This window comes from Aotus nancymaae, unplaced genomic scaffold (genome assembly GCF_030222135.1).
Source record: "Aotus nancymaae isolate 86718 unplaced genomic scaffold, 86718_ANA_hifiasm-v0.15.2.pri h1tg000067l, whole genome shotgun sequence".
Taxonomy (NCBI): domain Eukaryota; kingdom Metazoa; phylum Chordata; class Mammalia; order Primates; family Aotidae; genus Aotus; species Aotus nancymaae.
In genome coordinates, this window is record NW_026988482.1 from 4253654 (window position 1) to 4397832 (window position 144179).

General features: G+C 36.4%; 1 protein-coding gene across 7 annotated transcripts; it reads left to right on the plus strand.

The window, feature by feature from the left end:
• The first annotated feature begins 1377 nt into the window (after positions 1–1377).
• ATP11B (ATPase phospholipid transporting 11B (putative)) lies at positions 1378–119080 on the plus strand. Of its 7 annotated transcripts, none has more exons than XM_021674511.2 (31): positions 1378–1436; positions 25979–26095; positions 31952–32041; positions 33563–33643; positions 40251–40358; positions 40547–40675; positions 41255–41358; positions 45867–45914; positions 49256–49320; positions 52224–52305; positions 60589–60739; positions 61877–62074; positions 67918–68160; positions 68720–68895; positions 69696–69764; positions 71382–71455; positions 71531–71634; positions 74081–74262; positions 75386–75589; positions 80782–80935; positions 82504–82606; positions 86440–86585; positions 87623–87682; positions 89260–89387; positions 91205–91343; positions 97523–97588; positions 98124–98227; positions 99425–99590; positions 102693–102778; positions 113989–114122; positions 118049–118137. In XM_021674511.2, the coding sequence occupies exons 1-30, from the start codon at positions 1410–1412 to the stop codon at positions 114092–114094; spliced, it is 3510 nt and encodes a 1169-aa protein (XP_021530186.1). In that variant the 5' UTR covers positions 1378–1409; the 3' UTR covers positions 114095–114122; positions 118049–118137. The 7 variants fall into 7 exon arrangements, with proteins under 7 accessions (XP_021530186.1, XP_021530187.1, XP_021530188.1 ...); XM_021674512.2 differs by lacking the exon at positions 118049–118137 and adding an exon at positions 105963–106088 and having other exon boundaries at positions 113989–114078; XM_021674513.2 differs by lacking the exons at positions 113989–114122; positions 118049–118137 and adding exons at positions 105963–106088; positions 106642–106731.
• Positions 119081–144179: the final 25099 nt, after the last annotated feature.

A 144179-nucleotide genomic window follows, 5' to 3' on the forward strand; every position in this document is an offset into this window, starting at 1 on the left:
AAGAATAAAAGATGACTTTTCAAAGATCTAGTATTTTTTGAAGTTGGATGATTTATAATATAAAATTCCATGTTGGTTTTATAGATCACCAATATCCCCAAAGAAAGGTTCTATTTGTGGTGCTGGATAAGCATTATATAATAAGAAATGTCTACTGAAACTAGAAGATTCAGGATCATATGCAGCGACTTGCCTAGTCAAGCAAATTTCATTTGGATTTGTTCTTGCTTAATTTTTTTTTTAAACCACAAACGTCTATTGGTGAAGTGTGCTTTAAATCAGCAAAAATACAGCACTCAATACATACACATAACGGAGTATGTATATGGGGCTGCTTTTAAACAACGCCAAACCTTTAAAGTCAAAGCCTTGTTCCAGTTGCTTGTATATTCCTTCTGAGCTTGTCATCCCCACACTTATTTAACCTGGGTCAAGTTACTTCTAAGGGTGTTTTTGATTGCAGAAGTTTGGCAGTTAACAGCAATGAGCTGCCTTTTTATACAAATCACCCTCCCCTGAACCTGTCCGATTTAGCACACGACAAGACAGAATATCTCATCCATTCTCCTGGAAACACGGGTCCACGCTGTCCCAGTCTCAGGGCAGTTGCATCGCTTTCAAATCACTTAAGGGGTGTCATCAAGATTTCCCTAGCCCCGTCTCATCTCCGCAGTCTGCTGAAGAGGAGGCGTGACAACTTGATGGAACCCAAACTGGGACCTCTGGAGATTAACTTTCAGTCACATACGCTCAAGATGGTGCGTGTGCGCGTCAGGAGACGAGTGGACCAAAGACGCCAGAGAGCCCGATCGGACCCGCAACAGGAGGCAGAGACAGAGGAATCGGCCCCACGCTGCAGGCTCGGAGACGGCCAGACCCACACACACGACTTAACGCCACCCCAGAACCCGGAGGAGGGAGGCAGCGGACAGAAACAGCGTTCGGGAACCCGGCCCCTTTCCGCGCTCGCTTCCTCCCGGACCTACAACGCCGACCCCCGGCTCGGAACCGCGGCGAGGCGCGCCCGGCCCACTGCGTCGGCGCACCCGCTTTCGTCACGTCCGGGGGCGGGCCGGGGCGCCGGGGGCGGGCCCGGGTGGGGCCGGGGGCCGGGGGCCGAGCGGGGCGGGGGTGGGGTTGCGCGGGTGCTTCGTGTGACAATAATGAAGGTGGCTGCGGCGCGGCGGGAGGCTCAGCTGCGCCGGGCGGGGGCGGCGCCGGGACCGCGCCTGTAGGACTCGAGGCCGGCGCCGCGGGATGGGGACGCGGCGCGGGGAGTGAGGCGGTGGCGGCCGCAAGCGGAACTTCGGCCCGAGGGACTCGCCCGCTCCCGCCTGTGTCTGGTCGGCCTCCACCTGCAGCCCCGCGGCCCCCGCGCCCCACGGGACCGGGACGGCGACGACGGGGGAATGTGGCGCTGGGTCCGGCAGCAGCTGGTAGGTGCCCCCTTCCTTCCACCCCCTTCGTCCGCCCCGGCGCGGCCTCTCAGCTCGGGTTGGCGGGGACAGGCCGGCGCCGCCGAGCGAGGAGGCCAGGGCGCGCGGCTAGGCCGCGGGGCCCAGAGCCGGAGAAGCCCCGTGCCGCCCCGCGCTCGTCTTGCCTCCAAGCCCGGGCCGCCGAGGTTGGCGGGAGGCGGCCGCTTCCTCCCGGAGCTTCTCCGTTACCTCCTCCCCCGGCCGCTCCGGGGCGGCTGTGACCAGAGGCGGGAGTCCCCAGCGGGGTGGCGGCGCCCCCTGAGGAAACGGGGCGCGGGAGCAGAGCGAGAGGACGGCTGTGGGGGAGGAGAGGGCCGCGCGCTCCCTACCTTGCACGATTTGGGGCGTGTTTGGGTGAAGGGGAGAGAAGAACCTGCCTTCTGCCCCCTCTCGTCACGGACTTCGGGAAGCGGGTCACGATTCCGAACTGGGTTGATTCCTGGGGAGGAGGCGGCCTCAGCTAAGTGACTGTAACCCCCTCGGCGACAGACATGTCTCCCCCGGGCCTGGAAACGGGAAGGGAGGACTGTCCGGGTCCAGCTTCGGAGACGAAACTTAGGATAATTACGAACGCTACTTGCTGGGGTTTCCCTCCGACCTCGTCCTCACCCCACCCGCGTGAAACTTTTCCAGTGGGAACCTTTTTTCCCCTTCTCCTCAAAGTACTTTGAACGAGACAGGTTTGGAAGGAATAGTTAACTTTCCAGTATTACTGGAACTTCTGGACACTAGCAACAAAACATCTTAGAAGAGTGATTTCAGGCCTATAAAAAGTGCCACCTTTCCCGGAATTAATTCAGAGAGAAAAATCTTCCCTGACTCCTTGCAGCTGCGGCGCGGAAATTACAACACTGAGGCAGCTGTGACAATTAGGACTGAAATTGCTCCTGGCTGGAGAAGCCTAACCTTATCTGTGTGGTGAGGCCGGCTACTATTTAATTTCTAAGTCGCGTTAACTTAATGCTTCTATAATTCAGTGTTTTCATTTACTCATTCTAAAGGCAGTGGTAACATTTAGTGAAGAAGAAACTGTGGGACAAAAGCATTGATACCTCTTCTTCCCTCTGCTCTAGGAAAGCATTTTAACCTTAAGACTAAGCAGAATGGGATTTCAGAGCCAGTCTTCTGTTACTTCGTTTTGCAATGGGCATCGTTCTCAAAAAAAAAAAAAAAAATAGAGAGAGAACGAACTACCTACCACTCCCTCCTACAAATGTGGGCTATTTTTAGCCTTGTAAATTCAGATATCCCAGATACATGCTTTATTAGGAAACCAAGCTAATGATGTCATTAAAATACCATCTTGTTGTAATACTTCGGCTTTGTTGCAGTAAGCCATAGCACGGTAATTTTACTCAGGAAGTTAATTGTTATAGATTTGCCTTATGCTTTGGATTTGCCAGATCTTCATGTGTAGAAGGTTGATTTACCTGATGGTGTTTTTTGTGTGGTAGGAAGATCATTTTAAAGTGGTTCTCTTAAAGCTTTTTAAAATAGATTGAGACATCCTTTCTCACTGTTAAGGTATTTTTTAGCCAGAATAAAATCCTGGTTGTATAACCACGCTCATCAAGACAGAAAATCTGGTAATGTTTTTTAAAATGGCTTCAAATGAACACAGCTAAAAGGAAGGGCCGGAAGTTGTGTGTGGTTATTTTACAAGGCAACCGTCTTACAGGATGGTTGACAAGTTGAACAAGTTGCTGTGCTTAAAAAATGCTGTCTCTGACATTTAGCTGCTCACCTCACTGGTTTTAAGTTATCAGATCCTCTAAGTACGTAATCATACCTGGGCCAGTGTAGGATTTTGTGTCTCTGGTCATGTAAATTAAACATCAAGGACAGTTGATACAGATTAATGAAAGTATATTTTACTATACTAGGAATTATTCAACTCAGGAAAAATCTAGTTTAGATTATACTTCTATTGGCTCAATGGATTGAATCTACATGACTTTTAGCAATGGGTTTATTTTAAAATTCAGATAAATGGGATAAATTTGGGGAAATTGACAAGCAAATCCTAAGGACAGGTTGGAGTTATAAGCATACTTAATTTGTTACACGAATCCTGATTTTCAACTAATGTCTCACAAAAAGTTGTCGTTTTATTACAGAAACAATGCCTATGCTCTAGTAATTTCTTTTTAATTAAAAATAATAATGTGACTCCTTATCACAACAAAGCATTTTCACTACTTGAGAAGATGGAAAAAATCAGAAGGTTGACAGAAGCTTGATCTTTTCTATGGGGAAAGTAGACTGAAAACGAAAATATTGGAATATCCATTTCTTTTTTGTTCTTTGATTTTTAGCACACAAAGTTATTTTACACTAAAAAAATTATGGTGTCTTTTGGTACAGTTAGTATTCAAAGTACACATTTTCAGTAGCATATTTTATGTATTAACTCATTAGAGATGACAACACCTTGATTATAATTGTGGAAATGCCGTTAGCTACTCACTGTATTCTAATATTTAGGCCTGTTCAGTAGCCATTAGTCACATGTGGTCATTAAAATTAAAATTTGAACCACATGTGGCTATTAAAATTCGAATTCATGTGTCTGCTGGCTGCCATTGGCTATCAGATTAGTTCATATTTTCATTATCACAAAATTCTATTGGGCAACACCAATGTAGACTTTTAAATGAAAGTCTGTGTCAGTACATATTTTAGTTGAATGTAATATTTCTTTACAGGACAATGTAGTACTGCATGTTTAAAGCACTTTGTGCTGGTATTAAAATATGCTGAATACTGGGGATACAAATGTTGGTCAGGGCCACTCTTACTCAACACGAGTAGACATTGGGTACATGTTGCTGAACAAATAATAGATAAGGAAAGGATAAATCTGTAGTGTTTCTGTGTTAAGAGACAAATGTGACAAATCAAGATCGACTAGCCCAGAAAAAAGCTAGAAAATAATTATACAAAAATAATATGTCATACTAGAATAACTGTTTCTTAAATTGTTTCATAAATGTAATCCCTTTAGATTGTATTGGCGATGGTGGTAGGAGGCTGCTAAGATTGTCTTCTGATTAACTGAGGAAGGGGGGAAGGTCTTAATCTGAACTCCCTCAAGTTTCTGTTCTTTCTCACACTCACCAAACTTGCTTATACTGGTACTTAATTCTTCCCTTCTTTCCCCACAGTCACAAGGAAGATGCAACCCTCTTTTCCAGGATAACAAGTCTTCTTAAGCTTTTGATCCTTTTCTTTCATCCCGCGGCCCATACTCCATCGTTATCATTAGTATGTTTGTTCTCTTTCTCTTTCCCCTTTCCTTCAACCTGTGAACATGTTCAGGCCTCTCTTTGCTACCTTACTTTTTCCTTTACCTGAAACTGCCAAATTGTTCTTAATTTTCTAAAAAACAGATCCATAAAACTGCTGGCTGTTAATGTTTGAAATGTGGCTAGTTTAAGTAGAGATATTCTTACATATAAAATACACATTGGATTTCAAAAATAGTATTAAAAAATGTGAAACCTGGCCAGGCACTGTGGTTCATGCCTATAATCCCAGCACTGTGGGAGGCCAAGGCAGGTGGATCACTTGAGGTCAGGAGTTTTAGACCAGTCTGGCCAACATGGTGAAACCCTCCGTCTCTACTAAAAATACAAAAATTAGCCCGGCGTGATGGCAGGCGCCTGTAATCCCAGCTACTCAGGAGGCCGAAGCAGGAGAATTGCTTGAACCTGGGAGGCGATGGTTGCAGTGAGCCAAGATCACTGGACTCCAGCCTGGGCAACAGAGCCAGACTCTGTCTCAAAAAAAAAAAAAAAAAAAAACCCTCATTTTTTTATTAGCTACATGTTGAAATATTATAATATTTTGGATATATAAGTAAAGTAAAATTTTAGAATTTTATGTGTTTCTTTTTACTTTTTTTTTTTAGGTGGTTAGTAGAAATTTTAAAGTTACCTGTGTGACTTGCATCTGTGACTCATGCTCTGTTTCCATTAGTCCTACTATATAACATTAAAAGTGAATTCCTGTATCCTAGTTAGCATAGCGAGATCCCGTCTCTAGGAAAGAAAAAAAAATTAGCTGGATGTTGTGGTACTGACTTAGAGTCTCAGCTACTTGGAAGGTTAAGGTGGAAGATGACTTGGGCCAGGGAGTTTGAGGCTACAGTGAGCCATGATTGTACCACTGCACTCTAGCCTGGGTGACAGAGTGAGACCCTGTCTGAAAAAAATAATGAGCTCATGTTTTTACAGAACACGTTATGGAAGTCTAGAAATCTCACTTACTAGACTAGCCTGCCTGTAAATATCTTAGGATAAGAACCATGTCTTACTTGTATTTGTATTCCTTACACTCAAGACGGCAGTTGGCCCATTGTAGGTATTCACCCGCCAGATGTTGGTTGAGTAAATTAATGAGTATCAGATCTAATTCAGCATCAGTTTGAAAATACCTGCATTCTTTGCCTCTTTTCCAAGGAATGAATGAATGAATAGAAAAAGGAAGCACTGGCCTATGGTGGTAATATTTTTTTTGTGATTAAGTTTTAACCTCAAGAATTAGTGTTTAAGAACCTAGATCTGTGAATATGTGCTGCTTTATCTCTATTTCAGACATATATTCTTTGATACCCAGTTTTGCATTTGGTTAGGAAGAGGGTAAAGCATTAGAGGAATCTCAGGTGTTCCCAGCAACACTGAAGTAGGGACCTTGCTCCAGATCCTCTAAAGAGCCTGATGATTACCATTATTGTCATTAAATATTTTCTAGACCTATGCTATTCAGTATGGTAACCACATATGGCTGTCAAAATGTAGGCACTTGAAAATGTGTCCACTCTGAATTGAGATGTGTGTGTATGAAATACACAATGGATCTTGAAGACTTAGTTTAGAAAAAGGATGTAAAATATCTCCTTTATTTTCTAATTGATTACATGTTGAAATTGGGTTATATAATTATACATATATATTGGGTTAAATATTGACTGTTACTTGTTTATTTTTACCTTTTTTGAAAAATGTTGAAACTAAGAAAACTAACATGTGGCTTAGGTCATGTTTCTGTTCGACAGCATTGTTTTAGATTATGGTAACCATATATAATGCCTGGCATAGGCAGATTCAAGAAAGTTTTTGATTCTAAGGACTTTCTGATTTTACCTAGGCTTTTTTTCTGTTAGTTTTCTATTTTTAGAGTGTTGGTCCATGTTATACCTAAGAGACTAGAAGGTACCTGATAGACTAACTTTATATCTGGTCCATTGGAAATAATTTTTCAATTCAACATTGACTGCTGTGGGGTTCTAGATTTAGCCAGATTGTTTATTCTTCATTTTGTTTCTGCAGTTGTCTGAGTATTGATCATTCTAAGCAAGATAATATTAATGATTAGCTTAGTTTTTACCAAAAAAAGTGTTTTTTGTGTGTGTTTATTTTTTATTTTTTTATTCTCAAAAGAAGTAAATGTGTATTTTCTTTAAATATCAAAACGAAACCCAGTATTTTAGTTCATAAACACAGTTAAAAGATTTTATTCTCAGGTATTCTTTGTTTTGCTTTTTTTTCCTGGAGTTTCTTTGTTATAAAGCATAAGAAAAACATTCTAGGCCAGGTTGGTAGCTCTATCCTGTAATCTCAGCACTTTGGGAGACACACAGAAGGCTTGCTTGGGACTAGGAGTTTAAGGCCAGAATAGGCAACATAGTGAGACCCTGTGTCTACAAAAAATTTAAAAATTGGTTGGGCATAGTGGTGCCTGCCTTTAGTCCCAGCTACTTGGGAGAGAGCGGTAGTATCGCTTGAACACAGGAAAGCCTACAGTGAGCTATGATGGTGCCAGTGCATTCCAGCCTGGGTGACAGAGTGAGACCCTGTCTCTAAAAAGAAATTCTTGATTGGATATTTATATGGGAAATACTAGGAGACTTATTTTTAAGCCAATACTTCATTAGAAAATATATATATATATATATATGTATTTCTTTTGAGATAAGGTTTCACTTTGTCTCCCAAGCTGGAGTGTAGTGGTGTGATCACAGCTCACTGCAACCTCAAACTCCTGGGCTCAAATGATCCTCCTGAGTAGCTAGGACTACAGACGTTGGCCACCACACCCAGCTAATTAAAAAAAAATTTTTTTTTGTAGAGATGGGGGTCTCACTATGTTGCCCAGGCTGGTCTCAAACTCCTGGCCTCAAGCAATCCTCCTCCCTCAGCCTCCCGAGTAGCTGGGATTTGGGAGGCTGAGGTGTGAGCCACTGTGCCCGACCAATGTTTGTATTTAATTCTTTTGTATATGTGGTTATAATGCATTCAGTAAACATTCTCCAGTGTTGTGAATGACATACATTGAGTTTCTGTTACTTCTCAACTCTTGGAAATGGCTCTGAGGGAACTGTTTGACTGTTGGGTGTGCTTAGGAGAAAACTAGAACACTAAAATTTTTTTGCCGACTGGTTCACTTAAACTTGTCTCTACAGTTTTTTATTTTCTTCTTTTCTTCTCTATACATGGTATTGGCAAATTCTTTTGAATTTTTATTTATTTATATATTTTTGAGACAGTCTTGCTTTGTTGCCCAGGCTGGAGGGCAGTGGTGTGATCTTGGCTCACTGCAACCTCCGCCTCCCAGGTTCAAGCAATTCTCCTGCCTCTCAGCCTCCTGAGTAGCTGGGATTACAGGCATGCACCACCACACCCAATTGATTTTTTTTTTTTCCTTTGAGACAATCTTGTTCTGTCATCAGGCTGGAGTGCAATGGCACAATCTCGGCTCACTGCAACCTCAGTGCAGTGGTGCAATCCTCGGCTCATTGCAACCTCCACTCCCTGGTTCAAGTGATTCTCCTGCCTCAGCCTCCCACGTAGCTGTGGTTGCAGGCTTGCATCACCATGCCCAGCTAATTTTTGTACTTTTAGTAGAGACGGGGTTTCACCATATTGGCTGGTGGTCTCGAACTCCTGACCTCGTGATCTGCCCGCCTTGGCCTCCCAAAGTGCTGGGATTACAGGTGTGAGCTGCTGTGTCTGGCCTTCATTTGAAATTTTTAACATGTAGTCTATCCTCCTTAACATTAAGTTATAGCTTATGCAGGTAATCATACTTGTTTCTCTTAAAAACTATTTGATTATCAAAGGTTTAGATGAAATATCAAATTAAGGATATTAATTAGTTAAGCTCTGTCTGTCTCCACATTTTAATGGAAAGCGGAGTGCCCCTCAGGAAAGAAGGAAGAATAGGATGATAAGCATAGGTGTCAGCCATTCATTCATTCCCCTATATTTTGGAAAACTTATGAACAGAAGCAGATGTCGTATATATGTCTTATTACTGTGTGAAGTCGGTAGAGCTGGTACAGGTTATTTTTATTATTTAAGGGTTATGGAAAGTTTCAATCACATACAAAAGTAGAGAAAGTGGTATAATGAGCCCCTTCATGGTATAATTTAAAGTTGGGCAAAGGGTATGATTTATCCTTTACCCAACTTTTACAATTATTGGCACATGACCAATCTTGTTTTATCTATTTCCCCCACCCACTGTCCTCACTCTCTTTAGTTATTTTGAAGCAAATCCCATACATTATATAATTATACCTATAAGTATTTCTTCTTCCTTTCCTTCCATTCTCAAATTCTTATTTTTACAAGTGTAGACATTTCATTTTATGTCAGTTACATCAGTGATTATTAATATAAGTTAATGTAAAACTATTGATTTAATTCAGTTATATTAATAAAAGGTATATGCATAATACATATTGCTAATACATTTGTTAAGAATCTGTTAAATTCTAAGCTGTAGGTATAGGACTTTCAATGTCAGCTTCTTTTTTTCTATAGATACATCTGTGGGGAGAATAAATCAAAGAAAGACACATGAATCCAAAATGGTTTGCTTCAAAACATCATGTTGTGCACCATAAATATATAAAATTTTTATTTGTCAATTAAAAAAACCCATTTTAAGAAGTGTTTTACTTGTAACATGAATTCATTTAAGTGTTTGGGGAGCAAATCATATCTCCCTTTTTCTTGTTGCTAAAAATGATATATCCTGAACCATTTCTCTCTTCTTTGCCACCACCCTGGACTAAGCTGCTACCTCTTGCCTAGATTATTGCAAAAGCTCCTAGTTCATCTCATTGTTTCTCCCCTTCTGTCCTTGTAGTCTTGTTTTCAATATAGCAACCAGAGTGATCTTACTAAACAGGTTAGATCATACAATTCCTCTGTTTAAGATTTTCCAAGTGCTTGCTTTTTTGTTGAGAGTAAAAGCCAAAGTCTGCTTGATCTATATCCCAGCCCCTACACTTCTTCTAATTCATTTCTCATCCTTCATCACGCTTCACTCACTCATCTTTATCCACACTAGCCTTACTGCAATTCAGAAGTTCCAGGCATACTTCAATTTTAGGGTATTTGTCCTGGCTGTTATACCTCTACCTGGAATGTTCTTCATACAGACATCTGCTGGCTCCTACTCTCTCTTCAAGTCTTTATTCAAATATTCCCTTGTTCATGAGTGAAGCCTTTTCCAGCCATTCAGTATAAAATTCTGACCCTCCGCAATACTTCCCTGTTGCCTTTCCCTGCTTGATTTCTCAGCACTTAACATTATTTAACCTACTTCAGAACTTACTTGTCTTGTTTATCTCAGGAAGGCAGAGATTTTGTCTGCTTTGGTTCGCCATTTAACAAAAGCCATTTCTTAGCTCTGCATTCCCTTTTAGGTAACACCATATCTTTCTCATGTATTCATTAATTCACTCATTTTTTGTGAGTGAATTAATTTTCTGTGATAGCATTTTTGTTGTTAGGCTTTGGAACTACCAAAATGAAGCAATCCCTGCCCAACCAGTCTGGGGGAGGTGGGTTCTTCTTTTCTAATGTAGATTTGGATTGTTACCAATTTTTTCCTATTACAGAAAGTGTTACAATGACTATTATTGTTTGTTTGTTTATTTTGAAGTGAAATACCTAGAAGTAGAATTGCTGGTCATGGGGTATGTATATTATGACTGTTACTAAGTATTGCCAAATTATTTTCTAAAACACAAGAGTTCTCCTTTCCCTACATCTTGTTCAACACTTTGTACTGTCAGACTTGAAAAAGTGTACCAGTCTGATGGATGTGAAACAGTGTCTCATTTTGTTCTAATTTGCATTTTCTTGACTGCTAGTGAGATGCAGCTATCCTCAATTTTATTCATATGACCAGATTGCCCATTTTCCACTGGGTAATTTGGCTTTTCCTTATTCTTGCTAATAGTCTAGTTGGTAATTCTTTGTTGTATATGTTGTCAATATCTTCTAGTCTGTCCCTTATATTTAACTTTGTTTATGATATCTTTTTTATACAGAAATTTTAAATTTGTAGGTAAATTTATTAGACATGATTTCTGCTTTTTATGTATTTGGCAATTCTTATATTAGGATCATAAATCTGTTTTTCTAGCATTTTTCTCAAATCGTTTTAAAATTTAGTTTTTCAAAACCTAGGTCTTTAAGATACCTGGAATTGGTTTTTGTATATGGAATAAGGTAGGGAATTTGTTTTCTCTCATATTGAAAGTTTCTTGTATCAGTGCTGTTTATTGAATGAGGCATCCTTTCTCCACAAGTCTGTGTTGTTTGCCTTCTCTGTCATAAATGACCCATTTACGACACGTAACGAGCATTGTCTTTCACATGCTGTGTCATACACCAGCATTCTTTTCACATGCTGTCATACACCAGTGTTCTCTTTCACGTGCTCTGTCACACGCCGGCGTTGTCTTTCACATACCCTATCATATACCAGCATTCTCTTTCATATACCTTGGTCTCATTCTAGGTACTCTATTCTGTTTCATTCATTTGTTGGTGCATAAATAATGCATGGTTTTAATTATAGTTTTTTAGTAAGTCTTGGTATTTGACAGGCAGAACCCCACCTTTTTCTTTTAGAATTACATTAACCTTTATTCTTCTGTATGCCACTTACAATGCTTGTCAAATTCTGTGGAAAATCTTTCTAGATTTTGATTAGTTTTGCATTGAAGTTAAGTTTCTTCTATTCATATTATTCCCTTTGATTATAAGCTGCAGATTGTAATTCATTTTTATTTATTTTTCTAGTTATGCTTATAGTCAGAGTATCTCTACATCTACAAATAATATATGAATTTAGACTTTTTGACTGCAGTATTCTCTTTCTCATTTTCCATGTTACAGTTGCACAGTAGTTTAGTTCTACTTTTTCTCTTTTACCAGCTTTATTGAGATATATCTCACATACCATACAATTTACCCATTTAAAGTCTATGATTCAGTTTTTTTAGTGTATTCATAGGTTTGTGTAACCATCACTACCCTCTAATTTTAGGACATCTTTTTCTTCCCAAAAGAAACTTAACTCTCATTCCCCATTTTCCCAAACCTCAAGCCCCCAGTCCAAACCACTTTCTGTCTTTAGATTTGCCTACTCTGAACATTTTATATAAATATCATCATACAATATGTATTTTGTAGCAGTGTTCTTTCACCTAGCGTAATGTTTTCAAGGTTCTTCTTCGTTGTAGTATGTATCACTACTTCATTTCTTTTTATTGCCAAATAATACTCAATTTTATGGATATGCCACTTTTTTTTTTAATTCATTCATCAATTGATGGATATTTGAGTTGTTTCTACCTTTTGGGTATTAGAAATAACACAGCTTTGGCCATTCATTGTAAGTTGTTAAGTAGATATGTATTTTCGGTTGTGCTTATACTTAAAGAGTATACTTTTTTTGGGTCACATAGTAACTCTGTTTTTAACTTTGTGAGGAATTGCCAAACTGTTTTCCAAACTATCTGGACCATTTTACATTCCCACTGGCAGTGTATGAGGGTTCCAATGTCTTCATGTCCTTGCCAACACTTAGTTTTGTCTGTCTTTTTTATTATAGTCATCCTAGTGGTTATGAATAGTATCTTACTGTGATTTTGATTTGCGCCTCCCTAATGACTAATGATGTCTAGTGTTTTTTCATGTACCTGTTGGCCTTGATCATTTTTGGAGAAATGCCTAGTCAGGTATTTTTGCTTATTTTTAATTGGGTTATTTCTTGTGTTTTTTTAAAAAAATTCTTGAGTTGTAAGACTTCTTTATGTAGTCTAGATATAAGACCTTTATCAGATGTGTGATTTGCAAATATTTCTCCTGTAATGTGGGTTGTATTTCTCTTTTTAAACTCAACGTTTTTAAATTTTTTAACAATTTTTAATTAATATGGTAATTTTGATTTAGTACAAGGATTTAGTGATTTTTTTTTTTATTCATTATCGTTTCTTGCATACCACCTCTTTCCTCCAGATTTAATTTTATTCTTGCTGACATAGCTTCTTTAGTTGTTTTTAAGCAAGGGTTCATGAGTGGTGATGTTTTTATTTCATAGTCACTATTGAATGCAAATTTACCTAGATACAGAATTCTGGATTAATAGTTACCTTAGCTCTACATATTGGACATACTACTTACTCCATTACTATCTGACATTTATTGCTGGTGTGAAGTATGCTTTTAATCTAATTGTCATTACTTTGTTGGGAATATCTTTCACATTGCTTTTAAGATTATCTCTTTGTGCTTGACATTTTGTAATTCTACTATGATGTATCCATCATGTTTTTTCATATTTTTCCTGCTCTGCACTTGCGTCTGCTTTCAATCTGAAGACTATACAGTTCAGAAAAATTAGCCACTTTTTCTTTAAAATATTTTTTCTCAGCCTTTAATTTTCTCATTCTGGAACTCTTGCTTGGCATATGTTGAAGCCTCTTAATTTGTCCTCTATGGCTCTTTTCTTATTCTCGTCTCATTTTCTATCTGTGCTGTTTTCAGTGAAAATTTTTTATTTCTAGCTTCCAGTCCACCAGTTCTCTTACTTGTTTTCACTGTAGAGTTTATACTGTCTTCTGAATTTTTACTAAAATGATAATTTCTCATTTTCAGCATTTATTATTGGACCTTGTTCATTTCTGTCTGCTCTTTCTGCATGTCTTCCTGATTTGTTTCATAATTTTTCACTAAAAAATATTATTCCATTATCCCTTTGGAGATCTTAAACATACTTAGTTTAAGGATACACAGCTTTTTCCAGCATTCTTTCAAAGGTGGGAGCAAGCCTGGACCCAAGCACAATGCTACTAATTGAACCTGACTCTAGAACCCTGGTGCAGAGAGGGTACTGCTGATTCTTATCCTGCTATTCTTACTCTGTAGGAGTTGAACTTCAACTGCTCATTTCCACACCGAGAGTCCCAGAAGCTCAGCCCCTAATTTCAGAAATGATTATCTTATGTTAAGCTTAGCTAAGTATTAATTTTAAAAAAAAAGACTATCTGTCTTTGCTTTTCCTGAAGTAAAGGGAACAGTTCAAAATGTAGACTTTCCCAAGGCCAACAGGCAGTTAATATCACAGCCAGGACTCGAACCTAGAGAGTTTTTCCAGGGAGTTTAGTAGTGTGAAATAGAAATAGCAGTTGCTTCCACTGTTAGTTCTAAAATCTGCCTGAAAGTGAGATAAGACTAGAGAATGCATTAGGGTAAGGAATGTCTAGCAGTGGTATTCTGGAGATGGTGGTGACAGGTGTGTAGAGGAAAAAGATAAAAAAGTGATAAAGAGTTTCTGTAGTCCAGCCATGGCCATTCTGAAGGTGAAATGTATTTTATTAGTTAGACCTGGTTTGTATCTTGATGTATGTCTCTTCTTAAAAATGTTATATAGTGTAAACAGCAATGTTTAAATTGATTTTAAACAGCATGACAATTTTTTTTAAGAGTTTTTGAAAGTTTTAAATCCCTTGGGAACTCAAAAATTACTTTGACGTTTGAGAAATTTGTAATATTGAAACAGAAACTGTAAATAGAACAAAGAGATAAGGTGATTGCCCATTTTTAATAATAACTTTTATCATATCTGTAATGAAATTGTGCCATACTTTTAAATCTATTCAGATTATAGTTTATAATATTCTGTAGGAAAATAAGTGAGTCATCTATGATTTAATGCTATTTTAGTCAAAATTGTACTCATTCTACATATTTTTTGTGCTTATTAAAAGGTCTTTTTTTAAAAATGAAGTTTTATTCAGGGGAGGGGCGTTGTTTTCTCATTTTGGTATTTCCATAGTTCCAAGCATATTACCTTGCTCATAGTATTTATAAATTGAATTTTAAGATGAAATACTAAGTGGCTTGATATTTCAGAATGGTCAAACATTTTAACTTTTTGGTACAGTGCCAAGCAGAGTAGCAAACACATTTTTCTTAATAAATGTGTGTGTTACATATTGATACAGTAAGATTTTGCTTTGAAGGGTCTTTTGCAATGAGTATAATTGGCTGGTAAAGCTTGAGCTTGAGCAGAATATAATAAGTTGAAGTCTTAATCATATGTTACCTAGAAAATTGTTTCTTCACTTTTTCATCTCCCCAATTACAAGGGGAATATAGATACTCTTATCTTAGCTCTCCACTATGCTTTTTAATGTACGGTAAGTTCAGAAACAGGGAGAGTGAACCTGATTGTTTACTATGGAGAGACTGTAAAGTAGTTCTGTAATCTTGTGTTTTCCTCTTGAACTTTCAGTGTTACAAAGAACTTGGCTCCTAACTTAGATATGCAGGAGACCCTCATACTTTGTGGATCCAAATCTTTATGCAGAATTAAAGGGAGTTGATGCAGTGCTTACCTGCTAAGGTTGATCAACATTTTTTCAGCATATGTTTGTAGTATTTTTTTTAAAAAGAAGGAAAAACTGAAATATCTTGGGAATTTATCATGAGAAAGGGAAAGTCAAAATTTCTAAAGAATGCTTTTAACAGTTTTTTTAGTTGGTAGTATCCCAGGCCATGGGTTCCCTAATGATGATGTTTTGTGTAGATTGAGATGAAGCTTTCTGTGGTCTGTAGCAAAATGGAAAAAAATGAGGTCAATGTAATCTCTGTGTTGCATAAATTCGTAGATGTCCTTGTTTTTGAGTAATTTTTTTAACATTGTAAATAAAAACTTCATTTTAGAATGGGTTTTAACAAAACGTTGCATATATAGTAGAGAGGATTCCTGTGCCCTCCTCTCCCATCCAATTTCTCTTACTGTTAACATCTTACATTACTATGCTGTGTTTATTACATTTATTGATGTGTTGTTATTTAACTCCATACTTCATTTGAATTTTATTAGTTTTTCCCTAATGTCCTTTTTCTGGTTCAGTTTCTCAGACTTTTTAAAGTCTTAGATTGTTTCCTTTGCTTTCTTTTTTCTTAATATTTTTGCTTGGAAAAATAACTGTTGGCAACCCTATGCCAGTTTCTCAATTTAAAAAAGTTTTACTGATCTGTGAAATCTAAAACTGTTCCCTCCTGTAGGAGGTTAAAAAAGTAAAAATCTAAAACTCTGAGACCAGTGCCTTTGGTTGTTAGAAGTCAGTGTGATAGCCATTAATAATTAAAGACTCTCTAAGAGTTTCCTAATTACATTTTATTTATAGTTTTATTTATTTTATTTTATATTATATTTTTATTTTATTTTATTATTTTATTTTAATGGAGTTTCACTCTGTTGCCCAGGCTGGAGTGCAGTGGTGCCATCTTAGCTTACTGCAACCTCCACCTCCTGGGTTCAAGTGATTCTCTTGTCTCAGCCTCCCACGTAGCTGGAACTGTAGGCGCACCACCATGCCTGGCTAATTTTTGTATTTTTAGTAAAGACTGGGTTTTGCCATGTTGGCCAGTCTGTTCTTGAAGTCCTGGCCTCAAGTGATCTGCCTGCCTTGACTTCCCAAAGTGCTGAGATTACAGGCATGAGCCACTGTGCCCTGCCTGCTTAGTACACTAATAGGTAATTCCATAAATACCCTTTACTTGAACTGTCACCATTTTGCTTGCTGGGTTCCAATCTCAAGTCCAGCCCTCTTTTCTAACCTCTAAACAAGTATATCCAGTTGCTTACCAAATTATCAGATAGCCATGCTAGTTGTCTCACATTTAAACTAGAAAACAATTCTAATTTGATCTTAAGTATGTGAGATGAAATAGCTTAAGTCCTGAATAACTAAGATTTCATCAATTTCAAGTTGGTGGGGACTAAGTCATGTATTTCTTTCATCATCATTAGTCCTTAGCATACTACAAAGCACGTAGTAAGTATTCAGTAAGTAGTCTTTGGTTGCTAAAGTACATTTTTAAAAATTGAATACAGGACGATATTAAAAGGCAAGAAAATTGCAGATCAGCAGTAGAATTTTCATAGTTACTATACAGGATAAATGAGCTGCTTTTTGAAATATTTGAAAATAAGCTAAACATTTTTTTGTTTTTTAAAAATGCATTTTCAGCCAGGCATGATGGCTCATGCACTATGGGAGGCCAAGGTGGGCTGATCACTTGAGATCAGGAGTTCAAGACCAGCCTGGCCAACATGGTAAAACTCTGTCTCTACTAAAAATACAAAAAATAGCTGGGGATCGATAGGTCCCTGTAATCCCAGCTACTCAGGAGGCTGAGAGAGGAAAATCGCTTTAACCCAGGAAGTAGAGGTTGCAGTGAGCCGAGATGGCACCACTGCACTCCAGCCTGGGTGACTTGGAGCAAGACTCCACTTCAAATACATACATAAATAAATAAATAGACAAACTGAAAATTTGTCACACTAACATAATTCTGAAAATGCTCTATTTTCAGAATTATGTTAGTGTGATCCAGTGATACTATATAATCATTTTCTGCTTAAAGTTTAATTTTCATAGCAGTAGCTTAAGATTTAGTGAGTCTTTTTTTTTCTTTTTATCCTGTGTAGACATGCTTTACTTTCTTTTGAAGCATATTTCTCAGGTTCTTGATAACACATTTCTGACGTATAGACAATTGTGTATCTTCCTCCCTCCCTACTTTTTTCTACCTTTGTGTCAATTCTTATCTAAAAAACTAAATAGGATTCACCTAGCATCTTTATTCTTTGAACTTAGGATTTTTTTGTGCTGTGATTGTTGAGAATGTTTTTACCTATACTTTATCCTATTTAAATCTATAGTTGGAAATATTTGTTGTACAGTAGTTTCCTGGTTTGAATACTGGCTGTACTGCTCATAGGAGATAAGCAGCACCTTCTAACTTGAGAGATAGTGAATACTTGTAGGATAACTTATATTTTAATATCCAAGTATGTAGCTGATTCTCAACACTGTCAGACACATTTCCCTGTTCCTGTCAAATATTTTATAAATACTCCTTTCTTTTTTAATCCTGAAATAAAATTTAAATAACTTATACAAGTAATTTTTTTTAAAATGCACATTACCACCCTAATTGTCATATGAAGGAAAAATAAATGAATACATTTATATTAAATAAAATCTGTTTCGGTATGTAAATAATCATGACTACACTAGACATAATGAATAATCAGATGCTGAAGTCATTGTGAATGCCCTGGCTCTAAAATATACTGCTAAAAATATATGTTATAGTGACTCATAACATTTTCAACTGGTGATGTGATTTTCTCAAACAGTGAACACCCCTCCTAACAGTTCTGACAAAAAGTATAATCTTTCTTCAATTTACATGGTATTGAAGATTTCATACCTTCAGAAGATTTCAGAACTACATAAAAGTTCTGACAAAAAATATAATCTTTCTATAGTTTACATGGAATTTTCCAGGGATGCAATTATATGGTAACTGCATCCCTGGAAAATTCATATATCCATACAAAAAGTTTTTTGTTTATATTTAAATAGAAGGCTTGGATTATTTCAAAGAAATTTTAGCAAACATGGCATCTGGAGGTTGTGATGCTCATAGGACAGTTCTTCATTGGCAAGACTCTGCAATCCTTTGCGGAATATCTAATACTTCTGCCTCACCCACCCAGTAACTAAATGCCACTAGCACCCCCAAGTCATTGTGAAAATGAATACCAACCTTATTCCTGAAAAGTTCCCTTGAAGACCACCTTCCTTTCTTTGGCTCATTCTCCAAAAATGAGTTTTGACTTTGAGGCATACACCTCTTAGCTATAGCAGAACTAGTACATACAGTTTTTTACCAATCAGAAAACGATAGATGGATAGAAAAGCCTGTAGAACACTAAGTATATCATTATTCAGGACCATCATTTCAGTAATATCATTTTGGTTGGTTTATCCAATTTAAATTCTTTATATTGCATTAGACATATGATAACAAGAACAGCATATACTTTCATTGTATGTAAGAGCATTATATATTTTGAGAAACATTAAAAATGTTTATGATTATGGTAAGTTGAAAAGTAGGATAACTAGATTGTGATAAGTGAGACTGGTAAAAGGTAGTTGATTTTGGTTGCTACTGCTGTTATTTATTTAGTAACAGTTTCCTGGTTCAGGTATTACTGAAAACGGTTTCCAGCATATAAAATTAATAGCACAATTGCATATTTTCCATCCATCTTTTTTCTTTTTCTTTTCTTTTTTTTTTTTTTTTAACTTTTTTGGTGTTAATTCTTGTCTAAATAACCAAATAGGATTCACCCAGCACTTCTTTTTTTTTCACTTCAGTGCACTTTTTAATGTTTAGAATTTTTTGGTGTATGTTTGTGACTCGTATTTCTTTAAATAGTAAACTTTGAAGATATTGTGAAAAAGATATGTTTATTTATTAACCACATCTCCAGCGTATTTGCAGAGTTGTAGCCAGCTATTGCCTATATACCAAGGAGGATTTAGAAAGCCATTTTCATTGCCTTTTTTCTTTATGATTGTTGGGGAAGAAGGAGGAAGCGAGTGTTTTAGAAACCTGAGTAGAAATGTATTTTTACCCATTTATCTTCAATCTGGAAACTGCAGCTATAAAATTGACTAGTTTCACTCCTTATCCAGACAGTGGTTAACTGGATAGGCAAAGTAAAAAACTCAAATTTAGTGTTCTTGGTTATGGAAACCTTAAATTCTCCCTTACTAAAACCTGTGATCTTTAAATTTGATCTAAACTAAAACAACCTTACACATTTATTTTTATCATAAATACCTCTGCGTTTCCATACATGGAAACTACCAGTGCAGCATATAAAGGGATATTTACTATTATGGTTGAATTATGGCCAAATAGGATTTGCCTGATCCAGAAAATCCACGGTGAAGTCCCAAATGGATGACATTGATTTATTAAAATTGTGTGAAATATACATAATATAAAAATTTACCATTTTAACTATTTTTAAGTGTACAGTTCTGTGGCATTCAGTATATTCACATTGTTGTATAGTCATTACCACCATCTGTCTCTTGATCTTTTTTATCCTCCCAGCCTGAAACTGTACTCATTAACTTGCTATTCCCTTCCTTACTCAACCCCTGGCAACCACTTTTCTGCTTCTGTCTTATGAATTTGACTACTCTTACTCATTATATAAGAGGAATCATATGATATTTGTTATTTTGTGACTGGCTTATTTCACTTAGCATCATCCTTAAGATTGATACTTACTGCATCATGTGCCAACATTTTCTTCCTTTTAATGCTGTTTAATATTTCATTGTATGTATAAACCATATTTTGTTGATTCATTCATCAGATGAACACTTGGATTGCTTCCACCTTTTCACTGTTGTGAATAATGCTGCTATGGACATGGATGGAGAAATACTCTTCAAGCTCCTTCTTTCACTTCTTTGAAGTATATACCTAGAAGTAGAATTGGTGGATCTCGTAATAATTCTGAGTTTAATTTTTTGAGAAACTGCCATACTATTTTCCATAGTAGCTTCACCATGTTACATTCCCTCCAGCAATGTACAAGGATGTACAAGGGTTCGAGTTTCTCCACATTTTTGCCAATACTTATTTTCTGTTTTGTGGAGGGTTTTTTTGTTTTGTTTTGTTTTTGTAATAACTTTCTTAATGGATGTGAAGTGTTATCTCCTTGTGGTTTTGATTTGTATTTTTTTAATGGAGGTTGATTTCTTTTACATTCAGGAATGTCAAAGTTTACAGCTTACAACAACTGTAAAACTGTAATAAATAGCTTTTGATAAGAATAAGACAAATTAGGAACACCAGAGTAAAAAGTTTCCTTCTAGCCCCTCTTACACTGGTAATGGTACATTTCACTCTACAGAATAACTTTTAATTTTTTTTCCATTTCCAAATTAAATATCATAAAAGTTAAAATCAATTTGACAGACATTTTTTTAAAAATTATTTTTATTTTTATTTTTTTGAGACGGGGTCTTACTCTGTTACCTAGGCTGAAGTGCAGTGGCGTGATTATGGCTCTCTGCAACCTTGACCTCCTCGGCTCAAGCGACTCCTGCCTCAGCCTCCCAAGTAGCTGGGACTATAGACATGTGCTACCACACCCGGCTAATTTTTCTATTTTTTGTAGAGACAGAGTTTCCCCATGTTGTCCAGGCTGTTCTCAAACTCCTGGCTCAAGTGATCTGCCTGCCTTGGCCTCCTGAAGTGGTAGGATTACATGTGTGAGCCACCATGTCTGGCTGACATTTATTTTCAGTGATATTTTATTTTTATTTATTTATTTTTGAGACTGAGTTTCGCTCTTATCACCCAGACTGGAGTGCAGTGGTGTGATCTCAACTCACTTGCAACCTCTACCTCCGAGGTTTGATTCTCCTGCGTCAGCCTCCCAAGTAGCTGGGATTACAGGCGTGTGCCACCCCACCCAGCTAATTTTTTGTATTTTTAGTAGAGACAGGTTTTACCATGTTGGCCAGGCTGGTCTCAGACTCCTGACCGCAGGTGATCTGCCCACCTTGGCCTCCCAAAGTGCTGGGATTACAGGCATGAGCCACCACGCCTAGCCAAAAGAATCTTACAGTCTGGAGGGAGAGATAGATACAGAGACAAACAAATACAATTCAGCATAAGTAAATCTATACTTGGACTGTATAAAAGGTTTGGTGGGAGTAGTACCTAACACATGCCTTCCTTTGTCTCCGGGGAATGAGGGGCATCAGCTAAAGCTCCACTGAGAAGGAAACTCTTAAGCTGAAAAATGAAGGATGAGTAGGCTTTTGCTGGAACCTGGGTTGAAATAGGAAATCAAGTTTGGGAAGTAATATTATAAGAGATGAGCTACCTATAGTAAAGCTTTGGCAAATGATTTGAGAATTTTTGAGGTCTTTTTCTAAGATTACTCTAGATTTTATATCCCACAGCTTGAAAATGCAGTCCCAACCCACCCCTGCACAAAGCCAGAGTTCTTGGAAGACCAGACTGGTCTGATAGATGGCAAACAAACTTTAATTCTAAAGTGAAAGTTATGTCATGCAAAGCAAAAGGCTAAGATAAATTATTATAACTGTTTACATTGTAGGTGTTTTAATTTTTTCTCTATCACCTTACTCTGGCCTTTTAACAGTGTCACATTATCTTACCCTGATGATACCTATATAAAGGTATATGTTACTGAATAGGTACATTTTATTGAAAGTTCATGTCTAGGAAACAGTAATTCACAATTCACTTTGTAGATTTTAATAAAAGACATTAAGTAATTCCTCCCCAGAAGACTTGGTATTTTTTTCCCTAGACATTTTCATGTGCCTATATACTTTGAAACATATAACCAACAAAAATCACTTTCTGTCATGTATGTGATCTAAATAAAATTCTGTTCGTTTATTTTAATAACCTACTGGCATTACAGTTTTGACTTTGAAGCTGCTTTTTGTTTTTGTTGTTTTGAGGTCTTTTGTTTGTTTTGATGCCTTTTCTTTCTTTCAGCAAATAAATCATATGTAGGAATGCTAGACGGCACTGTGAACTCTAAGGATAATGTTTTCTTAGTTATATTAAAGTAGTATGACTAATTATTCATAACTATAGTTTTAGTCTTCTCTTAGCTCTTTTATTTGTAATGCTTATAAAATATTTGGGATTTTAAGATAATAAAGACACTGATATATTTGGCCTGGAATTGAAAATGTTGAGATTCATTCCTAAGTATTGTTTTATGCTAGAGACGTCCTCCGGAAATTGATATCGCTGTTTGCTGGTTTGATTTTTCCAGGTCTCATTCAGTTTGGTTACAAGAGGAGTCTCATTCAAACAATCCTGTCCTGTGTATTAACAGTTCTCCTAACTGCCATCATGAGACTTTTCCTCCTTTAAATACTCACCCTCTCCCCCGCCCCTTTTTTTTTAATGCCTATGGCTTTAACATATGCTCACAATTCCAGTAAGAAAAGAAAAAAGGGATTTTGAATTTCATAATTTTTAAGAATATAATAGCTTTCCAGTAGTTTAAATTTATATGCCTGCAATTCCTAAACTCTACTTTTTAGTAGATATTAACATAAAACCAGGATGGGTGGAATAGCATTAATCTGTCTCATTTCCTTTGCCCAGGACAAAATAAAACGAGAGGAGAAAGAAGCAGGCAAGCATCAAGGCGTTGAGGGTGTGAATGAGTAGTCTAGGATGGCAAGAGAAAATGTATTATGTGCCAAAGGTTTCTGAACCTTGGCATGTAGCCTTGACCTAGTGATTAGGGAGTTCAGATTCTGTTTCCTCTCTAGTGTCATAGAATTGCTGATAATGCTTGCCAGAAATAGTGTGAAACTATGCTTGAACGTCATACTAACAGTATAGTTACACAAATAATTTTGTTAATAATTTGTTAAAGAAGATAAAGGTTTTACTGAAACATAAAATTCTCCTGAGGTAGTTTTAATTATAGAATTTTAAGCTAAAGAACTAATTACAAAGCAAGATTTTAAGTTAAGTACTTTGAATCTTCTTTTCATCATGCAAAGCTCACGAAACCTATGCACACACTTATCAGAAAAATGCACATATATGCAAATTTGCACACAATTTCAGGGATTCATAGAACTGAAGCCCATTTATAGATCCTGCTCTAAGTCAGTTTCCTCCTATTTGGATAGTTTTGTTCTTTTATTTAGGTTATGGATAGTTTAATTTGTTGTAGCAAAGTCGATATTAAATATTAATGAACTGAAGTTATAGGTTTAATTTTCTTATGGGACGTTAGGCCATACTTATACTACAGACATATTAAATTTTGCTATTTTGCATATGAAAGAAAATAAGACATGTACATCCCCACAAAGGCATGCCATTGACTATAATATGACTGGATGAGATTATGTGAATTAATGAAAAACCTCAGAATGCAAAAGTAGATACTATATCATCATTAGGAATACGGAAAAGTTTGTCATCATTTTCCTTTCAGATTTGTCATATTTTAAATTGTGATATCTTGGAATATAGAATTACTATATGGGATTTTAAAAATTCAGTTTATAATTGATTTTTGGGGGAACATTTTTAAATATCCTTTTAAAATAACTATAGAACCCTCAGGAGTTCCAAAATTTTAGTATGTGGTCACTGGTTCTAATCATCCAGTTGAGATAAATGGGAAATGATGAGCATTTGCTTCATGTAAAGTATGTGCATTTATATGTTAATACAAATTCTAGTCATAATTGAGATGTTGTAGTTATCTTTCTGTTATTTTGGGTTATTTGTTTTTCGTTTTTTTAGATGTACATAAATTCCAGTGTTGGTGAGGATTTAGCAAAAAATTAAAATTCTCTTTCAGTGGTTCTGAGTCTCAATTGTCTTGACATTTTAAAGATTTATGTATTGTTTCAGGCACTGAAATTTACTCTTTTTTTAAAACACTTTATCCCAAAAGCTAAATTAGTGTTTAAATTAGTGTTAAGGAGAAGTAATAACATATTAGTAACATTTTATCTATTTTAATAGGCTCTTAAACAGGTGTCCATCTGAATCTGTTGAGTTGAGCTGAAAGCAGAGTGATGCTGGAGAGAAAGATGGCAGAAAGCATATTAAGAGGCAGGAGCTAGTGTATGGGGGGAGATGTTAACATAAGTTTACAAAGCAGATGCTGAATAAATATGCCTCATGCAGTGTAATGCTCCAAATACCTGTTTATAGGTAAATTTCCTGTGAACCTGTTTTGAGAAATAAAGCCATAGACTAAAGGAGTAGACTTCAAACTGTTTGTTCATTCATTTACCAAATTGTGAAAAAATTTAAAGATACCTTACTAGGAAAGTAAATATTTATGCCACTATATATTTTCCTTAAATAGACTGATTTTGAAGTCAGACACATAATGCCATTTTCACATCTACAAAATGTGGTCATCACTATTGCAAAGTGTTGTGAAAGCAGGGTAGAAAATCATAGGCCTTTAAATAGTCTGAACAAATAAAAATGATTTTTATGATGCATAGTACAGTCCTGTACTAACTGTTGCTAAGATCACAGAATAAAAGTTTAAAACCAAGAATAATAGTTGACTACCATACATAACACTTAATATTCCGATGGACTAAGCAAAATATCCCTCTAGGTTACATGGGATCTCCCGCTATCTGCGTATGTCGGTCCTTAATGGAAATGTTACAGGGATGTTAAGCATTGAATGGCAGCCGGATTACTTACTTAGGTTACTAAATTAGAGCCTGTACTAATGTCTAAAAATGGATCATCGTAGCTTATGAATATCAAGTTTTATTGACCTTTTAATAACTACTTAGTAGGACTAGTAAATAGCCCATGACCACTATTTAAAAAAGAAAGAAAAAAATCTAAGGAATTTTTAATCATTTCCTGTTAGTACCAAAGAAACAAAGTCTTTCATTTGGATATTGCTTTCAGCCTCAGTGGGTTCCCAAAATCTACCAAAAGAGTCTTTTTCTTTTCTAATTTTTCAAAACCCTAGACAACATGCCAAATGTTAAAGGTGTCTTGAAGATTCACTTGCAACTGTGGAAGTTAGTACAGTCCTCTAAGAATGAACTATCAGTAGTCTTGTCATCCGTGAAATCTTTTCTCCTGGAGATGATTACTAATAAGCCTTGGCAGATGGTTTTCTAAATTTGAGGTCAGGATATGAGTTCCTCAAGGCCAGGAATTACAGCATATTCATATCTGTGTTTCAGTAAGTCAGTTGATACTATAATGGCATAAATAAGTGATTGTGTGGAATGAATCTGGGCAAGACCCTACCTAATGTACTGTCAGTCATCTGGGAACAAAGCTCTGTGCAACCAAGTCAGTCTGGCAATGGAAAAAAATGTGGCAGGTGCTTACTAGGCTGTAGCTACACAGGACTTTCATATCACTGAGTAGAAATCCATCCTAAGAGAAGGCAAGGAACCCACAGAAATGATGGGAAGGAATGCAGGTAGGGAAAGAAACCTTGTCTTCAAATACTTCTCTAGGTTGTAGTAATTTCTGACAGAAAATGAACTGTTTTTCATTACTAAAGGTATTACTTAGTTAAGTTTCTATCTAGAGATAATGTACCTGTGAAAGAAAAAAACTAGGTGGCATAGCTCTTCTAATTAAATAGATTGAATCTATATGCATTTTAAGGACAATAGTAATGTATGTAATCTGACCAGCTAAATAAAGCTAACAATAAAGTGTCATAACTAACCTGGTTGACTAGTATTTCTTTTTCTCTTGCTTGGTTGGTCTTAGGGTTTTGACCCACCACATCAGAGTGACACAAGAACCATCTATGTAGCCAACAGGTTTCCTCAGAATGGCCTTTATACACCTCAGAAATTTATAGATAACCGGATCATTTCATCAAAGGTAAGAATTACAACTTTTGTTATTAGACTGGGTGCAGTGCCTCATACCCATATAATCCTGGCACTTTGAGAGGCCAAGGCAAGAGGATCGCTTAAGCTCAGAAGTTCAAGACCAGTCTGGGCAACATAACGAGACCTTGTCTGTACAAAAAATCAATTAGCCAGGTGTGGTGGCGCACCTGTACTGCCAGCTACTCTGGAGGCTGGCTTCAGCCTGGAAGGTCAAGGCTGCAGTGAACCATGATCGCACCACTGCACTCCAACCTGGGCAACAGAGTGAGACCAAGTCTCAAAAAAAAAAAATTAGTATTAAAACTGTGGATATGGATCATTTTATTTTTAAAAGTGATTATATGTGTGTGTGTATTTATTTATATTCTTACAAATTGAAGAAAATGGTAGTTGATTTATCTTAACCAGAATGGTTAACTGTAAAATAAAAGGAGTTGCTAATTGCTAATACCAGTAGCTAACATGCCAAAAATTGTCTTTAGTTGCTAGTAAACTAAGGAACTAATATTTATGCTATGTACCAGAAACTATATTAAGTACTTCTCGTATTATTTAATACTTACAACAACCCTATGAGATAGTTTTTATGAAGTCTATTTTACAAAGTGATGTTATACTGCTTTTAAATCAGTTTCCTCAGTTGAAGTGCTAGGAAATTGAATAATTTTCCCAAGGTTGCTCACTAGTAAATGGCTAGATTGGAATTTAAACTCAGTTCTGTGTTGCTGTAAAGCCTGCTTCCTCCAATCTTACCAGTCATTTGTACATGTTTTATGGTGCCAAAGTACAGCTTCACTCATATATTCTTCCTTATTTCATTTTTTCCTGTGGCATTTTTAAGATGTCTTAGGTTATTCTGAAGCTGCAGATTGTAGAACAGTGCTTTTCAGTAGACTTTTCTCTCATGATGGAATTGTCCCATATGATGGCCAGTAGCTATACAAAGTTATCAAGGCCTTGAAATACAGGTAGTGCAACTCAGGATCTGAAGTTTAATTTAATTTTTATTTAAATGTCAGTGTGACTAGTGGCTACCTTATTGGATGGTACAGTTATAGAGGTTATGAGTGGAAGAGACTGAGGATGAAGTTTTCCTTGTATCGTAACTATTGCCTGAAAAGGCACCTTAAGAAGCATCTTTGCATTGCTCCTGCCCTCCTGTCCAAAGCAGCTAACATCTTTTCTCTAATCCTGACCTCGTCTTTTCCAGGGATGTTGTCTTAGGTCAGCAGTTCTTTATTTTATTTTATTTATTTATTTATTTTATTGCATTTTAGGTTTTGGGGTACATGTGAAGAACATGCAAGATTGTTGCATAGGTACACACATGGCAGCGTGATTTGCTGCCTTCCTCCCCTTCACCTATATCTGGCATTTCTCCCCATGCTATCTCTCCCCAACTAGGTCAGCAGTTCTTTGCCCTGCCCCATATTTCTGCTTTTACGTTCTTTACATGTGTGACATACCCTTAGTGACGTCTCTCATTTTGAATGATGGTTCTAAAGCAGAAAGTAGGAGGAGGAAATGTCAGAATCTAGGATAATGGATGAGCTTTAGATTAGTGACACAGTTCTGAATAAATTATGCAAGAAATAAAAGCACTTGAAAAGTTTAATTTTTTTTTAAACTTGGGGTATAATTTACATACAGTAAAATTTAATCAGCTTTAAGTGTAGAGTTTGATGAGTTTTGACAAATCTGACCACCGCCATAATCAAGATGTAGACTGTATCCACTGCTCCAAAAAATTATTTCATGCCCTTTTGCAGCCAGTTCCCTTCCTCCTCACCCCCAGCACTGCAACCACTGATCTGCTTTCTGTAACTATGGTTTTTTCTTTTCTAGAATTTTCTCTAGAAAGTCTAGCACAAGTCTTTTGTGCCCGACTTCTTTTTTCCTAACATAATGCTTTTGAGGTTCATTTTTGTTGTTGCAAGTATTAGTATCTGTAGTTCATTCCTTTCTGGTGCCTAGTTTCGCCATCAGCCTGGGTTTGGATAGTTAGTTTATGTTTTGAATATAAGCCATTTTCTTTGTGTGGTTCTCTCACAGTCAGTATTTTCCCCTTACATTTCCAGCTGCTTTTCCAGCCCTGAACTCTAATCTCTGTCACATTTTGTTGATGAGGCTGCAGTTTCCCCAGCTGTTTTGCTGCCATTGCTGTGTGTGGTAGTTGGATACGTCTCCAAGCTAAGAAGCCAAAAATTCACAGTTTATACTTTTTCCATTTGCAGTTTTTGAAATTAAACTCTCTTCCTGTTTCTATCTATATTTTGGAGCTTTTCCAGGAATTGACATAGTTTTTAAAATGAATCTTTATAATTCTTATCTGCTGGGAGTTCACAGAGCTACTTCTCTGCCAGTAGTGGAAACTGAGTGTCCTCCTGGAAAGCTTTTGGGATTAAATAACTGTCTTTATATGACTGTCTTTGTACACAGAAGTATTCCGTTTAATGTTCTTGACCATATTTTTAAAAATGTGAATGTTTAAAGAAATACCACCTTTTTAAATGTTTACCGTAAATGAGGACTATCTCATTACCACCTATTACTTGTCTTATTATGCCACTATTGCTTTCTTACACTCCTTACAAAGCAGTTGCTATTCCACAAACTCATGTTGAATTTTGCTAGCACTATGCTGTTGCTTTGATTTCATGTTGTTAACCACAGTTTTTTAAATTGGATTTTATGTTTTGTAGAAAGGTAGAATTCATGTCTTTGACTGTAATTTCAAGAATATAAATATCTATACAGATACTGTCACTTTTTTCCTGAGCATAAATGAAGCCTGCCTCTCATTATTCTCATTTTACAACCTTTTCACTCCCTTATTATTCTCTTGGTCTCCTTCCAGACTGCATGGTTTTCTTTCTTTTTTTTGAGACGGAGTTTCGCTCTTGTTACCCAGGCTGGAGTGCAATGGCACGATCTCGGCTCACCACAACCTCCACTTCCTGGGTTCAAGCGAGTCTCCTGCCTCAGCCTCCCGAGTAGCTGGGACTTCAGGCATGTGCCACCATGCCCAGCTAATTTTTTTGTATTTTTAGTAGAGACAGGGTTTCACCATGTTGACCAGTATGGTCTTGATCTCTTGACCTTGTGATCCACCTGCCTCAGCCTCCCAAATTGCTGGGATTATAGGCATGAGGACTGCATGGTTTTCTGTCTCACAAAGCCATCCTGTCCCTTTGCTCATGCTGTCCTAGCTTCCTGAAAATTTCTCCCTTGTTTGCCTTGGATTTTCAGCCTGTTGAATGTTCTTCTTTTAAAGCACATGTCAAATATGACTGTCTTCATTAAATTTTTTTCATATGCTTTATCTTTGAATGCAGCTATTGAAATTTTGTTCTTAATCTCCTCTACTTAATATTAAACATCTGATTTCTGTTTCTTTTATTATGGAAGTGTCTTGCATGTTGTGGTTGCATTGTATGTCTTTAATTGGCCATAGTAACTACATTATCTTAAATTTAAACTTTCTTTGGCTTTGCACAATGGCACATGCCTATAATCCCAGTACTGTGGGAGGCCAAGGTGGATGGATCACTTGAGGCCAGGAGTTTGAGAACAGCCTGGCCAACAAGGTGAAATATCATCTCTACTAAAAATACAAAAAAATTAGCTGGGTGTGTTGGCCAATACCTATAGTCCCAGCTACTCGGGAGGCTGAGACATGAGAATTGCTTGAACTCAGGAGGTGGAGGTTGCAGTAAGCCAAGATCACACCACTGCACTCCAGCCTGGGCAGACAGAGTGAGACTCAAGAGAACTTTAAAGCATAATAAATTATTCTTTCTTAGCAGTATTTTCATAATCTTTGGTATTATGCTACTAGAGTTCACCCTCTCTATACAATAGGAAAAGCATAGAATTTAGACTCTTTCAATCTATTAATATGTTTGTATTTCAGAAAAACTAGAAACAGTTTCTACCATTTGTGTGCTAGTTTTCATAAGAAATTTTTATCTGTTCTGAGTTGTTCCTTGTATTATTGAGTAGACAAAGAAAATACCCTGAAACCAGTTACCTTACTGCCAATTTATGTAGCTATTCTCCTCAGGATTCTGGAATACAAAATATATTGTCACTGTTATGTTTCAAATAGATTGCTATGAACTTAGGAGATTTCCGACTTTCCTTATAAAGTATTATGCATTTGATTTGGTGACTGAAGAAGTTACACGGAGATGTTCTGACAACAGATTTTTAATTCCAGTTAAGATCACTGGACTTGACCCAGAATTACCGTCTCATGTGTATACATTGAACATTGACTTCCTTTGGCTCCAGGAAGTATCTACCTGTCTTCTCTCTAGAGCCCTAAACATACTTCCCATCCTCAGATTCCAGAGCTACTGGTGCTGCCACTACTCAAGGAGAATATGTTTCACATATTCCAGATTCAAACTGAAAATGTAATTTCACCAAAGAAAGAAAGTTTGTTAAATATTAGACTAGTCTTTCTGTATCCCTGGGTCAGATAGGCTTTTGTGGGCTCTTCTGGGAACCTGACTCTATTTATAAGGTTGTTCACATGGGAAACAGTGTTTCAGGTCTCAAACAGCTGATTAAGAAGTGAACTTCTGACAGTGAAAATCCAAAAATTAGAACCATGCCATCCGACTTGACACCAGAGAAAATAGGTGAAGTAAAGTACCTCTTTGGAAATCTTGAATTGGTCAGTAACCATTGAGGCTTCATTGCCTGAGATCAGGATATTATGTGAGAAAAAAAACCCATTGTCAACCATATTTATTTATTCATTAATGTATTCTGCAAAATATTTGATCTCCACCTATGTGCCAGGTAGTAGTAGAGCAGTGAATAAAATGATATCCCTGGCCTCAGGGATCTTATATTCTTCTGGGAGAATGTAAAGTAAAGGTTCTATAAACCCTTTCCCTGTTTCATATTTGAAGTTATGTTGTGAGTTGTAATACAAATAAAATTTGCAACATATTATTCTGCCCTTGTAATATAGCATTACAGGTTTTTGGGCTGAGTAATAATAATAAGCACTTTTATAGCAATTAGTATGAGCCAGGGTCTATCCCAAGTGCTTCATCCGATGTTAGCTCATTTAATATTTATAGGAACCCTATAAGATGTGATTAATATTATCCTCATTTTATGGAGGAGCAAAGTGGGACGCAGAGAGATTAAGTCCAGGGTCATTTAGTGAGTATTACAAATTAAGATTTGGGCCACCGCAGTTTAACCCCCAAGTATCTATGCTTTTAACCGTTGTAGTCTACTGTCTTACCTTTCAAAATTGATACTGTGACAGATTTTCATATCCTTCATGAAATTTTCTTGGTGGTTATCACAGTGATCACTTATTTAAAGCATTTTTATTTCTTTGACATTCTAGGTTATTTTTTCATATTTCATACTAAACAAACCACTTCCTCTGTTTCTGTTGCTAAACTAAATAAAATATAAATTGTATCTAAAATCAGCATTTCTATCAACTCATATTTATCTTTAGCATTACGTTTAGTTTTGTGTACCAAAATTCAAAATAAGTTGTTAAAATGTTGTAGATCGGTTTTCTCCAACTTCTAAAAATAACAAGAATTTAATAGCAAAATTGTTGGGTTTCAGCTTATTGCATTTTTCAAAATTATGCTAGAATTGCTAATAAATAGTAAAAGGAAGAAAAAAGAGAAGTAGAATAAGTCCTGAACTCTAAAAGCTAGATCGTTTCTGTAGCATATAAACTTAATACGATTTTGTCTAAGGGGTTAGTGAATCTGATTTTACTTTACTTATGAATATTATGTCTGTATGCTTTATATTATTTTTAAATGTTAATTTATTGATCTCTCCTCTTTCTTTTTAGTATACTGTGTGGAATTTTGTTCCAAAAAATTTATTTGAACAGTTCAGAAGAGTGGCAAACTTTTATTTTCTTATTATATTTTTGGTTCAGGTAAGCTTTATTACTCAATAAAGACATATTTTTAGAAATGTCTTAGAACAAAATATGTCTTAGAACAAAGAAAAATTACGTTGTGTTCTTAATCATTTGACCATGTGACCATTTTTTTCTATAATGCTTCTGCATCATATTCAGTGAATACAATGATCTATCATATCTAGTTTTCTAAAAGAAATAGCCTATGAACTTTAAGATCAACTGTATATTGTTTCATCAATAATGTGTCATAGTACTTAGATTAACCATAATCTTAGCTAAGAATATAACCTAACATCTTTCAGATATTCTGCCTCAGAACATAAATATTTTTGTTTTTAATATATAGTGCCTGTTTTTGGCACATTTCTGCCTATGATATCATCTTTGTACAAAATAAACTTTTCTTTGGCTTTTGATTTTTTAATTTAAATTTAACTTAAGTTATTTAAAAGAATTTTAATTTTTAAGTATCCCTGTGGGTATAGTTTTTTCTTTCCAGGAGACCATTTTCTTTGCTTAAATCTGTATTTATTATATTAGGCTGTTAGTTTCTTAATTTTCACCTTGTGCTTAAAAGAATTACATATATGTGTGTCTATATATAATATATGTGTGTGTGTGTGTGTGTGTGTGTATATATATATATATAAATAAAATATATATAATCAAGAGAACCGCCCATGAAACTTGAGTATAAATCAAGATTTTAATATAGTGATTGCCTTTTTCCTTTAAAGAAGTTATTCTTTTCTGATAAAGCTTTGCAGTTTCAGTGTAGCATTGAATGTATAAACTCTGAACTCTTCCCTCAGTAGAACCTGGGATTTCAAATGAAATATTAAAACTTGTTAAACAATCATTTTAATGCTTTAGGAAACATGTGCTTTTTAAAAAAAATATATTGCTTTCCTTCATGAACAGAGAAGGAATTTCTGATTTTCTGCCCATAGAGCATCAGTTTGATTTTCTTGGAAAAGCAAGAAATGTATACTAACCCTGTCCACATAACATCCATAGATTTGTGAAATCACTAGCTAAGGTGAATTCAGCTTGTCTGTGGAATAAAACAAATTTAATTAGCCTGTCCGGAGTAAAGGAACATCGTTTTCCTAGCTGTTTCCCTCTGGCTCTGTTGAATGTAGCAAAATTACTTCCATTCCTAGTTTTTTTTCCCTAGTGTTGATACCATTCTGAATCCAAGGGTAAAAATTGCTGACAGACTTTTCAGCATTTATCAAGATGTGCAAAGAAATGTGAAATGAGATCTGAGTAGCTGTAGTTCCACTCCTTGGCAAATATTGAAGAACTGAAGAACTCTGTCTTTAAGCAGAGTTACTGAGTCCACTCTAGCCATATATGTGAATAGGCAGTAGATTTAAATAGTCTATCAACTCCATACGATAGCCAACAAAGTGAAGTTGTGAAATTGTGAACTAAAGTATACTCACTGTGTAATGTGAAATTTTAGATGATAATAGTATGATGTGCACAATATAAAAATGTAATATTCTCTGTTCTTTTTGATAAATCTAGCTTATGATTGATACACCTACAAGTCCAATTACCAGTGGACTTCCATTATTCTTTGTGATAACAGTAACTGCCATAAAGCAGGTATGAAATACGTTTTTTTTTATTTTCCTCCAACTCATTTAGAAGTTGCTAAATATTTCTACTCCAAAGTAACATTTATTGTTGTGAAAATAATTTCCGTAAGAAAGCAGCAAATTTGATATGTAGTAAAATTAAACCAAATTAGCCACTCTGTTATATTTCAGGTACCTGGTGACTCATGGAATGATTAACATCATTAAAATATGTTATTCCCTTGACACAGCTAGAAAGCATCCAAAAACAAGGTTTATATATGTATAAAGCAATTTATATATGAAATAGATTTCTTAATTATAACCATCTTTATAGAGTTTGGTGATATTTAGAGGTAATACAATCCACAAGAGATATGTTTATAGAGACCAGGGTATATACTTTTGGTGTGAACATTTGTGAGTAAAAATTATATAGTTCAAAAATTAGGGCATGGTAGCATATACCTGTGGTCTCAGCTACTTGGTGGGCTGAGGTGGGAGGAATGCTTGAGCCCAGGAGGTGGAGGCTGCAGTGAGCATGTTTATGCCACTGCACCTCCCACCTGGTTGACAGAGTGAGACCCTCTCTCAAAAAAATAAATAAATAAATAAAGCATAATCCTTTTCTACTGTTTATAACTTTCTCTTGTGAGGTTCTGTGTTATGTATTTTCCCCCAGGAGAAGTAGCTTCAGTCAGAACATGAATTGACATTAAAATCTAGGTATAGAGAATAGAGTTATTAGATAAACATACAGAATAAGAAATGAAGGAATTTATAGAAATGTCCTGTTGATATAGCTACTACTTCTCAAAAGGTCTTGACAGGGTTTCACTTATACAGAGAGGATTCCTTCCACTTGCAGGAGAGTTAATTGAATTTTCTCAGGTAAACATGATAAATTTTTCTAAGATATAGGGATAAGGCATAAATTGACATGGAAATAAAATTGACACACATTTTACAATTCTGGGATGAAGTATATTCTTTATTGCTTACATAAGATAGAGCCTAGATTAACAGTTAAATTGTGCATCTACATTATGCATCTACATGTCAGAATATTAGGTCACAGCTCTCAATAAGTTTGATTTTACTTTCTTCACTCTTCTATTGGAGATTAGAATGTGTATATACTGGTTGATAAGCATTTAAATTACTCCATATAATTATTTACTTGATGCATATTTACTTTGATGAAATAAATGACAAATAGATATCATTTATTTCAACAAAGTAGCATGTTTGTTCTTTGGACCTCTTTTCTCTATCTATATACTTTCACCTTAGGTGATTTCATCCCATCCAGCAGATTGAAGTTACCATCTCTGTGATGATGGTTCCCACATTTATGTTTATCCTGAAACTATTCTTTAAACTCCAAACACACATGTACAACCATTTGTACAACATTCCTACTTTGCCATCTCACAAGAATCTTAAACATAACTCTTGATTTTTTCCCCCTCTAAACCTGTACTACTAGTTCTTAATTATTCTGCAGTTCATTAAATGGCACTGCCATCCAACCACCACAAACCTTGACAGCATCATCCTTTGACGGTTCTGTTTATCCCTCCCTTCAAGATCTACCTAATTAGTCCAAGCCCCCATCATCTTTTTTCTGGACAATTGCATTCTTTTCCAAAGAGTTCTCTTGCTTCTACTCTTACCGTCCCATGGTTTTCACAGCAGCCAGATTGATCTCTTAAAATCGGATCACGCTACCCTCCCACTTAAAACTGTTCAGAAGCTTTCCATCACACTTTGACCAAACCGTGTCTTTTCAGTGATCTACAAAGACATAAAGATATACAGAGTCTGGTTCCTGGTTCCTTCTTCTGCTTCATTTCCTACCTTTTTTTTTTTTCCTCACTGTGCTGCAGCCGTACTCCTCTACTTGTCCTCAAACACAGTAAGCATGCTTCTTTCTCAAGAGTTTATGGCTTGTACCTTCTTCTTGAAAAGTTCTTCCACCAGATAACTGCATTCTCAATTCATTTTACTCTGTACTTAAACTTTGGCTTTTCCTGGCCACCATGCCACTCTTATTTCTTACTCTGGCCTTTTTTTCCTTCATATCATTTATTCTTTTGTTCTATTGATAAATGTTTGTATTTTAGTTTTTCTGTCACTTTCATTTGAATGTCTAGCTCTATGATGCCAGATAATTTATTGTATAGACCTGCTTATTTCCAGTTACCAGAAAAAGACCATGCACATACTGGGCCTTCAGTAGTTGTTTAACAGATGAATAAATGAACTTATTGCATATTTTTAAAGCAATGTAAAATGTTGCAATACCCGTTGCCCTTATTTCCCAGTGTATATTTGGCCAAATATGGACTGCATTTAATTGGAATACGATATCATTAACTGAGTCGAAAAAGATGTTGGTGAATTTTTATCTGCAAAATAAGAGTTTAATATAATCATCATAATTGACAATCAGTCTCCTTCCAAAATTGGTTTAAGTAAAAGTGATTAAAATTTAAAGGCAGAAAGCAAAAGGTTATGCCTAGAACCTGTGTTAATATGGTTATTAAATATGAATGCTAAATTTACATGAGAGCTTCATAACTAAGGCAATGGGGGAAATAAGAAAGGCCATATAATTTATGAAGAGAAAATTTGATTCACAAAGATTTTCTCCTTAACTCAAAACAAAATTTTTGGACTCAGAATTTTCTCTTTTGCAACAACTATTCCTAACTTTTTCTAATTTAATAAACACACAGAATACTTCCATATGTTGTTCAGGTTTATGTATCTATTTATTACTGATCTATTTTGATCAGTAGAACAAATTTTGGAAAAATTGTGAAAGTGAAAGTTTCCATGTTCCAACCTTTCTTTCTTGTCTTGTCCCCTTTTAGTCTGCCTTTTTCCTTTGTACTTTTATCAAAATAGGAAAAGACTCCATTGTCAACTCCTTACACTTTAATATGAATGAGGTTGTCAGTTGTTTCCTTGTTTTTTAGCTTCCCTCAACTAATATATTAAGTCTGCTCTTCAGTTGTGTAATGCAAGATAGTAGTGCTCTAGGAAATAAGATAGTCTGCCCTCCATGATTCTAAAACTTGTGAAATAGGAAGGTAAGACCAAATATGAAAATAATGATGATTCAACAGAGTAGTAGTAAAATCCAGTGAGCTGTAGCTATTCAGAGGAGGAATGAAGCACTTCATCTTCATCTGGATGACCAGAGATGGTTTTGTGGAAAATAAATAATATTTATTTATTTGTGGAAAAAATACTATTTTTACATAAATTTTATTTATTTATTTATTATTTTGAGGTGGAGTCTCACTGTCGCCCAGGCTTTAGTGCAGTGGCATGATCTTGACTCACTGCAGTCTCCGCCTCCTGGGTTCAAGCAGTTCTCCTGCCTCAGTCTCCTGAGTGGCTGAGATTACAGGCGCATGCCACCACGCTCGGCTAATTGTTTTGTATTTTTAGTAGAGACAGGGTTTCACCATGTTGGTCAGGCTGGTCTCAAACTCCTGACCTTGTGATCTGCCCGCCTCAGCCTCCCAAAGTGCTGGGATTACAGGAGTGAGCCACTGTGCCTGGCCTATTTTTACATATATTTAAGAATTCATTCATGGTAAGGGTCATATTTCATATCAGTGGGGAAAATACCGATTGAACAATAATTGTGAATATTTAGAAAAAATAGTTGGATTCAGACTTCATACCATATAGCAAAATAAAACTCATTTGGATGACTAAACTGAATATACATAACTACAAAAGTAATAGAAGTAAATACAGATGTAATTTTATCTCATTTTCAATTTGGGAGTTAATCTGATAGAAGCAAGGAAAGAAATCTAGGAAAAACAAAATCCAAGTGTTTCAAAAGGAAGTCTGGATAATATTAAAGGCAAAAAGGAATCTGAAAAATTTGTGTTATGTATGACAAAGGGCATATGTCCTTAATTTTATTATTATTATTATTTTTGAAACAAAGTCTCATTCTGTTGTCCAGGCTGAAGAGCAGTAGTGTGATCACAGCTTATTGCAACCTTGACCTCCCAGGCTCAGGTGATCTTTCCACCTCAGTCTCCCAAATAGCTGGGACTACAGATGTGTGCCACCATACTCAGCTAGTTTTTGTATTTTTTTGTAGAGACAGAGTTTCGCCATGTTGCCCAGTCTGGTCCCCAGCTCCTGGGCTCAAACTATCCTCTCGCCTCCCAAAGTGCTGTAATTATAGGCTTGAGTCACCACACCCAGCTGATCCTAGTTTTAAAAGATATTTTACCAAGAGGACATACCTTTCTCTTCACCATAAATAAGTGAAAAAGGCATGGATCATCTCCAAGAAGAGATATGCAGATTGCTAATAAATAGATGAAAATATGAATTCTCATGGAGGAAATACTACGATGATGATTCTTGGAGTATGGGTGAAATGACAATTGATGAAGAAGATGAGGTAGAGATGAACAACTTGGGCAAAAAAAGCCCAAATGCAAGACAAGGAAGACCTCTTTTGGGGAATTATAAGTCTAACTTGTTTGACCCTATTTAAGAAAGTACTACAAGATAATAGAAGTATAGGATGGTTCAAAGTTAAGGAAGCCAGAAGATGCTTTGCTGTAAGCATTGAGAATCGTTGAAGGGGTTGTGAGCACTATAGTGAATCAAGACAATGCTTTGGGAAGATTAATCTGGCAGTAATATGTAGGATGAATTAGAATTTGTGAGCTTGCATAAAAAAAGATAATGTTTGAATTATCGTTGCTCTGCTATTCATGTCATCTGACTGTGAAGGAAAGTGTGCTTTTGACAGTTTCAGAAAAAAATATTTTGACTCAATTAAATTTCTCTGAAATGACATACTGCAACTTAAATGAGGCCAACATAATTTAGGTGTTTTAAGAGTGCTTTCCCACAAGGTTTCCACCTGAAAACAGCATAGCTTCAACATAGTCTCTCATATTTTGCTTTTTATTTTATAGTTTCTTAATATTTAAAAAATAATAGATGTACTTTTTTTTAAGGGAAACAGCACAAAATAACATATAGTAAGTCTTACACTCCTAACCCCCAGTCTCCTAGTTCTTCTACCCAGGGAGTAATTATTTGGAGGTTAGTCCAGATATCTATGCAAAGTGTTCACACAGGCAGGCATGTTTTTTCACAAATGGTAGCATAGAACAAAACCTATTCTGTACCTTATCCTTTTATTCATTTATTACTCTCGCTTAGATATCGTTCCATTGGCTATACTAGTGTTGTATCTCTTGAGTTCTTGAATTTTCTTAAAATGTCACAGGAAGTCTTTTCCACTTAAAAAAGATTACCATTCCTTAATATTTAATCAAAAGATTCTTTGTGAAATGCTTGTTTCCCTTCCTAATGATGATCCATACAGGCTAACATATTTTTGTTGAGTACATTTGGCCCTTGAACAATGCAGGGGTTAAGGGAACTGATCCCTTGTGCAATTGAAAATTCATGTACAACTTTTGACTCTCCCAAAACTTAACTACTGATAGTCCACTGTTCATCAGAAGACTACTAATATCATAAAACAGTCGTTTAACACATATTTTGTGTGTTACACATATTAGATACTGTATTCTTAAAGTCAACTAAAGAACATGTTATTAGGATCATAAGAAAGACAAAATATATTTAGTATTCTGAAGTGGAAATAGATTGTCTTAAGGGTCTTCATCCTTGTCTTCACATTGAGTAGACTGAGGAGGCAGATAAGAGGTTGGTCTTGCAATCTCAGGGGCACAAGAGGTAGAGGAGATCGATAGGGAGGAAGGAGATTTTGGCACACTCCGTATAACTTTAAGTGAAAACAGTCCATGTGTGAGTGAACCTGTGCAGTTCAAACCTGTGTTATGCAAGGGTCAACTGTACTAATTATAATTCTGTCAGTCTATTAAGAAAGTAAAAGAATACAATCTCAGTTTCAAAATCTGCTCATTTTTTCCTGCTTATTGTCTGTAATGCTCTGTGAATTTATATGAAAATATCATTTGTACATAGAAACAATAAAATGTAGTGACTTAATAGGTGTTGGAAAAGTGTAGAAGAATGACTCCCCAAGTTTCTGGCAAGAACAGCTTGGTAGAAGGTGGTATCATCTGTCAAGATGGGAAACAGTGGAAATGTAGGCACACTTTGAGGACATCATCGGTTTGGTTCTGAACATGTTTAAGACATTTATGAGTCATCAAAATTGAGATATTAAGAAAGCAATTAGATATTCAAGTTTGGAGTCCAAAAGAGATATATGGCTGGAGATACACATTTCAGAATTACCAGCATATTTATACTATTTGAAGACACAGAGATAGAAGGAATCTCCTAGCGAGAAAGAGAAATGTGAGAAAAGGATACATAAAGGTGACATAGAAGGACCCTCCATAAGGAAATTGAGAAGAAATAACTAGAGGTCCTGTGAAAGCCAGGAAAATGTGTGTAACAAAAAAGCAAGTGTTTCCAGTAGGAGCAAATGTCAAATGCCTATGAGCATATGCATCAAAATGGCCTAATATGATTCTGGAATACAGTGTTTCAGGGAAGTTTTTGAGTTTTTTCTTATTTAAGAAATGTATCTTCAAATTATACTGAAAAAATATTTTTTACCCTTTGGATATTTACAGGGATATGAAGATTGGTTACGGCATAACTCAGATAATGAAGTAAATGGAGCTCCTGTTTATGTTGTTCGAAGTGGTGGCCTTGTAAAAACTAGATCCAAAAACATTCGGGTATGCATCTGGTAAATAATGGAAATAATTTTATCTTCATATCACAGGACATAATTCTAATCTTGATATTATGTTTTAGTTAAAAACCTACGCTAAAATACCATGATAGGCTACTTATTTAGAGCCCAACAAAAGTAAGTCCTTGCCTTTTAATCTGTAAATTCACTGTTCCCCAAAATTCTTTATAGGTGGGTGATATTGTTCGAATAGCCAAAGATGAAATTTTTCCTGCAGACTTGGTGCTTCTGTCCTCAGATCGACTTGATGGTTCCTGCCATGTTACAACTGCTAGTTTGGATGGAGAAACTAACCTGAAGGTTTGTTCACATATGTTTGAGTATTGCTGTTGGAACAAAATGTCTTTGGACTGTAATGGTACTTTCCTTTGGTTAAAGTAATAAAGTTTGACCTGATTAAGGAGAAGATTTTAAAATTACTGACTATTCCAAAAATTAAAAGGTTTTAAAAAAGAATTTATGTTATCTCTTTATTTCAAGGGTAGCCTCACATGGGTTTAATCCAAGTTAAAAACGGAAAGTGTTTTTAGAAAAAATATAATCTTTTACTATTTGTATTACTTTTAAAAGATGATGAACAGATTTATATTTTCTGTTTTCAGAGTATAATCAAAGGTGAAAATTCACAATTTAAACTTTGAGTATTAGTGACTATGCACACAGACTTAATTTCCTTATATGCAAATGGCCTCTGTAGACAGGTAATCATAGTAGCTTCCTTTGCTCCTTGTTTATTTTACATTTTTCTTTCTCTTGTCTAGCTGAGTGATCTCAAGTATAGCATGCCATGACTTCACTGATAAAAGAGGTTTGAAATAACTGATATCAAAGGTCCCATTTGGATCTTAAAACTGTACAATTTAATTCATTTTTTTTCAGACACATGTGGCAGTTCCAGAAACAGCATTATTACAAACAGTTGCCAATTTGGACACTCTAGTAGCTGTAATAGAATGCCAGCAACCAGAAGCAGACTTATACAGGTATGGTGTGATATTCAGTATATTCATTTTAAGTCCTATTTACAGACCTCATTTTTAAATAACCAGAAACATAAAATGAAATCTTTAGCTAATTAGAGACAGTATTTGTGGGGTGGGTTGGTGGGGGATGCGATTAATACAGTGAAACAAACTAGGAGCAGAAATTGCTAGAATTCTGAGCAAAAGATAATAATTCAAAGGCAGTGTTTTTATTCACAAGTTTCTTCACATTACTTTCTATTTAAGAACTAGCATGCTCACTTTGTAGCTATAACAGTAGTTACAGTAGACATAGGATTATTTTCTTAGAAGAAAATAATGATTCTTTTTTTGGTAAGCTCCATGAAGCCAGGGACTATTCTTTGTTTTTACTGCTATATTATTTAGAGGATACTACTTTTAAATTAGAATCTTATGAAGTTTTCAATATTTTACTTACATATAGTATATAATACAGTAAAAAATAATTTTATATAAATATTTAACAGCTATGAATTTCTCAAAGACAGAATCTTATTCATCTTATCTACCACAATGAACACAAAATAAAATATGTATTTTTCTAGTTTGTTAGATTTTAAAGATCTTGTTTCTGAAAGGAGAGAAAGGAACTTGTTTTAACATTATGGTTTACTAAATACAGTGTTGTATACCTTCAGTGATCATCTTCAGTAATCCTGCCAATTATATGTGGGCTGTGGAATGGAAACAACTTTTTATTATTAAAAATCAAATGAAAAGCTATGTTTACTTTTACTCAATAAATGTTGAGTAAACTATAAATTATACCACTTTGTAAAAATCACCTTCAGTTTCTTGTCATATTGTATATCTCTGCCTGTTGGTTGAAATGTTTCAAAGTCTTTAGCCATTGGCTTTTCCAAACCTCTTATATATCTGTTTTTTGGATCCATCTTTATAACAGAGGTTTTCTGTATGTGATGTTATAAAAATTGTACACTTTCATCAAAGTCAAATGCAGTGTAGAATTTGCCAGTTAACTAAAATCTTTGCAATCATGTGCTTTAAAAATCCTTGATAGACTGTAAGACATTTTTAACTGTGAAGAATTAAGTATTTTAAGATTTCTATATTGCTGTTATAGCTTGGTCTGAGGCAATGTCAAATTATAAAAATTTATTAAAAACCAGAAAATGGACAACTAAGCAAGCATAAGATTAATATGAGATGAAGTATAACTAATGCTTTAGTGTATGGTTTTTACATTATCTTGGAATATGGGGAGAAAGTTTGAAAAACTTTAAAATAAACAATTTTTCTTCCTTATCAGAAGTATATGTTTTGTTTTAAATATAAGTAAAACATTATTGCAACAGTCTTTTGTAATAGAAAACTCATAATTATATCACAACTTAAAATTTTGAATGCCATTTTTATTCATTTAACAAATTATTGTTCAGCATCTATGTGCTCATTGTGTTAGGTGATAAGATGAATAAGAATAGTTTACCTCCTTGAGGAACTCATGGGAATTAAAGACAGTATTTGTATAAAATTATATCTCTCATTTATGTGCTTATAACACATATGTGCTATATATTCACATATATTACATGTGAAATATTGCAAATATTTTAAATGTCCAAGTAGGAATATGCTTAGATAGGTATATATGTAGATATTTAAAATCTTTTTAAAGAATTGAATGATATAGGTACATACTGAAATATAAAGTTAAATGAAATAAGATACAAAGTTGGGGCTCTCATATGATCCCAGTTATGTAAAAATAAATGTGTGTGCAATAGGAAAGACATGGAATCAACCTAAGTGACTGTCAGTGGCAGACTGGATAAAGAAAATGCGGTACATATACACCATAGAATACTATGCAGCCATGAAAAAGAACAAGATCACATCTTTTGCAGGCACATGGATAGAGCTGGAAGCCATTATCCTTAGTAAACTGATGTGGGAGCAGAAAACCAAATACCGCATGTCCTTACTTATAAGTGGGAGCTAACCGCTGAGAACACATGGACACAAAGGAACAACACACACTGGAGTCTACTTGAGGGTGGAGGGTGGGAGGAGGAAGAGTAGCAGAAAAAATAACTATTGGGTACTAGTCTTAGCATCTGGGTGACAAAATAATCTGTACAACAAACCCCAGTGACCAAGTTTACCTATATAACCTACTTATGTACCCCTGGACCTAAAAGTTTAAAAATAAATAAATAAATGTGTGTGTATGTGTACTAAATAGATAGGTAGTTAGGTAACAAGATAGAATAATTGATAACTGCAGAAAGAAAATTCTGGAGGAATTGTGGATCAAAATTTAGTAATATTCTTGTGGTAGGATTTCCACCCATTTTTAATCATTTTTTTTCTTTTCCATATTTTTAAATATTTCTGTATTTTATTCATTTATTTTTGAAACAGAGTCTCTGTTGCCCAGGCTGAAGTGCAGTAGCATGATCTCAGCTCACTGCAACCCCGGCCTCCCCGGCTCAAGCAATTCTCCTGCCTCAGCTTCCCAAATAGCTAGGATTATAGTGTGAGCCACCACGCCAGTTAATTTTTTTTACATTTTTAGTAGAGACAGGGTTTCACTATGTTGGCCAGGCTGTTCTCGAACTCCTGACCTCAAATAATCCACCCACCTCAGCCTCCCAAAGTGCTGGGATTACAGGTGTGAGCCACCACACCCAGCCTAATATTTATTTAAAGAATGTGGATTGGCTTTGTGATTTTAAAAAGTATTTTTCATTGTTTTGGACAGTATTTTTGACCTGTTTTAAAATATTGCAGGAAGCTGAATTAATGTTTTAAATGGCTATGAATAGTTCAAGTGGGTATACGAGAACCTAACAATTCCCCAACATTTCCATACTTGGCTCTTTTCATTGTTTTAATGTTACAAATATTTTATGGTACCTTATTACAAATAAATTCACCAGTTCAAAATCTAGTGATCTAGTGGTTGGATAGTTCATTGCTTTCTCCTCTTTGATACAGTTTGCTAACTTGTCTGCCAGGACACTCCCCTCTCTTGGTTTACCTCCTAACTCACTATTCTGTCTGTCTCTGTCTCCTTTGCTAATTTTTCTCTTCTCCCAGCCTTCTTCCTGTTAGTGCCCAGGACTTGTACTGTTCCCTTCCTTACCTGTACCTTTCACTATCTACCTTCACTCCCTTGGTGATTTCACCCAACCTGCTGGCTTTAAAGACTGTGTACATGCAGCTGACTGTCAGGTTTATTTCTCTATCCCAGACTTTTTTCCCTAACTCCAGCTGCCTGTTCCATAGTTCCACTGTAGAAATCTCAAATTAATCAAGCTGAAAATTAAACTGCTAATCTTCCCTTCAGAACCTTTTTAGCCAGCAGTCTTTCTCATCTCAGTTGATACAGTCCATCCTTCCATTGCCCAGTCGGCCAGAAATCTTGCAATCAGCCATGACTCCTCACATCTCCTCTCCCTTTGCCTTTCTTCACCTCCTTACTCACATCTCACCCCAACTGATCAGAACATTCTGAAGGTTTACCTTCAAAATACATCCAAAATCTCACCATCTTTCTCTAGTTTTGTCAGAGCCAGTACCATCTTCTACCTGGATAACTGCTGTCTTACGTGTGTTTCACAAAAGCAGTCATAATGTTCCTTTTTAAATGTAAGTCGGATCATGTCACTCTTCTGCTCAAACTCTGTCCTGGCTCACTATGTCACTCAGAGTTGGAGCCCGTATCTCTATAACCATTTATAAGATCTGTTCCCATCCCCATCCCCCACCTTTCTTCTCTGCCCTGTTTCCTGCTCTTCCCCCTCTAGCTCATCCTCCAGATACACTGAACATACCGTATCCGCTCCCACCTTTTCACTAGACCTAGCCTTTGTCTAACTCTTTAACACCTTCAAGTCTTTGCTTAAATCACCTCCTCAGTGAGGCCTACCTTAACTACTTAATACTGTACCCTGCTTTTCTGTTTTCATAATATTTCTAGTATACTGTGTGATTTTTTGTTTTTTTATGTTCATTGCTTACCATCTCTCTCACTAGAATGTAAACTCAAGGGCAGGCATCTTTGTGTATTTTGTTCACTGATGGATCCCCAGCACCTAAAACAGTATCTGGTCATCTTGCAGGACTTACTGTGTATTTATTGACAGTTGATAGAGTAAACATCTTTGCATACCTAACTTTATGCGCTTAAAATTTTCCTTTTATTGAATTACAGGTTGAATATCCCTAATCCAAAAATTAAAAATCCAGAACGCTCCAGATTCTTGCCATTTTGAAAACATTTTTTATTCGTTACCTCATTTATAACTGGAGTAGAGGTAGCAAGAACTCTAAATGTTTTAAAGCTTAAGGACTGATAAGTATTTTTTAAATAATTTATAGCAAGAATATTGGGCCATTCATATATACACGATTGATTTTTGTTTCATATATAAGAATAGTGCAAAAACTCTAAAATGTTCCACCCATTGATGTCCTAAGTGATATTATATATTTTTGTAATGTGGTGAATTCTTTGATAGATTCATGGGACGAATGATCATAACCCAACAAATGGAAGAAATTGTAAGGTAAGAATTAATTTGTGTTATCTAATTACCTTTAAGTGGGAACTGTTTGGGGGAGGGACTGAAAGTTCCAAAGGGAGATTATGTAAATAAGCAGCCCATTATGGGAAAGAATTAATTTTGTTGTTTTTTGTTTTGTTTACATTTAGTGGTTTATTATATCACTTCAGAATCATTCAGTGAAAGCTAGAGTGTTTAGTTGGTTAATCCAGAACTGCTGGATTATGTCCTTAATAATAAACCACTAAATGTAAGCAAAGCATACAGGTGAAGAGGTTCGCAGGGCCAGGTACTGGGGAAGGGTTGTGGAGCTTCCGTGCTCTCCCTGGGCGTGCCACTCTCCAGAGACCTCCAGAAGCCCTCCTATCTCACTTCTCTTGTTTTTCTATGGAAGCGTCATGAAATCAGCTTTCTTTACACCAAAGTATAGGGCAGGAAGGACCCTCTTTGGGGAAGGCCTTATGACCCACAATTTAGAAAGGTGGCCCACAATTTAGAAAGGTGGGGGAAGAGGAGATTCCTACCTTGGGGTGAAAGGAGAGCAGGAGAAGGTCGGAGGCCTGACCCTGAGGCCTAACATATCCAACATTATAACAAAAGACTATAACAAGGGCTATGGGAGTTATAAGCCAGCGACCATGGATGAAAACTAATGTATATCTCATAATACCACAGGCCATCCCTTAGTTTTCAAACACAGATCCCTTACATCAAAAGAATAACAATTCAGAAGACACTGCCACAGTACCAGAATCCCATTCCATCAGTAATTAGTCCAGTCCATCACAGTGCGTAAGTGTGTCCCAGAGTAAGGTCACTCAGGTTTGCAGGCTGCTTATCACTCTTCTCAGATTCCAAAAGCAGCAGTGGTCTCTGTAAATAGCTTCACTCTTTTAGGCATCTGGTATTTATTATTGAGCTAAGAAACAATGTCATCTCTTGCTCTGAGCCTCTTTCAAGGTGTTAATGTAATGTTGGATTTCCCTCAATTTGCAACCCATTTATTCATTCATTTACCCTCAGCTATTATTTCTCCTTTTCTCCATTATGCTCAAACTTTTTCAGGAAAGGGTTAATTTAAAAGCACTTAGCATTTCATCTGCTAGTAATTTGTAGCAGCAGCAGCAAGTGAGGATGAAACACATCCCATAAAATGATATCAAAGTAATTTAGTAAGATTATTTGTGTTTTTGTATTTCTTTTTCTAATAATACTAGGTAGTAACCTTAAAAGGAAACATAGCTGCTTTTATTCAGCTCCTTATGCATTTAAACCCACAACACTTAGTAAATCTAAAATTTGAAAATGTTTTATCTAATGTTTAATAAGCATAAATGCTGTGTTCTTCTTTACTTCAGAATCATTCAGGGCAGACTGGAGTGTTTAGTGGTCAGTCCAGAACCGCTTAACTTACTTATGTTATTATTATTTTTTTTTTGCTTGGTTGGTTGTTGCAGATTGTTTTCCCTCAATGTTTGGGTTATTTTCTGGCTCCTAAATGAAATACTTTGTGTCAGTTCCAAGATAATGCTGATGGGATATGATTACATTATTTACTCATGAACATAAGCCTAATTTATCATCAATCTTGGAATCAGCTCTTGAGTTTCTAATCGTATTTGACGTTCTGCCTCTTTTCTGGGGACATGTTCAGTTTATACTGGCTGCATGAAATAAGTTACTAACAGAAATGAGCATTTTTTAATGAAATCTTCAAGACAAGCTAGCAAAAATACGATACATTCACATTGATTCGCACTTTTAATAAGCATTAACATAGGAGTATATTCAGTAAACTCTGTAGCAAGGTCTTTGTATGCATAGGATCTCTGCTGAATAACTATGACTAGGTTTATTTTGATTTTTATAGGGAAATAGTGAGAAATAGGATACATATTCTGAGTTGCATTAATATATGAAGGAAAATAGCAGTTATATTACTTCAGCCCCTACAATGGTTAAAAAAATGATCCACGTTCTCTACTGAAATAACCTGACTGAACTGATGAATTATCTTTTAATCTGAAGTTGTCCTTACCTCCCAATTTTATATGCCAATGGGAGCTAAAAATATTTCTGTTTATTGTTAGAAGCAACACTGAGTGAAAAATAGCTACTTTATAGCTCCTAAAATAATTTTCACATTGATTTTGGAATATCCATGGAGCACACTCCAAACATGACTGTATTGGTTCTCCTTGCTTCATTGCATTTGTTTACAGTGTTCGGGTTTGCAGGTATCTTCATAAATGGTTCAGATTATGTTTGGTTTGGATGACTGTGTATGGATATTTCAGAAAAGTATAAGGAATAGCAACAAAATAATGGCTTTTTAACTTATCCATAGAAGATTCTTATTTTGCTGTCACTAAAAAGATCAATTTCCTTTCTAGTTACTCCTTGTCATTTTATATCTCCTTTATGGAGAGAAATTCAAACAGCAAGAAGACCTGTGCTTAAAGAAGTATGCAATGCAAGTAGTCAAGTTGTACTGTGCAATCTTGCCTAGAGAAAGCACTAACATACCTTCTACGCTGTATTTTATAATTCATTATAATTTAATTGTGAACTCATACATTTATATGCAAATCATACTACAATTTATGTTTACATTGTGTTTTAATTCATTTTCCCTTTCAAAGCTGTTTATTAATTTTGCTTTAAAATTTTATCTTCTGCCACACATTTTTAAATCACTGCTTACTCTTTGATTTTGCTGAATTTTATGTTTAAAAATTTTGAAACTAGTGGCTTTGTGATTGTATTTACATGCATAATTACTTTTCTGAGTCACTAATCTTAGAGCAACTGAAATACTAAAGCAGGTGTTTGTTACAGTAACTAACATGATTGGCCTAGGCAGCTTTTTTTTATTTTTTTTATTTTTATTTTTTTGGTAGAGACAGGAGTCTCACTCTTGTCTCCCAGGCTGGAGTGCAGTGGGTGGCACAATCTGAGCTCACTGCAGCCTCCGCCTCCCAGATTCAAGGAATTCTCCTGCCTCAGCCTCCCAAGTAGCTGGGACTACAGGCGCACACTGCCATACCTGGCTAATTTCCTTTGTATTTTAGTAGAGGTGGGGTTTCACTGTGTTGCCCAGGCTGGTCTCAAACTCCTGAGCTCAGGCAATCTGCCCACCTTGGCCTCCCAAAGTACTAGGATTATAGGCTGAGCCACCACGCCTGGCCCCTAGGCATCTTTATAGTAGCTGGGATTTTGGTTTAATATGAAAGCAGTGTTGTAGCTATAGCTTAAGTACCTTCTGCTGAAGACGCCATTTTAGAATCGAATGGAAATTTTAATATATTCTGTGCTTTATGGTTATTTTCTTTTTTTTTTTCTAGACCTCTGGGGCCAGAGAGTCTCCTGCTTCGTGGAGCCAGATTAAAAAACACAAAAGAAATTTTTGGTTTGTGCATATTTAAACATTTTAAATGATTGATTGTGTTAATGCTTTATATGAAGTACTTTTAAAATACAACTTTGTGGTCTTTTGGTTAATTTATTAATAATTGTCATTTATGATGATTTTCTTATAAAGTTTCTATTAATGTAGTCTTGTATTTTTGTGTTGTTGATGATCCCTGTTTTTTAATAGTAGGCTAGAACCTTGCTCTTATCTTTATGGATAGTTGTGAAACTGAGTGCAGATAATTTATATAACACTTCTAGTAATGGTGGGTGATACCCAGTATAATCTGGCATCATGGTACAGTAAACCACTTCTATAATTCCATTATGATTATTAGCTTGGATTAATAACTGTGGATTCATTCATTCATTCATCTATTCATTCAACAAATTTTTACTGATACCTGCATATATACCAGGTGCTATTGGAACATACACTGACTACATCAGGATGAATAAGTATTGCTCTTGCCTTGGAGATCTAAATTAATATAGTACACTCTCAGTCAACTATAGGCAAATTGTGAAATTAATGATAACCTTTAGCTGTTACTTAGCTCCTCCCATTTCAGGGATGGCCCTTAGTATCCTGCCCTGCTGTGTTACCCACTGACTGTCTGTAGCTTTTGAGATCTTCTTTCACATTTGCTCTTTTTCTCTTACCTGAACTATATCTTGTCTATCAGTGTTAAAGAAGCCTGTATATTGAACAAAAAAAAAAATAGCAAGTGTTGGTGAGGAAGTGGAGAAATTAGAACCCTTGTACGTTGCTGATGGGAATGTAAAACGTTGCAGCTGCCTTGAAAATTAGTTTTGGCAGTTCTTCAAAAAGTTAAACATAGAACTATATGACTCAGTGATCCCACTCTACATATATATATACCCAAAGTAACTGAAAATGAGTGTTCAAGCAAAAACTTGTACAAGAATGTTCATAGCAGCACTATTCATGCTAGCCAAAGGTTGGAAACAGCCCAGTGTTCATCAGTTAGTGAATAAATAAACCAAATATGGTATATCCATAGAATGGAATATTATTCCACTTGGAATATTATTCCAAAAAGGAATGAAGTATTAATGCATACTATAATATGGATGAACCTTGAAAATATTGTGTTGACTGGAAGAAGCCAGACACAAAAGGCCACATGTTCTATGATTCCATCTTATGAAATACCCAGAATAGGCAAATTCATAGAGATAGAAAACAGATTAGTGGTTTCCAGGGGCTGGGGAGTAAAGGAGAATGGCGAATGTTTGCTAAATGGGTACAGAGTTTTCTTTGCAGGTGATAATATGGATAGTTGCACAAAATTATAAATGTACTAACTGCCACTGAATGGTACACTTCAAAATGGTAAATATGTATATTTTACCACAATTAAAAAAAAAAAGAAATTCATAAAATGTTCTAATACCAGAAACCAGAGTAAACCTTCAGGGCTTTTAGATCCTCTAATATAACACCGTACTTTAACACTTTTTTTTTTTTTTTTTTTGAGACAAGGTCTTACTCTGTCACCCAGGCTAGAACACAGTGGTGTGATCTCCATTCACTGCAACCTCTGCCTCCCAGGTTCAAGCAATTCTCTTGCCTCAGCCTCCCAAGTAACTAGGATTACAGGCATGTGCCACCATGCCCAGCTAATTTTTGTGTTTTTAGTAGACACTAAAAATACAAAAATTTAGGGGTTTCATAATGTTGGCCAGGCTGGTCTCAAACTCCTGACCTCAAGTGATCCGCCTGCCTCGGCCTCCCAAAGTGGTGGGATTGCAGCATGAGCCACCACGTCTGGCCAACACATCTTTCTAGTAACTTCATCACTCCTGTTTACTTTATACCATAATGAATGGGGTCCACATTTTGTACACTCTTAAAAGAAAATGTGTATTTGAATGCCTTTAGATGGATCTGCCTTGCCTCAGTACCACCTCTCCCTGTTGGATCATTCTGGCTATTTTACCATATTTCTATAATCTCTTGTTTGAGTTACAATACCCTGCCTTTAAGGAATAAGTCAAGATAAAAAACTTCCAGGACAAATATTTAGGAAGAGGGAATGACAGGTTCTACACTGCTTTTCAAATTGTACTATTTAGGGATGGGAATGAACATTTATTGATCATCTGTCAGTTTTTAGGCATTTTGTTAATTTTTCATACAGACCTCTCCACTCTATGAGGTGTTTTTTTCCCTTTTAAAGATGAGAAAATTGAGACTCAGAAAAATTACTTACCCAAGGATGTAGAACTAATAAGTTGCAGAGCTAGAATTCAAACCACAGTCTAGCAGCAACGTTTTTTTTTTTATAAGCTGGTCTTACCTCATTTCATTCGTTGTCCAGTTTTAGTCCCATTGCCACTGTCATCCTTGCTCATCTCAAAGTCGTTCAATAGGCAAACAAAAAATAGCACTTTCCATGTGCTTACTTGATTTACTCTGACAGACTTCCATATTATCTCTCCAGTGGTTATGGAATAGTATCTAGACTCCTGACTCCAGCATTCAGGGCTTTCACACTGTTGCCACGATCCATTGTCCCAGCCTAACAGAAAGTGCGTTTCCATATCTGTCTCTGTTAACACTGCTGCATTTGTAATGGCCTTCCCTGACACCTTTGTCTTTCCAGTTTCTTTTCCTTTATCAATTCTGATTCAGTAATACATTTTTCATTCAGATACCTGTTACAACTCAGGAACAGCACCCATGCCCTTCCCCACTTAGCCAGTTGAGTGACTGGGGTTTCCCGAAATTAGACTTAGAAAGCCTTTTAAAACTCTGAAAATACTTAAAAGCAAAATTATAATAGATAGTACACTAAAAGCTTTCATGCTAGTAATGTATTTATTTCTTGTGAAACATGCTAGAGGATTATTTTAAGAGACAATTTTGTTTTATAGGTGTTGCTATATACACTGGAATGGAAACTAAGATGGCATTAAATTACAAGAGCAAATCACAGAAACGATCTGCAGTAGAAAAGTAAGAAAACTATTTTCAATTATTTATATGTAATTATAATCATACTTTTTTATTCATTTGGTATAAAATATATAAATGTATATGTTAAGTAAACAGGGTGATAACCTTGGGAACATTGATAGTTTCTTATATTTTTCCTTATAAGTAACATTTTGCACAGTATTGGGCATTAGTAGATGCCCAATAGTATGACTTTTTAAATAAATACTGTTGGATAAATGGTGGAATCACTTAATCAGACTAATGCTTCTGCAGATAACAGTTCTAAAACTGGAAAAAAAAATTTTAATAAACAACTATTTGAAAACATTGAAGACAAACCAGAATCAAATAGAAATGGGCAAGGAGCCTAATCCTGAAAGATGATAGCAGCAAGGGGGAAAATTTAAAAGTACCACTCTTTGCCTCAGGGCACTCCCCAGTTTATGTGTTGCTTGAAACATCAAAAAGTCTAAACTTTACTGGATGGAAGTATCAGAGGACAAGGTTTAAAGCTGGAAGAGCAGCTGGAAAGTTAGGGGAAAAAAATAAAGGGGATTAGCATTAATTCCCTTCTGTAAGCAATGAGATGTAAGTGACAGAAGGGAATTAACTCTAAAAACTGCACATAAATTCTGCTGAAGTCCTTGGCTGAACTATGTATGTGCAAGGGCGACAACAGAGAATTTTAGTGCTGCCCGTTGCATTGGAGACACAGTTGGGTGTTTGAGCCAGGTGAATTTAACTGGCTACTGCAATAAAAATTGGCACTCTTCTGAGGAACATAAAAGAATACAGACATCTACGATGTATTATTTATAAAGTCCAGTCTGCAATAAAAAAATAAGCAGAATGTGAAGAAAATGTAATTCATCCATAAGAGAAAAAGCACTCAATAGAAACTGTCTCCAGAATGATCCAGATCTTGCATTTAGCAGACAAGAACTTTAAAGCATATATTTATATTTATTATAAACATGTTCAAGGGCCTAAAGGAAAATTTGAATGAACATATGGGAAAACTCAGCAAAGAAATGGAAACTCTTGACTTGAAAAACATAATTACTAAAATGGAAACATCATTAGGTGGGCTTAACACCAGACTGAGGAAATCAGACCAATGAACTTGAAAACATACGTAAATTACTCAGTCAAAGAACAGAGAGGGAAAAGGATTGAGGAAAAATGAACAGAGCTTCTGAACCATGTGGGATAGTATGAAGTTGTCTGGCATAAGTATAATTGATTCCCAAAAAAATAAAAGAAAAAAGGGCAAATAAAAATATTTGAAAAAATAATAACTGAAAATTTCTAAAATTTGAGGAAAAAACTTCAGCCTACACTACCAAGATCAGCAAACTCTAAGCAGGAAAAATGCAAAGAAAACCGCACCAAAGTACATCATGGTCAAACTACTCGGATCCAAAGGAAAAAAGAGTATTTCAAAGAGCCAAAGAAAAATGCATCACATAAAAGTAAATAACAATATGAGTGATAACTAGTTCTCATCAGAAACAACAGAGGACATTGGGAAAGGACATTCTCTTCAGGAAATGGTGCTGGGAAAGTTGGATAGCCACATGCAGAAGAATGAAACTGAATCCCTGTCTTTCACCATATAGAAAATCAACTCAAGGCTGAGCACTGTGGCTCATGCCTGTAATCCCAGCACTTTGGGAGACCAAGGCAGGAGGATCACTTGAGGTCAGGAGTTTGAGACCAACCTGGCCAACATGGTGAAACTCCGTCTGTACTAAAAATATAAAAATCAGCCAGGTGTGGTGGCGCATGCCTGTAATCCCAACTATTCAGGAGGCTGAGGCAGGAGAATCGCATGAACCTGGGAGGCAGAGGTTGCAGTGAACTGAGATTGCACCACTGCACCCAGTCTGGGCAACAGAGCAAGATTCTGTCTCAAAAAAAAACAAAAAGAAATGTGTATTAGAACCACAATGAGGTGTCATCTTGCCGCAGTCTGAATGACTGTTATTAAAAAGACACAAAATAACAGATGCTACCAAGGATATGGAGAAAAGGAAACTCTTGCACATGGTTGGTGGGCATGTAAGTTGGGATAGCCACTATGTAAAACAGTCTGGAGGTGTCTCAAAAAACTAACAACGTAATTACCATATGATCCAACAATCCCACTACTGGCTTTTATCCAAAGGAAGAGAAACCAATGTATCAAAGGGATATCTGTACTTATATGTTTATTGCAGCACTATTCATAATAGCAAAGCTGTGGATTCAGTCTGACAGTCCATCAGCAGACGTATGGATAAAAAGATGTATCCATAGCCGGGCGCGGTGGCTCACGCCTGTAATCCCAGCACTTTGGGAGGCCGAGGTGGGTGGATCACGAGGTCAAGAGATCGAGACCATCCTGGTCAACATAGTGAAACCCCGTTTCTACTAAAAATACAAAAAATTAGCTGGGCATGGTGGCGCATGTCTGTAATCCCAGCTACTCAGGAGGCTGAAGCAGGAGAATTGCCTGAACCCAGGAGGCGGAGGTTGCGGTGAGCTGAAATCGTGCCATTGCACTCCAGCCTGGGTAACAAGAGCAAAACTCCGTCTCCAAAAAATAAAATAAAATAAAATAAAAAAATTAAAAAAAGGTGTATACATACACATACAGTAGAATACTATTTGGCCATTATAAGAATGAATTCATGTTATTAACAGCAACATGGATGTACCTGAAGATCATTATGTTAAGTGATATAAGCAAGCACAAAAGAGACACTTTATTAGTGGCACATGCCTGTAATCCCATCACTTTGGGAGGCTGAGGTGGGCAGATCACTTGAGGTCAGGAGTTCAAGCCAACATGGCAAAACCCCATCTCTACTAAATATGCAAAAATTAGCCTGCATGGTAGCGTGCACCTGTAGTCCCAGCTGCCTGGGAGCCTGAGGCAGGAGAATCATTTGAACCCAGATGGCAGAGGTTGCAGTGAGCCGAGATCACACCACTGCACTCCAGCCTGGGTAACAGCAAGACTCCACGTCAAAAAATAAAAAAAGACATTTTATTAATATTTTTCAAAGAACCAGCTTTTGGCTTTAATTTTGTGTATTTATCTCTCTTCTGTTTCATTGGCTTCAGCTTACACCTTCAATTAATTTCCTCTCTTCTCATTTTGGGTCTGATTGTTCCTCTTTAACATCTTAAGGTGCTAGATGAACTCAAATGATTAATTATAAACTTTTCTTAAAAATCTGTAAATGAACTGTTACAAAATTCCTACATTTTACATGAAGCAATATAATAGCATCTATAGGTAAATTGTTGTAAGGTAAAGATGCATATTCTGATCTCTAGAGCTGTCATTAAAAGCAATAGGCAAAGATTTATAGCTAATAAGTCAGAGCAGCTGAATATTAAAATGTTTGATAAACACAGTAGATAGCAAGAAAGGAAGAACAGAGAATCAGAAAACCAGATGAGACAAATAGAAAACAAATAGCAAAATGGTAATCCTAAATTTGACCAAAAATTACATGAAATGTAAATTCATCAGTCTAATGAAGTCAGAGATTGTCACAATGGCTAAAAGAGCCAGACCCAACTCTATGCTGTCTAGAAGAGATGCAGTTTACATACAAAGATATAAATAGGTTGACATTAAAAGAAACACTATGTATATAGTAAGCATATGAAAACTGAAAACTAGAATAATTCCATAATTATACATGGAAAGTTTATCTAGACAGATCATATGATGAGTCATAAAACAAAGCCCAAAAGGTTGAAATCATACAGAGTAGGTTCTTTGACAATGAGGGAATTGAATTAAAAATCAATAACAAAATCTGCAAATATTTTGAAATTTAAAGATAACTCTTTTAACTGACTCATGATTCAAAGGAGAAATCACAAAGGAAATTTGAAATGTCTTCAAATAGAATGGTAATTTAAACCTAACACATCTACATTTGCAGACTCAAGGCAAAGCCCAGCTCAGAGGGAAATTTCTACCTATAAAGTTGATAACTTCCTACTGAGATTGACTGATTAAGCAAAAGAGAAGTGGTGTAAGAGAAAAAATAGGCCATTCAGGTATGGTTTGTTGATTTGCAACAAAGCAACAAGACAATTCAATGAAAAAATTAGTGTTTTCTACAAATGATGCAGCAATTGGATATTCAAATGAGAGAAACGTAAAACTTAGCTTTTACCTTATACTGTACTCCAAAAAGTTTTTGAAAATGAATCATAGACCTAAACATAAAAGCTAAAATTTTAAAACTTTTAGAAGAAAACCTAGATATCTTTATGACCTAGAGTAGGTTAAGATCTCTTAGGATACAACAAATATAATAATTAAAAAATTGATAAGTTAGAGTTTTTCAAAAGTAAAAACTTCTGCTCATCAGGCTGCACATTTAAAGAAATGAACATACACATTACAAACTGGGAGACAGTATTTGCAAAACATGTATCTGGCCAAAGACTTGTATTCAGAATATATAATGATTGTGTCTGTGTGTGTGTGTGTGTGTACCAGGTACATGTTTTGTACACACACACACACACACACACACACACGCCTGCCTACAAGTCAACAATAAAAAGAGACGCCAATAAAAAAAAATGGGCAAAAGCTGGAAGGTAGACACTTAAATGGCCAATAAGCACATGGAAAAGTATACAACATCATTACTTATGAGAGAAATGCAAATCAAAACTACAAGGAGATACAAATGCATAACTTACTAGAATGGTAAAAATTGTAAAGGCTAACTGTTTCAAGTATTGGTAAAGATTTGGAACAACTGGAACTCTTCTAAATAATCCATGAATCAAAGAGGAAATCTTAAAAATTTTTTAAATATCTGTCAGTGAAAATACAGAATAATAAAATTTGTAGGATACAGCTGAAGCAATATACACATTTCTAGCACTAAATACTTACATTAGAACAGAAACAGCAATGACAAAGGGAAATAAACATTGAAACCATAATGCCATTTACAGTTGCTCCCCAAAGAAGGAACAACCGAGGTACATATCTAATAAAATACATACAATTCTCTACGCTGAAAATTACAAAACCCTGAGGAAAGAAATCAAAGATCTAAATAAATGGAACAATATATCGTGTTCATGGGTAGAAAGACTCAGTATAGTAAAGATGTCAATTTTCCCAACTCAATTAATAGGTATAATGCAATTTCTAGAAAAATCTCAGCAAGTTTTTATTTTTATGTTTAGAAATAGAAAATTTATTTTGAAATTTAGATAGAAAAGCAAAGGAGGGAACAGTTTTGAAAATGAAAAATAAAGTGGGAAGGATTACTATCTGATGTTAAGTCTTACTATAAAAGCTACAGTAATCAAGACAATTTGGTGTTGGTGAAAGAATAGACACATAGATCAGTGTTACACAATAGAGAACCCCAGAATAGACCAATACAAATAGGTCCAATTGATTTTTGGCAACAGCACAAAAGCAATGCAATAGAGGAAGGATAATCTTTTTCAACAAATCATGCTAGAACAATTGGATATCCATAGCAAAACAAACCCAGACCTCCACTGTGTATAAAAATTAATTCAATTAGAGCATAGATTTAATGTAAAACATTAAACTACAAAACTTTTAGAAGAAAACAGAATCTTTAGGACCTAGCATTAGACAAAGAACTAGAAGACATGACACTAAAAGCATAATTCCTAAATGAAAAAAGTTAATAAAATATACTTAATTAAAGTTTAAAACTTGGTGTTGTGAAAGACCCTCTTAAAAGGATGAAAAAACAAGCAACACTGGAGAAAATATTTGCAAACCACAGATCTTTCAGAGGCTTTATGTTTAGAAATACAAAGAACTCTCATGAGGCCGGGCGCGGTGGCCCACACCTGTAATCCCAGCACTTTCGGAGGCTGAGGCTGGAGGATCACAAGGTCAAGAGATCCAGACCATCCTGGCCAACTTGGTGAAACCCCGTCTCTAGTAAAAATACAAAAATTAGCTGGGCGTGGTGGCTCGTGCCTGTAGTCCCAGCTACTTGAGAGGCTGAGGCAGGAGAATCACTTGAACCCGGGAGGTGGAGGTTGCAGTGAGCCGAGGTCGCACCACTGCAATGTAGCCTGGCAACAGGGCAAGACTTTATCTCAAAACAAAAATAAAAACAAATAAATGTAAATATGAAAGAACTCAAACTCAACAGTAATTCAGTGATGCAACTAGAAAATGAGCAAAAGACATAGTTCATATTTCACCAAATACGTATTTCACCAGAGAAGAGTTGCAGATGAAAAGCACATGAAAAGATATTCAGCATCATACCTATTAGAGAAAAGCAAATTAGAAACACATTGAGATATCGCCACACGTGTTAGAATAGCTAAAATCAAAATGGTGATACCAAAAGGCTAGGAGGCAGAGAGAAATCTTTTCTGTGTTGTTGGTGAGAATTAGAAATAGCATACCCACTCTGGAAGATAGTTTGGCAAACTAAACATGTTTACCATATGACCCAGCAGTGGTTAACTCAGAGAAATGAATTTTATGCTGACACAAAAACTCAAGCAGAAATGTTCATAGTCACCTTGTTACAGCAAAAAAAACTGGAAACAGCCCAATGTCCTAGACATCTTCATTGAGCTTTTTTGTGTATCTGTTGCTGTAGTAGGTTTTCTGAGATGTAATTCCCTCTCTTTTTTGGATATTTCAATCAAGTTGGAAGTTAAAACTAATACACAGTAAAAATAAGATAATAGGGGCTGTGGTATTAGTTTTAAATTTAAATAAGGGAAAGTTGAATATAAACCAATGTAGTTAGGACAGACAGTAGGAAGGAGATGGATTTTGAGTTAAATTTTGAAAAATACGTTAATAATATAGGGAAAAGGGAGAATGTGTCTGATGAGGGTAGACATGAGCAAAGAAAGATAGAAATAAACCAGGCATTTTGTTGCTGCAAGGAGACATGACTAGTTTAGTGAAAAGAGGTCAGATTTAGAGTCAGACAGATGTAGATTTGGACTTCATATCCATTCCTTACTAGCTCTGTGGCTTTGGACCAGTTGTTTCCTTCTCTTGATCCGAGTGTTCTCATCTATAAAAATGTGAGCAGTACTATAGGTGAAGTGCTCAATACTATACCTAACACATGATAACCAACAAAAGCCAGTTCTTTTCTTACGCTCCTTACTCCCTACCTACTGTCACTTCAGGATATATAGAGTTTACATTCAAACATGGTGGAGTATCAACTTATTCCATAGTTAAGTTTAGGTTAAATTATGGAAGGCCTAGGGAGAAAAATCAGAATTCAGGCATTTTTCAGTCTTTTAAGAGTTTTTACAGAGCCTGTGATTCACATTTTCCCTCAATATTTGTTGAACGCGTGAGAGTTCATTATAACGTTGTTTGTTTTGCATACATTTGAATTTGCAATGAGTTCCTTTAATTGTATTAATAATATGTTTTTTAACTTAAAGACATGTGGCATTAAGCTTACCTAGAAAAGAGAAGAGGGATTCTGAAATCAATTCCTGGCTTGTGTGAGTTTTGGGAAATTTACAGAATTATTTTTGTGCTTTGGTCTTTGTCAGTTAAAAAGTATGTAATCCCAGCACTTTGAGAGGCCGAGGTGGGGGGATCACGAGGTCAAGAGATCAAGACCATCCTGGTCAACGTAGTGAAACCCCGTCTCTACTAAAAATATAAAAAATTAGCTGGGCATGGTGGTGCACTCCTGTAGTCCCAGATACTCGGGAGACTGAGGCAGAATTGCTTGAACCCAGGAGGCGGAGGTTGCGGTGAGCCGAGATCGCGCCATTGCACTCCAGCCTGGGTAACAAGAGTAAAACTCTGTCTCAAAAAAGAAAAAGAAAAAAAAAAAAAGTATGTAATAATTTCTCCTTTACAGGGTTTTCATCTAGATTAGAAAGGATAGTAGATGTGGCAAAAATTTTAATGCTATGCAAATGTTTTTAGCTATTACACTTAAAAGAAGATGGATGCTGAAAATGTATAAGAAAAAAGTTAGAATAATTACTTATGGCAAAAATAACTGACTAAAACCGTCATTTACTATAAGCATTTTGAATGGTAACCTGGCTATAGTAAACAGTCAGACTTGTAACCTGTGTGTCAATTCTTTTATTGCTAATAAATAAATTCTATTGAATGGTTATTTCTTGAAAACAAAAACTGTGTGTTTTAAAATAGCTACAGTAATACCTTCTATGTTTTAATATGTTCTCTAATACAAGTATTAATTTCCAAGCAGATGAATATAGTAATACATAACTTGTATGTTTTATATTCTCTTTTTCTTCCTTTAGGTCAATGAATACATTTTTGATAATTTATCTAGTAATTCTTATATCTGAAGCTGTCATCAGTACTATCTTGAAGTATTCATGGCAAGCTGAAGAAAAATGGGATGAACCTTGGTATAACCAAAAAACAGAACATCAAAGAAATAGCAGTAAGGTATTTTATGGTGTTATTGACTGTGTCATAAAGGAAACATTATTTGGCTTTAGTAGTGACTTCTGATAGGAGTGGCCACTGTAATCCTAAAACCGTTAGTATTGAAGGGTGACAGAAATGGCATTACAAATGCAGAAAAGCCAGCATATTTGTACTGGTACGCTTTTTGCAGTTTATGGCATAAGAAGTTGTATTCCCTGTTGCATGACTTGAATAGTTCAAAGAGGTTACAAGATTTTAAATCCATCTATATTTGCATTTCACATTAATACTACAAACTCAGTTTTCTCTTCCTTTTACCATATCTTATAAATGAATCAAAGAGTAAATGGTTGTATTTTTAATTTTCTCTAAATAATTCAAGGATGCTTATTACCAGTCTTAACATGAAGTAATATGCAAATTATATCATGTTTTAATTGATTAAACATCAACTACCAAGAGAATTTAACCTAAAATTTGGGTAAATAATTGTTCCCCAGATTTCACTTTAGATTAAAATCTATGTATTGGAAGACAGAGGATCTCAAGAAACTACAAAGCAAATAATCACAGGGTCATATTTGTAATGTCATTCACAGTTAGGTACTTTTTCTTTCACAAATGCATGTTGAAATAAGGAGCTGCTAAAGCCATTAAAGTAGGCTATTCCTATATAATCTCTACTTAAGAGTTATAATTTCTAGCACTTTTAGCCTCACACTTTATAACTTTTTAAAAGTTACCCTCAACTTTTAGTAGTTACTTGATTTTGAAGGGTAGTAGAAGAATGAGATAAGTACACTCCAGAGATTATAATTTTGCCAAAGGTAGTTTCAGTCTTACCAGGCTTTTTGTTAGCTTTTGAAAGTAACCAATTAATTTATTTGAATTTAACCTTTTCTTCATTTTTACTTCATCAAGATTCTAATGAGCAATAAAATAAACAGAAAATGTAATGTTAAAAAGACAATTCAATAAATGAATAAAATTTCAATAAATGAAATTCAGTAAATGAATTTCAATTCATGAGTCTATTCTAGCTCAATATAGTTGATGGTCTATGTAGGCATGAAACTTTCTGGTAATTTTCTTCAGTAATACTGAAGAAATTGTAGTGTTTATTTTCTTATCAAGCAATTATTTCCTCTCTTCTAGATTCTGAGATTTATTTCGGACTTCCTTGCTTTTTTGGTTCTCTACAATTTCATCATTCCAATTTCATTATATGTGACAGTCGAAATGCAGAAATTTCTTGGATCATTTTTTATTGGCTGGGATCTTGATCTGTATCATGAAGAATCAGATCAGAAAGCTCAAGTCAATACTTCTGATCTGAATGAAGAGCTTGGACAGGTGAAAATGATCCTAATATTTTGTTTTTCTAATTTGTTATTTTTATCAAAGCAATACATGTACAAAGATTAATGTAACAAGATATTATGACGCTTATATCAAAAACAACCCTCCTTTGCTCCACTCCTAGCTGTTTCCAATTTTTAAATCTTAAGTTGCTTCTTTTGTTATTTACCAGTATATTTCTATTTGATACTCATTCTTAAGTTTTAGACATTATCTACTATGGAATATAAAGACAACTCATACTACTCTTCCCACACACGTACCCAGACACATAACCACTTTGCTTCTCCATAGCCCTCTAATATTATCGTATCACAATTTGGGATTTAATAAAGTTTTTATTAACGTCACTATGGTTGTTTTAATACTGTTCACTAATTCCCACTTCTATAGGTGTGCCCTGTAATACTAAAATTACATTTCCCTTCTTACACATTTTGTTTTCTCAAGAGTTAATTGCTCTATTTTTTCATTTTCTTAATTTTCATATACCCTAAACAAGTCTCTGATAATATGTAGCACATCTGCATATTCAAACATATCAGGTAATCTAGGAGTTCCTTTCTTCCTCCCCGCATTTTTTTTTTTTTTTTTTTTGGGTAGCCATGTCTTTGGAGGCTTTCACCTTTCTGCTCCCATTGGACTTAATCTTTTATTCTTTCTGTGCTTGCTTCTCAGCTATCACTCTGGACTTCCCTTTACCATCACCCTGGAAATTCTTTTGCCTCTCTCCTGTTTTGGATCTCCTTTTTCTCGCATCCAGTGTCTTCCCACCTGTAGCTTACTTTCTTTTGGTGCTGCACATCTTCTAATAACTTCCTGAGAAAGGATGTATGAGAGGAAAATATTTTGAAACTTGGCATGTCTGAAGACATCTTTATTCTCTTTTCATACTTGACTAATAATTTAGCTGGTATTACATTCCAGATTTGAATCTTCAGAAATTTGAAGGCATTTTATTGTTTTCCAACCTCCAGTTTTGCTGTTTAGAAATCCAGTACCATTCTGATTCCCAATTCTTTATGTATGATCTGTTGTTTTATCTCTGGAAGCTTTAGTATCTCCTTATGCAGTCGTTCTGAAATTCATGATGGTGCACTTTGGTGTTGGTTTCTCCTTTTTTATTTTTTCTTTCATTGGCAGTGAATTCCGTGAGTCTCTTCAGCCTGGAAACACATATCCTTCAATTCTAGGAAATGTTCTTGTATTATTTCTTTTATAACATGTCTTTCTATGTTTTCCTTGTTTTGAAACTTACTATTTCCATGTGATACCGCTTATATTTACCCTTTAATTCTCTTACTTCAATTTTCAGTTTTCATTTATTTGTTTTTATATTCTACTTTCTGGTAGAATTTCTCTGCTTTCTCTTTTTTCAGTATCTTTTGATTTATTTCTGCTATAATATTTTTAATTTCTAATATTTTGGTATTCTCTGAATAGTCTTTTTAAGTTACCTTTTATTCCATTTCTTGAACATAATCTATTTTTTTATCTTTCTGAGGATATTAATGACAGTCAAAGTCTTCTTCTGCTCCTTTGCTTGTAGTTCATTTTCCAAAACAATCAATTCTGCTATAATGTGATATATGCATTCCTAAAATTCACTGCATAATGCAAAATTGCTTAGTAAAAGCCGCAGGGTTTATGAGAGAATGGGATTAGGGGCACAACACAAAAACTTCATCAGTAATACATTTTTTTAAAAATAGAAACCTAATAAAAATGGCACTTGCCAAATTGTTAATAAATACACAAATACTGCAGTGAATATGGCACTTACCTGGAAGAGATCTGAAGTTTGCCTATGGAAGACAGGCATCAGAAGAGTTGTATGTGTTACTGTTAAGTGTTAGAAAGAAGGTTATCTGAAATCAGAGGGAAGGTTGTAATACCAGATGTGGACGAGTGTGACTCATAACACATGGTGAACTGAGATAGTAACTGAGGTTTGGGCAAAATTTGAGCAGTTTGCATTATGCTCAAATCGTCCCTTTATGTATCATTTGCATTGGGATAAATTCGTGTTTTCAAGACAGTCTTATAGCAGAACTGATTATAATTTGTTTCGGATTCTACCGTTTATGTAAGGAGTGATCCTAAAATGAATGCTAATATTTGGCTGTCATCAAGTTTAAAAGTGCTCTACCCAGGTGGCTGAGGTGAGAGGATCACTTGAACCCAGGAAGTCGAGGCTGCAGTGAGCCATGATCGCACCACTGCACTCCAGCCTGGGCAACAGAGTAAGACTCTGTCTCAAAAAAAAAAAAAAAAGGCTGGGCTCAATGGCTCATGCCTATAATCCCAGCACTTTGGGAGGCCCAGGTGGGTGGATCGCTTGAGCCCAGGAGTTCAAGACCAGCCTGGACAACATGGCAAAACCCCGTCTCTACAAAAAAATACAAAAACAAAAAATACGTAATTTAGTTGGAATACAAAAATTAGCTAGGTGCAGTGGTTTGCACCTGTAGTCCCAGCTACTTGGGAGGCTAAGGTAGGAGAATCGCCTGAGTGCAGGAGGTGGAGGTTACAGTGAGCCAAAATCGTGGATTACACTCCAGCCTGGGCAACAGGAGTGAAACCCTGTCTCAAAAAAAAGAAAAAGTGAGGCAGTGATATGCTTATCAGAAGCTATTGATACAGTGGGCCACACCTTAAGGTAATGGGCTAACAAGCCCAGCAGGTAATATTTCTGCTCCTTATAACTGCTGGAGCTGGCCAATGGAAATCTGTTTTTAGTGCACTGCCGTACTTCTGTGTTCAGCTGTCTGTGGAGTCCAGATTCTTTCTGGTTCAACCTACTAAAGGAATACACCTACTGGCTGTTGCTCCAATAAATGAGGGGCATTCTGAAGTTCGCAACTTTTAAAGAGATTTCAGAATTTAAACTACTCTGATACCCTGAATTTTCAGCCTCATCCTATACTCCGACATTCAGGGGTGGTATGTTACTTCCTGAGAGTTTGTAAGAATGGGTTTCTTCATCACATGTGTTTCAGATTCTAAGTTCTGGTAAATCAGTGTCACTCACTCATTTCCTTTCCATCTTCCAAATTTGTGTCAGTCTTGCATCTCGTGTTGACTTTTTTAATGTTATTTTTGTTCTTTTTTTATTTTTTTATCCTCATGGTGAAGTTATAAGAGAAGCAGAGATAACTAAATGTGCTTAACCTGTCATGTTTAACTGCAAGTTGATCCATTTATTTTTAGTAGCATTTAGGAGGCCTTAATATTTATGTTAAATAATTCATGTCACATTTCTTTAATTATATATCATATGTTTAAGACTGAAAGGCCCATTTTTACTTTTCTGAACAAAATTTTTCCTTTTTTTTTTTTTAATTTCATTTTAGGTTTTGGGGTACATGTGAAATTTTTCCAGTCTTTGACCTTTTCTTTCTCAACTCTCTTCCCCTCCTTTTTCTTCATGATAGAATTCTTGTTTGTCTGGAGCCTCACACTGTGGATGCATACCCGTGTCTGCTTCTCTCTTGCCCTCCTTTTTCCTTCATGATAGAATTGTTTTTCTGGAGCCCTCACACTGTGGATGCGTTCCCATGTCTGCTTTGTCTTCAAGAAACTTCTGGTGATCATTTCTTTAATTACTAATTTTCTCAGCCCCACTTTCTGCTTTTGAAACTGCAAATATTTCTTATATGTTTATTGCTTCTATTCCTATTTTGTCTTTGTACCAATGAAATCTTTATTTCATATTTTTCTATGCTTTTTTATTGTCATATTATCCAAGAAACAACTCTTATGAGGGTTTACAGTGATGACCTGTTTACCTCCAAAATTAAAAGATTAAACTTCTTGATTTTATATATGCTTTTAAATCAAAGTTATTTTATTTTATTCATCACTACCATCTAATCTCTTTTCTAAAGAATCCTCCATTACTGGTAAGTCAGTCTGTATTCTAGTCACCTCTGGAGTATTATTTCTGTTTGCTTGCTAATGTATCTTACATATTTTCCATATAAGTCATCCCTCATTCTTCCTGATCTACATGTGTGGGATTTTTTAAATTAACTTGCATGGGGTCTTTATATTTACCTTTAAATTCCAACTGAACATTGCTATAGATACTGGACAAAATTTAATATCAAATAGCAAAGATAAAATATTCTATCTCTTATTTCCAGTTTCACCATTTATTTGCTTTTTGACTTTAGTAAAGTCACTTAGACTTACTCTTCCTTAGTTTCTTCTCTAAAATGTACATTATGCCTACCTCATGAGTTGAGAGGATTTAATTAATTCAAACACTTACAAGTACTTGGAATGTGGTGAGTGCTGTACAATTATTGGCTTTTATTATTATTTTACACATAGCAGAATTTCTATGTCTCAGGTGTTATATTTTTCTTTACTATTCCCCAAAATATGAGTCTTGAAGTACAGTTTCTCACTTATCTTTATTTCTTGGTCAAAACAATTTTTTTGCCAAATTTAACCCTACCTTTCTTTTTGGATATTGATCTTTTTTCCTGGAATTTTGCTCAACTCATTTATTCTTTTTTTTTTTTTTCAGTGAATTTCTTAGGGTTTTCTGTATACAAGGTCATATCATGTGGAAATGGAGATGGTTTTATCTCTTATTTTCCAGTCATGTTAACTTTTATTTCGCATTTTTTGCCTAATCATCGTGGCTAGAACCTTAAGTACAATGTTGAGTAAAAGTAACAAGAGCAGTCTTATTCCTGATCTTAGGAAGACCAGCTTTCATTCTCTCTCTCCATGATGTATGATGTTAGCTGTGAGTTTTTAATAGATACCCTTTATCAGGCTGAGGAACTTCCTTTTTAGTCCTAGTTTGTTGAATGCTTTTATCATGAAGGTATTAGATTTTTATCAGATGCTTTTTCTGCACCAATTTTGATGGTTATTTTATTAATAAAATGAAGGTCAAGTACCATTTTATTAATATGATGGATTACATTGATTTTTTTAAAATGTTGAATCAATCTTGCAATTCTTGGGATAAATCCCATATATTTGTAGTATATAATTCTTTTTATGTGTTTCTGGAGTTGATTTGCATCTCTTTATAAAGGATGTTGGTCTGTAGTTTGTTTCTTCTCTTGTGATTTCTACATCCCTTTTTAAAGGACTTCTTTCTCAAGTCATTATTGCAGTAACCAAATTTTCATGATGATCCTGGTTGGATCAAGACTTGACTATTACATCCTTCTTTTCTTTGACCTACCTTCTTTTAAAGAAATTTTTCTGGAATTAATCTCCAAAAGTAATAAAATGATTTGTCTTACCTACTTTTAAAAATACTATATTTTTCTTTTAAACATTCATTCTTTTCTCTAAATTTGTTGTCTGTCCTCAGTTTCAATTTCTGTTTTAGACAGTTGGCCCCGCTAATGTCTTGTGTTGCTGTCGCTATCATTGTGTATTCCTGTTTCCAGCTCTGTACTATTTCTCCTCACTTAGATACCCGTTCACATTCTACGTTATTAAGCATCCTTTCCACCCTGCTTCAGAGATAATTCTTGAGTTTTACTACTTAAAATACCTCAGCCAAAAAACAAAATACGCATTAATACCAAATTCTCAGTCAGTTCTACAGATAAACAAGTACCTAAAGATGCCACAAACTTCAAAATCTATCTATGTAGCTTTAAACTATTTTGTGTTACCCTGTTTTCTTTTCTTGGCATCTTTATTTATTTAATTGTGCTTGGATTATAAGAATCTTAGCATCCATATATCATTATTAATAGATAAACTCGACTTCAGGAGAGCAAGGACGGGGATTTTTTTTCTTGTTTAACATAGGACCATGAACACAAAGGTTTATTTTCTTTTGTTTTCTATCTGTATAGGTAGATTACCTGTTCACAGATAAAACTGGTACACTAACAGAAAATGAGATGCAGTTTCGGGAATGTTCAATTAATGGCATGAAATACCAAGAAATCAATGGTAGACTTGTACCTGAAGGACCAACACCAGACTCTTCAGAAGGAAACTTATCTTATCTTAGCAGTTTATCCCATCTTAACAACTTATCCCATCTTACAGCGAGTTCCTGTTTCAGAACCAGTCCTGAAAATGAAACTGAACTAGTAAGTAATGTTTACATTAATAAATAAGGGTTTCAAATGAAATAATTCTCTTCAGTAGTTGATGAGTTATAGGAAAAAAGTTTGTGTTAGTGGAGCAAGGAATATATATTTGAAATTCCTATCTTTGATTCAACACTATAAAATATCCTAAGAATATGTGGTTACAGCCTAGTTTAACTTATTTAGTGTGTCTGCCTCAGCTCTTTGAGTATTTAAATGGAACGTAATTAAGAAAAGCTCTTTACTGCCTTGAAGTGAAGAAGACTTTCTTTGAAAAATAGAGCTTAAACTTACTTAATACTTTCTGAGACCTCACTTTTTCTATAAAAGAGTGTTCTCCTCTACTTGCAGTTTGGTTGTACCCCCTAAAAAGTTGCTCATGTGATGAAGAGTCCTAAGCAAATGTGACATTTTACTTTGTGAAGGCAGAAACAGCCAGCTATTCAGGCAATCAAGGTTGTAGCACTCTTGTTCTAGATCTTAGAATTCTGCTTCTGGTTTCCAAAAATGATATTTAGAAATGGTATTTTTATCATGAATATTAATTATATTTTTACAGATTAAAGAACATGATCTCTTCTTTAAAGCAGTCAGTCTCTGTCACACTGTACAGATTAGCAATGTCCAGACTGAATGCACTGGTGATGGTCCCTGGCAGTCCAACCTGGCACCCTCACAGTTGGAGTACTATGCATCTTCACCAGATGAAAAGGCTCTAGTAGAAGCTGCTGCAAGGTAATTTAGTCTAATTTCCAAATCTTCAGAAAAACACCTTTTAAATAAGTGTAACAATACTAGAGTCATCATTTAAAATTTTCAAACATAAATTCATTTTATTGTCAGAATTCATATAAATACATAAAAATAGAAGTATAATTAAATTTTAAATGAGAATTTGAAGTCATTTTAGTATCAAGCTTGCGTTGAATCTTTTTTAAAGATCTCTTGGAAAGTCTGAGTACTATAAAAATCCGTGTAATAGAATTTATGAAAAATGCTTGTGTATATATGTTGTACTACACCAACTCTGATCTTTCTAGTTCTTAAAGGTGTGTGTGTGTGTGTATATATATATATATATATATATATGTATTTTTTTTTTTTTTTGAGATAGAGTCTCACTCTGTCACCAAGAGTGCAGTGGCGTGAACTCAGCTCACTGTACCCTCTGCCCCCAGAGTTCAGGTGATTCTCCTGCCTCCGCCTTCTGAGTAGCTGGGACCACAGGCACAGGCCACCACACCTGGCTAATTTTTATATTTTTAGTAGAGATGGGGTTTTGCCATGTTAGCCAGGCTGGTCTTGAACTCCTAACCTCATGTGATCAATCTGTCTTGGCCTCCCACAGTGCTGGGGTTACAGGCATCAGCCAGCACTTCTGGCACCAAAGTAGTGATGTATTTTTAAGAGAAAATATTTTAAAATGCATTTTAAACTTCTATTTTAAATGTTTTTATTCAAATTAAGCTATAGTGACATTGTGAAATATGCAGTGTTGTTTTTAAGTCTCACTTTTTTATCCTTTTAATGTCTAGGATTGGTATTGTATTTATTGGCAATTCTGAAGAAACTATGGAAGTTAAAACACTTGGAAAACTGGAACGGTAATTTTTTTCATATGTTGGAATGTTCTCTGTGTTAAATGCATATAATATAGAATAGGGATCAGTAAACTGTAGCTCACAGGGCACATCTGGCCTACTTTTCTGTTTTTGTACAGCCCATAAATCGCCCCCCCTCTTTTTTTTTTTTTTTTTTTTTGAGGCAGAATCTTGCTCTGTCACCCAGGCTGAAGTGCAGTGGCACGATCTTGGCTCACTGCAGCCTCCACCTCCCAGGTTCAAGCAATGCTTGTGCCTCAGCCTCCCAAGTAGCTGGGATTCCATGCATGCACCACTGTGCCTGGCTAATACTTGCATTTTTAGTGGAGATGTTGACCAGGCTGGTCTGGAACTCCTAGCCTCAAGAGATCCACCCATCTTAGCCTCCCAAAGTGCTGGGATTATAAGTGTGAGCCACCGTGCCCGGCCCACATTACATTTTTAAAGGGTTATTTTAAAAAGAAGTAGAATATGCAACAGAGACGATATATGGTCTGCAAAGCCTGAAATATTTACTCTTGTCCTTTACAGAAAAAGTTACTGAACTCTACTCTAGAATGAGGTAGAGTTTTGTATCTCATCATAGTTACAACAGTAGTCTGCTTTAATATTTCATCTATATTTTAGCTTAGTGATTCTCAAATTTACTTGTATGTTTATTTTGAGATGCTCCTGGGTAAGGAGTTTCATAGGTTTCTACTCATTGAAAAAGAAAACTTTCCTTCTAATCCCTGTGATTTTTATCTTTCACACACAAAGGAACAGTAGTCTATATCTAGTTTTTTCATTCTTTGATCAGTTAGTTCATGTTTAATATCCTTACTCCTTTCATGGTTTTAGCAGTTCTGCTCGTGTGTCAGTTCCAGCTGTGCTTTTCCAAACTGTGCTTTTCCATACTAAACAGGGCCCATTCCTTGGCTGCTTGCATGTGAGATCCTGACTAGCTTATTTCATTAACTTGTAAAGCATTATTCAACTCATTGTTTTTCTTTGAAATATGTAAAGATTTCATACGTAAATCACCGTGTAAGATTCATCTGGAAGACTTTAAGCTACACCTCACCTAGCCACGCAAATTCTTCTGTACCTTCCTAGAGAGGCACTAGGGAATGCACCTCTGCACACGCACACACCCAGGTTCATAGTCACTGCTGTAATGAGCCTTTGATATTAATGTGTGTTGTGTTTGTCAGGTGTGTTAGGATAGAAAAGAGAGTTGAGAATCACTCACCTTTTTTAGTCAGAAAAACATGGGGCTGGGCTGATCTGGATTCCAGTTCTTGCTCTGCCACTCACACGCTCATCTGACTTTAGGCAAATTACTTAATCTTTCTGAGTTTAATCGTCCTCATATATAAAAATGAGGTAAGACCTACTTCTTTGGCTTCTCATGGGTATTAAATGACATAAGGTATGTGAAATACATGGCATTTGGTAAGTACTCAATGTCAGTCTCTTCTGTTTCTTTCCTATTATTAATGACGTGTAACCTATCATCATGAAAATGAGATTAATTTCTTGTTCTAAATTAGCCATTTTATCTTATATATGGATTATTTCCATATAATCACTTACTATTATTCACAAAAAGTAAGTTTTTGTCTTTCTTATTTTCTTTAGGTACAAACTACTTCATATTCTGGAATTTGATTCAGATCGTAGGAGAATGAGTGTAATTGTTCAGGCACCTTCAGGTAACCAATCTAAACTTCGATGAATTGTTATTTATGTCATATTAGGAGTTTGATAACGCATTTTTTTGTCTCCAGGTGAGAAGTTATTATTTGCTAAAGGAGCCGAGTCATCAGTTCTCCCTAAATGTATAGGTGGAGAAATAGAAAAAACCAGAATTCATGTAGATGAATTTGCTTTGGTAAGTGCAAATTTCTATGATGTAAAACACTGGGAAAGATATATTTGTGAAAGATTTTGGACTTTATTTTTTATAATTTATCAAAAATTATGGAAATTCTGCAGTTGTGTTACACCATGTATTGGCTCCACATTCCTTTTGTGAAAGCTGGCTTTAGTTGCAAAATGTATCTTCTCTTCAAACCTATTCTGCAGCCAGGGCTTATATACAGAATACGGCCCTGAATACCGTCAGGTTGCAAGGTCTACTCAAACTATGCTATTTTAAAAGGGTATTTATTAAACAAATACAGGGGAATCCTAATGATGTGGAGAAACTGGAACCCTCATACACATATTGCTGGTAAGAGTATAAATGGTACAACCACACTGAAAAGTAATTTGGCTAAGTTCCTCAAAAGGTAAACGTAGAGTTGTTATATGACACAGCAGTTCTCCTCCCGGGTGTACACCTAAGACAGCTGAAAGCATGTCCACAAAAAAACCTTATACATGAGTGTTCATAAACAGCATTATTTCTGATAACTTAAATGTCCAACTAATGAGTGGATAGGCAAAATGTGGTATATCTATATAATGGAATATCATTTGGCTGTTAAAAGGAATGAAGTACTGATATATGCAACAATATGGATGAATCTTGAAAAGATTATCCTGAGTGAAAGAAGCCAGTCAAAAAAGGCCATATATTGCATTTATATGAAATACCCAGAATAGTCAATTTCATAAGAAAGCAGATTAATGGTTGCCAAGGGCTGGAGGAAGGAGAGAAAGGAGAGTCCTTGTGGGATCAGTGAGATGTTGTGGATTTAGATAGTGGTGATAATTGCACAATTCTGTGAATATGCAAAAAAAAAACCCACTGATTTGTACTATTTGAAGAGGTGAATTTTATGGTATGTGAATTATATCTCTCTTATTTACAAAGTAAAAAATGCAGGGGAATCTTACTAAGTCAAAGAGCATCATTCATTTAAAAAGCAAAATTACTACACAGGTCTCTCTCAGTCTTAGAACTTCATGATCTCTCATTTTTGCATGTCTATAAATGTATGTCCCATACCTCTGCTCATCTGCCTTTAACAGTTTATGATTTTTCTCCCATAATTTGTTTCCTAATTGTTTATGTTCCACTTTACTTAACCACATTGTAACATCTGTGAGAACAAAGACATTATTCTGCCTTACCACCATTTTAACATTTAAAATAATGCTGGCACATAGTTGGTGCTCAGAAAGTATTTGTTATAGAATGAATGAATTTATATATTAATAACAGATGGTCCTTTAACTATTAAAAGAAGCACATTTGCAGCTATGGGTCATTTATAAGTCAGGGAATGGTAGTATTTGGAAATCTGCTAAATAGTGTCATATAGTATTTTTAAGTCTACCCTTTCCAAGTTGTTATTAGAATATTTATTATGGGGCTCAGCACAGTGGCTCACGCCTGTAATCCCAGCACTTTGGGATGCTGAGGCAGTGTCACTTGAGGCCAGGAGTTTGAGACCAGCCTGGGCAATGTAGCAAGACCCCCATCTCTACCAAAAAATAGCCAGGTGTGGTGGCACATGTCTATAGTCTTAGCCACTCAGGAGGCTGAGGCAGCAGGATCACTTGAGCCCAGAAGTTAAAGGCTACAGTAAGCCAAGATTACACCACTGTGCTCCAGCCTAAGCAACAGAGTGAGATCCTGTCTCTAAAAATAAAAAAGAATATTTGTTATTGGTTTGCCTGAGGAAAATGCATATAGCAAGAAAAGGGACTTTTGTGAGTCATTAGATTTAGATACCAGCTTTCAGAGATGAATAGTATAAGAAAATTTTGATCCTAGTAGAATCAGATAATCAATTCTGATTCCAATTCACTGGTGAAGGTATATTACTTAAAATAATTTGTTTGATAAATCTAATAAGTATTTTTTATAATGGCTATTTTATTGACTTATTTATTTGAAAGGCACATTTTGTCATACAGTGAATCTTCAGGAAATTATGGTCTTCTTTGCTTAAGAAAATCTCGTGAAATAGGTAAAATGGAATTGTAAGTTAAAACAGGAAGGTAGAACCTGCAGCTGTCTCTCTCAACAGTCTTGAAGGCATCATTCTAGAACTTTATGGCTTTTCATGCAACACAGTTTAAAAACCACTAATCAGATAGTCTTTATGATCCATTCTAGGCTCTAACATTCTGCAATTCAGTGACCTAAATTATTCTGAGCAACTTAAGAAAACATCAGAAGTTGAAAGAGGTGTATGTGTCCCATAACTCACATTAGTAGGGCTTTGTGACACTTTATTTCCTGTCACTAGGTGATAGTACTTTTTAAATGATCTGTGATTGACTTTTGGTAATAGATCCTCAATATATTTGGGTAGTGACTTCCTGATTTTCTGTTAGCTGTTTGTGTTCAGTTTTTGTCTTTAATATTTGTTTGTTTATTTTAGAAAGGGCTAAGAACTCTGTGTATAGCATATAGAAAATTTACATCGAAAGAGTATGAAGAAATAGATAAACGCATATTTGAAGCCAGGACTGCCTTGCAGCAGCGGGAAGATAAATTAGCAGATGTTTTCCAGTTCATAGAGAAAGACCTGATACTACTTGGAGCCACAGCAGTAGAAGACAGGTAACTCAGACAAGTAAACAATATTATTTTTCTTTCATAAGAATTTTTCTAACAAAGTGTTCTAATATGTGACACAAATTCTCTTTACTAACATCATATGATAAACTAATATATTTAAGATCAAAATAGAGAACTAAAGTCTTAATTTTTCTAAGTCAAGATACGCAATTTTTGTTTTGGCCAGATTTCTGAACTAGATGAAGGAAACCAGCTCTATAGTTTTTCTTATAGGCTTGAATCTTTAGAATACTTCTCAGCATGTTATGCAAAGACTTTAAGCACCTGCTTAATTCTCCTGCATTCCCTCCTACCACTGTCCCCTTCCACTTTATGTTTCATCACGCCACCTGTAGTTAAAACTATTCTATTTTGTGCCTTTGTTGTCCTTCTGCCTGGGTGATTCTTCCCTTCACCATCCATCTGTGACTACCTATTCATAAAGTATGGCTCAGATATTAGCCCCACTCCGTTAAGATCTTTCCTGACACCTAAGAGGATTAAAAATTATCTTCTTTGTGAAGTCTCAGTGTAGGTAGTTCTGTTGTTGTCTTTGTGGCACTGTATTATAATTATTTGTTTAAAGACTTCTCTGTTAACATGTGAAATCCTTGAAGTCCATTTATTCTTTGTCCTTGTTCCCAGCACCTATCTCAATGTCTGTTTCACAGTTTCTTAAATTTCGCTGAATTCTGTGAGATGAAATTCTACAGATTAAGTCTGTTGTCATGTTTGCCTCCACCACCTAGACGAGTATTTGCATATTTTAAAATCTAGGTTTTCATTTACTTTTTGGTTGTCTTTACGAGATTTCTGAGACTCACCTAAAGTTATCTAGACCTTAGTTTTCTACAGTCTGATTTTTGAACTGTGAGTGGTTTGAGAGATTTTTTTAATCAAAACCAAAAGAGAAAAATCTTCTGATTTGATACGTAAGACTTCTTAATAAAATAGGAGTTCTAATGAGAGAAAATTCCAGTTATATTGCTATATTATACAATAACATTATACGTATCTCACTATGATGAGATATGTCGAGTTTAGAATTAACCTTAAATATACTATGTAGTTTAACTTAAAATACAATCATTAAAGTATTCTCTTCTACTAACTTGTTTCTTTTCAGACTACAAGATAAAGTTCGAGAAACTATTGAAGCATTGAGAATGGCTGGTATCAAAGTATGGGTACTTACTGGAGATAAACATGAAACAGCTGTTAGTGTGAGTTTATCATGTGGCCATTTTCATAGAACCATGAACATCCTTGAACTTACAAACCAGAAATCAGACAACGAATGTGCTGAACAATTAAGGCAGCTTGCCAGAAGGTAAGAATATAGGTACCTCTGGGGTTAGCAAACTGGTTCCCCAGGCCCGATGATAGAGCCCACTATCACTGCCTGTTTTTTACAGCCTATCAGCTAAAAGTAGTTTTTACATTTTTTGATGGATGAAAAGAAATCCAAAGAATAATAATATTTCATGAAGTGAAAAGTATATGAAATTCAAATTTCATATAAAGTTTGATCGGAACACAGTCATATTCATATGTGTACATATTATCAATGAGTGCTCTTATGCTGCAGCACCAGAACTGAGTAGTTGCAGCACAGACTTTACAAAAGTATTCTCTCTTCAACTTCACACTGCTGTTTGATACACTGCAAAGCACAGTGAGATATGTATAATGTGATAGTATTTGAAGTGGCCATGCATAGCACCATATTGTAACATTTTATTGTTTTTAGTGTCAGTATACAGCCTTCATATCAACACAAGAAAAGTGGACTTTTAACATTACACTTTTAAAGCACTGTGGGTAGGGGATTTTTTATTTTTGAATTAGATGGCAAAGCATTGTTTATTATGCATTGATATGTTAGCTGTGCTACCTGTTTGAAAAGACATTTTCAAAGATGAATTATAAATCTCATTACATACAGATTTACTGTATTGAAATGTAAAAATCTCATTACAGATGGTCATTAGCAGATGAACAGTTGCGGTGTTAACTTTGAACCCCAATTAAACAAAAATCCCTTGCCCAAAAGAAATATTTTTATTTTTCTCATCAGTAAACCTCTGTTATTTAAAAAATTATACTCAATGATTACTACATTTTTAACTTAGTGAAATTTTGTTGATATTTTTCTCCTCTCTCATTATATAACTACCTATATCCTCAATTTTGCCTCCTGACTCACAAAACCTAAAATTGAAATATTTACTCTTTGGCCCATAACAGGAAACATTTGCCAACCCCGATCTAGTTTGCATAACCAAGCCGCATTTTACTGTTCAAGATTTTTTAATAAGAATTTATACTCTAAATTCTGTCTTTCTTGTAAATCCGTCTTTTATAGGCATATCAAATTTTTTCCCCATATAGGGGCAAATGATGCCCCTTTAACACAGTCTCATTTCTCCCAGTAAACTAAGGAGGACTTCATTTGAGCATCAGGGCTGCTTACATGTAAGCATGTTAGGTCTCCTGCAGCTTTCTGTTGATTGCTGTCTTGTGATACTAATCCAGAAAAATAAACAGAGACAATATCATGGTTGTTAATATACATTCAATGTTTTATTTATATTTTTTTACGCAGGCAGTTGATGTGATACTAAAGCCTAGAGTTCATCTTTTCAAAACCTATTTCATAGATATTTTTAAAAGACAGTACAGGGTCTTTTTAAAATATCTCTTAAATAGGGTCACACTGGGTCTTTGGGTGCAAAAAGGCAATTGATTTAGGTAATTATACTACAGTTTTGGGACAGTGTCAACAACATTGTGGCTGCTTAAACGTTTAAATACTGCAATATCACAAACTCCCTAAAACACAGAAATTGTTTGCTCAGAATCACTTACTTTATATATGCCTTTTTAAATATTTTTTTTCTGGCTGGGCACAGTGGCTCATGCCTATAATCCCAACACTGTGAGAGGCTGAGGTGGATCGCTTGAGCACAGGAGTTTGAGACCAACCTGGTCAACATAACGAGGCCCTGTCCCCACAAAAAATTTAAACGTTAGCGAGGTGTGGTGGCTTGTACCTGTAGTCCCAGTTACTCCAGAAGCTGAGGCAAGAGGATCACTTGAGCCCAGAAGTCCAAGGCTACAGTGAACTGTGCTCTTGCCTAAAAAATTAAAATTTTTAAAAATATTTTTCTGATTATAAAAATAATCAATGTCTACTTGAAAAATACTGAAAATTGTAAAGCATATACAGTGGTTAATAACATAATAAAGTCATCAGAAGATTAGTATTTGTAATTTAGGCTGTTTTCTTTAAGTCTTCTTTATATAGGTGGTTTTAATATATATGCTAATCATTAGTATTCATTTCCTTTTTTGTATAAAAGCTGTATTATAAAACAAAGACTATACTCTTAAAGTGAATTTTAGGCTTGACATCTTAGTCTGTTTGTGCTGCCATAGCAAAATACCTGAGACTAGGTAATTTATGAAGAACAGAAATTTATTTCTCACAATTCTGGAGGCTGAGAAGTTGAAGATCAAGGCACCAGCAAGTTGTATGGTCAGGGCTGCTCTCTGTTCCAAAATGATGCCTTGTTGTTGCTTCCTTTTGAAGGGAGGATTGCTGTGTCCTCACGGTGAAAGGGACGAAAGGCAAGAGAGGGCAGACTTCTGAAGCCTCTTTGATCAGGGCATGAATCCATGCATGAAGGCAAAGCCGCTGTGATTTCATTGCTTTCCAAAGGCCCCACTTCATAATACCGCCACAGTGGCAATTAACTTTCAGAATGAATTGTGGAAGGGATATGACATTCAAACCATAGCACTTGCTATGTGAAATTTATGCTATATTTTAGAGATACCTTTTTGTTGGAATACATTTTATGAGATAACCATATAAGTCAATAGGACCTTTGATTCACAGACTTTCAGGAAGTATCTATTATAAAAATGTTGTGTTGAACAAAGAGTTTCATATCTTTGAAAGCTTTAGCATGGATATATATATCCATTCCTTCACGGAGGTATATTGTCATCTGTCTAGACATTTGGAACAGAGACATAAGGTGTGTTGTTTACACCCTGAATACTTACAGTGTGTAGGGAAAACAGAGAAGTAAATACACTGTCATAGTCCTGTCCCAACAGAACTGTAACTGAGGCAAGAACAGAAGCTCTGGGAGGACAGAAGAGAGAAGCTTCGCCTAGCCCAGGGCTATCAGGGAGAGCTCTGGAACAACCAGTGACTGTGTTGCCTCCTGTGAGGCGAAATGTTCACTGGACAGAGAGTGACACTCAGAAGCAAAGGGGAAGCTGGGCACAGTGGCTCATAATCCTGATTTACAGGCACAGTGGCCTATAATCACTTTGGGAGGCCAAGGCAGGCAGATCACTTGAGTCTAGGAGTTCAAGACCAGCCTGGACAACATGGTGAAACCCTGTCTCCACAAACAATACAAAAATTAGACGTGCGTGGTAACACACGCCTGTAGTCGCAGCTACTTGGGAGGCTGAGGTGGAAGGATGGATTGAACCAGGGAGGTTAAGGCTGCAGTGAGCTGTGATCGCACCACTGCACTCCAGCCTAGGTGACAGAGTGAAATGCTGTCTCACTCTGTCAGCAAAGGGGGCAGTGCTTGCAAATTCAGAGCTGAGAGAGAGAGGGACATATTCAAGGAAGTAATTATAAACTGTGGCCAGGGAGTGGTATAGATGGGACAGGGTATGAAGAGCAGTGATGCATGGGGCTACAGAAATGAGCAAATGCTACCTGTGTGCCAAAGATGTAGCTCCTTTTCCATATTTCTTGAATTTTATTCTATGGATTTTAAGATCATAATATGATTCATGAGGCCTGTCCAGAGGAAAACCTAATTTCATGTGCCTTGGGAATGTTTCCGAGGAAAACTAATTTGCTCTGTCTCACTCTTGACTGCTAGCATTTCTGAGGCATGTTGCTCAGGTAGTGCTTTGGACAGGCTGAAGACAGTGGAGACAGCACAAATTGCCAGTTAAAGTTTGGCCAATAGGGAAGAAAAATATGATTATAAAAAATCGTAAAATATTGTGCTATAGTCAATATAGGTGTTGATTTCAGATATTGGAGAGTTAGTCATAATGAGAAAACTACATTTTATAAAATTTTATGCTATAAAGTGAATTGCTTACCACTTCCTACTGTAGCACAACTCAACAGTGATTAGGCATACTATGAAAGACATCACCTTAACTTACAAAAGTTTTTATTATAAGGCTAAAATCTATCAATATATGTTTAACTTTTGTAGCTTGTGCTCATTTAATAGTCTTCTCACTTCTTATTTTTAAATGGAGGGATAGTTCTCAGCAGAGTCTGCTGTTCTCTGAACCTGTGGTACTTGTGGTATACCTATATCAACATTTTTATATAAGGTGTATTTAGCACAGTGCTGCACTGAGTACTGGCTTTCAACAACATAAAGGAGCTTATGTCAAAATATACATCTAAGTATACTTCATTCATCAAGAAAGTGTTATTACCAAAGGAGAATTGGGAAGAGGGGAGAATCAGTTTAATAAAATAGTGTGCTTAGTGATCTTGTTGATTTACATTCTGGTGTAGTCTCCTTACCTCTTCCTGGCAACAAATGGTTTGCCCACCTTCCAGCAATGAGACTGTACTTGGAGTAGCTCCTGTGTAGCATATGCCCACTTGTGAGGTGTTACCCATGTTCTCCCATAGTAATATCTACCATTACAATCCATCATAGATTTCCTATCGAATGACAGTATTGTTCCTTCATTCTTTTCCTTGCTTGTTATACATATGATAAATCTTGATCATGGGTTTTCCTGAACATTCTTGATTTCATATAGTTTTTTAAACTAGGATTTGCTATATGTTTAATGTTTCGATTTTTGTAAGACTTTTCATACAGTTTGGGAGAATATCCTCAGATTATGTATTATAATTCACATTTTACAAAATATAATTACTGTGTATATCATTTCATTGTAAAATTGAATATTAGGCCAGGAATAGCGGCTCACCCCTGTAATCCCAGCACTCTGAGAGGCTGAGACAAGCAGATCGCTTGAGGTCAGAAGTTTGAGACCAGCCTGGGTGGGCAACATGGTGAAACCCTGTCTCTACTAAAAATAATAACAATTAGCCAATCACGGTGGCTCATGCCTGTAGACCCAGATACTTGGGAAGCTGAAGTTTAGCCACCATGATTGGCTAAATTTCAGAGAGAATCACTTGAGCCCAGGAGATCAGGGCTACAGTGAGCCCCTATACTCCAGCCTGGCTGACAAACCAAGAGCCTGTTTCCAAAAAGAAAATAATTGAATATTATCTGTTTTACTCATCATATCAGTGACTCAGTTCTGCTTAATTTTAAACTTAAGGTAATACAGCAGAGTTTGTTTCCTGACACATCAGTCTTATAACAGTAAGGGCTGTGGGTAAGTGATCTATCTCAGTAAGAATGTGCTGTTCTATATGAGCGTAAATAATATGGCTTCGAACTGTCTTACAGAGAATATAATTATTTTCTCTTTTAGAATTACAGAGGATCATGTGATTCAGCATGGGCTGGTAGTGGATGGGACCAGCCTATCACTTGCACTCAGGGAGCATGAAAAACTATTTATGGAAGTTTGCAGAAATTGTTCAGCTGTATTATGCTGTCGTATGGCTCCACTGCAGAAAGCAAAAGTATGTATATATGTTATAAAAAGTCCCATAAAGATATTTCGATATAAACATATTCTTTAAAGTTAATGCCTTACATAGTTTTATTTGGTGCTATACAGTATATAAATTTTACTAGGAGTCAGTCACATCTCATATTATAAATTTTAACCATGTACATTAGACTTTTGGAATTCTCAGTGAGTTTCAACTATTCAGTGACCCAGAAAGTCTGTGATGAGTAGCAGTTTGTGATCTTGCAGAAATTAAACTGTGATAACTAATGTTTCACAAGTTAGTTACTTAGCAAGTGAAGGAGCCTAGGAGAGACATCCGTCATTTGCACCTTCAGATGGTTCTGTTGATCTCCATTTACTCTTGCATTCTCATGAAGTGATAATTTGTTGTTATCGTGATACATAGTTATATAGCATTCTTATGAAGTGATAATTTTTTGTTACTTTTGGCTATAAAGTGATAAATAAAGCTTTAGTGCAAAAAGTTGAAAAGCCAATTAACTTGTAATGTAAAGCTTATATATAGGAAATATTTAAATTTCAGCTACCTATGTGATTCAAGTGAAAGCCTATATAAACATTTTTTTTTTTTTTAGATGGAGTCTCACTCTGTCACCCAGGCTGGAGTGCAGTGGCCCAATCTCGGCTCACTGTAACCTCGGCCTCCCAGGTTCAAGCTATTCTTCCAACTCAACCTCCCGAGTAGCTGGGACTATAGGCACTCGCCACCATGCCCAGCTAATTTTTGTATTACTAGTAGAGTTTTACCATGTTGGCCAGGCTGGTCTTGAACTCCACACCTCGTGATCTGCCTGCCTTGGCCTCTTATAGTGCTGGGACTACAGGCGTGAGCCACCGTGTGCCTGGACAAACATTTTTTATAAGTCTAAATTTGGAATTTGAAGTCTTAGACTATTTTTCACAAATATCCTTTGCAATGCACATCTAAATGTTATTTCCCATATAGGTCTAATAAATTAGACATCCAATGTTTGGGGCTTTGTGGAATTTTGTTACAGTGCTTATGTTCTGATAATTCATGTACCTCAGTCTATGGAGACTAAAACTGGAGATCAAACAGAGCAAATACCAGGTTCTTTATCAAAGTACATTCAAGAATTCCGAAGAAACAGTTTTTTTGAGTTCATTGAATTGAATCTTGATTTTTAAAACATGTTTAAATTTTATTACAAAAGAAAACAATTATTTTTCTTTCATGTCAAATGAAAAAATAATTTCTTGAGAAAGAATTTTGCCCAGCAGTTGAATTAAGTGCAGTCATTTTTTTTACCCAGTTATTAATCCTTCTAATATTTAAGCTGTATTTAAGAGATTCTTGTTTCTCATCATAAAATCCAAAGATAATTCTCTGTTTTGTTTATCATTTCTGAAAGACATTTCTAAAATCTTGTGATACCCTCAAAAAAAAAAGAACCTCAGTGCATATTATCTAATGTGAAATTAAATATTTCTTTGATTAGTGTTCTTACTAGAGTCATTTTAGATAAATGACTTTATATAAATGCCAGAAAATTGAAATTGTGTCATAAATAACTAATTCATTATGTCTTTCAGGTAATAAGACTAATAAAAATATCACCTGAGAAACCTATAACATTGGCTGTTGGTGATGGTGCTAATGACGTAAGCATGATACAAGAAGCCCATGTTGGCATAGGTGATTAATTTTTCCTGAAAAGTTTTTCCTGAACTTTTAAAGTTGGTGGTATTATTTGGTGGTTTTGAATTTTCTTTTTGTAGATTAAAGTGCAGTATCAAATTTGTGAATGAAAACTAAATGCAACATGGTAATATAACACAGTGTACCCCATCAGAAACTTACTATAATTAAGCCCACTATTATGTGTATTTTCATTCCAAATTTTAGTTATCACATTTTAAATGGATTAAATACCACATTAGTGAATTTTGTCTTTGCCAGTTCTTTTTCATAGTAAAAGTAACTTTATTTTTACAACCATTTGTACCTTTTAAAGTACTTTCATTCACATACTTTCATTCACATTATTTTACCTTTTTTAAATTCTAAATTTGTGATTTACATAGTTGCCCTTACGGTTCTCGTTTTAGAATGTTACTGTTACTCAGTTTATTTGTAAATCTAAAGATTCTACAGTGCATTTTAAAGATAATTATAAAGGCAGGAAATTGCACCAAACAATAATAAAAATATAAAAAAATCTCAAGTAGTTTTCTCATTACAATAACCTTTATTGTTATTCTTTTCTATTTTTGCCTAAAACTTTTATTTGATTCAGACTGCTAATATCATTTCATTATATGTAATTTATTAATCCTTTCCTTTTTAGCTATATAATCTTATCATATAAATACAGAGCAAAATGAAAAGTACAGGCTTGGGATTTTTTTTTTTTTTTTTTTTTTTTTTTTTGAGACGGAGTTTCGCTCTTGTTACCCAGGCTGGAGTGCAATGGCGCGATCTCGGCTCACCGCAACCTCCGCCTCCTGGGTTTGGGCAATTCTCCTGCCTCATCCTCCTGAGTAGCTGGGATTACAGGCACGCACCACCGTGCCCAGCTAATTTTTTTGTATTTTTAGTAGAGACGGGGTTTCACCATGTTCACCAGGATGGTCTCTATCTCTTGACCTCATGATCCACCTGCCTCAGCCTCTCAAGTGCTGGGATTACAGGTGTGAGCCACCGCGCCCGGCCGGGATTTTTTATGGAAGATAAAATGTGAGAGTTAAGCTCATCTCTGTTCTGGAATAGTCTCTGTAGTGTGCTAGATGGGTAGTTACCAGGTCTGGTCTTTTCCATGTGTCTCTCAAATAACTCCTTCCTCTTTCAGATCATTAACTCTTCATTTTGAAAACTTAATTCTCCTTTTAGTTCGTATAAATCTTCATAGCAGCTTGATGATAACTTCCTATACCATACATTTGAGGCCATAAAAATGTACAATATTTATAAGTTTGATTCTGTAATGATAATAGGCAGACCAGTGACTAGAATGCATTCAAGCATCTGGAAGTTTAGAATATAACAAAGGAAATACTTCAAATAAGCAGGAAAACAAATTATTTATTTTTTAAAAATGGATAAAACTTGTTAGTTATTTGGAAAAAAAGAGAAGTTGGGTCTCTATTACTTACAACAAAACAAATTCAGGATGAATTAGGATTTAAATAACTAATAAAGACCCAAAAAAATAATAGAAGAAAATTTAATGAATAATTCTGTTATTTGAGGTGTGGAAGAATCTTTTGAGGACAACACCAAAGCAAGGAATCATAGTTAACTATAGGGAAAAGATTGTGCAAAGGTAAAAACTCCCAAAACAAATTTTAAAGACGATCTGGTAAAAGATATTTGTAAAATAGATGACAAAGTTTTAATAATCCTGGTTATAAAGTATTAACAGATTAATGAGAATAAGAAAAACATTTCAGTAGAAATATGTGGAAGGATGTGAGCAATCGGTTGTCACAAAAGGAGAAATCGAAAAAGAATACTAAATGTATGAAAAAAAAAAAGTACAGGCCAGGCGTGGTGGCTCACACCTATAATCACAGCACTTTGGGAGGCCAAGGCAGGCAGATCACGAGATCAAGAGATCAAGACCATCCTGGCCAACATGGTGAAACGCCGTCTCTACTAAAAATACAAAAATTAGCTAGGCATGGTGGTGTGTGCCTGTAGTCCCAGCTACTCGGGAGGCTGAGGCAGGAGAATTGTTTGAACACAGGAGACAGAGGTTGCAGTGAGCTGACATATGACCACTGCACTCCAGCCTGGTGCCTGGGGACAGAGCAAGACTCTGTCTCCAAAAAAAAAGAAAAAAAAGTTCAGTCCCTCCAGCAATCCAAAGAATGGAAATTAAAATTGCCTCTCAGATTGGTGTGTACTGTAATGTATTACAAACATTGATAAGCCTGGAGTTGGTAAAGGTGTAGATTAACAAATGGTCTTACACAACGTTAGTGGGAGCATAAATTGGTATACCCTGCATCATTATTCAAAACAAAATTTTAAATGTATGCCTATTGACATTACAGTTATGCATGCAGGAATTTCTTCTAGGAAAAAAATTGAGCATGTTAATAAAGATATACATTACAAGTATACATTATAAGCAATGTACATAATCTGGTAAGCAACAAAAGCAAATTGTAAAATATTTTTTTTTTTTTTGAGATTCTTCTGCCTTAACCTCCTGAGCTAAGAGGTGCCCATCACCACACCTGTACTTTGTATTTTTAATAGAGATAGGGTTTCACCATTTTGACCAGGCTGGTCCCAAACTCCTGACCTCAGGTCATCCACTGCCTTGGACTCCCAAAGTGCTGAGATTACATGCGTGAGCCACCACACCCGGCCTGAGCCACATTTTTATACATGTTTTTGTATATATGAAATAACATCCACACACAGACATGAAATAAGCAGAAAGAAAATTTCTGAAAGAATGCAGACAAACTGGTTTTCTCTAGAGATTATAGTTTTTTTTCATTATACATTTTGGAACACTTTATCCTTTTATGACAAAAATTTTAATTTTGAAATAATTTTTAAAAGTTGCTTCTAGATTGAAAAGTACAAACTGGGTGATGACTCTTTTTCTCTTTTGAAACCTCAAGGATTATTGTAACCTTTAAAAAAGTATTCATAATTGTCAGATGAAATGATGCACTGATTTCAAATGATATTGTACATTTTTAAAAATTTATCTTAAATTCATATTTTTCTTTTAAAAAAGCACATTTTGACTTATTCATGGAAGTGTTATGCTCATTTTGTTAAATTCAAATGACTCAATTTGAATATTTTTTATATTCATTGAAAATAGTGAAGTATTTTATAGCATTCTGTCCATTGGAAGTGTGTTACCCAGTACTTGTACTTATTAGTGTAATAATTGATGCTCCTGCTAAATCCTTAACTTTCAATACTATTATATATATATATATATATATATATATTTTTTTTTTTTTTTTTTTTTTTTGAGACTGAATCTTGCTCTGTCACCCAGGCTGGAGTACAGTGGCGTGAGCTTGGATCACTGCAACCTCCGCCTCCTGGGTTCAAGCAGTTGTCCTGCCTCAGCCTCCCAAGTATCTGAGATTAGAGGCACACACCACCATGCCCGGCTAATTTTTTGTGTTTTTAGTAGAGATGGGGTTTCACCATGTTAGTCAGTATGGTCTCGATCGCCTGACCTCGTGATCTGCCCTCCTCAGCCTCCCAAAGTGCTGGGATTACAGATGTGAGACACTGCACCCGGCCTACCTTTTTATATTCTAATTCTTTGCAAATTCGTGTTGTATGTCTGATAAATATTGTAGCTTCCTAGTAATTATATATTTAAGTAGAACAACCTTTTGGACATCAGCTATCTGCTGTATATTAGGAGTTAATGTTCCTAAGTGCATGTTCAACTATTATAAATAATTAAGATATTTGCAGATTTATCATGAAAATTACACTTACCAGTTACCAGTGAAACATGTCTTTTGTCTCTTTTATCACAGGAATCATGGGTAAAGAAGGAAGACAGGCTGCAAGAAACAGTGACTATGCAATAGCTAGATTTAAATTCCTCTCCAAATTGCTCTTTGTTCATGGTCATTTTTATTATATTAGAATAGCTACCCTTGTACAGTATTTTTTTTATAAGGTGAGTTTCATTTATTTAGTGTCAATTATTGATATAATATGAAGTGTCAATTTAAGGAATGTCATAACCACATATATTTTTTCTTTAAAATTGTTTCAATAAGTAAACATAATAGTGTTTTGTCATAAATGGGTTCTATACTGACAGAAACCAGATCAGTGGTTACCTGGGGCCCAAGGGTTCCATGTAAATTAGAACACAGTACATTTGATGTCTTTAAAGTTATTTTGTCCTGAACCAGCAATAAGTTTTAACATAATGGTTTCAAGTAGAGGTTCTTAACCTTTTTATGCCATGAATGACCCTTCAGTAGTTAATGAGATGTGTGAGCTCCTCAGTATAGAGCTTTTTTATGCATAAAATAAAAAAATAGGATTACAAAGAAACAAATTATATTGAAATACTGTTCTGTCGTTGGATCCTTTTGTACAAAGTGAGAGTCTGCAGAATCCACATTAACAGCCCATTACCAATATATTTAATAACACCAGAGTGTACTGTGTTGCATATATTTCCATAATTGATAGCTACAATCCGGTGAAAGAATGCAAGATTGCATATTGCTGTAAGATGATGATGGCAATTTTTTTCTGACTTATTTTTCTAGCTTTTATTTGTAATATGAGTATATTGAGATGGAAAGAAGTTTTGATGGTTCGATTTATTGTGTGTTTCAAAGATTATTGTGTTGTAAAGATACCATACTCCTTAAGTTTAAGTAAATCTTATTGTACTGTATATGAAAAGTATTTAGTAATAGTTTGAAGGTTGTAAATTCAAAATTACAGTATTGCTTGGCAATGAGAGGAGTCAGGTTTTTTCATTCTGATATCTGCGCTGTTGCTTAGAATGTTTTTAGACATTTTTTCATAAAATGGGAATCCTGCTTTTCTGTCTTATATGAACAAGTCCTTATCCTTTACTAACCATACCAATTGAGATTGTTTGTGGACACTTTAATAGCCATTTTTTTATTTTTTATTTTGTCTTTTAGACCTAAATATTTTAATTATTTCCCATTTAATCTTGTTTTTCAGAATGTGTGCTTTATCACACCCCAGTTTTTATATCAGTTCTACTGTTTGTTTTCTCAACAAGTAAGTAAATAGAAACTTGTGTTTTGTATTTTGTCCTTTTCGAGTAAGGTATGTATGTTCAGATTTTCATAGACATTTGAAGGGAGTTTTTCATTTTTCTTACTCTTGCAGGGAACCAGACAAAACTTTTCTATTTAGTATATTTAACCAGCATAACATTTAGAATATTTATTTTTTCTGGTTTTCTGTTTGAGGTGAGTGTTAATACCAAAATAAAATTCTGGATGCTTTTAAAAAATAGATAATAACTCTTAACAGTTTATAAGAGAATTCTGATAACTTACTTGTGATATTTCTGTAAAATCCAAATCAAACCAGGCCAGATAACTTGGAGATTCACCTCATTTTTATTTTTGACTGGGAATTCTGAGATTGGAAGGAGCAATAGTGACGTAGTCCAGGGATGACATATAGATTTAATCTCAGAAGCTACCTTTAAATAATTGATAAGGCACCTAGAGTGCTGTATTGAAAAGGACTCTAAAGCTGCAGACTCACAGGGAAAATGTCATTTGTTAGCAGTAGTTGTAATAGGCACAAGGTGGGTCTTTGTTTGCATGCATGTCACATATTTACCAGTCCTGATCTACTCCGTTTTAATTTGTAGAAAAGGAAAATGAAATCCACAGAAATTAAGCAACTTGCCTTGCCAAGTTAATGACTAAACCATGACTTTGACCTACTGCTTCTGACTACTGTGGCAGGCACCCTTTTCACATACCATACTTACATCTCAAATTGATCAGCGCTAGTTCTAATTTATTGAAAAAGCAAGAGCTTAATTATCTTAGGTTTTTCATGAGTTTTTTCCTTTTCTTAATTGCTGTTTTATCCTGTTTACAATCTGTAACTCTAAATTCCACATACTTGCTTAGGCATTGATTACCATTAAAAGTTTGTTTACCTGAATGAACTAAAGAATACGCTAAGACAGTACAACAAGGGAAACTGACATACTTTGATTAGGTTTTCTGGGGAGTTTGTAGTGTAATTTGGGAGGTAGTATTTATAAAAATAAAAACAATATGTGAAGCATAGGCAAAGTGCTAAATGATTAGTACCAGCAGTGGTACCTGTGACTGTTTAGAAGAGCAAGATACCATCAAGGACTTGAGCCATCATGCAGAGTTTCATGGAAGAAGATAATCTTGTTCAGTGCCTTAAAGGAAGTGTAGGATGTAGACAGGGAGACAAAGCCATGAAAGGTAAACTATATGTGTCACGTATGGAAGGAGTAGTAAGATGCCTGCAGTACCTGGAGGAGAAGTATGTAAAATTACTTCATACTGACCAAATTGTGGAGAATTCGAAATGTTAATCTAACTCACTATACTTCCATAAGCACCTGACATAGCAAAATATTCCAGTTCTCACAAAGAATACCAACCTAGGAACATTATATATTTGTGTCTATATTAAAAACAAATTGGAATTATTTAATTGAAATTACTACAGTGGATTTCAGTGTAAATTTTTAAGACTATAATTTTATGTTTTTAATATGCACGGTTGTGATGTGTGCATAATGGTAATGCATAATTTAGAATCTCAACATTCCTACCAATTTTTCTTTCTAGACATTGTATGACAGCGTGTACCTGACTTTATACAATATTTGTTTTACTTCCCTACCTATTCTGATATATAGTCTTTTGGAACAGCATATAGACCCTCATGTATTACAAAATAAGCCCACCCTCTATCGGTAAGTATTTTCTGGTATTAAGTGGCCTTAATTTTTTTTCTCTTGTACTTTACGTTCTGGGGTGCATGTGCAGAACATTCAGGTTGTTACAAAGGTATACATGTGCCATGGTGGTTTGCTGCATCCATCACCCCGTCATCTACTTAGATATTTCTCCTAATGCTCTCCCTTCCCTAGCCTCCCCACTCCGCAACAGGCTCTGGTGTATAATGTTCCCTTCCTAGTGTCCATGTGTTCTCATTGTTCAACTCCCACTTATAAGTGAGTGAGAACATGTGGTGTTTGGTTTTCTGTTCCTGTTAAATTGCTGAGAATGATGGTTTCCAGCTTCATGCATGTCCCTGCACAGGACATGAACTCATCCTTTTTTATGGCTGTGTAGTATTCCATGGTGTATGTGTGCCACATTTTCTTTATGCAGTCTATCATTGATGGGCATTTGGGTTGGTTCCAAATCTTTGCTATTGTGAACAGTGCTGCAATAAACATACATGTGCATGTGTCTATAGAATGATTTACAATCTTTTTAAAGTAAAAAGTAGATTTATTTATATCTTGATGATTAATGCTTTACTAAGGAAAGTTCTTTAGTTGTCATATGATTTAAAGTTGTTGAATATCAAAGAAAAAAGGTTTCTTTCAAACAGAAAATTTGAATAATGTTTCCAGTGTTTTTTTAGGAATGAGCACTTTCATTCTGGGAATGCACTGGACAGTTGTGTAACTCGCACTTACTTTCGCAAACCAGTAATATCTATGCCATGTGTGCAAAAGAGGTTATTCATAAGTGGTAGTCTCCAGAATTCCTAAAAGTCAGTTTTTCTTCTATTAGCAAAACTTATGAGTAATAATTAGTGTGAAATGCAGAGGTGAGGACATTAATTCCCACCCCAGATCCTCTACTTCCCCAGAACCAAGTAATCCCAGTGATGTGACTGGGACCTGTTCCTCAGGGCCAGCTGTGGTTTTCACAATAATCTCTTACACAGGCAACTATTGAAGTACCACTTATAGAGGCATCTAATTATCTACATTTGGATTAATTTACTTTGATTTCTCAGGTTATCTAGGACAGGGCTTGACCTCAGATTGGCATAGATTGTTCTTCCCATAATAGTTATTGTTAGAAGGGAAGTTAGGAGGATCAGTTCTGCACCTAACTCAGATATCTTCACTAAAAAGAGACCATGATGGCAGAGTGACTGAATGTTAACAGAAGGATATAACAGATAAATCACCTTGTCAAAATGAAAGTGAAGTGTTAATGCCTGTATCATATTTCTTTTTTTTCATTTCTGAGACTGGGTCTTGCTCTGTCACTCAGACTGGAGTGCAGTAGCAAGATCATAGTTCACTGCAGCCTCAATCGCCCAGGCTCAAGCAATTTTCCCATCTTAACCTCTGGAGTAAATGGAATTGCAGGCACATACCACCATGCCTGGCTAATTTTTTTTTTTTTTAGTAGATACACGGTTTTGCTATGTTGTCCAGGCTGGTCTCAAACTCCTAGTCTCAGGTGATTCTCCTGCCTCAGCCTCCCAAAGTGTTGGGACTACAGGCACCAGCCACCATGCCCATCATATTTCTTTATCAAATGAGAAAATGTATTTGAATATATTTTGTGAACTATAAGCTATTAAATAGATGTATGATATTATAAGCAGTGGTTTGTAAATTTGGATTTATTCTTTGTGCTAATATTTTCAGGCAATTTTAAAATAATTATCTTGTTTTTCAATTATCAAATTATAATTGTTTAGTAGGCAAATAATAAATGATTCCTAATGTGTTTCTTTTTCTTTTCTTCTTTTTAACAGAGACATTAGTAAAAACCGCCTCTTAAGTATTAAAACATTTCTTTATTGGACCATCCTGGGTTTTAGTCATGCCTTTATTTTCTTTTTTGGATCCTATTTACTAATGGGGAAAGATACCTCTCTGCTTGGAAATGGCCAGGTAAAGTATATAATTTTTTAAAGAATGCATGTTAATATACTATGGGTTTTTAAAATAACTTTTGTCATAAAAAAGTAAAATTTAAATTATAGATTTCAAGTATTAAAATGCCAATATAAAAAGGTTTAAAATTTTTTTGTTAAAAAAGTTTTATACAAATGAAAATAGGCAATGCAGTGTAATCTCCAAATGAAACTCAAGTTACTAGACAGTTTTTCTATTCAGAAATTAGCTCACACAGAGAATGTGTTATTGCCTCTGCATACTGTTCACTTTGGAGTTGTATTTTATTGATAGCTGCCATTTATTTGGTACTTACTTTTGTACTAAGTACTTTATATGCCCCCTCTCCATTAATCCTCCCAATAATCTTGTTAGAGAGTTATTATTACTCCCATTTTTCAGATGAGAAATGAGGACTTAGTGTTTATTTTTAAGTTTATTTTAAGTTTGCTTTTAATTGCATTGTTTTTACTTAGGAAATGCTACATACTCTTCACTGTACACACACAATTCTAAATAGATGTCATAACTTAATATTTAATTTGGCCACTTTTCTGAAGTATGAAATTAGGAAATAGTGCGTTTTTAACATTATACTATGTTCTGATTGGGGTGCTTATGTTGAGAGATGCTTGACAGAGCTAGACCTCTCTTTCAAGGCTTAGCAAAATGGATCAGGAAGAAAAGAAATGACAGCAGTGGTAGGGCCTCTGGTGGACTGGAAATGGTCGTCACTTTTAGTTTCCCTTTTCCTTTTCCACCACTTAAGAATTGCAAAATATGTTTGGAGATACAGACATAGAAAATTTGCAATTGGAAGAATGTAAAGTTTTATCTACTCAACAGATCTTTATTGAAGACAACCACTCCCAAGTACTGTACTAGGCTCTGGAAATATGAGAGTGAGTAACTTGGTCATGGAGCTTAGAATCTTATGAAGGATGCAGAAAATGAGCAAGTAAACTAGTAACAAAATACACCAATGTAATAAAGGAAATGGGTTTCAAACGTAGAGGCCTTAACCAGGCAAAATCCCTTTATATTGTAGAATAGGCAATAAGTATAATTGCCACTTCACTTTTGAGCACATATTTAGTCTGATATGGATAAAAATGTGAATCTTGCAGCATAAAGGCTACAGCACTTCCCAAATAATAACTACCTTTTACTGAGTTTTTTCTCTATGCCTGGTACATTACATGTATTAGCTTATTAAATCAATAACTCTGAGAAAAATTAATTTTTGCATGTTAGAACATTAACCTCAAAGAGGTTAAGAAACTTGCCTAAGTTCACACAGTAAGCAAATGAAAGTAATAGAATTCAAACGCAGATTGATGTAACTTTAAAACCTCCATGCTTAGTCTTGATTCTCAGTTCTTGAGAGAAGCAGCTGTGAGCCTGGCGCCCTTCTGCACAGTCTTACTCTCAGTGCAGGTGCCACCATATACATAGACATAGGAGTGAGTATGCTCACTCTCACCTGAAATAGTAGGGGGAGAACCAGATAGAATTAAGAGGGAAGGGGAGGAGAGTTCAGAAAAAGGAATTTGTGTCTTCATTTGGTTGGTTTTTTAACTTAGGGACCCAAACACTAATATCTATTCCATTTCTTCTCAGTTATAAAGTAGCTAACTGCTCTTTAAAATGAGATCCTGCCCAAATAAGAAGTTTCTTTTGTTTTGTTTTACTAAAGTGTACAGGAATTCAAAGGAAAACATCTATTATTAATAATGTTTCTTTTCTTTATGGAAGTGTACCCAGTGCGAAAAGTTAAAATAATTAAAATTCAAAAAATATAGGATTGGTAGAAAAAGTAGAAAGCTATCAGAGTATGTAAATTCCAGTTTGGACTGGGCACAGTAGCTCATGCCTGTAATCCCAGCACTTAGGAGGCTGAGGTGGAAGGATGACTTGAGCCCAGAAATTCAAGACCAGCTTGGGTAGTATAGCAAGATCCCATCTCTCCAAAAAAAAGAAGAAATCCAATCTGACTTCTCCAGTAGAGATTTTGGAATTGTCAGACCCTCAGCACCATTCTAAAAAACATTATACACTATACCACCTCATTAAAAATTAAGTGGAAAAGAAAGGATTAAGCAAGAAAAAGTAATTCTTCACCCCTTCATTAAGCCTTCTAGACCATTAAGCGTTTAAACCAGATTAGCTGGGGGTAAATAATAAGCATTATTACAAGGTAGACTGAGGAGATGAAATTTCAGGTTGTAATTTTGAGAGAAAGAAAAATAAACCTTTGTGTCGTGTTTACTACTATTTTCTCTTGAATTTTTAATGATTTCTCCCCTTATTTCCTATCCTTAATTTTTTTCATACTATACATATCATCAACTGTTGAAACCTAACCAAATGGTGAGAGCTCTGTTAAGACAAGAAATACATACTATATTGTATCTGTATGCCACAGAGAGTGCTATATCCTTTATTTCAATTTGAATGATTTAACTACTGTAGTTACCAATCAGGTCACTCAAGAACACATATAACTTAATTCCTATAGGTAGATACCGATTTTTTAGTAAAAGGTTATATGGTTACAAAAAAAAAATCTTGGTTTAGTTCATTATAAAATATCCCTGTATACTCATCCCTGTATAAAGTATCCCTGTATACTTTAAGTGTACTTTAAGCACTAACAATATTCCAGTATGTTTGATGGAACTTAATAGAAAGTTAGATATAGCTATACCTTAGAGGAGAACAGAAAACGATCTCTTGCTTTTTATGGTACCATCCAACAGTTGGTCATAGCTTATAATCAGTGTATAGTAAAGAGAGAGTTTATACTGACAAACTGAACAACTAACTAAGGAAGGTAAATCTTGTATAGAGAGATGTATGGTTAAACCTGATAAAAGATTTTCGTCTTTCTTTATTGTTAAACCTCTTCTTGCTTAAGCCAGGACTTTGTTCCTGCAGTTTTCCTCTTTCCTTCACCATCAATCTCTCATCCCCTGTTGGATCAAGCCAGTCACCATACAAACATGCTCTAAGATCTCCTATCTTTTAATAAAAAACACACTGCCTTGGCTCACAACCTCTTGTTCCAGCTTGAAGAAGTTATCTTTTCTCATTATATCTACTCCCTGACCTCTGATTCTTCCTTGAAAGTACTCCAATGGGGCTTTCACCCCCAGTACTCCTATTAAAATCATGTTCTTTTTGGCCACGACCACTTCTATGTTGCTAAATTCAAGAGCATGTCTCAGAACTTACGAACTTGACCATTGGATGCAATTTATGAAGCCTTCCTTCCTGCCACATTATCTTCTCTCAGCTTCTGTAGCTTACCTTGAGTTCCTAATGTTTTTGGCTATTCCTTTTAGTCTTCTCCTCTTCTTACCCTCCAAATCAGGTTTTCTCAACCTCTGCATTATTGTATTTTGAGCAGGATAATTTTTTGTGGTGGGGGCTCATCCTAGCAGCATCCCTAGATTCTTCCCACTAGATACTAGTAAAACACACACGTATACCTGCCCCCCTAGTTACAACAACCAAAAATGTTGACAGAGTTCACCATATGTCCCTACAGAGGCAAAATCACCCCCACTTGAGACCCACTGTTCTAAATGGAGCAATGGCCTAGGACTCAGTTTCAGATCATCAGTTCTTCATCTGTGTACACTCTGGGTACACTCATTCTTCTCATCTAAGAAGTCATCCAGAAACCAAGCAGAGTGTAAAAGAAAGTATTTTGAGCATCTGTCTCTTCTGAGCAGGGACAGATCCAGGTTTAGTAGAATCTAAACATTTTCACAGGCCTGCTTTAAGAAAAAAAAAAAACATACAATTATAACTACAAACTTAAGTATATATGCAAATGACTATGAGTGACAAAGATGTCTCGTTTAACCCAAACCAAATGTAAGCTTATCTTTAGCCAGATCTCCAAAATGCCCTTTACCACTCACTTTATCACCTACCAGCTCAAGGGTAAATCAGAATGGAAAGAGACAGCGGTCTTAACTGGTTGATTACAGTTGAAATATGTTACTTTGTATAATTTTACCCACAAAAAGCCATGTGAATGCTTTTGTATAGCTTCTTTCAGAGCCTTGAATGGGGCCTATGCAAGAGGAAGCTCTAAATCCCCCTCTAAAGAAAATAACCATGTAACATGCCCTCCCCACCACCTGCCTGCCAATCTAGGCCCAGTAAAACCAGATACTGAAGGGTAGACATATGCCTCTACCACTTCCAGGCCCAGGTCCACTGCTTGCATCAAAGTGTCCCTCCCAGCTGGGCACAGTGGCTCATGCCTATAGTCCTAGCACTTTGGGGAGGCCAAGGCAGGTGGATCACTTGAGCCCAAGAGTTCTAGATCAGCCTGGGCAACATGGTGAAAGCCCATCTCTATAAAAAATACCAAAAAATTAGCCAGGTATGGTAGTGTGCACCTCTAGTCCCAGCTACTTGGGATACTGAGGTGAAAGGATTGTTGAGCCCAGGAGGCAGAGGTTGCAGTGAGCTGAGATCATGCCATTACACTCCAACCTGGGTGACAGAGCGAGACCCTGAGTCAGAGAGAGAGAGAGAGACAGAGAAGAGAGAGAGTGCACGCGTGCGTATGTGTGTCCGTCCATATCCCTGAAAGAGAGGAATGGCACTCCTCCATGGAGAGCTAAGTTGAGACCCACCGATCTTTAGTATTTCTGGGTCATTTCTAGAGATGATAAAAGTAGACATCTCTAGAAATGCTAAAATAAGCACAGGTTCAGTATGATTTTCATTCTCCTCTTGACAAGTACATTCCCCAAATGCCCTCTAATAAAAGAATGTTAATCTTTGATGTTTCATGTTGATAGTCATAACTATTATTTACTGATTGCTTATTATATACCAGGTACCCTGTACTTTTTGTATATACCAGTTCTTATAGAAAATTGAGATTTATCCTCATTTTACAAATGAAGAAAGTGAGATAAAGAGAGGTTAAGTAGTTTCATAAGTAAATGCTATTTGTTAGAAATCCGTAATAAAAAGAAACAGCCTAATAATTTTTTGAACCAGTGTTAAGATTATGATTGTTAGGTTTTGAAGGGAAGGTGAGTGTTAAAGACACACACACAGAGAGAGGTCGTCTCAACAGCAAATACAGGCTTTTTGTCCAGCATAAAACCTACAGAAGTGGAGAACCAGCTTAATGCCAGAGCCCACCACTGCTACAGGCTGGGGGTATTTATAGGTATGGCCGGGAGGGGTCTGGGCAGTATGGTTTGCTGCCCAGCAGGATATTGATGAGATGTTCCCATGATGAGGCGGTTCTGGCCCTTGTTCTGGCGGGATATCTTCGTGGTGTTCCTTGGACATTTATCCAGCAAGATACGATAGGGATGTTTTTTTAGTTGGGCCTTAGTCTGCCTTGTGGTCAGGTGGTTCGGCGGGATGTTTCTCATGGCCCGAACCCCTGTGAAATGTTGCACTTTGACCAAGGTCTGCAGAATAGCAGGGAGCTTACAAAATGGTGGTTTGGACTAGCAATGATTACTTTGTAAACTAAACTAACAGAAACTCTGGTTGTATTCTTATTTGTAGAGGTAAAATCTGAAACTCTTGGGATTCTGCATGTTTAATACCTTAATAAGTTTTGGCTATAAAGCCCAGGGGAATAATTTCTGACTGGCAGTAACTGGATTTTTATATGGAATCCTTTGAGGAGTAATTCCATGTCCATTATCCTTCCTTTTAGATACAGGTTTTAGATGTAAATTTCTTTTTTCCTGCTCTCCTATACTGTATCCACAAATACTGTGGCATGTGCTCTGCTGAAACTTCTGGTTGGAAAAGTTTCTGAAAGTACTTGTGATTGAACAGGATTTTGTTACCTGTTTTGTACTGTGATAGCAATAAAGCAGTCCCTAGTGACTACGTTATTCTAATTAAAAATAGTCTGTGCTACACCATTCTAAACCCATCTTTGGGTTTCCAGTCTGATAATGATATCCACAAGATCATTGTGTATAATAATAACATATGTAAGTAATGCTTTATGCTGTTTTTTCTCATACTCTTAACATTGTGAGTGTAGTCACCAGTTTGAATGTACCTGGCTTAAATAATTCATGTGTTTTTTAGTAGCGAATTACGTGACTTTTTACCTGACGTTTCATTTAATATTATGTTAGCACATGATGTAATAGTGTGTTCTTTCTGTTTAGATGTTTGGAAACTGGACATTTGGCACTTTAGTCTTCACAGTCATGGTTATTACAGTCACAGTAAAGGTATGGTACTGAAATGAGAAACGTGGACACATCTTGCAAGTGTTGACATAATTAGTTAATGTTCTTCATTTCTACTTTTCCTTTTTCCATTTTCAATAATGAATAATTTTCACTGATTACTATTTTAATAATCCACTTAAATTTTTATCAAAAAATTATTTTTTAAGTTTACTGTTTTGGGAAACCTCAGCTGATTTTTATGATCACAGTTTTAAAAATCTCTAAAATTTTGCTTCTCTGTGTATAATGCAAGATGACATAATTTGTTTTAGGCCATGGAGTTGAAAATAGAGTAATCACATGAAATTTGAATGCTGCTTCCTCACAGAAAAACGTTATAAGCTTGAAATTATTTCATTTTATACTAGGACTTTTTTTCATTCATATTTATCTGTGAGGGATTTTGCGGTATTATATCTGTCTTCTGAGGAACTTTTAGATATTTGCAATTGTGTTTATTCTTGAGTTTTATCTGAAAGGTTACAGGAAAGCTTTATTCGTTTATATTTCTAAGGATATAAAAACTTTTTTTTAGATGGCTCTGGAAACTCATTTTTGGACTTGGATCAACCATCTCGTTACCTGGGGATCTATTATATTTTATTTCGTATTTTCCTTGTTTTATGGAGGGATTCTCTGGTGAGTGAATATATTGTATTTGAATCGTATTGCTTCAACGATAATAAACATTTATTGTGACAGGTTACATTATGAACATATTCTGCTCATAATAGATTGGAGACTCCTGCTAAGTTTACTTCTTTCAGTTGATCTTACTGATAATGGACAGGGAAAAAACTAACTTTTTAAAAATATCTACAATTTTGCTAGATTTTTAATATAAGATATTATATTGATTCATCACAATAATTATCCCTTTTTTTTTTCTGTATAGAAACTGAACCTCAGGGTCATAGAGACAAAAGTAGCAAAGCCAAGATTTAAACCCCAATTGTCTTATATCACAATTTTGTTTACATTAGTTATATTATGTATTTATGTATTAATGTGCACAGTGAAATAAGTCACACAGAACCATTCAATATTAATCATCAACTTTTCTCACAAAAGTAAGTAGTATGCATCATCTTCTTGGTAGAATCAGATACTCAGTTAGCTACTCTGATAGATTAGAAATTAATTTTTCTCCTGAGATTCTTTGGTAAAGTGATGGACAACTGAAGTCTCTCTTTTGGAGAATTTATATCACATTTGCCTGCTATGCCTTTGATCCATTTATCAGACAAAAACTTCTGAAAAGTAGGCCAAAAAAATTTGGATTAGCTAAACATTAACTCTATTTAGGATCATAAAAGGATGCTCTTATGAATATTTCTATATTTCACCATATTCTTTTGAGGTAGTATATACAAAAACCCAAAAAGAATACCTTTGTAACACCTATTACTGTGTAAAACTAGTATTCATGAGTACATTAATTTTAAAATATGTTTTTGAAGAAGAGCCTCTGAATAAAGCTTTCATCCTAAGATTTAGATAATCAGTCTTCTGAGATATGTTGTTGCACACTTGTTCTTACTTTGCTTGGTCCCTTAAGTCTGTATTACTACATTATTCTTCTGATACACTACCACTAAGATAGGGTTATCTGGTCAACTGCTTGCTATTTTCGTAATAAAAACTATAGTTGTTTTATTTTTAACAACTAAAGCCTATCTTGTTTGGTTAGTTGTTCAGTTAATTAAATTATACTGATTTCAATTTTGAACATTTTCTTGGAGTACTTGTTACTTTCAAATATAGCGTCTTTACATAATGTCCTGATTTAAGTCTTTCGGTTTCCACTTTTATTAAGCATATCGTCTTTCTTTGCAGGCCATTTTTGGGCTCCCAGAATATGTACTTTGTATTTATTCAGCTTCTGTCAAGTGGTTCTGCTTGGTTTGCCATAATCCTCATGGTTGTTACATGTCTGTTTCTTGATATTATAAAAAAGGTATTTGACCGACACGTCTATCCTACAAGTACCGAAAAGGCACAGGTAACCGCTTTTTATATTCAGTATCTTCTTAGTTAGGGATCTTTAATGATGAATAGCTGTCATTATAATTTGCTTATGTCAAAGATAGGAAATTAGCCATTCTCGTTTCAAGTATTTTGTGACCTAAGCATTGTTCAGTGTGATATTTTTGAAGTTATTTCTCACTATTTCTATTAATTTTGTGACTACTGATAAATGAAAATTTTTTTTAATTACATTGTATTGTTAATAAAACTTTGTTTTTACATATGAAACTATGAAGTTATATCCAGATAATAATAGTAAATATTTTTGAAGTAATACCACAGCATTCTATCAGATATATAATGAAGATCTGTAGCCATGTCATTAGAAACATCAGAGTTTGAGTAATTTTTTTTTCTGATTACATTATTTTCAACAAAAAAGTATGAAATAAGTTCTTTAACCTAAATAATTTTTACAGAATGGAATTTAAAAAAATACATTATATCACTAAACATTGATTAATAAATATTAAACTACAGCAAATATTAGCAGTACATTACATAGTGCTTAAGAATCTTTGGGGCGTGATAGATTTCAGTCCAAATCCCAGCTCTGCCACTTGGTATCTCTTTAACTTTGAATCTTAATTTCCTCATTGGTAAACTTAGGATAGAAATATCTTTTGTTAACTTTGTAGTAAAGATTAAATGAAATAATTTTCAAATACTTAGTAGATGCTCAAGAATAGTATCTGTTTAGTTGAATGTACCTTTTTTATATATTTGACTAGTACATGAGCTAGAAATCTCTCACTTTGTCCTTTTAACTATAGCATAGTATTGGATAAATACTCTCGAAAATACATTCTAGTCAACTCTTATGCCCTGATAAACACTGAGTTTATTAATTATTTAGTTCTTCTCAGGTTGAGATGTTTTAAACATACTGTAACACACCAAGTGAATTTTGTTTCAGTTTTGGAAATTTAGTTGTATATTCATCCTACACATAGAAAAACTACTTCCTAAACATTTAGTGATGTGATTTAGGCTTCTTGACCAGTGCATTAGTTTTAATTTCAGTTGGTCATGCCCACAGCGTTTCTTTAGCATTTATTTGGTTTGACAGCTGAATCCTAGCCATTGAGACGTTCACACCATTGAGACAGCATAGACCTGTGACACCTGACAAACCTGAATTCAGATATTGTTTCAACAGTTCATTATGTATGTCCTTGATCAAGTTGCTTCACTAAGCCTCAGTTTCCTCCTCTATAAAATCAGAAAAATAATTACCAATTCACATGGTTGTTAGAGAAAATAAGTATGAAGTACTTCACACTGAGCCTGAGTATAGTCGGTCCTCACTAAAACAGGTATCATTATAAGTAAAATGAGGATGTGAATGTTGCTCTGTGATACTGATCTCCAAATGGGGCTAAAAAAATTGCATAATCTGATTACTCTATCTGTTCATGCATATATATATATATGTCAGTGTGGACAGACTTTTCCACTCCGCAGTATTTTACTTCAATATATATCAGAAAGTTTGCCTATTTTACTATTCCTGATCTTCTGGCAAAAAATTATAATAAAAGAGTACTATTTTTAATACTTTGTTCATTACACTTATTTTCTAGATCTTTACGGAGAATAATTTTTCACCCCTTTTTGGCCTAAATACAGTTATATTTTGCCAAAATACGTGAATGGCATTGTTTTAAAGACTTAATTCTTGAGGCCAGGTGCAGTGGCTAACGCCTGTAATCCCAGCACTTTGGGAGGCTGAGGCGGGCGGATCACTTGAGCTCAGGGATTTGCGACCAGTCTGGCCAACATGCTGAAACCCTGTCTCTACTAAAAAATTTTTAAAATAGAAAAATTAGCTGAGTATGGTGGCTGACGCCTGTAATCCCAGCTACTCAGGAGGCTAAGGCATGAGAATCGCTTGAATCTGGGAGGCAGAGGTTGCAGTTAGCCAATATTGCGCCACTGCACTCCAGCCTGGGCAATTTGTAAGTCTCAAAAAAAAAAAAAAGACTTAATTTTTTTATAAAAGTAAATACAGGTTAAGTATCCTTTATCCAGAATGCTTGTTTTCAGATTGTTTAAGATTCTGGAATATTTATATTATACTTAGTGATTCAGCATCCTTAATTCAAAATCTGACATGCTTCAATGAGCATTTTCTTTGAGCGTCATGTCAGCAGCACTTAAAGTTTCAGATTTTGGATTTTCAGATTGGAGATACTCACCTGTAATCAGGATAAATATATTTATCCTTAGAAATTCTACTTTAGGCAGAGCGTTTGCAAACTTACATGTTTTCATAGAGATTTCTTAATAACATAAAAGGTGATAATATTAGTTATTGTTACCTTTCCTATAGCCTCTTTTTAAAGGAATACATAGGAAATATTTAGGCCCCTAGACAAGTTAAAAGTGCTTATGTATTTTTTGGTTCTTTCACTATAAGTTAAAATTGATTTAGTCAATTTGATTAAAAATTGAATGTACAGTGAAAGTCATTTTATCTATGTGTAAAAGCTAGTATAATCTTCCTTCTTGACTAACTAAATTTACTTCTAAATGACTTAACTGGATGTTCTAGGTGGTCTAATCCAAGAATGAAATCTCTACTTCTACTCAGGGATCTTCTAGCCTGCTAGGGTTGGTGTGTTTTTCCTTTTTTTTTTTTTTTTTTTGCTGAAACAGTATATGGTCGTTGAAATCCTATATGCAACATTATTCCTTTGCTATGGACAGTAATTATTTTTAGCTTTGTATCATTTCTGATTTCAAATGATGGAGAAATGGCTAGAAAGTTGTCAGCTACTTCATTGTTTACCAAAAGTAGCAAGAAAAATTGTTTCAGAGAAAGAGCTGTCAGCATTTATTCTGAGCCTTGTTCTTCTCCAGAATAACAATGTGGTGTTAAGAGTGAAGAATAAATTTCTTTGATGGCACAGCCAATGGCCCTACAAATGTTAGTCATGTATGTGTATCACATATGATATTTTTTCCTCGTGTAGGAGCAGATGTATTTACAGAGCTTGTCCTGTGTCTGTCTCTTAGATGATGAATACAGCTCACTGACTTGTTGTGTGTCCATCCCTTTTCTGTCCACTTATAGATGTACTCCAACACAGTTGCTTTAAGTGACGAGTTCATCGCACTGCAGCCATTGTCGAGGGCAAGGAATCAGCTGAGCAGACTTAGGTAGAGTAGGAGGAGTAGAACCTCATTAACTCTTGTGCATGCTTAAAGGTCAATCAAACAATACCAAAAGATGGGCAGAGGCATGAATAAAGAGTGGGGCATTTTTGTTAGCATAGCTCTGTCTCTGGCTAATTTGACCTTTATTAACATGTATGTTAAAACCTAAAAAAAAAAACTATTTCTTCTTTGAGAAGAAAATTCAGATAAAAATTCAGCATAACAGAACAGAGATCTATACCTTGTTATATATTTTTGCATCTTAACTACCTTTTCTAGTACAATTCTAATGCTTCTGCTTGTCATGTTATTCATATTTATGAATGCTCCTGCATGTTGAGTAATTAAAGCTAAATATTTGGAAGTAAGAGTTGCCCATTTTTTATCTTGCCTTAATCTGTATTGTAAATAGATGTGCATATTTGTGTTTGTATACTGTAATGGCTGCTAAAGCATCTCATGTCCTGGCTGCTATTTAGTGCATCTATAAATTGAACAATATGTGTGTGTGTCTTTATCTCCACAGACAGATTCATTCTGTCAGTTTGTACAAAAAAATCATAGTATAGAGATGTCTTTTGATAGAAAGGGTTGAAAGCTTAAATTTTAGAACTTTTTATATTAAGGTACTAAAACTATGTATTAAGTGTGGTTTAAAGGGGAAAAGTAATATAACTTATTTTTCTTTTTAGAAATTGACACGTTTCCATTTCTTGACCTGTTGATTTCTTACAGATTCTTAATCATGTACTTTCTAAAAATTCTTTTTTATTCTCATGGTTTCTAATCATTCTGTGTTCATTTGAATTTTAAATTCTTATTTATTCTCAAGGTGTCTAATCTTTGTGTTCATTTGATCAAATGAATGGCTTTTACAAAGCACCACTTAACCTTTTATAAAACTCTGAGTTCATAACATTGAGCTGTGTAAAGATTTACTAAACCTTTCAAGTTTTTTATTATTAGCTTCAACTGTAGAAAAAATTGTATTTTGAATTACAGTGGTGTAATAATTATAGATGAGAGTACAAATGGGTGTTTAGGTGGTAGTCAACTAAATTTTATATTTAAAACAAGAACTAAATTAAAACAGACTTAAAGATTTACCTTCACTTTTGGCTGAGCCAAATATATATATATCACAGTTTTATCTGTAGGTGACTTTAAAAGCAGTAGCTTTCTATCACATTTTTGAACATCTAATTATTTAACTCTAAAGCAAAAGGAGAGCTCATTATTTAAAAGCACACTCTAGCCCACTCTTTTGTCATATAAAGATAACTTTTGTATTTTGAATAATTATATTTTTAGGAAGTCATATTTTCACATTTCATATTGGCTTAAACCACATTTTTTGAGCAAAGCTAGACTTAATGGAGAAAGGAGATCATAAAGATCACAGCTTCTGTAATACTCTAATAAAACAGTAAGCTGAACATTCATGTGCGAAAGACCACAGCGAGAGCAGGATGTTGATGAGTTGATCCTCCTGCAAGCCACTGTCCAGTCAGGTGGTGGAACAAGCGGAAATGAACACTGTTCAGAGCGTGGCAGATCTGAATGCTGGTGCTGCAGTTGCTGCTACTCCCAGTGGGCCCTAACCAAGTCACTTCACTTCTGGGCCTCCAGATTCTTCACCTGTCAGATGATCATTTTATATACTGTGGTCTGTTTATTTACCATCAGCATTAAAGAAAACACAAAGAAGAAGTACTGTGCTCAACTAAAAGCCAGGCAGAGAAAATAGTTACTCAAATTGAGCAGTGAGTGACCACTAGGTGGGCATTTGTTCATAGCTGTGTGGAGTACAAGTGCTCGTATACCTCTTTCTGCTGATGTGGCCTCTGAATTTTGAATGCATCAGTTTTTTTTAACTGCATTGAGCAATATTCCATGGGTATGATCCATAATAGCGTAACTACTCCTGTGACAGAGAGGAATACTGTATGGATATTGGGTATCTTTAAAAGCTTTCAAATCTTGACAAGTTAGTATTTCTTAGGAACAATTAAGGCCAGGTGCAGTGGCTCACACCTATAATGCCAGCACTTTGGAAGGCCAAGGTAGGTGGATCACTTAAGGTAAAGAGTTCGAGGCCATCCTGACCAACATGGTGAAACCCCCATCTCTAGTAAAAATACAAAAATTAGCTAGGCATGGTGGCAGGCACCTGTAATCCCAGCTACTTGAGAGGCTGAGACGAGAATCGCTTGAAGCTAGGAGATGGAGGTTGCAGTGAGCCAAGATCATGCCATTGCACTCTATCCTGGATAACAGAGCAGGACTTTTTCTTAAAAAAAAAAAAAAAAAAGATTAATACAAAACTATTAACAATTTTCTTTTGAATAAAACAAAGCTCGTTTTGAGTATTTTCCCTTCCCCTCTTCCCTTGTATTATAGGCAAAGCTATTAAGATATCTTCACATAAACTTACTGTACTCTTGAAACCAAGGAATTCTGCTTATTTTTTGTTTATGTCAGAAATTCATCACAGCATCTTTCATAGAAATAATTATTGGTCAGTCCTGGGAAAATATGTAGAGATGAGGCAAAATTGATTTTTATTCATTAAGGACATTTTCTTGTAATTTAATAAGATTTAAAGTAAGGATGTCTGTGGACACATATTAAATTGCCTCCGAAAGTCTCTAATGCAAATACAGAAAAAGAACTGAAATTTATATAAATTATCAACCCTCATTAAAAATCTGTTTAACTGAGGATTAAATTTCTTTTGTTAACAGATAGATCAGGTAAGCCCTTTGCATACATGTTCAACATTTCTGAGGTCATGAAGTCCAGTTAGAGTAGAGATGTCTTCTGAGAAGGGAAGCAGGAAAGGTGAAAAATTGGACATAACTTTGCAGTAAGAACCCTGAATCTTGGTGGCAAATGAATTTAATAGGAGAAACTGAATTGTATTGAAAGAAATTTGGTTTTAACTTAGCTGTAATATATGTTTAGTTAGAGCTTTGTGCACTGGGAAATCGTGGCTTTATTTTGTTTGCTTGTGTTTACCTTAAGAAGTTTCTGTTAGCCCTCTTTTGTGACAGTAACTGTGCTGTTCTTTGAACATTCTTTTGTGCCTCAGATTGTGGACACCAGCTTGTTGCTTTGATTTTAAACCTGTATATGGTGAAGAGTATCATTCTGTAATATGAGACTTACTGCTTTTTTGTCCTTCCAGATGGAAGAAGATCAGGGTTCAGTCAGCTCAGCATATGAATTTGCTGAAAGCCAGCACAGAGGGGAGGACAGTAGGCACCTGCTAGCTGAGGCTTGCAGCCAGCAGGACGGGTGTTGCGTGCACTAGGTAGTACTGCGCCGGACCTTCCGGGGACTCAGCCGCTAAGTTCTCATGCTTGGGGAGCATGTTGTGGGACACCTGACCTGACATTTCCATTTCTGTACTAATTTCTTCACTGTTCCTCATATGTTGTTTTGGTTTTGTTGTTTTCCTTTTTTGTGGTCTTTACATTTCTCGTATGTCTGTCCCTGAAAATTTTGTCAATCTCTCTTTAGAGTTCCAAAGCTAAATCAGACTTCACCTCACAATCTAACCTCTAAAGATACTCTCACAACCTGTTGTCTTACATTCAAGAAAATACTCCTTTTCACGTCTCCTTTTGAAAATGTCATGCTGTTTCTACTATCTCTGAAATCATTTTCCCCTTGAATTATAGTTGTGTATCATTTACCCATCTTAATGTAGTTATATACTGAGTTGCTTCTCTAAGCTCACCTCTTAAGTTGAATGATCAGAGAGTAGGGTGCTTCGACTTAGTACTGAGAAATTTGCTGCTGACTGATATTCAACAAACTTCCCATTCTTTTCATAATTTTTTTCTTTTTTTCCTTTGAGACAGGGTCTCATTCCATCGCCCAGACTGGAGTGCAGTGGCACGATCATGGCTCACTGCATCCTTGATCTCCTCGGCTCAAGTGGTCCTCCCACCCCAGACCCCTCTCCCCCAGTAACTGGGACTACAGGTGCGTCCCACCATGACCAGCTAGTTTTTTGTATTTTTTGTGGAGATTGGGTCTCACCATGTTGCCCACACTGGTCTCAAAGTCCTGGGCTCAAGCAGTCCACCTGCCTCAGCCTCCCAAAGTGCTGAGATATAGGCGTGAGCCACCACACCTGGTTCCTAAATTTTCATAGTTGTACCTTTCTAATAAAAAATAAGAAGAATTGATGAGAGCTTGATTTTCTCTTCTCGAGGAATAAACCCTAACCATTTCTATAACTAATTGGGATATGCAGAATATTTTGATTGGTAGTAATTATGGAGGGTAAAATTTCCTGCCAATAATAGTTATATTACTTAGACTAATTGCTGTTTTATTCATTGTAATTACTAGTCAAAAAAGTGCTGTTGTCTTATATGGGATAAGCAGTGATGAAACTAAGTCACTTGAAGATTGTAAATGTTTTAACAAAACTGTAAATCAGACCCTGGAGCAAGTAGAATAATTTAAAGAATCTGAACTATTCTATAATATATAGTTTTTAAATCAGATTACTTTAGTGGGTTACCCTAAATGAAAATTAATCAACCCTGTTATTACTATCATCAGTTGAAATGATATTCAGAAGAATTCTGAATTGTTGTTTGTTTTGGTATGTTTCATATGATTATATTTACAGTATATTTCTCTTGTGCCTTGCTGTAGAAAGGTGTTTAGTTTTTTTTTGATATGCTCTGATTGAGCTCCAGAGAAAGCTCATGTGAAGAGCTTGCTGGGTAAAGAGCCAGAGCTGCCTAGGATTTATGTTATGCCCTGGGTAGTCTACAAAGCAGATCATCTACCTGGGACCTGACAATACCAAAACTATGAAATTGTGTCCTCTGTGATCAGAGCTGCCCACACATTCGAGTTCTAGTGGATATTTCATAAGATGTGAATCTACACTGCTTTGCTTTAATATGTCCATTAAATGGATTCTTAGACTTTTCCCATTAAATAACAGGGGGCTTCTTACAGTGACTTTTGCAAAGGAATGATAAGTGAATTCTTACACCCTATGACATTAATTAATCCTCTGCATTAAATTTGGAGATTTTATCATTTTTCACAGGTATTAATTTCTTCCCCACCTAAACTACAAATTCCTAGTCTTATGTTGTTATTTGTGTAACCAGTACAATAAGTACATCATTAAAACAAAAGGCCCTTAGTCCTCTTTCAAACTAGCCAAATTATCAAAATAAATTTACCTAATCAGTATAATTCTGATCATATTCTTATTTTCTTCTTCTTCTTCTTCTTTTTTTTTTTTTTTTGACATAGAATCTCACTCTATTGCCAAGGCTGGAGTACAGAGGCACCATCTCGGCTCACTGCAACCTATATACCTCCTGGTTCAAGCAATTCTCCTGCCTCAGCCTACTGACTAGCTGGGACTACACATGCAGCTAATTTTTGTATATTTAGTAGAGATAGGGTTTTGCTTTGTTGGCCAGGCTGGTCTCAAACTCCTGGCCTCAAGTGATTCACTCTCCTTGGCCTTCCAAAGTTCTGGGATTATAGATGTGAGCCACTGCTCCCGGCCCATATTCTTATTCTCATAGTTAAATTTAGGTTATACATACAGAAATCTCCTTCTCTCAAGAAATCCATAAAAGACAATATGGAAGTATTTTATAATATTTCTAAGTTGTTTATTTTTCTTAGGGGGAAGGAGAGAGGAAAGGAAATTTATAAGAGTGAATATAAGCTTAAAGAATGTTTTGGAGAAACAGACCTTGAGTAGGATATACCAGTTACCCAGATTTCATCAATACACGGCTATCTCCATTGCAATTCTGAATAATGAGATGAAGCTCATTACTTGTTTTAGAGATTTTATGATTCTTAATCAGATTGGGAAATCAGTAATATTTGATGACTTGATTTTACATTAAAAAGAAAAAATTTCCTTAAACACAAACCTCTTGTTTTTTCATTTTTATTTTTATAATTAGAGTTTGAAGCTTATTTCCAAATAATTCCCTTAAGACTATGCAAGGTGCTTACTTTGATTATTATAAAACACCTATGGCCAGGTGCAGTGGCCTGTAATCCCAGCACTTTGGGAGGCTGAGGTGGGCGGATCACAAGGTCAGGAAATTAAGACCATCCTGGCTAATGTGGTGAAATTCTGTCTCTACTGAAAACACAAAAATTAGCTGGGCGTGGTGGCACATGCCAGTAGTCCCAGCACCTTAGGAGGCTGAGGCAGGAGAATTGCTTGAACCCATGAGGCAGAGGTTGCAGTGAGCTGAGATCATGCCTCTGCACTACAGTTTGAGCAACAGAGGAAGACACTGTCTCAAAAAATAAATAAAACACCTTTAAGGGCAAAAGACCTAGCATGGTTAATTGTTGGACAGTTATTATCTAAACTTACAAAAACAAAAACCTTTATTTGATTTGCTAGAATGTCATAGGCATGACTAAAAAAGTGTTAGAAATGTAAGACATTTTTCTAAAATTTGTAAGATTTAAGGAAGGTTGTAAGGTTTCAGGAAAGTAATTTTGTATAAGCAATAAGATAAATATCTGAGTGTTTACTGTCATTGATAGGAAAATAATGGAAATAAAAGCAGTGAGCCAGAATTTATTTCAAAAGGCAGTTTCTGTGAAGATGAGCATTTGTATTAGCTGTGCGTAGTCATGTTGAATAGACAGTTGTTTTGCTTGACAGCCTTTTTAGCACTATGTTACGTGGTCATTCCTGGGAGCAAGTGTGGTAGAAAGTGAGGCTTACCAATCAAAACTTCTGGTAAATTAAAGGTGACCTCTTGGTATCACCCAGTAGGGTCTCACTCCCATTACTATGCTGTTTTTTCTTTTCTGTCATTTATAAGTGGTCTCCCAAAAAAGGTAATGATTTCCTCTCCTTACTTTGAATGAAAAGAGCTCTAAATACTCCATTCCATTCCCCTTCCCCCAGTTACATTGGCAGCTATGGCTACACAGGTATTCTGGCCAACCTCCCAGTTCCTGAATATTGAGATCAAAGATGTATATATGGGAAATTAGTAGAGCTTGGAGGTTTGCTAGAGAACAATACAGCATTTTCTATAGATAGCTTTACAGAAACAGCCGACGTTCAGGTGAGTTTGAGTATGGTGGCTCATGCTTGTAATCCTAGCACTTTGGGAGGCTGATGTGGGCAGATTGCCTGAGCTCAGGAGATCAGAACCAACCTGGGCAACATGGTAAACCCCGTCTGTACTAAAATACAAAAAATTAGCTGGGTGTGTTGGTGCATGCCGGTAGTCCCAGTTGCTCAGGAGGCTAAGGCATGAAAATTGCTTGAACCCAGAAGGAGGAGGTTGCAGTGAACTGAGATCGCCCCACTGCACTCCAGCCTGGGCAGCAGTGAGACTCGGTTACCAAAAAAAAAAAGCAGCTCTTTTTTTTTTTCCTTTAGAGGAAAAAGAAAACGTATATACAAATTATATAGACACAAAAATATATTTAGTTCAAAAGGTGATCTGAAGAAGTCATTTCTTAAAATTTTTGACATTTCAAGATGTTTACCTTCTCTGTTGGGATGTCCTTACTTTAATAACTGTCCTTCAGTTTTAAAGTGAAGGATGACAAGCCTCAGTAGCTCACACCTGTAAGCCCAGCACTTTGAGAGGCTGAGGTGGGAGGACCACTGGAGGCCAGGAGTTTGAGACCAGCCTGGGCAGTATAGTAAGAGCCTGTCTCTACTAAAATTAAAAATTAGCTTGACATGGTGACGCACACCTGTAGTAGCTACCCAGGAGGCTGAGGTGGAAGGATTGCTTGAGCCCAGGAAGTTGAGGCTGCGGTGAGCCATGATTGACCATGCCTCTGCACACCAGCTTGGGGGACAGAGCAAGACCCTGTCTCTAAAAGTAAGATAAAGTGAAAGATGCTGAACGCAGATAATTACATAAGGTCAGATCCAGACCAGGGCAGTGTCTTGCACATACATGGATATTCAAATGCTGGTTCCCTTCTGGGTGTCATCCTCGATGAATCCCTCCCAGTCGACACATGTTGTTAAACTAAAAAGTGTCAGACAAGATCCTTGCTCTTTTGAGTTTCTGGTTTAGTTCTCAAATAAATGTGGTGACGGACGAGTTTGGTGTTTTTTTGTTTTCTTTTAATTTCATCTTGAGCCAGTGCTTTTACAAATACAATAAAAATGAATTATAGGAAAATGAAATCTAAAAGATATATAAACTCCAATTTTTTTTTTTTTTTTTTTTGAGACAGAGTTTTGCTCTTGTTACCCAGGCTGGAGTGCAATGGCATGATCTCGGCTCACCACAACCTCTGCCTCCTGGGTTCAGGCAATTCTCCTGCCTCAGCTTCCTGAGTAGCTGGGATTACAGGCACATGCCACCATGCCCAGCTAATTTTTTGTATTTTTAGTAGAGACGGGATTTCACCATGTTGACCAGGATGGTCTCGATCTCTTGACCTCGTGATCCACCCGCCTCGGTCTCCCAAAGTGCTGGGATTACAGGCATGAGCCACCACGCCCGGCCTAAACTCCAATTTTTAAATTACTGAATTTAACAGTTATAAACTTATTTTGTCCAACTGCTGTAAAAATTTCTAAGCTCTTATTCCCACAAATTAGAAATGCTTATTTCTTTATGGGCTGGTAATAGTGTTTATGGATCAGCATTGATCCATGGATCACACTTTGAGTCACCACTGGTCTTTTTGCAAGGGGACAGTACCACTCCCTTACACTTACGCTAAGCTTGTGCTGAATACACACCACATTGCTGCCGACACATAGTCACTTTTTCTCCTCAGTCAGCCTGGAATATCCTTTCTCCCCATCTCCTGCTATTGAAATGTCCCCCAGTCCTTTAAGATATACTTTAAATGCCACCTTTTCCATCAGTTCTTCATGCCCTCCCCCAGTCCACTGACAGCAGCTGGGTTTGAGCTTTCCCTCCTGTTTTCTGAGTAGTCCGCCTCTTAGAAGGCAGGATAGTGGCATGGCAAAGGGGGTGGGCTCTGCGGGATGCAAGCCCCTGCTGACCTGGGCGACCTTGAACAAATTGTTAACTGTTTCCTCATCTGTAAACTGGGGGTGATCATGGTGCCTATTCCTAAGGGCTGCTGTAAGTTTTCAGTGAGACAGTCCACGAGAAGAATCTTACGTAGTCACTGGGGCATACGTGGTGAGCACTCCATTAACATAACTGCTGTATTGGTGTGTCTTCTTGACTTGTCCTCTCCTACCTTATTCCTTACCTTTTGCTCGGCTGATTGAGCACAGGTTACTATCCCCTGCGGGAACTGGCACAGGACCTTGGCTCAGTAAATAGAAGTTTAAGTGCTTGTGCCAATTAAGTGATAAAAATAAGTGAAATAGAATCGGAGAAAGAGATGACTCAGAATTGGAGAGGTGAGGGAAGTTTCATGGAGACAGTGGGATTTAAGCTGAACCCTGGTGTAGGGGTCAGCATTCTGACCCTGATGGCAGACCCTGCCACGTGCCCACGGGCAGGGAACACTGCCTGGTTGGCTGGAGTGGAGCCTGTACCAGAGCACTGGGAAGCAGAGCAGGAAAGGCAGCCTGGGGCCAGGTTGGAAAGCCTTCAAGCCTTCATGGGTGTGGGGCTTTATCCTCTGAGCATGTTGGAGCCCTGGAGTCCAGGTTGCTATAAGGGGTAAATCTGAGATTGGGGAAACTGAAGCCCTAATGTTTCCTGGTTGGGGGTTGGGGGTGTAGGTTTCACCCACTAAGAAAATGAGTGGGAGAATTGTGATATCTCAGGCTTCCCCCATGCAGATGACCATGTGTCCTGACTTGACAGTCCTCTACTTTAAAAGTCTGTTTAGAACTTTGTTAAATTGGTGTTTCCCAAATTTAATTGAACACAGAACCTTTTCTTTCTTCATGAAATGTCTGTAAGTGTCTCACAGAACAGTTTAAGAAACAGTGCCCTAAACAGTCCTAAACTAAGGGTATCGTAATGAAACAGCAAGTCAAGTTTGGCTCTTTCTCAAGTGCTTAGGCAGTTGCCAGATAAGAACCATGTTGTTTCACACTTCGTGGTGTTGGGCAGAATCTTCTGAGCAGGGATCTTGCAGGACATCAGCCGTTGCTTACGTTCAGAATGCCAGGTTGTGTCTGTTCCACCTCGTCTGTCTCTTGTTTGTTGTGAGCATCTCCACAAACGTCCTCTGTTGCCTGCGCCCAGCACATGGTGATTCCCAACCTTCCTGGAAGCGCAACCCTCCATTTCTCCTCCTCCTCCTCTATCCTCAAAAGATGTGCTATGCAGGATGTTATATATGTAAACAAAAGTGAATTAAGTTTTTTTAAAAAACCAACAGCCCTTGAAAAATGTAGGAGCATCCTTGACAAGTAAAACCAGGGTTGGGATTCATCCAGCTGCATGGTCACACCATTTCTCCCCTCATTTTAGCTCAGTTAACATTGTTAGTAGTATGGAATAAAATTATCTCGTTGGGCTATTTATGCCTGAATCAACGTAAATCTTGCATACTCTCAGGAAGTAATTCAGTTTCAAATCTTGATACTACTACTTGTGCACTTGTTTAATAAATGTTAATCTGTGTGCCATCGGCCAACTGTTACAAAGCAGGATGAGCTGATGATGGGATGACTGCCACTTTAAAGTTTTTAGCAATTTATGATAGATGATGCTTTTTTTAAAGATAAGTGTGGAGTGGATATCTATATAGAGTGCTTAGAACCTGGCACTAGTAAAGCATACATAAAGTGCTCGTTGTTATTGAAGATTGGGGCTAGGTCCTGCCTAGTTGGTATTTCCCAGTCTTTGAGACAGTTCATATTTCACTTACCTCAATTGCTAGACATTTTCAATTGAAATTGCAGGAGCACTTCACCTAAACAAAAACTACATGAAGAATTAGAATTCATTACATTCCTGAGTGATTGATGTAAATCATTTTGACCATAATAAATGATTAAAATATTAAAAATAGATTTAAATAATATCCAGCTTCTTAATTTATATAATTATTTTACCAAACCTCTAATTTAGGATACAAGGCTTTAAAATAATTTTGGATGGTTACTCTAGTAAATTAAAGCCCTTCTTATATTTCCCATATTATAGAAAAACGTGTATTTATATATGTTACCTTTGATTTGAAAGTGCTTGGTGTAATTTTGTAATGCTTTTCAGAAGTCCAGATTTTTAAACAACTAATGCTTTCTGCTTCACCTCCCCCAGCTTACTGAAACAAATGCAGGTATCAAGTGCTTGGACTCCGTGTGCTGCTTCCCGGAAGGAGAAGCAGCGTGCGCATCTATTGGAAGAATGCTGGAACGAGTCATAGGAAGATGTAGTCCGACCCACATCAGCAGGTGTGAAATCTCTCTAAGTAGCCTTTGCTGCAAATGAGTATCCTGTCTGGAACAGGATGAACCTGCAGCTCTAGATACCTAATAAGTCAGCAGCTGCTTTTACCAACTAAAGCAGAAAGTCTGCTATTTATTAGCTCTCTTTAGTGGTAGATTTCACTTTGTGGCTTTGGGGTTAGGGCTTTTTCACTCACAAAGGAAGAGAAAACACCTTTGAAGAGACTTCATCTAATGAATAAAAAATTGTTTCATCATTTTTCTAAACTGTGCTCAGTAGGATGTGCTCAGTAGGATGTGTATATGGTACTCTCATGGTTTGTATAACTTTTTAAAATTATACGTATACTATTTCCTGCTTTTTATTTTTTATTCTTTTTGCTTTTTGTCCTTACAAAATAATCTCAACATAACAGTGAAGTCAAAGGCTTTCCTCTTCTTACTCTTTATGTATATTTTCCAGCTGCTTATTTGAGGTTTTCAGGTATTTATAAACACAAAAGATTGTATTTCTGCTCCCCTGCCTCTTCTTATGTCTGTAATGAAGTTTTGAAATGAGTCATTATTTTTAATTTCTTTTGCTTGGTACTTACTGTCTAATTAAAAATGTATGAGTTAGAACAGGTGCCTGCTGTCGTGCACCATAACAAAAAAATACCATCTTTTGGTAAACGCCATTTAAAACTTATTTATACGTGCAATGAATTGATTTATTCATATATTTTCCCAAGAGTTACATCACTATTTAGAGGATGTAAGGGGGTAGAAATAGCTTTTTCTGCACTTGGTGTTCTTTAGGTGAATGATACCATACTGTCAACATCAGAGCAGCAGTACACGGTATGCATGGAGGGTACAAATGGGCAGGGAGAGACGTTGGTTCCCCTTGTCCCAAACGTGCTACGTGAATATTAGCCATTTCTGTATGCACTAGGGCTTGGAAATTACTGCAGGAACAGGCTATAAAGAGTGAAGAAGGCAGTACTCTTACCTACTGAAAAAATGATTTTTATTATTTGGTTAGCTTTGTGTTTTAAAAACACGATGAGTATGATATCATTCATCTATTATAAAATTCAGGTAACTTTCACTGGTGAGCTTTCCCACTTTAGCTTGCTCGTGTATTTATGATACAGTTAAACTTAGAAATAGCATTCTTATGTTAACATAATGTCTGTGGTTTGAATCCCCATTTGTTCTGACTTGATTATAACGTGATCTAAAATATTTCCATAATGCTGTGATACCATTTTGCAGTAATTTCATTCCATGTAGAAGGGTGAGCACTTAAACTCTGGGATTTTGTTATGATTTATATAATTGTATTATAAAATGTAGCTCTGTCATGTACCTAGGCCAGCAAGTTTCCCAAAGGAAGTTCCAAAAGAGCTTGGTTTGTAATAATATTTTACCTAATGATACAGCTTGATTTTACAGACTCAAGACAGGAGTTAGACTAAGATACAATAGAACCTCTACAGAATTTTTTCAGCTTCTGCTTCAATGGAAATTTCTCTTTAATGACAATACACGTTTTTATTAATGATTTTCTTAACACTAGAATTTTAAATGAGCCCCCAATTTTTTCTGCTGTATACATATATCCATTTTCTCGATACCAATTATGTGGGTAATATGCCCACGCTATTCTTTACGTAGCCATTTGAGGCAGCATTACCCCTTCTGAACCTGCCCAAGGAGGTGTTGAATTGACTTTGACATGTTCTCTTGAAGGTAGCTGTTACCATCTCTACTTCTTTTGACTTAAAATTGGGCTATATTCTTTGTGTCTGAATTTTTTTATTCTCCTAATAAAATGTTTACCTTAGTAATTAGTATCATATTTGAGACTATAAATGCCCTTCCAGTTTTGTCCAGCATCACAGGTTATATTATTACTATTATTTACTATTGTATATATTACATCACAGGTTATATTATTGCTATTATATATATATTACTAATATTATTTACTATTATATATATTACTATTATTTTCTTACCTTTTTCCTCATGTGAATAATCTAGAAAATCTTTTCAGATCTGTTCATTCTTTTCTAGGGGATAAAGTCATATAATAACACCAAGCTACCTGGTGCTTTTCAAGGGCTATGTGAAAATTGCCATAGATGCATTAAGATAATATTTAAACTTTCAAAGTCATTTTGATATGTAGAGTTCTGTTTTTGTTTTTTACATATAATTGTATTTGTGAAATGTGTTGGGCATTTCCATTTTGACTCTAGAGCAGCATCTAGTCTATATTTCTATTTCATGTCTAATTCAAAAGGTAGGGCAAGGCTGAGACTGCCATTAAAAAATGTAGAAGCCCTTGGCTGTTTGTCCCATTGACATACTAAACTCAAGAGTAATGGGCATCATTTGAGAAATACCACCAGTGTTTTTTATATGACAGATTTCTTGGTGGTTAAATTTTCACCATTCAGGCACAGAAATTCAACTTACGTTTTACTAATTGATGTTGTCAACGAAGTATCCAATATTGCAAGCTCAGTTTCAAAGGGAGCATCATGGTGCTATATAAAGGATAAGCCATGTTGTACCCTAACGAACTGTTTTTCAGCAATAAAAGATTTTCTGTTTGTATATTACAAGTTACTTTATCCTAATCAACACTATCTTCTAAATAGAAAGTTCTTAGTAGTTAATATGTAGTTGAAGTGTTTAATGTGTTCTGTCAAAAATTATATAAATTAAAAATGAAGGAGACTTTACCTAATAAGATTCTTCTGTGTAAGCAATGTGGACAGAAGAAAAACTCATATAAAGTATTGGCAGTTCGAAACTGGACATCTGACTCCAGATAATTGGGGTATTGATAGTTGTTACAGTTAAAAGCATACTTTTCCCCCGTAAATACTTACCCTTTAAGAAATTTTCATCTTCTCATTTTATTTATTCTACAAATACTAGGTGCCTAATATGTGTCAGACACAGTCCTAGATGCTAGAGAGGCAGTAGTGAACAAGCCCTTCCCTGACCTCAGATAGATCCTGTTCAAGCTTTTCTAGAAACTGGTCAGATTAAAGTTGAGCTACATACAAACTTAGCGTCTCTGGGAAAGAGAAAATATTTGACAAGGGTGAATTGAGGCGGTTTTTAATGCTCATCTCTTCCTGTAACATCTCTGTTTAGGGAAGGTGGGAGCCCTGGAAAAAGTTACATAAAATGTATTTGTTGTTAAATGTTTTTAGTCTCAGAAAAAAGAAACCTTTCACTTGGTAATCCTAATTTGTCCTTGAACTAGGTTGGTCTGTTTTAAGCATGGCAGGGCACTTTTGGTCTTGCGTTATTTTTGCTTAAATTAACTCAAGCTAATTTAAGTTTACAGCTGCACATAAAATACTATGTAATGAATTGCTTTAGAGCCTTATCATTCAGACAGCAGTTAACTTTTCCAGACCAATAGAGAATCGTTTGTTCTTAGTTAAAACACTAGTGACCTACAGATGTCTTTGATAACTTTGGATACATCATTCACTACATTCAAGCTAATTATGCTAAAGTCTTTAGAATAAGATTTATAGCTGAAAAGAAATGATCACTAATAGGAACATACTACTATTTCACTCCAAAGCTTTTGGTAAGTGAGATTTGGGTTTGTTTTTGTAAACTGAACTTCTCAGTAAAAGATTTTAAAAGCATCTTATGCTTTACTACATATAGAAACTGTTTTAATGCTAATGAATGTTTGAATTTTGGCTAATATTTTTATATGATGACTAGAGCATTATTTTTCCCAAGGTTTTATAGAATATAAAGTTTGGGCATTCAATACTAGTACGAAGAACCTCTCTTTAGCATTTAAATGAATCAGTCAGTGATTGCACTTGGGTCCTCAGTTTTAAATTTTTTTCTCAATTAAAACATAGGTCCTGGTGAGCCAAACTTTTCTCTTATTGTTACTTTAGATCATGGAGTGCATCGGATCCTTTCTATACCAACGACAGGAGCATCTTGACTCTCTCCACAATGGACTCATCTACTTGTTAAAGGGGCAGTAGTACTTTGTGGGAGCCATTTCACCTCCTTTCCCAAAATTCAGTGTGATCACCCTGTTAATGGCCACACTAGCTCTGAAATTAATTTCCGAAATCTTTATAGGAGTTTATAGCCAGAGTTATAATGGCAAACAAACAGAAAGCTTTAATACAAGCCCCTCCCAGCACCCACAGTTTGAATCTAAACATGTTAAAATTTGAGAATAAAGAGACATTTTTCATCTGTCTGGTTTGTCCCTTGTGCTTATGGGACTCCTGATGGCATTTCAGTCTTGTTGCTGAGGCCATTATATTTTATTATAAATGCAGAAAGAAAGATAAATATTAGTAAAGTGTATTTTTTAGTATTAGCTTGCTTATTGACTCTTCTATTTAAATCTGCTTCTGTAAATTATGCTGAAAGTTTGCCTTGAGAACTCTATTTTTTTAGTAGAGTTATATTTGAAGCTTTTCCTGGGAAAAGTTAATGTGAATACTGAGGAATTTTGGTCCCTCAGTGACCTGTGTTGTTAATTCATTAGTGCATTCTAAGTTCACAGAGCAAATTAGGAGAATCGTTTCCAACCATTACTTACGGCAGTATGGGGAGTAAATTTCTACCAATACCAATTCCTCTAACTGTACTGTAACCCACAGCCTGTAAAGTTAGCCATATAAATGCAAGGGTGTATCATATATACAAGTCAGGAATCAGGTCCGTTCACCAAACTTCAAATTGATGTTTACTAACATTTTTGTGACAGAACATGAAGACCCTATAGTGGGTAAATTAGATACCATTAGCATATTATGAATTTAATGTGTTTATCATTGGATCTTTTGCATGCTTTAATCTGGTTACCATATTTAAATTTGCTTTTTTTTCTCTTTACCTGAAGGCTCTGTGTATAGTATTTCATGACATCGTTGTAAAGTTTATATCAATAAAAAGTTTGGACAGTATTTAAATATTGCAAATATGTTTAATTATACAAATCAGAATAGTATGAGTAATTAAATCTATAAAAAAAGAAGAGCCTCTTTCTGTGGCCAACTTAGAATTGCTCTTCCCTTTCTGTAAGCTAGATTTTAGAATAAAGGGTTTCAGTTAATAATCTTGTGATTTTCAGGTTACTATGTGTTATCTAAGTTATAGGAAACTCCCACAATAAAGTAAATTCTGCCAGTGTCCCAGTGCAAGGTATATTTTCAGGTGTGGCTATGGAATGTAAATTGTAAAAGTCTAAAATGCTAGTATCAGGTAACAGCAGCAATAAATTAAAATGCTGAGAATGATTAATCGGGTACATGTTACCATGTTACTGTAATTAACTCACTGCACTTCAGAACCTAACTTCTATCCTGAATTGGTCAGGTAGATTCAGTGTTGTCATTTGTTTTTGTTTTATTGTAAAGTAATGTTGTCTTAAGATTTAGAAGTGATTATTTGCTTAAGAACTGTTACCCAAGGCTAGGTGTGGTGGCTCATGCCTGTAATCCTAGCACTTTGGGAGGCTGAGGTGGGCAGATCACCTGAGGTCAAGAGTTCTAGACCAGCCTGACCAATATGATGAAACCCCATCTCTACGAAAATTAGCTGGGCATGGTGGCAGGAGCCTATAATTCCAGCCACTCAGTTGGCTGAGAAAGGAGAATTGCTTGAACCTGGGTAGTGGAGGTTGCAGTGAGCTGAGATCTCACCATTGCACTTCAGCCTGGACGACAAAGCAAGACTTTGTCCCAGAAAAAAAAAAAACCATTACCCAGCTCTAAACAAATAATGGTTGTATACCTACTAAGTTTTCCCTTAAAAATATCATTCCTTTATGGAGATTTATTGTGCAGCCCTAAGCTTCCTTCCCGTTTCATGAATACAAGACTTTTAGAATGGGGCTGGCAGGGAAAGTATGGTAGAGACCAAAATTAAGACTTTCTTTGTTTGCTAGTAAACTCTTTTCTTGCTAATGTAACATTTGTTCCAGTGATGCAAGAATACTAAGTTATTAAGCTAAATATTAATTTTCAAAAGTAGTCCTTCTTTAATTTAGATATTCCATAGTTGGATTTAGGAAGATCTGTTATTCTGGAAATACTTTAGAAGAATAATACAACATACAATGTGTACATTCACCAATTCACGTTCCAGAAAAGAAAATACTGCAGATATACTCAGTAGAGTATGTTAGTGGAGGATAATATGGAAATTTGCTCATAAAACCTCATAAAATGTACACATAACAAGGTGACATTCAATAGGCCTGCATTACATCTACATTACAGTGTTTATTTGCCATCAAATAAACTGAGTAGTGACACTAGACAAAGACTCCAGAGTCATAAAGTAGCCTATGACCAACTGCAGCAAGACAGGAGGTCAGCTCACCTAAAATGGTGCTTAAAGTGTGATTGATGTAATTTTCTCTACTCACCATTTGAAGTTAAGGAGAACTTTATTTAAAAAAAATAAATAAATGGCATCCACTAGTGTGCTTATCCTGAACTGTTACTCCAAATCCGTTTCGTTTTTAAAGCAAAATTACCTTGTAATTTTAGGAGAGTTTTCTATTTAAGTAACAATGCAGTCTACAAGCTCTCAGTAGTTTTCTACTGCTATATTCATCTTGTGAAACTATTACTACAAAGTATCCCCTTTGCATATTTCTTTAAAATTCTTTGGAAATATGATGTTGATAGTTAACTTACCCTTATCTGCCAAAACCAGAGCAAAATGCTAAATATGTTACTGCTAATCAGTGGTCTCATATCTGTTTGCCTCACTTGCTTGCCTTTGCCTCGTCTGAGGGCCGTAAGCCTGAAGATAGTGGCAAGCACAAGTCAGTTTCCAAAATTGCCCCTCAGCTGCTCTAAGTGACTCAGCACCCTGCCTCAGCTTTCACAGGCATGGGCTCACCCTGGGCGAAACGAAGTGTGGGCCAGGGAGAACTACAGCTACAAAGATCTGCTGTCAAGTTGAGAAAACGGGAGAATTTATGGTCTGATTTTTCTGCCTTCCTTGGGTCTAAAGCTCATGATATACAAAGGCTTCCAGACCTGACCCACACCCAGGCACTATCCTGAACAGAGGCAAATCAACCTTAGGAAATGCCTGCATTCAGCCCTATTATTAGTCCCAGGACTGAGGTCATTTCTACTGCAAAAGATGGTGAGATTGAACTTACCTGATAGCTTGAGACTCCCGATAGGCAGGAGTCAAGGCCACTAGAAAATTGACAAGAGCCAAAAGTTTTTAAAATACGCTACTCTGAAAATCTCATGGAGGCTGTAGGAAAGGGAAAATCTTCCATGTTGCTGTTTTTCCCATAAAGATCAGTTTGGGGTATGATATAAGCAGGTATTAATAAAAATAACACACCAAAGAGTTATGGTAAAATGTTTTATTAATTTTGATCCCCACTTATAGACATTTTACTTCTATTTTGAAATGAGTTATCTATTTTCACAAAAGTAAAACATTATTAAAGTGCTGTTTTATGTGAAATAACTTGAATGATGTTCCTATAAAAAACAGACCATAACTAATGACATCTTTGTAATAATGGTGATTTAGATTTTCATGAGGAATGAGTATCTAGAAATACTGTAGCAATACTTAAATTTGGACCTGAGACACTGTGGCTGTCTAATCCTCTAAAAATTATCTGCATTGTCAGTAAATATAGTATACTTATTGTACAGCTCTCAGTAATTTTTTAAAGTTTATGAAGTTATATTTATCAAATAAAAATTTTCCTATATAATTAAAAGTGTTCCTTTATTTAAGCATTTTAAGCCTCTCTCTGTTCATCACAACCAGCACTGCCAAACTTGTTTCAAGTTAAATTTTACTATATTTACCCTTCACCGTAGTACAGGGATATCATTTATGCCTTTCACTGAGGGGTTCTGTTAAATGTAGTTTTTACCCAGGTTTTGTAGATCATCATCAGTACAACTCCTGGGAAAGGGTCTGATAGGAATGTACCAGCTGTAAAGACCAGCACACCTCAGCTAGAAATTCATCATTTATGAAAAGCCAACCAGGAGTACTTGTGAATTTGGAAATGCTGTGGTTCAGAGAAAATATGTGCTTTTGAAAAAACATGCCCGATAGAATGTGTACTTATGTATAAAATAGTCCAGTTTCCTGACACCCGTTCACTGCTTCCTCAGTTGCCAGTCAGAACAGACTTAATTGTCTAATCTACATCTGCTTAAAAAATTAAGCTGTTGTGTTTGCCCAGTTAGTATCTCCAAAGGATGATAATGCAGGTTTTATGTAATGTATTTTTGAGATGAAATAAGAATATCCTACACAAATCAGTTTAGGCATCTGTTTTTATATTTAAAAAGGAGTGTTTGGACTATCTTTAGGGCAGTTACTATCTTTAACTTCTAATGTACAAGTAGAACATGATGAATAATGAATAAAAAATTTAGGACAAAAAAATTAGAAGCATTTCACTAGAAAATTTAGTGAATTCAAAAATAATTCAAGTTTTCTATTGAAGAGCTAACTGACTTAACAAGGCTATTGTAAATGGAGATAAAAGTCACCAAACTTCTCTATGAACAGAGCCAGGGAGTCCCCTGATAAATCAGATTTTTAAATATTAATTTAAGGTAAAACGGTTTGTATTCAAGTATAACTTGTACACAGTAAAATGTATGGATTTTGGAATTACACAGTTCAATCGCTTTTGATAAATCTGTACACCTATGTAATCCTTACTTCAAACCAGGTTAAGAACTCTTCCATCAAAGTTCCCTTGTACCTTTTGCAGTGAATTTATTCCCTTCTTGTTCTTGTCCCAGCCACCATTTTCTGATTTCTATTGTCATAGATTAGTTTTGCCTACTCTTGAATTTTATTGTAAATGAAATATACAGTGTGTTCGCTTTTGTGTCTGGCTTTGTTCTCAGCATTTCCGTGAGATTTCATCCATGTGGTGCCAGGATCCATGGTTTTGTTGCTTTTTGCTACTGAGTAGTGTTTCATTGCATGAACGTACCACGGTTTGTCCTTTCTCCTCTTTATGGGCATTTTTTTTTTTTTTTTTTTTTTTACAGTTTGGGGCTATTGTTAAAGTTATGAACATTCTTTGTGAACTTATGTTTTCACTTCTTTTGTGAAATAACTAGAAGTAGAATTGCAGGGACCTAGGGTAGGTGTATGTTTATAACAAACTATCAAAAAGTTTTCCACAGTGGCTGTATGTACTGTTTTACACTCATGAGAGTTCCAGTTTCATATCCTTTCCAACATTTGGTGGCATCCTTTTAATTTTAGCCATTCTAATAGAGTATCTCACTATGGTTTTAACTTGCATGATGATGTTTAACCTTTTTGTTTTAAATATATATATTTCATTGCATTTTAGGTTCTGGGGTACATGGAAAGAACATGCAGGATTGTTACATAGGTACCTACATGGCAATGTGGTTTGCTGCCTCCAACCCCATCACCTATATCTGGCATTTCTCTCCATGTTATCCCTCCCCAACTACCTATCCCCCACAGTCCTTCCCCTTGTCCCCCCAATAGACCCCAGTGTGTGATGCCCCGCTCCCTGTGTCCATGTGCTCTCATTGTTTAACACCTGCCTGAGTGAGAAAATGTGGTGCTTGATTCTCTGTTCCTGTGTCATTTTGCCAAGAATGATGGTTTCCAGGTTCATCCATGTCTGCACAAGGGACACGAACTCATCGTTTTTTATGACTGCATAGTATTCCATGGTGTCTATGTGCCACATTTTCCCTGTCCAGTCTATCATAGATGGGCATTTGGGTTGGTTCCAAGTCTTTGCTATTGTAAACAGTGCTGCAATGAACATATGTGCGCATATGTCCTTATAATAGAACGATTTCTAATCCTTTGGTTATATACCCAGTAATGGGATTGCTGGGTCAAATGGAATTTCTATTTCTAGGTCCTTGAGGAATCGCCACACTGTCTTCCACAGTGGCTGGACTAATTTACACTCCCACCAACAGTGTAAAAGTGTTCCTATTTCTCCACATCCTCTCCAGCATCTGTTGTCTCTAACTGGCGTGAGATGGTATCTCAATGTGTTGTATTTCTCTAATGACCAGTGATGATGAGCATTTTTTCATGTTTGTTGGCCTCATATATGTCTTCTTTTGAAAAGTGTCTGTTCATATCCTTTGCCCACTTTTGAATGGGTTTTTTTTTTCTTGTAAATCTGTTTTAGTTCTTAGTAGATTTTGGGTATAAGTCCTTTGTCAGATGGGTAGATTGCAAAGATTTTTTCCCATTCTGTTGGTTGCCAGTTCACTCTGATTGTTTCTTTTGCTGTGCAGAAGCTGTGATGTTTGATTAGGTCCCATTTGTCTATTTTGGCTTTTGTTGCCAATGCTTTTGGTGTTTTAGTCATGAAGTTCTTGCCTGTGCCTGTGTCCTGAATGGTTTTGCCTAGGTTTTCTTCTAAGGTTTTTATGGTGTTAGGTCTTATGTTTAAGTCTTTAATCCATCTGGAGTTAATTTTAGTGTAAGGTGTCAGGAAGGGGTCCAGTTTCTGCTTTCTGCACATGGCTAGCCGGTTTTCCCACCACCATTTATTAAACAGAGAATCCTTTCCCCATTGCTTGTTTTTGTGAAGTTTGTCAAAGATCGGATGGTTGTAGATGTGTGGCATTGCCTCCAAGGACTCTGTTCTGTTCCATTGGTCTGTATCTCTGTTTTGGTACCAGTACCATGCTGTTTTGATTACTGTAGCCTTGTAGTATAGTTTGAAGTCTGGTAATGTGATGCCTCCCGCTTTGTTCTTTTTACTTAGAATTGACTTGGCTATGCAGGCTCTCTTTTGGTTCCATATGATGTTTAAGGTGGTTTTTTCCAGTTCTGTGAAGAAGGTCATTGGTAGCTTGATGGGGATAGCATTGAATCTGTAAATTACTTTGGGCAGTATGGCCATTTTCACGATATTGATTCTTCCTAACCATGAGCATGGAATGTTTTTCCATCTGTTTGTGTCCTCTTATTTCATTGAGCAGTGGTTTGTAGTTCTCCTTGAAGAGGTCCTTTATATCCTTAGTTAGTTGTATTCCTAGGTATTTTATTCTCTTTGTAGCAATTGTGAATGGCAGTTCGTTCTTGATTTGGCTCTCTTTAAGTCTGTTATTGGTGTATAGGATTGCTTGTGATTTTTGCACATTGATTTTGTATCCTGATACTTTGCCGAAGTTGCTTATCAGTTTCACGAGATTTTGGGCTGAGACAATGGTGTCTTCTAAATACACAATCATGTCATCTGCAAATAAGAGACAATTTGACTTGCTCTTTTCCTAATTGAATACCCTTTATTTCTTTTTCTTGCCTGATTGCTCTGGCTAGAACTTCCAATACTATATTGAATAAGAGTGGTGAGAGAGGGCATCCTTGTCTAGTGCCAGATTTCAAAGGGAATGCTTCCAGTTTTTGCCCATTCAGTATGATACTGGCTGTGGGTTTGTCATAAATGCTTTTATTATTTTGAACGTTCTGTCCATACTTAGTTTATTGAGGGTTTTTAGCATAAAGGGCTGTTGAATTTTGTCGAAGGCCTTCTCTGCATCTATTGAGATAATCGTGGTTTTTGTCTTTGGTTCTGTTTATGTGGTGAATTATGTTTATAGACTTGCGTGTGTTGAACCAGCCTTGCATCCCTGGGTTGAAGCCTACTTGAGTGTGATGGATAAGCTTTTTAATGTGCTGTTGCAATTGGTTTGCCAGTATTTTGTTGAAGATTTTTGCATCTATGTTCATCATGGATATTGGCCTGAAGTATTCTTTTCTTGTTGAGTCTCTGCTGGGTTTTGGTATCAGGATTATGTTGGTCTCATAAAATGATTTGGGAAGGATTCCCTCTTTTTGGATTTTTGGAATAGTTTCAGAAGGAGTGGTTCCAGCTCCTCTTTGTATGTCTGGTAGAATTCGGCCGTGAACCCATCTGGACCTGGGCTTTTATTGATTGGTAAGCTATTAATTGCTGCCTCAACTTCAGCCCTTGTTATTGGTCTATTCAGGGTTTTGGCTTCTTCCTGGTTGAGGCTTGGGAGGGTGTAAAGTGTCCAGGAATTTATCCATTTCTTCCAGGTTTCCTGGTTTATCTGCATAGAGTTGTTTGTAGTAATCTCTGATGGTGGTTTGTTATTTCTGTGGAATTGGTAGTGATGTCCCCTTTATCGTTTTTTATTGCATCTATTTGATTATTCTGTTTTCTTTCTTGTTATTCTGGCTAGTGGTCTATTTTATTGATCTTTTCAGAAAATCAGCTGGATTTATTGATTTTTTGAAGGATTTTTTGTGTGTCTTTGTCTTCTGCTAGCTTTTGAGTTTTTTTATCTTGCTCCTCTAGCTCTTTCAATTTTGACGATAGAGTGTCAATTTTAGATCTTTCCTTGCTTCTCATGTGGGCATTTATTGCTATAAATTTTCCTCTAGACACTGCTTTAAATGTCTTCCAGAGATTCTGGCACGTTGTGTCTTTGTTCTCGTTGGTTTCGAAGAACATCTTTATTTCTGCCTTCATTTCATTGTTTATCCAGTCAACATTCAAGAGCCAGTTGTTCAGTTTCCATGAAGCTGTGCAGTTCTGGGTTGGTTTCTGAATTCTGAGTTCTAATTTGATTGCACTGTGGTCTGAGAGACTGTTTGTTAATGATTTCCGTTCTTTTGCATTTGCTGAGGAATGATTACTTCCAATTATGTGGTCAGTTTTAGAGTAGATGTGATGTGCTGAGAAGAATGTATATTCTGGGGATTTGGGGTAGAGAGTTCTGTAAATGTCTATTAGGTTTGCTTGGTCCAGGTCTGAGTTCAAGTCCTGGATATCCTTATTAATTTTCTGTCTCATTGATCTAATATTGACAGTGGAGTGTTAAAGTCTCCCACTGTTATTGTGTGGGAGTCTAAGTCTCTTTGTAGGTCATTAAGAACTTGCTTTATGTATCTGGGTGGTCCTGTATTGGACACATATATATTTAGGATCATTAGCTCTTCTTGTTGCATTGATCCTTTTATTATTATGTAATGCCCTTCTTTGTCTCTTTTGATCTTTGTTGGTTTAAAGTCTAGTTTATGAGAGACTAGGATTGCAACTCCTGCTTTTTTTTGCTCTCCATTTGCTTGGTAGATCTTCCTCCATCCCTTTGAGCGTATGTGTATCCTTGCATGTGAGATGGGTTTCCTGGATACAGCACACCAATGGGTTTTTACTTTTTATCCAGTTTGCCAGTCTGTGTCTTTTGATTGGGGCATTTAGCCCATTTACACTTAAGGTTAATGTTATGTGTGAATTTGATGCTGCCATTTTGATGCTAGCTGGTTGTTTTGCCCATTAGTTGACGCAGTTTCTTCATTGTGTCAATGCTCTTTACCATTTGGTACATTTTTGGAGTGGCTGGTACTGGTTGTTCCTTTATATGTTTAGTGCTTCTTTCAGGAGCTCTTGTAAAGCAGGCCTGGTGGTGATGAAATCTGAGCAATTTCTTGTCCATAAAGGATTTTATTTCTCTTTCACATATGAAACTTAGTTTGGCTGGATATGAAATTCTGGGTTCAAAGTTCTTTTCTTTGAGGATGTTGAATATCGGCCCCCACTCTCTTCTGGCTTGTAGGGTTTCTGCTGAGAGATCATCTGTGAGTCTGATGGGCTTCCCTTTGTGGGTAACCCAACCTTTCTCTCTGGCTGCCCTTAGCATTTTTTCCTTCATTGCAATTCTGGTGAATCTGACAATTATGTGCCTTTGGGATTGCTCTTCTTGAGGAATATCTTTGTGGTGTTCTCTGTATTTCCCAGACTTGAATATTGGCCTGCCTTGCTAGGTTAGGGAAGATTTCCTGGATAATATCCCGAAGAGTGTTTTCCACCTTGGGTTCATTCTCTCCGTCACATTCAGGTACACCTATGAAACATAGATTAGGTCTTCTCACATAATCCCATATTTCTTGGAGGCTTTGTTCATTTTTTACTTTTTCTCTAATCTTGCCTTCTCGTTTTATTTCATTGAGTTGATCTTCGACCTCTGATATCCTTTCTTCTGCTTGGTCAGTTTGGCTATTGAAACTTGTGCATGCTTCGTGAAGTTCTCATGTGTTTTTCAGCTCCATCAATTCACTTATATTCCTCTCTAAGTTGTTTATTTTCCTTAGCATTTCGTCAAACCTTTTTTCAGGGTTCTTTGTTTCTTTGTATTGGGTTAGATCTTCTAGCTCAGAGAAGTTTGCTATTACCGACCTTCTGAAGCCTGTTTCTGTCAATTCATCAGACTCATTCTCCATCCAGCCTCGTTCCCTTGCTGGTGAGGAGTTGGGATCCCTTGGAGGAGAGGCGTTCTGGTTTTGGGTATTTTGATCCTTTTTGCACTGCTTTCTTCCCATCTTTATGGATCTGTCTTCCTGTGGTCTTTGTGGTTGGTGACTTTCAGATGGGTTCTCTGAGTGGACGTCCTTTTTGTTGCTGATGAAGTTATTTCTGTTTCTTAGTTTTCCTTCTTACAAACAGGCCCCCCTGCTGTAGGACTGCTGGAGGTTCACTCCAGACCCTGCTTCCCTGGTGATCACCTGCAGCGGCTGCAGAACAGTAAGGGTTGCTGCCAGTTTCTTCTTCTCTTTGTCCCAGAATGATACCTGCCATATGTCAGCCAGAGCTCTCCTTTATGAGATGTCTCTTTGGTTATACGGGGGTCAGGGAGCTGCTTGAGGAGACAGTCTGTCCCTTATAGGAGTTCAGGTGCTGAGCTGTGAGCTCTGTTTTGTTCAGAGCTGCTGGGCAGGTACAATTTAAGTCTGCTGCAGAATTCATAACTGCCTTTTTTTTCCAGGTGCTCTGTCCCAGGAAGGTGGGGCTTTATAAGTTCCTGTCATTCGGCCTTTTTTCAGAAATGCCCTGCCCAGTGAGGAGGTAGCCTAGTCACAGTCTGCCTGCAGAGGCGTTGCTGAGCTGCCATGGGCTCTGCCCAGCTGCTGTGTGAACTTCCTTGCAGTTTTGTTTATAGAGGTATAGTTAGAACTGCCTCGGTAATGGCAGATGCCCGTGTCCCCACAGAGCTGGACTGTCCCAGGTCCAGCTGTGCTCGCTGTGAAACTCTCAATGCAGAGCATTTCAGATTGCCGGTCTTTGTGGGGGTGGGACCAGCCAGCCAAGCCAGATCACCTGGCTCCCAGTTTCAGCTCCCTTTTTTTCATTTGAACGGGCAACTGTCTCACCCGGATTTGTGTGAGTTTTGTGCAGAGTCCCACTGTGCCTGCTGAATCAGCTGTGCTGGAGACTCGTGGTGCTTTTCCGCCCAGGAATCTCCTGGTCTATGGGCAGTAAAAATTCGTTTGGAAATGTGGTGATCACTCACTCTCTGCGTTTTCGCTGGGCACTGCAATCCAGAGCTGTTCCTATTTGGCCATCTTGGATCCTCTTCCAATGATGTTTAACCCCTTTCATATGCTCATTGATAGTTATTTATTTTTTTTAAACATCTGTTCCAGTCCAGTCATTTGTTCATTAGGCTACCTTTCTTGTTACTGAATGGTAGGAATCCTTATGGATATAAGTCCTTTGCCTTATGTATGTATTGCTAGCATTTTCCCCCTAGTTTGTGGCTTGCCTGTTTATTTTCTCAGTTGTCACTCTGGGGAGCAGAAGTGTTTTGTTTTGATGAAGAAGTCCAAATTTTTCCTTTGATAGGTGCTTTTGATGATTTCTAAAAACTCCTTGTCAACTCCAAGGTCATGAAGAAATTTTCCCATGTTTTCTTCTGAAAGCATTAGTCTTAACTTTTTTGTTTAGGTCAAAGATAAATTCACTTTTAATAATATGATGCAAGGCAGCAAGGAATGAGGATCTTCCTTCCCTGCAACACCCCCGCATAAGGTTATCTGCTTGGTTTAACTCTATTTTTTGAAAATATTCTCCTCCTCCATTGAATTGGTGTGGTGCCTCTGTTTGTTTAAAATGAATTGACTATAAGAGTGGGTTTATTTCTGGACTCTGTTTTGTCCTGTTCATTTATCCTTGCACTAATAGCTCACTGCCTTGATTACTATGCCTTTGTAGTTAGCTCTGAAGTCAGGTAGTATAGGTCCTCCAACTCTATTGTCAAGATTGTTTGGGATATCATAGTTTGTGTTTCCATATAAATTTTGAAGTCGGCTGATAAATTTCTTTAAAAAAAAAAACCTGATGATGTGGCTTTCACTTGTATTGCTCTGAATCTATAGATCAATTTGGAAAGAATGGGCATCTTAACAATATTGAGTCCTGCAATACATGAACAGGATGTATCCATTTATTTAGGTCTTCCTTGATTTCTCTCAGCAATGTTTGGTAGTCTTTAGTATAGATACCTGGCAAATACTTTGTTAAAGAAGAAGTCCTCATTTTTTTTATGCTGTGGTAAGGGGAATCATTCTCAAATTTTCCAATTACTCTTACTAGAACACAGAAATAAAATAGAAAAAAAGGGTATGATCCTGGACCAATCAATCAGGTTTAACTTTGTAACCTACAACCTTACTACATTCACTCATTTGTTCCAGCAAGTTTTTTCCCCCCTTTGTATCGAATTCTTTGGGTTTTCACATACACAATCATGTCACCTGGGAAATCTTCATGCCTTTAATTACTTGTTGTTGCCCTGAACACTGGCTAGAACTTTCCGTACAGTGTTATATAGGCATGGCGAAAACCATCAATAGATACCGAATTTTGAAAAATGCTTTTTCTCCATTTATTGAGATGATCATGTGTTTTAATTTTTTAGTTTGATAATACAGTGAATTACCTTGCCTAATTTTGGTTGTTTTATGCGACAGAGTCACCCTGTGTTGCCAAGGCCGGAGTGTAGTGGCACAATTATGGCCCACTGCAGCCTCGAACTCATGGGCTCAAGCATCCTCCCACTTCAGCCTCCCACATAGCTAGGATTACAGGCACATACCACCACACCCAGCTAATCTTTAAATTTTTTGTAGAGACAGAGTATCACTGTGCTGCCTAGGCTGATCTCCAACTCCTGGCCTTCAGCAAGCCTCCTATCTATCTCAGCCTCCTAGAGTGCTGGGATTACAGGCCTGAACCACCACACCCAGCCTACCCTGGTTGATTTTCACATGTTAAACCAACTTTGCATCCCTGAAATCCCACTTGTTTGTGCTGTTTGTTTACTACACTATGACCACCACCACCCCTCTCCATTTATATCTACTTCCTCAGATAAGAGATCTACCTTTAAAATGTATCCGGAGTTCAAATACATGAATATTTAGTTTTTGTCAACTCCACTGTTACCACCCTGGTCTAAGTCACCATCATCATCTCATGATAATTGCATTCACTCTTTAACTGACATCATAAGAGTTATGTATTGCTGCATAAAAAATTACCCCAAAATTCCCTATCTATCTTAAAACAATAGACTTAATCCCAGTTTCTGTGACTCCAGGATATGGGTGCAGATTATCTGGGTAGGCTGCAGCCAAGCAGTCAGAGCTGCAGTCTCACCTGAAGGTTCAACTGAGATTAAACCTGCAGCTGAGCTCATTAATGTGATGATTGTATGATTGATTTAGTTTTTTATGGGTGTTGTACTGAGGACCTTCAGTTTCTTACTGGCTGTTGGCCAGAGACTACTCTCAGTTCCTTCCCTCACAGATCTCTCAGGCAGCTTACAACATGGCAGCTGGCTTCCAACCGAGTGAGCAAGAAAGGGCATACAAGATTATAACCTAATCTCAGAAGTGATACCTCATCACTTTTGCCATGCTCTGCTCATTAGAAGCAAGACACTAAGCCTGACCATACTCAAGGGGAAGATTATGCAAGAGTGTGAATCCCAGAAGGCAGGGACCAGTCGGGTTATTTTATTTTAGAGGCTGCCTACCACAGCTGATCCCCGACTTCCATCTTATCTCCACACTCTACCCCCCAAACACACACACGGGATTTTTCTCAACACATCAGCTAAAGCAATTTTGTTAAAACTTTAGTTAGGACTTGTTACTCCTTTACTTAAAACCCTCCAATGACTTCTTACTTACCTCACCGTGAGTAGAAGCCACAGCACTAATAATAATAGCTTACAATTTGCCACCTGTGATCTCTGACAGCATGTATTACCTGCTCCTCCCCAGCCTGCTAGCCGCCTTGGTATTCCTCAGACACACCAGGCTTGTTGCCAACTCAGAGCCCTTACTGATTCTATTTTCTCTGCTACAAAACTTTCCAGATATGCATGGCTTACTAGCTCATTTTTTAAGGTATTTATTCAAATGTCTCAGTGAGGCCCTACCTGACCACCCTGTTTAAAATTGCATATTCTCCTTACTCCTTCCAAGCTCCATTTTCCCTCTACAGCACTTCTCACTATATATCACACTACATACTTTATGGATTTTATTACATCCCCCACACTAGAATGTAAGCTCCATGAGGGCAATTATGATTATCTCTTTTACTCATGTATTCCCAGAACAATGCCTGGCACATTAAGGACTTCAGAGACATTTATTTAAATAAGTTAGTGAATCAGTTCGAAAGCCATGGGGAGTTACCACAAGATCTTAAGCCTTTTAGATAAATCATCCTGACAGCAGTGAGAACAAGTAGTTGGAAGAGAAGCAGACAAAAGCCATAGAGAACATATAAAAAGCCACTGCAAACATCAAGGCAACGTGTGATGAGAATTCAAATGAAGGCAGTGGCACTAGGAATCAAGAACATTATACGGACACATGAAATAGGCAAAATGTATGAGTGGTTCCAAACTGATCTGAAAATTCAACACAAACCCTATCAAAAACAGATGGCTTTTTTGCAAAAATTGACATGCTGATATTATTATTTATATGGAAGTGGAAGACTCGGAAACCAAAACAATCTTGAAAAAAGAACAAAGTTGGAAGACACACTTCTTGATTCTAAAATTTTACTACAAAGTTATAATAATCAAGACTGTGTGGTTCCAGCATAAGGAAGGGCATATATAATTAATAGAATTGAGGATCCAAAAATAAATCCATACATTTATAGGTAACAGATTTTTAGCAAGGGTGCCAAGACATTCAGTGGGGAGAGAACCATCTTGTCAACAAATAGTGCAGAATTAATCTGGACTCCTACCTCAGGCATTATACAGAAATTAACCTGAACAAAGCAGATACCAAAAGATAATCTGAAACTCTCAAACTCTTAGACTCATAAGTAAAAATCTCCTGACACTGGATGAGGCAATGGCGTAATACCTGAAGTGCAAGCAACAAGAGAAAAAAATAAAATTGAACTTAATAAAAATTAAACTTTTGTGCCATAAGACACTATCAAGAAAGTGAAAAGACAATCCACAGAATAGTAGGAAGTATTTGTAGGTCACATACCTGATAAAGGTCTAATATCTAGAAAATATAAAGAACTCTTAAAAGTCAACAATAAAAGATAACCAAATCAGGCCAGGTACGGTGGCTCACACCTATAATCCCAGCAGTTTGGGAGGCTGAGGTGAGAGGATCACTTGAGCCCAGGAGTTTGAGATCAGCCTGGGCAACATAGTGAGACCCTGTCTCTACAAAAAATGAGGCAAGAGGACCACTTGATCCTAGGAGGTCGAGGCTGCAATGAGCTGTGTCATGCCAGTGCACACTTGCCTGAGTGATGGGAGTGAGATCCCGTCTCAAAAAAAAAAAAAAAAAAAAAATTGGGCATAAAACCTCCCAACAAAGAAAAGCCCTGGAACAAGATGACTTCACTGGAGAACTCTACCAAACATTTAAGAATTAACACCAATCATCTTCAAACTCTTTGAAAAAAAAATTGAAGAAAAAGGAACACTTCCAAACTCATTCGGTCAAGACAACATCACTCTAATACCAAAGCCAAAGAGGCCATAAGACAAAACTACAGGCCAACATCCCTAATGAATATTAGGGCAAAACTTCTCAACGACGTCGTAGCAAATTGTACATCATGACCAAGTGAAAGTTAATCCTGGAATGAAAGAATGGTTCAACACAGAAAACTCAATCATTAAAATGTACCACATTAACAGAATGAAAGACAAAAACCATATGATCACCTCAGCTGATGGAGAAAAAACATTTGACACAATTCACCCTTTCATGATGAAAGCACTCAGCAAGCTTAGAGGGAAAGTACATCAACATGATAAAGGTCCTCCATGACAAACCCATCACTGACATCATATTCGATGGTCAAAGACAAAAAGCTTTTCCTCTAAGATCAGAAACAAGACAAGGATACCAGTTTTCACCCCTTCTATTCAACACAGTACTGAAGTCCTAATCAGAGGATTAGGCAAGAAAACAAGATAAAAGCATTCAAACTGGAAAGGAAGAAATAAAATTATCTCTGTTCACAGATGACATGATCTTATGTTAGAAAACCCTAAGCAGTCCGTGCACACACAAAAACTGAACTATTAAGTTCAACAGTTACAGGATATAAAATCCACACATCAAAATTAGTTGCATTTGTATACACTAACAATGAACAATCCAAAAAGAAAAGAAGGCAGTTTTACAATAGCATCAATAAACAACAAATACCCTAGGAATAAGCCTAACCAAGAAAAAGAAATTGCTAAAAGGAGTTAAAGACGACCAATGCATGGAAAGACATTCTGTGTTCATAGACTGGAAGACTTTGTATTGTCAAGATGTCAGTACTACCCAAAACAATCTATAGATTCAATGCAATCTCCACAAAAACGCCAATAGCATTTATTTTAAGAATAGAAAAACCCATCCTAAAATTCGTAAGGAATATCAAAGGATCTTGAATAGCCAAAACAATTTTAAAAAAGAAGAATGGGCTGGGTGCGGTGACTCACACCTGTAATTCCAGCACTTTGGGAGGCCAAGGTTGGTGGATCACCTGAGGTCAGGAGTTCAAGACCAGCCTGGGCAACATGGTGAATCCCCATCTCTACTAAAAATACAAAAAAAAAAAAAAAAAAAAAAAAAAAAAAAAAAAAAACACCTGTAATCCCAGCTACTCAGGAGGCTGAGGCAGGAGAATCACTCAAACCCAGGAGGCAGAGGTTGCAGTGAGCTGAGATCACACCACTGCACTCCAGCCTAGGCAACAGAGTGAGACTCCATCTAAATAAATAAATAAATAATGTGGAAGACTCACGGTTTCTGATTTCAAAGCATACTACAACAAAGTTATATTAATCAAAGCAGTGTGGTACTGACATGAAGATAAACGTATAGACCAATGGACTAGAAAAAGCCCAGAAATAAGCTGTCATGCATCTGTTCAAATGGTCTTTGACAAGGGTGCCAAAACCATTGAAAAGAGAAAGGATAGGTTTTTCAACAAATCAGGGTTGGGAAAACTGAAAATCTACAAGAAAAGATAGTTAGTTCCTTCATACCATACACAAAAATTGACTAAAAATGCAACAAAGACCTAAAAATAAGACCCAAAACTATAAAATTCATATAAGAAAACATAAGAGATGAGGCAGGATCACTTGAGGCCAAGAGGTCGAGACCAGCCTGGTCAAAATGGTGAAACCGTGTCTCTACTAAAAATAAAAAAAATTAGCTGGGTGTGGTGGCGCACGCCTGCAGCCTTAATCCCAGCTTCTCTGGAGGCTGAGGCAAGAGAATCGTTTGAACCCGGGAAATGGAGGTTGCAGTGAGCATAGATGGTGCCACTGCACTCCAGCCTGAGCAACAAGAGCAAAACTCCATCTCAAAAAAAAAAAAAAGAAAGAAACCCAAGTGTCCATCAACTGAATATATAAACAAAATATATATATACAATAACATTATTCAGTCATAAAAAGGAATAAATACTGATATATCCTGCAATACCCATAAACCTTGAAAACATTATACTAAGTGAAAGAAGCCAGTTACAAGAGGCCACATATTGAATGATTCCATTTATGTGAAATATCCAGGATAGGCAAATATATAGAGACAAAGTATTTAGTGGTTGTCAGGGACTAGAGGGATAATGAGGAGGGACAGCTAATGGGTACAGAGTTTCTTTTTGGGGTGACAAAAATGTTCTGGAATTAGATAGTACTGACCATTGTACAATCTTGTGAAAATACTAAAAACCATTGAACTGGACACTATAAAAGGGTGAATTTTATGTTATATGAATTACACCTCAATTAAAAATATTAGCAAATGCAATTCAGCAGCATATAAAAAGGATCACATACCATGACCAAGTGCTGTTTGCCCCAGGAATGCAGGGTTGGTTTAACATCCAAAAATCAAAGTGATATATTAATAAAGAACAAAAGCCACATGATTATCTCAATACACAAACAGCATGTGATTAAAAAAATAGCACGTGACAAAAATTCAACACCCATTCATGATAAAAATCCTCAACAAAGGCTTAAAAGAGAATGTACAGCTAATATCATACTTAACAATGAAATCATTTAATGTTTTCCCCCAACACTGGAAAAAAGGCAAAAATGACATCTTCACCACTTCTATTCAACATTGTATTAGCCAATGCAATAAGACAATAAAAAATAATTAAAGGCACACTGAAGAATTAAACTGTCTATTCATAGATGATATAATCTTGTACATAGTAAATCTTAAGAAATCAAACAACTATTAGAACCAAAAAAGGCATTTACCACAGTCACAGGATCCAAGATCAATATACAAAAATCTATTTTAGTTACGTAAACTAGCAACAAAATAAAACATAAAACTGAAAAAACAAACTTGCAACAGCATAAAAAAGAATACTTAAAAAAGAAAATTAAAGTACAAAACCTGTAAACAGAAAATCATAAAACTGCTTAGGAAAATTAGACATCTAAATAAATGACATCCTGTTTCCAGATTAGAGGACTCAATATTCTTAAAATGGCAATTCCCCTCAAATCAACCTACAGATTTAATGTCAAGTTTCTAAACCCTGGCATTACCATCACTTGGGACAAGTCTTTGTTATATGGAGCCATCCTGTGCATTCCAAGATGTTTAGCAACATTCTCGGCCCCGCTAGATGCCAGTAGCACCACCCTACTCTAGTTGTAAAAACAATTGCCAAACGTCCCTTCAGGGCAAATTAGCCCCTGGTTGAGAACCACCCAACAGTGGTTACAATCTTCACCGAATTCCCAGCAGGACTTTTTTTTTAAGTTTTTTTTTTTTTTTTTTTTTTTTTAAGGAAAAACCAATACTAAAATTCATATTTAGAGGCTGGGCATGGTGGCTCACACCTGTAATCCCAGCACTTTGGGAGGCCAAGGCAGGCAGATCACTTGAGACCAGGAGTTCAAGACCAGCCTGGCCAACATGAAAAAACCCCATCTCTACTAAAAACAAAAATTGGCCAGGTGTGGTGGTGGACAACTGTAGTCCCAGCTACTCAGGAGGCTGAGGTGGGAGAATCACTTGAACCCAGGAGGTGGAGGTTGCAGTGAGCTGAGATCACACTACTGCACTCCAGCCTGGGTGATGGAGTGAGATGTCTAAAAAAAAAAAAAAAAAAAAAAAAAAAAAAAACGTGAATACCAAGGACCTAAAGTGATCAAAAATTTTATAAAACTACCAAGTTGAAGAACTTAAGCACTGATGTCAAAACATAAAGCTACAGTAGCCAAGGCAGTGTGCTAAAGGTGTAAGACTCGATCCACAGGCCAATGTGAGGGAACCCAGAAATAAACTCACACACACGTGGGCAATTGATTTTGACAAAGGTACCAAGATAATTAAGTGGAGAAAGGTTAGTCCTTTTAATGGATGGTACTGGAAAATTTGGATATCTTTTTGTAAAAAAAAAAAATTAAGAAAGAACAACTCAGACCCTTACTTCACATGGGGAAACTGTATAAATTAACTCAAATTGAATCAGAAACCTAAATTGAAGACCTACATATATAAAACTCATAGAGAAAATAAGGCTGGGCTCGGTGGCTCACACCTGTGCTCCCAGCACTTTGGGGGACCAAGGCAAGAGGATGTCCAGACTATCAGTTCAAGACCAGTAAGGCCAACATAATGAGACCCTCTCTCTCCAAACACTTGATAAAGGACCCAGGTGTGGTGGCACATTCCTGTAGTCCCACCTACTCAGGAGGCTGGGATGGGAAAATCGCTTGAGCCTAGGAGGTCGAGGCTGCAGTGAGCCGTGACTGCACCACTGCACTCCTGCCTGACAGACAGAGCAAGACCCTGTCTCAAAAAAAACACCATTAAGAAAATGAAAAGACAAGCTACCAACCAGGAAAAAGTAAATACAAAATATATATCTAAGATTTGATCAGAATATATTTTTAAAATCTTTTATAACCCAGTAAAAAGACACATTCTAAGACAGCACTTGCATTAATATCCTCAAGAATCTCTCAATATAAAGGTGGGTGTTTTCTACTAACAGCAACTGAAGCAAACAGATAAGGTCCTCTTCTATGTCAAAATACCTTTAATAAAGTTATCCATAAAGCCCTGATACACCCTGCCTCCTAGTCAGGAGGAAGGTTAGCAGGTAACAGAAAGATGGGATTCTGCTACCTACAGCTAACAGGCATAGAAGCCAGCCTGTTCTCATCACAGGCTGACAGTTTCCACAGGGATCCATCTTTTTGGTGGATTGTCATTTTATGGATGTCTTCTTCAAACTGCACAAAATCAAAGTGCTCATCATATGCTGAACCAGTTAGTACTTCAACACGCCACTGGCAGTGGGAAACAGGTTGCGATCTCTGAAGAGGTGAGACTCTACCAGAAACGATGAAACAGTCGCCGGAGAAGCTCCTGCATATCAGAGTTTTAAACGCTAAACTGACTATATGGATTTAGAACTTGAATGCCTTCCCATGTAACTTTGGGAACTTGCCTTCAAAGGCACATCCTGGCACTGGTGTCTTTAGACCAATGTACAGACTCTTCCTTGGCCTGGTTCAAGAGGAAGGCTCTTTCCAAAGCAGTTACATAAATATACCAGGATCTCTCACCCTGAAATAAATGCACGAATCAAACAGGCCCTCTGAAAGAAGCTGGCAATGATGCATAAATTAGCTTTTAGAAAACATTTTAAAGTAACCACTTCCTCAATCACTCTCCTTCTAGAGATAAATGTAGAATCTTTTCTGAAATGTAAATGTTAACTTTCACTTATAGAATGGAACACCCTTCAAGTGCTGTAAACGTTAAGTGAAACTTACAGGGGGCATGGATTTGGATGGAGCTCCTGCAGTACCCAACAGGCCAAACCGAGATGGCATCACTCATGATAAAGTTCCCGGCCCCCAAATCAAAACTAACTTGTTCATCTGAGCTTCTGATCAATAAGGAGAGACAGATAATAGCCACATCTCCAAATGGGCCAGTTTTAGCCTGCATGGCGAGAAAAACCCCTCGTTTACCCTTGCAAGGAAAATAACCTCAAGTAACCTGACGTTAACCAGCTGCACTTTGTATGATGCTGTTTTCTGGTTCCTGCTCAAGATACCTTATAAAAACTGACTATCGGCCAGACGCAATGGCTCACACCTGTCATCCCAGTACTTTGGGAGGCCGAGGCGGGCAGATCACCTGAGGTGAGGAGTTCAAGACAGGCCTGACTGACATGGAAAAATCCCATTTCTACTAAAAATACAAAATTAGCCGGGTGTGGTGGTGCAAGCCTGTAATTCCAGCTACTCAGGAGAATCACTTGACCCCGGGAGGCAGAGGTTGTGGTAAGCTGAGATCTCGCCATTGCACTCTAGCCTGGGTAACAAGAGTGAAACTCTGTTTCAAAAACAAACAAACAAACAAACAAACAAACAAACCCAAACCTGACTGTTCTTCCGTGCCCAGATTTTTAAATAAGATGTTGCCCAATTCATAAATTTCAAGCAAAAGCCAATTCGATCATTTAACAGCATTTCAAATTCATTGAGTTTTCACAGATATAAATATCAAGGGTTACTTCCCTCTAGAAAAAGCCACAGCTCATCAGCTCAAGCAAGTTAGTTCAAAAGAACTGGCTCCAGCTAGGAAACCTGATCCAGCTGCCTAAATCCAGGGGAAGAGAGTTCTACAGATTTATCCCAGCTACGACACGGTTGGTCTAAAGAACACATCCTCCCTTTGATAAAGTCACAGCACTATTAAAAGTTAAGGGAAGAAAGTGGGCTAGGTGGTGTTCAAAGTGAAAAAGCAAAGGAAACAATCCCATTCCATCTGAATTCAGACTTTCCAAATCCTCCCGTAAACTGGGTAGGGTATTAATACTTCACGTCACTGTTTTCCCTATAAGGGTAGTACACAGAAACTACCAACCTCCTCTCCCTTGCTGGTTAGTAGAGGTACAAGGAGGCCCCAAAATTGCCTGTATCCAGCTGAACGTGGGCTGGGCAGTACATCTCGCAGACATGAATGCTATGCAGAGCAGCCCCTTCACACACTCCTGCTAGTAAGAAAACATTGCAAAGTTACAGTCTGCTTGGCCTTAAGCTGCTTTGAAAAACCACTGAAAACATTCCCCGACACTCCTTCCAGATATGACAGAAGTATCTTCAATGTTATCAGCTGGATTTTCTATTTCAGTTACTTACCAAGTTCCATTCATCAAAAATTAGAAGGTGCAGTGCTTCCTGTTTTTAAAGGGGGAAATTTTGAAGAGGGAAAATTTAGAGCTACATGTGCATGAAATAGAAATGCAACAGTCCGACGTGTAATCAGTTCTCTCTCCAAAATCAGATAAAATGGAAAACTATGTGTTTTCCTGATGCTTCCAAAGAACGTCAGTATTCTGAAGTTCCACTGCAGTCTTTAGATGTGCAGGCCTACGTTTACTTTTTAAATCACTATGGATATATAATTCATGTAAGACGGTCTAAAAGCCTAAAATGTTTAGTATATTCGCAAAGTAGTGCAATCATCACCATTATCTAATTATAGAATATTTTCGTCATTCCAAAAAGAAACTTGTATCTGCTAGTTCTCACTTCATGCTCCCTGGCTGCAGCCCCAGCCCCCGACAAACACCCATCTTTTTCTCTATACATTTACTTATTCTGGACATGTCATATAAATGGAATCGAACAACTCGTGCCCTTTTGTGACTGGCTTCTTGGAGCATGTTTTCAGGATTCAGGCACGTATCAGCACTCCCTTCTTCCTTTTCACCGCCAAGTATTGTTCCGCTGAACGGCTGTGATTGCATTTATCCAGTCACGAGTTAATGGACATTTGGGTTGTTTACAAGTTTTAGCAACTGTGAATAATGCTGTAAATACACACAGATTTTTGTACGAACATTTGTTTCCAATCCTCTTACGTACCTAGGAGATTTGCCGGTCACATCCTAACTCCTACGTTTCGCTATTAAATGAGGAATGGCCAAACTGTTTCCCAAAGCAGCCGCACCAGTTTGCAGTCCTATCAGCAACTTAAAATCTTCCAGTGGCTCCACGTCCTCAGCAACACCTGTCATTGTCTTTCTAATTAAAGCAATCCTAGTGGGCATGAAGTGGTATCTCATTGCGGTGTTTATTTGCATTTCCCTAATGACCGATGACACTGAGCATCTTTTCACATCCTTAGTGGCCATTTGTATATCTTCTTTGGAGAAATGTCCATTCAAATCCTTTGCTCGATTATAAATTGGCTTGTTTTTTCATTAAGTTGTAAGACTTTGGATACAAATCACATTGCATTTTTAAGTTAAAGGAAAATCTGTTGATATACTATATACTACATTAACTTTAAAAATACATTCCAGTGAGAATATATTTTTATTAAGTACATCAAAATTTCACCTTAAATTTGAAATTGCATAGAAATTTAAAGTGTTAAAGCAATCGTTGCTTTTTCAAATAAATGAATTTGAAGCCGAAGATGACGAGTGTGGGGATCCATTGGTTAGAAGATTTGAGATATGAGATCTTATTGAATCCTGACTTGAATTGGGAAAAAAACCAGACACGACTTGAGTAATGCTGGATAGTTATTAACACTAACAAATTGTTACCAGTTAAGTGTAATAACAGACTTGTGGTTTTATTTAACAGTCCTTATCTTTTAGAAATACATATTGAAATATTTACAAATGAAATGATTTGCCATCTGGGATTTGCTCCGAAATAAATAAGGGTTCAAAGATGAATGGCATATAGATAAATCAAGATTGGCCATGAACCAATCATGTTCAAATGAGTTCACTGTGCTAGTCTCCTTTGACATGTCTGACATATTCCATTAAAATGTTTTAAAAAGCACTCACTCCAACGTCTCCTATGTAGAAGAGCACAGGCAACCTGCAGCAACTAAATGGTATCAACTGAACTTTTATAAATTCAGAGTCATTAATTGTCAGTTATCTTGAAAGTGAAATCTCTGGGAAACTTCACATGAAGACATAACCATCTGTGCACAACAGTCTGTACAAAGGTGAATTACCACCGCCAGTCACAGGCTAGTCGAGCAGCCGTGTCAACAGAGCCAGAGCACCAGCCAGCAGCACCGCTCTGCTGACACATTTATTCTCACAAACATCACTGAGGGACTGGACCCTCCACTGGAAGTATAACTATTACCCTCACTGGCTACAGAAAATACCACCTCCAAGGCTATGTGTCTACAGTAACTAATTTTACAACCATCCCTCAGGCCACTTGACAATCAAACTGCACATCCAATAGACACATGAGTCAGGATGCCTAGGTATAGCTTACACACGTAAAACATATACCCACCAGAACGGCTGTAATAAAAAAGACCAGTATTGGCAAGGATGTGGAGACACTGCGGCCCGCATGCACTGTGGGAGGAATTTTTTTTTTTTTTTTTCCTGTTTTTGGAGACAGAGTCTCACTCTGTTGCCCAGGCTAGAGTGCAACGGCGCAAACTCAGCTCACTACAACCTCCACCTCCCGGATTCAAGTAATTCTCTTGCCTCAGTCTCCCACGTAGCTGGGACTACAGGCACACGTCACCATGCCCAGCTAATTATTGTATTTTTAGTAGAGACAGGGCTTCACCATGTTGGCCAGGATGGTCTCAATCTCTTGACCTTGTGATCCACCCGCCTTGGCCTCTCAAAATGCTGGGAATACAGGCGTGAGCCACCACACCCAGCCGGCAGGAATATTTCTAAAAGTACAGCCACTTCGGAAAACCTTTAGCAGTTTTCTAAACGTTAAATATAAATGTGGCTCACGCCTGTAATCCCAGCACTTTGGGAGGCCGAGGCGGGTGGATCACGAGGTCAAGAGATCGAAACCATCCTGGTCAACATGGTAAAACCCCGTCTCTACTAAAAATACAAAAAACTATCTGGGCATGGTGGCGCGTGCCTGTAATCCCAGCTACTCAAGAGGCTGAGGCAGGAGAATTGCCTGAACCCAGGAGGCGGAGGTTGCGGTGAGCCGAGATCGCGCCATTGCACTCCAGCCTGGGTAACAAGAGCGAAACTCCGTCTCAAAAAAATAAATAAATAAATAAATATAAACTTACCACACAACCTGACAATTCCACAGCTAGGAATCTGAGATGAAAACATGTCCACACAGACATACTTATGAACGTTCATAGCATTATTATTCATAATTTAAAAAAACTAATTGTAGGCCAGTCAAATGTCTATCAACTGGTGCATGGAGAAGCAAAATGTGGTATTCCCAACAGTGAACACGAAATCAGCAGCTAAAGGACTGCGCACAGCAGGTGTCTGCTACAACACGGATGAACCTGAAACACATGCTAAGTGAAAGATGCCAGACATACAAGACTAGCTGCATGATTCTACTTCTGTGAAATTTCTACAAAGGCTACATCTGTACAGAAAGCAGATCAGCGTGGCTGCCTGGGGCTGGAGGTGGGAGCGGAATTCACTGCAGAGCAGCATGAGTAATTTTGGAGGCTGATGGAAAGGTTCTGAAACTGGGCTGCGTAACTCTAAATGCACTAGAACCAGTTCATTGTACATTTACAATGGGTGGATTTTACGGTGTGTAAATTACACAAAGCAATCTTTTCAGTGCTATAACAAAGTTTTAGAAATGCCTATTTTAAAGCTCTGGCTCATAGCCCATTCATTTGACATATTCAACACAATGAAGTCTAACATACTATTTG

Bases quoted from the DNA above. Each gene is read 5' to 3' on its own strand.
- ATP11B (XM_021674510.2), top strand. From the start codon at position 1,410: ATGTGGCGCTGGGTCCGGCAGCAGCTG. The intron at 40,359-40,546 runs GTATGCATCTGG...AATTCTTTATAG, and splicing joins CTAGATCCAAAAACATTCGG to GTGGGTGATATTGTTCGAAT. The intron at 75,590-80,781 runs GTAAGAATATAG...TTTCTCTTTTAG, and splicing joins TTAAGGCAGCTTGCCAGAAG to AATTACAGAGGATCATGTGA.